At 39.3% G+C, this 144,179-nt stretch overlaps 1 pseudogene; it reads left to right on the forward strand.

The window, feature by feature from the left end:
• The first annotated feature begins 17,638 nt into the window (after window positions 1–17,638).
• On the forward strand, window positions 17,639–81,904 carry LOC135320647 (early endosome antigen 1-like; annotated as a pseudogene).
• The last annotated feature ends 62,275 nt before the right edge of the window (window positions 81,905–144,179 follow it).

A 144,179-nucleotide genomic window follows, 5' to 3' on the forward strand; every position in this document is an offset into this window, starting at 1 on the left:
GGGGTTCTGCCTTTATATTCTAATGGAGGGAGCAGACAATAAACAAGGTAAATACATAAAATGTAGTACGATGGTGATAAATGGTAAAAAATGACTTTGTAAGAGTAGATGTTAAATTGTAGAAAACCAGACCAGTAATTGATGCAGATAATCCTTATGTTTTAGCAATGCAATTATCTTTGTCTCATAGAGATGGAAATGATTTGTGTCTGGTAGAAAAGACTGGGTTGTAACCCAAAGGTTAGTTTTATTGCCCTATGGGGCATTAACCAATTTTTATGTAATTGAGTAATCTTATTATAGCACTTTTTTCTCAATGACTATAAATAACTTTTGTCTTTCTATGCCCCATTTGAACCAGGTATATTATCCTGCTGGTTCTCTCATTAATGAGGTCAACAACTCTGAGAGTCATGTTTTTAACTTTTTGAAAATTACATATTAACATATAAAGTATGCTTTATATAATTCTGATTTGCTAAGCATCTTTAATGAGAAAACAAATAAAAACTAATACAAATATATAATACAATATTTGTTTTAAAAAACCTTCATGAGTTGATTTTTAACATTCTAATATTGATTAATACGAGGCATTAGAAGTGAAAATTATGAACACCATACAGTTAAGAGATGAAAGATTATGAAAATGTTTTTAAAATATACAGATGGTGTTAAAAGATAAACTGAGACATACTAACATTTTTAAGAGTTTATTTGAGCATAAATCTGTTCTAGTCAGGCAATACCAAACTAGAAGTGGTTAGGAGCACTCTAGCAAAAGGGGCAAAGCAAAAGACTTTTATAGGGAAGAAGTGGAAGCCAAGCAAATAAATTATTTGATTGGCTATAGCTTAAGCATTTGTCTTATTTGGAAAATGCTAGTTGGATGTTTGTGTTAGGTTGTCCTTAGATTTTGATTTCTTAACTTTGAGGCATTTCAGGCTTTGGTTTTGATTTGCTTAGATAGGCTGCTAAGGTATTAGAACCAACTCAGTCTAATGGATATCTTATATAACTAATTTTACAATAGATAAGTAAATTAAACAACTAAACTCCTAGAATGATATTGCCTATTTTACTGATGTTTTCCACCAGTCCACTAGCTATTCAAGTGTTTGAAATCATTAACAGAACAGGCTTTGGACTACCTGGCTTCATATCTTGACTCAACCACTTCTTGGTCTGGGCAAGTTATTTAATCTAAGCCTTAGCACTCTCTCTCTTTTTTGTTTTTAATTGAAGTATAGTTCATTTACAATGTTGTGTTAGTTTCTGGGGTACAGTGCAGTGATTCAGTTTTATATATATATATGTCATGTTTTTTTCATTATAGATTATTTCAAACTATTGAATATAGTTCCTTGTGCTAAACAGCAAGGAAGTCATTAGCAAAAGAAAATAGTCATTTTGGGCTGGGTTATCCTCTTTTGAGGGGCAGAGGAATATCAAGGGTTTTATTATGCAGATTGGTTCTTCTTCCTCTGGGGGCTGGGGAGGGGCCATGTCTCCAGATTACCTCATTGGTGCTGACCAGAACATTACAAACTAGTTGATTAAGGTTACATTTGAGAGCCCAGAAATAAACCCACACATATACAAGCAACTAATTTATGACAAAGGAGGCAAGAACATACAATGAAGAAAGGAATGTCTCTTTAATAAATAGTGTTGGTAAAACTAGGCAGCTATGTGCAAAAGATTGAAAGTTGACCCCTATCTTGTACCATATACAAAAAGTAACTTAAAATGGATTAAAGACTTTAATGTAAGACCTGAAACCATAAATTCCTAGAAGAAAACATAGGCAGTACACTTTCTGACATCAGTCTTAGCAATATTTTTTTTAGATAGGTCTCCCTAGGCAAGGGAAACAAAACCAAAAATAAACAAATAGGATTACATCAAACTAAAAAAGCCTTGCACAGCAAAGGAAAACATCAACAAAATGAAAAGAAAACTGCCGAATGGGAGAAAATATTTGCAAATCACACCTCTGATAAGGGGTTAATATCCAAAATATATGAAGAACTCATATTACACTGAAACTGAGTCCTTCTAAAAGAAAGTTCCTCTGCCAAGTTTATGATTAACCTCTCTATCCAAAACATTATTCCCTTTCTTGTCCTGTACTGGTTCCCCTCAGGATAGAGGAGTATCAAAGCAAAAGAGGGTATTGAAAATGAGCAGAACCCTGTGAGGCCCTCCTGGGTGCAAAAGCCTTTCCGGGTCCCCCATTTCTTGCTTGTAGAAAAGGGCTTTGGTCTCCTAGGCCTTCCCTGAGTTCTTCCAAAGAGCAGATTCAAGCAGTTACTAATTAGCAAAGTGAGAAACTGCAGAAACAAAGGAAAATCAGTTGAGAGAAACAATAGTTTGCTGATAAAACAGAGTCTGAGCTCCTCCTGGAGGGATATACATAAGAATCTGATACATATCTTTGAGTTGTTCTGCAGGAGCTAAGGCCCCTCCATCCAGATGGAGGATGGTAACTATAGGCTGAAACCCCATACTGGTTAGGACCAGAAGTTTGACGATTGAGATTCCTAGAAGACTGCTGTACCTCACCACCAACCAATCAGAAGAAAGTCATGCTCCCTGCACCCCTCACCCCAAATATTTCCTTTAAAAACTCTTCCCTAAAAGCCATCAGGGAGTTTGGGTCTTTTGAGCATCTCCCACTCTCCTGGCTTGGCCCTGCAATAAACCTTTCTCTGCTTCAGACCCTGATGTTTTGGTTTGGTTGGCCTCACTGTGCACAGAGAACAGGAACTTGGGTTCAACAACAACACAACAATAACAAAAAAACAAACAACCTAATTTAAAATGAGGCAGAGGATCTGAATAAACATTTTTCCAAAGAAGACACAAAGATGGTCAGCAAACACTTGAAAAGATGTTCAACATCACTAATTACTGAGGAAATGCAAATCACATCCACAATGAGCTATCACCTCTGTTAGAATGGCTGTTATCAAAAAGACAAGAAATAACAAATTGTTGCTGAGAAGGTGGAGAAAAGGGAGCCCTCCTGTACTATTGGTGGGAATGTAAATTGTTGAAACCACTATGGAGGTCTCCCAAAAAATTAAGAATAGAACTATCAACTAAAATGAAATGTACAACATGAAAGCTGCGGGTCAAGTTTATTCAGTATCTTACTGAGGACTGTAGCCCCGGAGACATCCTCTCACATAGCTCTAAGAAACTGTTCAGAGAGGTAAGGGGCGAGGTCAGTAAATATGTTATATACTTGTCCCTTTGTATCCATGGAGGTTTGGTTCCAGGACCCCCCACAAATAACACACATGCTCGAGTCCCTTATACAAAATAGAATAGTACAGTGAATACAGCCGGTCCTCCATTATCTGTGGGTTTTGCATCTTCAGATTCAACCAACAGTGGATGGAAATTTCAACTGGTGATTGGTTGAATCTGCAGGTGTGCAACACAAGATCAGGGAGGGTCAACTGTACATTTATTGGAAAAAAATCTGCAGATAAGTGGACCCTCACAGTTCAAACCCGTGTTCAAGGCTCAACTGTATAAAGTTTACACCAATACTATGCTACTTCAAAAAAAAAATTACATTCCTGAGGAAGATGGAAACTGCAGTTTGGTATTAAATCTGGGTTTGATATTTATCTTAAGCACAGCTGACATGGTTTGGGGCTGTAGTTTTTCTTGTTAACATATGATATCTCAGAATTTTTCTTCAGTATATAAAAGGATTTGAAATTGATTTTGGCATTTATTTCTCATCGTAAGACTAAATTATTTATTATTAGCTTTAAATTTCACCCCAAGATCTACTAATTAGTTTCTTGAGTGAACTGTAGGGAGGAAAAATCATTTTCCCTCTACCCTTCTGAGTTACTGACTGAGACACCCTGTAATAAAAGGCAGATTAACAAGAGAAAAACAAACGGAAGTGTATTAACATGCATACCTCATGTATATATGGGATATACCGAGGGAAAAATGAGTAACTCCCTAACTAGCCTAAGCTATCAGTTTAAAGACCATCTTCAGCTAAAGATAAAAGAAAGGAAGGCGTGTGTGTGTGTGTGTGTGTGTGTGTGTGTGTCTGTGTCTGTGTGTTGGTGGGAGGAAGCCAGTTACAGGAGGTTACCAGGAAAAACCTACTAATGAAGGATAGCATTTCTTATGCACATTTAGGTGGGTGCCCATTGATAAGATTCTCTTGTATTTTAGTTATTCAGTTTGTTAATATGGTGTATCACATTAATTGATTTGTGGATACTGAACCATCCTTGCATCCCTGGGATAAAGCCCACTTGATCGTGGTGTATGATCCTTTCAGTGTGTTGTTAAATTTGATTTGCTAGTATTTTGTTGAGGATTTTTGCATCTATGTTCATATTGGTGATACTGGCCTGCAATTTTCTTTTTTGGTGATATCTTTGTCCGGTTTTGGTATCAGGGCAACGATACCAAACTCTCATAGGAGTTTGGTATGTTGCAAATTTAAGTTTTTTGGAACACTCTAGAATTTCTTTTTTTGAATGTTTTCAATCCATGGTTGGTTGGATCTGCAGGTGCGGAACCCATGAATACAGAGGGCCCATTGAATATTCATTCAGCCAAACCCCAAATGCCAAGCCACCTCTGGGCTTTTTCACCCAAACAAGTTTGACTATGCGGTCCTGGGCCATCAGATATTTTTTATTTGTCTCTTCCTTATTCTTTATTCTTATATTGTATAAAAACTTCTTGTCTTCCACCTCATTTTGCAGTTTTCTGAAAGGAGACCATGAATACCATGATATGTTTGTTTGTATCACCTAAATTGTCTTCTTTGATCATTTTTCGAAAATAGTAGTTTACCATCCTTCTTTCTGCTTAAAAGCAGGGCATATATTTCTCCCTTCTCCTGTACCAGGTAAAGGAGAGCTATCTTTATTATTTGTTAAAAGATAAACTAAAGTATATTAAAATTTTTTAAGGGTATATTTGAGCAAAAATTGATTTGAATTGTGCAGTGCCTGACTGGAAGTGTTTAGGAACAGTCTACCAACAGGAGCTAGGGGAAGGACTTTGACAGAGAACAGGTGGAAGCTAAGCAAGGAAATTATTTGCTTGGCTATAGTTTAAGCAATTGCATTAACTGGGAAAGCCTAGTTGGCCGTTTGTGATTGGTTGTCCTTAGGTTTTCAATTCTCAATTCTGAGGCATTTTGGACTTAGGTTTTGGTTTGTTTCTGTAGGCTGCTAAGGTGTTGCCTTCTATTTAATTAATTTATCAATGGCCTCCTTTTTGATTAATTTATGACACTGGAGATGGAGAGCTGGCACTGAGATGAGTCTGCATAAACAAACCGTACTAAAATAACCCTTATCCTCCTTTCCTTCTACCCATATATTTTCTTGTCACTTTCCCACAATTTATCTGCTCTAGAAGCCCAAACCCCTGTCTAGTCACTTCTGTACAGTGTATCACCGTTTGTTAGAAATGACATATAAGTCCCTGAGTCTAAACACTTCTTTGGATTTTCACTTCTTTTTGTGTGAAATTGTCCTACACATGCAAATATTAACATCAATTAAATTCATATGCTGTCTCTCCTGTTAATCTGTCTTTCATTAGTTTAACTTGCATTTCCCCAGGTACTTGAGCTGAGAGGGTAGAGGAAGCCTTTCTTCCCCTACAAGGTAAATGGGAGAAGAAGGACACTGTGTTTTCCAAAAGTGGTTCTTTAATTTTCTTCGCAGATTAATTTGTCTTCTTGGTTTTTTGTCAGCCAAGTATCTGTTTTATATATTAACCAAAATCTGTCAAATAAATTGTATTTTTGGATCTCATTTTTAGCCAACTAATCCATAACAAGCATTATTCTTAAAACATTTTTAAAAAGGGTACTGTGTTATTTTTATATGTAATCTTGCAAAGCTGGCATCAAGTATACTATTGCAGTATCATTTAGAAATGATACCATGAATGAGCTGATTGCCCTGAGTTATCAGGTGGATTTTTTCTCCCTTAACAAAGAAAACACATTTCTTAATACAGACAGATATAGATAGAGGGGAGAGAGACAGAGACAGAGATACAGAGACAAAGAGAGTCTCTTCCATCCAGAATATTTTTTATACGATAATAATTGAACTACTACTAATAGTTATGTTAAGTAAAGTACTGTATCATCTCTCATTCCTCACTTATGCTACCTGTAGTAACAAGACATTTTCAGATTAATATTTTACAAAAGACCATTTGTTTGAGCCCTGACCACAATGCTGTAGATTTTCAGACCATTCTAAGCAGTCTATGGGCTTAAGCAACATACTGTTTGAATTATATGGCCTCTGAAATCTTCTGTCACTGAGTTTCTATCAAATCTTAAGGGGAGATGGAAGTGCAGTAAGTCTAAATTCTATACAACTCCTCAGTCTAATTATGCTGCCTGGGGAGGCCAGCTGGCTAGCTGTCAAGAGATCTCAGGAAATTCATTTACATTGGTAAACTCACTGTAGTACAAGGTCTGAATCTTGGCTTTGCAGGCTCAAAACTTGAATTTTTGTCAGCACATTGAAAGTAAAGTCTTCTCTTGGCAAACTCTTATTATTCAAGCTTACAGAGACTGGAATGTCATTTTATTAATTTACAATGGGCAATAAAATATTCATGTGGATTGTTCTGCTTGCATCAACAGGACAAGTGCATTTGCTCTTTAAAGACAAAACTACCTGGGAAGCCAATTATAATTGAAAATTGGGGGTGGTGTCTGTATTCAGAATAAGAGGAGATAGTTGAATGATGTACCTTAGGGGCAGGCTTGTAGCCTAGAGCATTTTGAATTTACAGTGTTTCCTTCTCACCCATAATAGGATTCAGTACAAAGTGGAGGCACACATAGGCCATATAGCTTACTTTGGGGTGGGGTGAGAGTTGGGGATGAGTAGGAATTAGAGAGACAAAGGGAGGATGAATGTAGGAAACATTCCAGGCATATGGAATAGCATATGTCAAGGCCCAAAAGTCAAGGAGAGACTGCGATGAGCCAGGAAACTGCAATAGTTCAGCATGCCTGAAGCGTACAGTGCCAAGAAAATACTGTCAAGTGATAAGGGGGAGGGGTAGCTGCAGCAAGACTATGGAAGGCTTTGCAAGCCACAGTAAGGAGTTTGGGTTTTTGTCCTGAAAATCATAGGGACTACTGAGGAATTTTAAGTAGGGGAGTAATGACAATCAGGTTTGTGCTTTAGAGAGATCACTGTGGCTGCAGGGTAGAGAATGAGCTAGTTGGATGCAAGACCAAGACCAGAGATGAGTTCTAGGTCAGAAAGGAGTGACTTGAAAACTGGGACGATGTGAGAGAGAATTTACAGGATTGGGTGATTAGTTAAGCATGGGCAGAAGTAAAAAGGGAACAGACAAAGATGGCAGGTTTCTACCTTGGGCACGGCGGTCCAACAACGATATAGGAAGCCAGGAGGTCATAGAGAAGTGAGTGTGGAGTGGGCGGAAGAGGCAGATGGTGTTGCAGTTTAGAGCCCAGACGTTTTGAATTGAACCTGAGCATTCTGGGGGACATTGAAGTGAATTTGTTCAGTAGGCTGTTAAATACTTGGGTTTCATATGTAGGAGATAGAGCCAGACTGCAGATTTGGGAATCAACAGCAACTAAATAACATGTAATAGAAACCCTAAAAGTGTCTGGTCACCTTTTGAGAATGTATGGGAGGTGGATAGAAATGGCCCAGTAGCTGTAAACCTAGGTGTGGTCCACCTTGTTTAGCCAAATTCCTAAAATCAACATAATAATACCAGTCATTCTTCCATGTACATTTTGGCAGTGTCCTTCCAAAGTTGACTAGTTCTAGCACATGACTGGAAGCTTAAAGTTTAAGTTCATGATATGATTTTTCCAAACTAGGCAACTTCTTGGAAGGCATATTGAGCTAACTATCACATAATAAAATATTGTGTTTGTTAAACAGCTTTATGTTAGCCTCAGAAGTCACACAGCGACTATTCATTTGAAGCAAGTTACTAGGTCCAGCCTACCTTCAAGGGAAGGAGAATTAGACTCTACCTTTTGGTGGGAGGGTGTCAAAGAATTTGCAGATATGTTTTAAAATCACCAGAGTTGGGGGGGGGGAAAGAGGCTATACTTACATGTTTTGGAGGGTTTTCCCAGTAAGTTTATTACCAATAACTAGCCTGAAATTTAATTTTTCCTTTCTCCCTTCCCTCTCTCCCTTCCTTCCTTTTATCTTTCAGAACTCATTTACAGATATGGACCATACACTGTGTCATAATCAATACACTCTGAATTCAATGCTATATTGCTCATTGAAAAGTCTGTTTGTTTGTTTTTCAAAAACAGTACAAATTTATTTCCTTACAGCTCTGGAGGCCAGAAGGCTGCAATCAGTTTCACTGAGCAGAAGTCAAGGTGTCCTCAGTGGCTGGTTCCCTCTGGAGACTCATGGGGAGAATGTTTCTAGCCTCTGGAGGCCACCTGCATGCCTTGGCTCTTGGCCCCTTCCTTGCCTCATTCCAACATCTTGCTTCTGTTGTCACATCTTGCACTCCCTGCCTTGTGTCCAATCTCTATCGCCTTTTAAAAATAGTGGTGAAATATACATAACATAAAATTTACCATTTTAATCACTTTTAAGTGTACCCTTCAGTGACATTAAGTACATTCAAATCATTGTGGAACTATTCTCTGCCATCCATTTCCAGAACTTTTTAATTGAAAAGAGTTTTAAAATGCTGACCATTATTTTTGTATTTCCTTTTAATGTAGTAGATGGAAAGCATCACAGCTTTGTAGGCCTGGACAAATTCCAAACTTCTGATCCTCAGCAAATTTGTCTATGATATTTAACATAGAGCTGTAGACAGCAGATATGACACGTCTAGCACTGGGCAGGCTCCTTGCTCTTAATAGCTTAGACCTAATATATATGAACATACAGAAACTAGTTTATTTTCCAACATTTCACCGGAGGGAGGATAGCTTGACTCCTATTTAACATGAGGTCTTAACTGCTCTCCCTCTGGAGGCTGAACTTGATCCATTCACTGCGGCCACAGGCTCCCTTGCCCTTCGGCTCCTTGTTGAGTTGGGCCAGTGGAAAGCACCAGCAGGAAATTGAGAAGTTGAGAAGGGAATGAGGACAGAACATAGAGTCCTTGGTACCCTCCCTTTCATGTCTAAGTGTTTCCTAAACACCCCTCTCCTGAAGGTCACAGTTTCTGTCCTGCAGCTCTCTCTCCTAGTTCTCTCTGGATTCTGGTAACTGCTCCTTCTCCCTGCCCCTTTGGGCACTAGTCCAACTAGATTTATGGTAATTCCTGCTCTTGCTAACCTAGGTGTGCCTCACCATTTTTAACTGGCTTTCTGAACCTTTGACCGTACCTATTTCAATAGTTTCCTCCTTTAAAATATTTTCAATTACATATTCCTTCTGGATCCCTGGCTGATACTTTACTTTTTATTGGAAGCAAATCTTACTCAGAACCCCATTATGTATAACAGGTAAAAGTGAAACTACACCAGCTGATGCAAGGGTGGTTAATGTAGGGTCTCAATTGCTTGCTTCTTCCCATCCACTGATGTGGCCTCTGAGGGACCACTTAGGGCTTAGAGAGACAAACTCAGAAGAACACTGTACTGAGCAAATCCAAGGGAATGCTAGCCCTGACCAACACTCAGGTGACATCTCTCTACCAAACTCATTAAATAACTTCATCTGACTTCATAAACACACTTTAGAAACATGTGAGAACACAGCTTCAGATATTAATTGCATTTCCACAATTAACTCACACCACCTTTTGTAGTAGTCCATGTATTTTATTCCATTTAGTTAGCTATTCAGGTAGGAGCTCCACAGGTTGGTCTCAGAAGACTGATAAAAATGATGACTTGGATTTGATTTAACATCAATTTCACTTTGCTTTACCGCTGATATTTTTAAAATAGGCAATGTAAGGAATAGTCACCAGATCAAAAAGATGAGTTAGCCCAGCTCCCCATTGTTTTCCCGGTTCCCAAAATGTGTAGTTTTAGAAAACCCCTGCAGAATGAGATGTCTACCAGGTTCAGAAGTCCCAACCATGAACTTTCTGTGTAAGACTGAAGGAGCTACACTGGCATCAAGATTCCACCCTGTTATCATAGATGGGAATTTCTGTTGTGTCACCTCTACATGATTCCATGGTCTATTTTGTATTCCACCAACTCAATTTGTGGTTTAAATGCAATAGGCTTGGCCATAGCCATATATATAATTTATAATTTTGAATAGATCTTAAAACATAGTTATCACTTTGGACCTTCCCTAAACCTGCCTTTGAAGAAACTTAATAGGGACCTGATACTTTTCTTGGGGTTAATCATGTCAACGAGAATATGAAGAAAATCAGTAGGGACTTCTGGAGAATTCCTATGTCTCCTCACTCCTTTGAAGTTCTTGCCTTTGTCTCCCTTTTCATCCTTCCCTCAAGGGCGGAAAGAAGCACAAATTGGTACTAGGCTTCAATTAGTTGGCTCAATGATACTAACATAATTTGTTAAAAGTGAACAATTCAACTACTCAGCCACAAAAAATAATAAAATAATGCCATTTGCAGCAACATGGATGGACCTGGAGAATGTTATCCTAAGTGAATTAAGCCAGGAAGAGAGAGAAAAATACCATATGATATTAATGATATGTGGAATCTAAAAAAAAAGACGAATGTATTTACGAAACAGAAACAGACTCACAGACATAGAAAACAAACTTAAGGTTACCAGTAGGGGGAAGAGGGTGGGAAGGGATAAATTGGGAGTTGGAGATTTGCAGATACTAACTACTATATATAAAATAGATAAACAACAAGTTTATATTGTATATAGCTTAGGAAACTATATTGAATATCTTGTAGTAACCTATAATGAAAAAGAATATGAAAACAAATATATATATATATGACTGAATTATTATGCTGTTCACCAGAAATTGACACAACATTGTAAACTAACCATACTTCAATTTTTTAAAAAGTGAACAATTCAGTTAAGTTGAGAAAATTAAAAATTGCTTGATGCTAAATAGCTCATTAGTAGTCCTATGTGTATTCCTTAGAATCTCTAAACTATCTTTCATGGATCTGCTTCTAGTTGCAAATGAAATTAATAAGAAGAAAAATGTTCTAATTTACAGAAGGTGGGGGATAGGCTATTTCCAATAAATATTGGGAAATTCTGAAGAGTCAGGAAGCATACATACATACATATATCTTTTGATATTATATCAAAAGTAGGATCAAAAGATGATGAATTGCTCTCAAGGTTGTAGGATTTGGACCATTTCTTCACAAGCAGGAAGATATTAGTTTGAGGAACCCTGCAAGGCAACTGTTAAAGGAATAACTATGTGCCCTTCTATCTTATTTCAGGCTGCTATAGCAAAATTCCACAAACTGGGTAGCAGAAATTTATTGCTCACAGTTCTGTAGGCTGGAAGTCCAAGATCAAGGTGCTGGCATGGCCGAGTGAGGGCCCTCTTCTGGATCACAGACTCCTTGTACCCTCATATGGAGGAAGAGACTAGAGAACTCATTGTGGTTTCTTTTATAAGAACACTGATCTCATTCTTGAAGTCTCCGCCCTCATGACCTAATCACCTCCCACAGATGTCACTATCACTGTCACCTTTAGGGGTTAGGATTTCAACATGTTAATTTGAGGGGAGTGGGCACAAACATTTAAACCATAGTACCTTCCTTCCTTTCTTCATTCATCAACAAATATTCATTTTTGCTAACTATGGGTTGAACACTGTTTTAATTATTGGGAATGCAGCAGTGGACAAGAGACAAGGTCCTAAACTCATATTCTTGTTGGGGAGACACAAATAGAGAAACAAGAAAAGTCAGAAATGGTGTTTTCGCAGCTATGCAGAGAATTAAAATGGATGCTATGGTAGATTGAAGACTGCTCTAGTGCTTTTGATGAGGTGATCCTTGAAGATATCTCTGAGGAGATGAATTTTAAGGTACAATATGCATGCAAAGATATTAACCACAAGATTGCAGGGAAAAGCATTTCTTAAGTGCTTTTCTGGTTGGTGCAAAGGCAGGAATAAACTTTGTGCAACTGAGGAATAAAAGCTCAAGGAGGCTGGGGCATATAATTAGCTAAGTGTTATAAATAGAAGGCAGAGCAGGCAGGGCCAGCTTGACAGGGTGTGTGAGCCAGGATAAGGTATTTGGATTTTATTGTGATTATGATGAAAGGCTACAATCAAGGAGGACAGTGACACTATTTGATATGCATTTTAAAAAGTTGTCCCTAGCTGCTGTGTAGTGGCTGGATTATAGGGAGGCCAAAGTAAAAGCAGGGAGACCAACTAGCAAATAAATTAGTCTGGACAGATGATGAAGGTGCTATGGACTGGGTGATGATGGAAAGAAGTGGCAGGTTTGGGATATGTTTTGGAGGGACACCTGTCAGTTTTTTCTGATGGATTGGTTGGAGGCAGAGATAGTGATGAGATAAAGAGAGAAATGAAAGATAACTCCAAGATTTTTGGTTTGATCCAACTAAGTAGCTGGTGGTAGTACAGACTAAGACAGATGAAGACTGGTGAAGAAGCAGTTTTGAAGATAAAAATGAAACAGTTTTGTTTGGGCCATGTTAAGTTTGAATTAGACATCCAAGACAAAATATTGGAAGTAGACTGTTTGTTATACAAGTCTGGAAACCTGAGAAGAGTCAGTCCTGGAGAAATAGACTTGGAAGTCCTGGGCAAACAGATGAAATTTAAAGCCAAGAGACATATACATATATGTGTATATTTTTTTTTATATTCTTTTCCACTATGGTTTATTATAGGATTTTGAACATAGTTCCCTGTGCTAAACAGTAGGTCCTTGTTGTTTATCCATTTTATACATAGTAGTTTGTATCTGCTAATCTCAAACTCCTAGTTTATCTGTTCCCTACCCCTTTTCCCCTTTGGTAACCATAAGTTTGTTTTCTATGTCTGTGAGTCTGTTTCTGCTTTGTAAATAAGTTCATTTGTATCATATTTCAGATTCCACATGTAAGTATTATATGGTATTTGTTTTTCTCCTTCTGACTTACTTCACCTAGGATGATAATCTCTAAGTTAATCTATATTGCTGCAAATGGCATTATTTCATTCTTTTTTATGGCTTAGTAGTATTCCATTATCTATCTATCTATCTATCTATCTATCTATCTATCTATCTATCTCACATCTTCTTTATCCATTCATCTGTTGATGGACATTTAGGTTGCTTTCATGTCTTGGCTATTGTATATAGTGCTGCTATGAACATTGGGGTGCATATATCTTGAATTAGAGTGTCCTCAGTTATATGCCCGCGAGTGGGGATGCTGGATCACATGGTAACTGTATTTTTAGCTTTTTAAGGAAACTCCATATTGTTCTCCAGTGGCAACACCAGTTTACATTCCCACCAACAGTGTAAATGGGTTCCCTTTTCTCCACACCCTCTCCAGCATTTGTTATTTGTAGACTTTTTAATGATGGACATTCTGACAGGTGGGAGGTGATACCTTATGGTAGTTTTGATTTACATTTCTTTTTTTTTTTAACATTTTTTATTGATTTATAATCATTTTACAATGTTGTGTCAAGTTCCAGTGTAGAGCACAATTTTTCAATTATATATGAACATATATATATTCATTGTCACATTTTTTTCTCTGTGAGCTACCATAAGATCTTGTATAGGAGACTGACTTAAGAAAACATTGCTATGATTTATGTCAGAGAATGTTTTGTCTCTATTCCCTTCTAGGAGTTTTATGGTGTCATGTCTTATATTTAAGCCTTTAAGCCATTTTGAATTTGTTTTTATGTAGGGTATGAGGGAGTGTTCTAACTTTATTGATTTACATGTGGCTGTCCAGCTTTACCAACACCACTTGTTATAGTGACTGTCTTTTCTTCATTGCATATTATTGCCTCCTTTGTCAAAGATTAATTGATCATAGGTGTGTGGGTTTATTTCTGGGGTCTCTATACTGTTCCATTGTTCCATTTTTGTCTGTTTTTGTGCTAATACCATGCTATTTTGATTACTGAAGCTTTGTAATACTGTCTGAAGTCTGGGAGGGTTAAGCTTCCAGCTTTGTCTTTTTTCCTCAGGATTGCTTTGGCAATTCTGGGTCTTTCATGGTTTCATATAAATTTTAGGGTTATTTGTTCTAGTTCTATGAAAAATGTCCTGGGTAATTTGATAGGGATTGCATTAAATCTGTAGATTGCTTTGGGAAGTATGGCCATTTTAACAATATTAATTCTTCTAATCCAAGACATGGGCTATCTTTCTATTTCTTTGAATTATCTTCAACTTCATTTAACAGATTTACAGTTCTCAGCATTTAAGTCTTTCACTTCCTTGGTCAGATTTATTTCTAAGGTTTGTTGTTGTTTTGTTTTGTTTTGTTTTGTTTTGTTTTGTTTTGTTTTTTGAAGAAAATGCAAGGTAAGAGAGTGAAACAACTGTAGATGTAAAAGCCATTTTGGAGATCTAGAGAAAGATGACAGGAAGAAAGTATAACAGGACTGCTGGTGGAGAGTGTTGAGTGCCTGTCTGAGATCTGTAACTATTAATATAAAGTAAGCCCAATAGCCCCAGTTGCATATGTGTATCTCTAGTGATATTCAGCTACCCCTGTGCAGCACAGAGTAGGTGGGAAGTTGAGCTTGGGTTCTGCTAGATGAAAACAATGGAGGAAGAGAGAGCTGAAGAAGTTAAGCATATTTGTATAGTATGTGTGGGGGTGCTATAAAGTTGGATGATAGGTTTTAAGCTGGGTTTTGATGGAAATGAGGATGCCAGGGAAATGACTGATCGTAAGAAAGAAGGGCCAATGGACTGGAGGTCTTGATGGAGTCAAATAATTGATGGAATATTAATGTAAGAGAGGTAAATGGTTAGGAATTAGTGGCCAGACAGGGTAAGCAGGACTGTTTTGTATGGGAAGCCGGTAGATTAGTGGAGGATATTCTTACATGATTATGTCTCACCCACTTGTTTTCTTTTGGGGTAATTAAGTTCTCCATTATATTATTTTAGTGATGGGATTATCATAAACTGCAGGGGAGCACACAGATTTTGAATAACCCATCTAGCTAAGCAGTAGATGAGGGTCTATTATATTAGTCAAAAGATTCCACTGGAGAATTCCAGTAGAGAAGGCCTTAGCATGTGACATTAATAAGCAGATTTAAACTAAATTAATTTTTGAAAAACAAAAAAGTAGAAGCAAATGTCAGTTTAAATGGAAAAACTGTTTCATTTCTCTACTTAGAACACTCATGGCACCAAATGTGTGTAGTTTTTTTCTCCATACTAAGCAATTCTCCAATTCTCTGGACACCAAATGGGCATCCTACAATTTAATTCAATTCTGGCAATAACTTCACAGAGTTAGCACAGATCCCACCAAGAATGGCTCAGGTTAAGGACTTGGTCCCACCAAGAATGCCCTCTACTTCAGACACCAGTTGAAAGTCCCAGGTTGTTGCCTATACTTTGGACCTACTGGCTAATAAATTGGGGGTTCCAACAACATCCTCCCCAGGTTTGATAATTTGCTATAATGTCTCACAGAACTCACAGAAATACTTTACTTTCTATTACTGGTTTATTACAAAGGGTACAACTCAGGAACAGCCAAACGGAAGATGCGTAGGGCAAGGTATGGGAGAAGGGGTGCAGAGCTTCCCTCTTTTCTCTGGACATATTACTCTCCTAGCATCTTTACATTCATCAATCTGGAAGCTCTCTAAATCTCATTATGTAGGGTTTTTATGGAGGTTCCATTACAGGCATGATTGATTATATCTTCAGCCATTGGTGATTAACTTTTTCAGCCTGTCTTCTCTCCTTGAGGTGGGGTGGTGGGGGGTGGGACTGAAAATTCCAACCTTCTAATCTTGCCTTAGTCTTTCTAGAGATCAGCCTAAAGCTAATGACTCTAACCACTCATCATTTCATTAGCATACAAAAAGACACGCAGCACTGTGGGATTCCAAGGGTCTTAGATGCTCTGGTGTCAGGAAACAGGGTCAAAGATTAAATACTAGAACAAAAGATGTTCTTAACATCCTGTCTGGATATCACTCAGGGGTAGAGACTAAATATATGTTTATTGTGTCATACAGTTTTATCACCCTGTGTTCTTAAAAATATTTCTCAGTGTCTGAAAATAAAGCACCTGTGTCTGGAAAGATCAAAGAGTATGTGATTTTCTATGTTTCTCTAGAAGTATTTAAGTGCACTATTATCAATAGTGATTAATAATGTATTAGTTACAGGCATGACTTTTGCTGCACTATAGACAGACACGGATACAGACACACATAGTAAAAAAAACATGTTTGGGATAGAAACAACATATTACATCATAAAATACACTTTACAAAATACTTTTACATGGACTCATTTGAAAATATTTGTTGCATCTTTTCAAAAGATCAAAATTATATCCTAATAAGCATTCCATTAGACATTCCAGTAGGCATTCCACTCATTGTTTGATAGACTTCAAATTCCCCCACCCCAGCAAGGTTAGTTACCTTATTTCCCCTGCCTCCTTCCCCGTTTAAACAATATTAAAGGCTTTTCTCCGCTCCCCGACCCTCACCGGGGGTAAAAGTCGAACTTCTTAGCTTGTGATTACTGGCAGAATGATACGATTCTGGAGCTGTGGTTTTGGAACTTAAATGATGACATCGTGCTTGGAAGTCAGTTCCAAGTCCACTTCCGAGTCCACGTCCTTGTTTTGGCACACTGTTTCTCTGTGACCTCATTTTTCTTAATCTACGAAACAGACGCATTAATGTCGATTCACTTCACACATCTATTATCAGAAGAGGATTTAAAATTCCTTGGACAAGCATGGGCTTTAGATAGTGCAACACGTTAGCGGTATCAGTGCATTAAACATTGTCTCTATAGTCCAAAAAGGACGACCCCAAACTTCTTTTACCAACTCAAATTCCAATATCTTCCTACCCTTTTTTCCGATTCTTTACTTTTCTTTTGGCTGAAGTTAGAAGCAGGAAGGGAGTAGGAAAAGGAACGACGGGTTGGACCAGGAGAGGGAAGCCCAACAGTCTGGTTAATAGTGTCTGCGATTCTCTCCTTTCCTTCCACCCAGGGGCTAAGCGCTTCCAGCAGAAATGATGGTGTAGTCCGAACAGTCAAGGCCAGGATCACATTGACAAATTTTACAGAGCAATGTGAGGTGCCGTCGCAGGTACCCGCCCCGAGACCCTCTTTCCGTCGCGGTCAGGGTCCCCCAAGCCCCCCTTTCGGGTACGCGGTCTGCGCGCGGTCGCGTCCTCTGACGGAGCGCAGGCGTGCGCCCGGCGGCCGCGGCGTTCCCCAGCCCGCCGGAAGGAGCGGCGGGGCCAGCGTCCCGCCGCCTGTCCGTCACGCAACCGCCCACGCCGCCGCCGCTTCCGATTGGCTACAGGCGCGGGCCAGGCCCCTTGCAGCCCCGCCCACCGCGGATGGACAGGCCTAGGGGGCGGGGCGGCGGAGGCGGGCGGGTCCGCCCAGCTGTCAGTTACAGGGGCGGCCCGGCGGGCGGGCGCTCGCTGGCTATCTCGTCGCTCGTTCGCGCGCTCTCCCTCTCGCCGCCTGTGGGGAAGTCTGGGCCGCCTGAGCGACCTCCTCCCCGGGCCCCTTCTGGCTCAGTCCCTCCCGCCCGCGCACCCGCAAGTAGTGGGTGGCCCCGCGGGGGGTCCGGAGAGTCACCGCGGCGGCACCGGGTGGTGTTTAAACCATGTTAAGGAGGATTTTACAGAGGGTAAGAGAGTGAAACCGTCTTTCCAGGAGCACGTGAGCGGGAGAGCCCGAGCCCAGAGGCCGAAGAAGCCGCCGCGCCGCCGCGCTGAGGAGCCGAGGTGGTGGCGCGGACGCCCCCTCCTCAGCGCATTTCCTTTCTCTAGGCCCCGCAGCCCAGGTGGCGATTAGGCCTCGGTCGTCTGCTCCGGGGCCGGGCCGCGGGGGCGGGGGCAGGGGCGGGCGGGCCGGTGGGGCGGCGGCGGCGGCGGCGGCGGCGGCTGCGGCGGCGAGGGGGGCAGGCCGGGGCCGGGGCCGGCGCCCGGTTCCCCGCCGCCCTGCGCGTCCAGGCCCGGGACCCGCTCCCTCGCGGGCTGTCAGTGAGAGCGGGCGGCGGGGCGGGAGGGTGGAGCCAGCGCGTTCCTTCTAGATCCTGGAACGGCGGTGAAAATGGAGTTAGTGCCCTGGGGACTGACCGACCAGCCGCCCTCCGGTCTGGAGAACGCCCCGTGGGAGATCGCGGGAGGCTAGCTGGGCTCTTTCCCCAGCCTCCCCGCCCAGCTTGCCCCCCAACTTTACACGACACACACCTGCCACACACGGCTTGGTTTTCTCGTCTAGACAACCCTGCAGGGTAATGTGGTGAAACCCGGCCTAGCGTCGGTCCAATCGTGGTACGGACACTTACTGGCAAAGTTAGCTGCAAAGGAAGGTATTACTGTTGGAAACTTTTTTTCCCCGATTGAAAGTGCGTTTCCCCCTCCCAGCCCAGTATGTTTTTTGAGCCATCCAAGAATAAATCCGCTGTAAGCTTTGTCTAGCGGCATACACTTACTCCTTTACTTTCTGCCAGTGCTATCTGTTTGAAACCTGGAAAAACCTTAAGACGTAAAGATTAGAGCATTGGAAAGCTGTAGGTGTACTGTTTAGGAATCAGTTCCTAGAATAACAAAATCCTTGTAAGAGTTACTGTACGCAAGTTTTTGTTTTGGATCGCCCCCCCAACTTATTTTTGATACTGATAGGGTGCAACAAAATAGAAATGTTTGAAAAGTTGGCGGCCAACCTAATAATTGGTTACTGAGGGAGTAGGATAAGTAGTTCAAAGGACAGAAGGAATTAGTGATTTTGTAGTATTCAGTCAAAGAATGTACCAAAGAGAGTTGAGTCATCCACTATATAGAAAGGGAGTGTCCTTGCGCCTGCATAGCTTCGTGAAATGTTCGTCATGTGAAACTTGGTCATCTATCAAGGGGAAAAATAGTTAACTTCTGAATCTGCTACCCTGTATTGACATTTGATGATTTATTTTTTTACAGTGTTTTGTCAGAGGTTTTTGAAACCTCGATAAATGGTGATTTTGGCAGCAGTAAAGTCATGCATACCCTTTACTGTGGCCATCAGTTCCTGTGTTCAACAGTAGACATCTGTGCATGATTTACTTGCAGTACTTAAGAGATTTTTCTTTTATCAGACCTAAAGGAGCTGATTAATTACCTCATGCCTCAGATTGTGTTTCTTTCACACAGTTCACAGCTGAAAATTAGTTTGCTTGTGGTTTGCTTTAAAGTGTATACATAAAACAAAGTGTTTTCTGACTTAGGAGTAGCTTCCAGTAGTTATAGATTAGCCTTCAGAAAGATGCTTTCCAGTGCTCTTGGTTTAATGTTGTTAAGCATCACGATGATTAAAGATAACTTTTAGTGTTGGGGCATACACAGTAACAGCTACCGAAGTTTCAGTTGAAACTACAAAATTGGAATTCATGCTGGTCATTGCTGAGATGTGAAAAGGAATCATCATATATGAATAAGTGAGTTGACAACTGAGTTTTTTTTTAAGATTTTTTTATTTACCTACTTTTTGCGGGGGTGGTAATTAGGTTTATTTATTTATTTAATGAATGTATTGGGGATTGAACCCACAACCTCGTGCATGCTAAGCGCGCGCTCTACCACTGAGCTACACGTGCCCCGCCCCCACTTGACAACTGAGTTTCTTAATCAAGGCGCTATTGACATTTGTGACTGGATAGTTCTTTGTTGTAGGGGGCTGTCCTTTGCATTGTAAGTTGTTTAGCAGCATCCCTGTCTTCTATTCAGTAGATGCCAGTAGCACCCCCAAAATCTCCACCCTCCTATTGTGACAACCAAAAAAAAAATCTAAACACTTTACCAGCTGTCACCTAGTAGCAGAATTGCCCTGGTTGAGAACCAATGTGTTAAATTTATATACGCCTTTATGGGAAAGTTTCAGCTGTTTCTCATAGTTAATTACTTAACTTTCTTTTTTTAGTGTCCTTATATTAAGGATCAGTAAATGCAAGGCACCTGCTAGGAGTTGAGGTTAAATACTATCTGGGCCCTCCCTTTAGTATTCACAGCTGGTTGGTGAAGTGAACATTTAAAAGTAATGACAGTGCTTTGTAATACAGGAATGAATAGTGTCTGGGAGGGTTTTGGGGCAATCAGGAAAACTTCAGGGAGGAGGTTATATTTGCAACTCAAAAGAAGGGAGGGCCTGTCAGTCAGAGGAAACTGCAAATGCCAGGGCAATAAGTTAGAAAAGGGGGAGGTAATGTAAAGAGGAATGTGAACAATTAAGTATAGAAGGTGAAATGATGTGCAGAAATTAATGGGAAATGAGGCTGCAGAGGTAGCTCAGACCAGTTCCTGAGACAACCTAGAGTCCCTTGGCAGGCGTTCCGCTTTTGCCTTACAGGTGGGTCAGTGTTAACTCTCAGCATTTGGATAAAGCCTTGAAGAAATCTTGTAAATGGAATTAACTAGTGTTAACTCCACAGGTGGTATTTACTAACAAAGATAACTTGAATCTTTGAATTATGTAACATGGCAACCATTTTATTTTACCCCACCCTGATAATCTTACTTCTCAGCAGAGATAATAAGATATAAGATTAAAACTAAAACTGCTGATTTACAGGTTTATCTGAAATGGTCTCCATGCTTTGAAATTAAGTCGCATACCTTTAATATTCTGTTTTTATGTGGCCTTTTCATTTTAACTGCTATAATTTTCTTCTCAATAGTGTCCTTTAAATAGCATTTTTGAAAGAAGAGACAGATGATGTGCTTAGAATCAATTATAACAGTCTTTGAACATCACCAATAAGGTCCCAGGGTACTGTATAGAAAATTTAGTTTCTGGTTTTTCTTTTTTTCCCATTAGCTACTAAAAGGTGTTTCTTTGAGGCTTGAGTGAAAAAAAAAAATTGAGGTATGTATTGACTATTTTGCTTAATAGGCCTTGAAGAGAAATGTGAATTTAAAGTGCTTCATGGTTGGAAAGACTATCAGCATTTAGTACTTTAGGCAGTTTATAAACTTTATTGCTGTTTCTTTCTTAAGGATCTTACTGTGATTTAACATTAGTGTATTAGATTGCCTTTTACTAGTGTATGTCAATAATGTTAAAGAAAAAGATGGATTTAATTTTAGAATTGTGAAAATAGAACATTTCTCTTTTGGTTAACAGGTCTCTCTCTCTGATTTTAAAAATGAGGAAGTAGGAACTGAGAGATTAAGTGATTTATCTAAGGCAACACAGTATATTGTAGTAGTAGTAGTCAAAACTGAGACTACTACTGTCAAACCATTTCCCTGTTTCTGGCACCTTGTTACCCTTTCTTTCACTACTCAACTGATTTGGTTAGCACTATGCCACTCACCCTGGAAAATATGGGACCTAACTTCTCCCTCAGGGAACTTACATAAGTTAGTGCCAAAGTAAATGATACAGACAGCGAAGGCTGTAGTAGTACAGAGGAGGAATGATCAGAATGAATTTGTGTGAGTGGGGAGTCTCCTTGATGAAAATGGGCATGAGATTTGAAGAATGTGATTAGAAGAGGAAGAGAATTACTTTGATTCTAGGAAAGAGTTACAGTATAAACCAAAACTCAGAGATGGGAATGAGTTCATTCTTCCTGCTCTCCTTCCTTCCTTTGCATATTGCTTTTCAATAAACAGATGTTTATAACACTGGATATGTGTTCCATGGATACTGGAGATACCACAGTGAATAAAATACAGTATCTGTAAGTAGCTTAAAACCAAGTGACTTAGAGATAGAGGTCTGTTTAGAGCAGAAAGAAATTGAGAGAAACTTTCAAAGATAGTCTTGACACCTTATTGTGGAGATTCTTGATTGTCTAGCTCAGCCCTGTCCAATGCAAACGAGTCACATATGTAATTTAAAGCTTCTAGTAGCCACATTTAAAAAAATAAAAAGTGAAATTAATTTTTGAAATGTATTTCATTTGACCCAATATATCTAAAATATTTCAACATACAATCAATATAAAAGTGATATAGTGAGTTGTCTTAAAAATTATTAATGAGTTTTTTTTTAAATCGTATTACGTCTTTGAAATCTGGTTTGTATTTTGTACTAACAGCACACCTGACTTTGGACTAACTGTATTTGAACTGTTCAATAACCTCTTGTAGGTAGTGGCTACTGTATTGGACAGTGCAGGTCTGCTTGAATACATGTATTATATAATTTTTAGCTTTTTATTTGGAACTAATTTCAAACTTACAATAAGTTACAAGAATAATACAAGAAACAGCTGTATACTCTATCTAGATTTACTTATTGTTACTATTTTATCCTATTTACTTTATTATTTGCCCACTTTCTTCTCTTCTATCCTTTTCTCTCCTATTTTCTCTCTCTCTGTGTGTAATTTTCTTTTTCCCCTGAATCAGTTAAGGATCAGTTATGGTTCTTTACCTCTGAATGCTTCAATGAAGAGTAGGGATATTCTGTTACATAGACACAGTATAGTTGTCAACTTCATGAAGTTATGTTGATTCAGTTTACTATTCATAATTGCATTTTTTTTCAATTGATCTGATGTCTTTGTAGCATTTCCCCCTCACCAGTATAGGGTCCAATTTGGGTTAATGTAGTTGTTCTGTTGCTTTAGCTTCTTTTAGTCTGGAAAATTTCCACAGTATTTCTTGGTAATTTATGACATTTTTGAAGAATACAGATACTGTCCTGCTTTTTTTTTTTTTCCTGCAGTGTTCCTCATGTTGTGTTTGTCTGACATTTTCTTCTGATTAGGTTGAGATTATGCATTCTTGATCAGAAGTTGGCCAAGAAGTTGTGTCCTTCTCTGGTTATGACACCTGGAGGTCCATGAAGTCTTTTGGTCCTTCATAGGTGATGTTAATATTGATTACCTTGTCAAAGATCAAGGTGTAGCCCAGTTTTTTGACAGTATGATAATGATTATTTTTCTTCCTTTGCAGTTAATAGGCAGATACTTATGAGAACATGAAAATATCTTGCTCTTTATCAAGAATTTTCCCTATATTTACCATTCATTGTTGATTCTTGCTAGATCTAATTTTTATTATAGTGACTGCAAACTGATGATTTTCCCACTCCAGCACTCCTTATGTATTTACCAATTGGTCCTTGGCCTCCCCTGCCTCCTCTGTCTCCCTCCCTCCCTCCCTCCCTTCCTACACCTACCTACCTACCTTCCTTTCCTCTTTCCTTCCTGTTGGTATGGACTCATAATTTCATTTTTAAAAAGTGGTTCATAACTCATCACTGTACTTAATTATTTTGGTGCTCAAATTGTCCCAAATGTGAACAGTGGGAGCCCCTTCAGGTGGCTCCTGTGTTCTTTGATGTGCCTCTGACAGTTTTTTGAATTGTTCCTTACTTTCTGGTGTAAATTTCTAGGTATTCCAAGCTTATCCATTATCTACCCTTTCCCAGCCCTGAAATTAGCTGTTTCTCTGAGGAACCCTGTTCCTTTTAATGGGGAATAGCATTAAAGACTAAGGTCTGGGGTGGCTTTCTTATTTATTTTTTTCAGGAGACAAGTCTGACATTTTGAACTTCATCCTATAGGCATTAGGAAATTAAAAGGATTTATTTATTAAGCAGTGAAATTGGTATGTAGGAGAGGAACAATTCTCCTCTACCCTTTTTGGGTCTCTGGCTGGGCCTAATAATCAGACTCATCTAAGGCAGATTAACAGGAGAAAAAGCATACACATTTCATTAAATTTTTACATGTACATGGGAGCCTTCACATGAGAATGAAGACCTGAAGACGTGACCAGAGCAGGAAACACTTACACCTTTTAGACAAAGAAACAAGATTTGTGAAGAACTGACAAGACAAAGGGTTTTGGGTTGAGAAACTAAATGGTGAAGAATTAACTAGGAAGATAAGTGTTAGTTTAACAAGGTTTGTTTGTACAGATTTCTCAGCCCCCACATCCTCTGCCCCTAGTGATGAGAACGTCTTTCCTCCTGGTACAGTTAGAGTGACTTTCACATGGGAGTTTTATCTCCTGCCTTCAGGAAGAAATGAGGGTCAGAGTGTTCTTGCACCTGCTCTTTCTTAAATGCCTTTAATTAAAAATAATCAGTATGCCAAAGTGGCATATTTTGGGGTGACATATTCTGGTTTCCTTCAGGCACACAATAGGAGGTAATATTTATTGAATGAGTATTGAAGGTTTTAGGAAGATTAATTTATTGGTGTTGCATGTGATATATTAAAACCATAGGAGGGTATAAGCAGAGATCAGATGAGATTGATTTTAATATTTTAGGCACTAAGTAATTATGACTTGCATAAGGTTGATGTCAATGTGAGCAGGAAAAAAAGTGATGAATAGGGAAGACCGTTTGAAAAATATCTACTTCTCATACATCTATTTTGGGCCTACTCTGTGCTGTGGATGCACTGATGAGTAAAACAGACCTGAACCCCATGGAGCTTCATATCCAGGGGAGGACAGAGGAACTTTTAAAAGAATCACATTAAGTATATGGTCACATCCTCGGGTGAGTGTTAGGAAGGAAAAGCACAGGGACCCCCAAAAGCTTACAGCAAGAGGGCCTTGATCTAAAGTAAGATATTAGGGAAGGTGTCCCAGATTAGTTACATAATTATTTGATGAAATTATTACTTATTTATTTTTGCAGATACTAACTACTACACATACATAAAATAGATAAACAGCAAGGTTCTATTGTATGGCACAGGGAACTATATCCAATACCTTGTAACAGCCTATGATGAAAAAGAATAAGATAGGAAAGAAAAGATATATATAACTGAATCACCGTGCTGTACACCAGAAATTAACACAGCATTGCAACCCGACTATACTTCAATTAAAAAAAATACGAAACTATAAAAAGTGGAATTTTTTTTCTCACTGTGTAGAATTTATCTTTAGTGTGTTAAGAGTGAAAAAGAGATTAAGATATAAAAGAACTAGGGCTAGAACTGTTTTCATATACTGATGGTCTTTCACTTGAGCTAAAGGGATAGTATAATTAGTGGTTAAGAACCTGAACTCTGGAGCCAGACTGCTTGGGGTGGCATCTGTACTCACTTACTAGCAGGGTAGCTCCGGGCAAGTTACTTCTCAGTTTCTCTTAAAATGGTAATAACAATAGTATCCTTCTCATAGAGTTGTGAGAATTAAATGAATTAATACATGTGAAGATCTTCAAATAGTAACTGGCACATAGTAAGTTTTCTATAAATGTTAGCTGTCACTAATGTTGATTTTTTGTTATTACATATTCCAGATTTCTTCAGGGAACAGCTTTCTTATCACTCCCTTGTTATTATCATTTATTTTTTAAAAATTCATGTTTATGTGTGTATGTGAAGTTAGTCATTCATTATACTGTTGAACATTTATTCTGTGCTAATTACTATGCTGGGCTGGGAGATTAAAAAGAACTTTTGAGTTTTAATGGGGAAGACATAAATAATTACAAAGCAATGTGATAAGTGTTAATAGATACACAGAGGAAGAGTGTGAACACAAAGAAAAAGCAACTAATTCCGTGGTGAAAGGTGGGGAGACAGGGAATGGAGATTGTTGAAGGTTTGCAGAAGCCAGAGGGACTCAGGCAAGGTGGAGCAAGGGAGAGAAGGCATTTTTAGAGATAAGGACCAGGCAGATGCCAAAGCACAGAGCAGCCTAGCACAGCATATGGGAATTTGTGGGTATTTCTGCATGTGGATGGGGACAGTTGTGAGATGAGATTGGACAGAATTTTGGACTTTATACAATAGATAATATGGAGCCATGGAAAGTTTCCAAATGATCTAATTTGTAATAAGGAAAACCCTTTAAAATATTTTTCCTAGGTAATCCTTATAAAAAGCAAATCAGGTGAATCAGTTTTCTGAGTAAAATCTATTGGTGACTACTCCGTGCCCACAGAAGATGTCCAGACTCTTTACCGATGACCCATGCAAGGCCCATACTGCTCTGGTTCCTTTACACTTTACAGGCTCGTCTCCAACTACCTCTCTACGTGCACTGACCTTGCCGTCTTCACTAATTGTGTGTCGCACAACTTTCCTGTTCTCTCATCCCCTCATCTCTATAGAACTCTTTATTCTGCTCAGAGTACCCTACCATCAGTTGTCCACGTTGCTCAGTTTAGGTGATACTAGGAGTTATTTGCTTGCTTTTTTTCCCTTCTCCCAAAGCACCCCAGACTAATTAAGAGAATGGGCTTTTGAAATTAGACCGTCATTTAAGCCCTGGGCTCTTCCACTCATGAAGGTGAGATCTTGTGCAAAATTTCAAGCTCTCTGAGACGCAGTTGCTTTATCTGTAAATTGAGTGTAATATGTACCTTACAGTATTGGGGAAGGATTGAATGAAATAATGTTCACAGATCACTCACCACAGTTCCAGCATTCAGTAAACACTTAGTATGCAGTAGCTGTTACATTACAGAGTTCTGCAAAATTTATTACATTGTTTTTGTGATTTGTTTACCTGACTTCTTCCTTACTAGTTTGAGCTCCTTTAGGGTGGGAATTTTTGTTTTCTTTCTTGGTTTCTTTGTTTTCTTTCTTTCTTTCTCCATTAGTGTATTGTATTTTCAGTACTATATGTTGACTGCTTGGTGGCTGTGTAAAGAGGATGGCTCCATAAAGGAAGAGACCAACAACAGAAAGCAATAGTTATGTATTAGAATCCTTTGGAATCCCCCCAAAAAATGTTCTCAGGTACCTTCATTGAATCAGAATTTCTGGATCTCTGGTTGTCAGTCCAAGGGATGATGAAGACTTGAATTCAGGCAGCAGCTTTGGGGATAGGGAAAGAACAGATTGATTTTCAAGAAATTAAGAGAGAGAATTAATAGGACTTGTTGACTTGTGAATAGTTTTGGTGGAATGGACCAAGGTAAAGAATAGAAGAGGAGGAAGAACAGGTTTGGGGAGGAAAATGAGCGTGAACTAGAGGTGTGGACATCCCTATGGAGTGTTCACCAGGCAGGTGGAAATATAGGTCCAGCACTCAGGAGACAGGTGGAGTCAAGTATTAGATATGTGTGAATGTTGAAAGGTCAAGTCAAATAAGGACTAAGAAGTCCACTGAATGGAACAGTTTGGGCATGTCTAGTTTGGTTTCAGGAGAGTCATAGGGAAAAATGGTTGGCTGGGAAGTAAGGAAATAGAAACAGGGAGCACACACTATTATTCTTCCAAGATATATGGAGAAGAGAAAACTAAAATATTTAATATATAAATGTAATCTGTCATCCTTGGACAGCATCTAACAAATGCTTTTTATTTTTAAGGATTATAAACTTCATTTAATCAGTTTAAGTTGAAAGGATTTATTGTAAGGTTTCAAAGTGATCTAAGAACAAGAACTGCTGTACAGTTGAGTCTCTGGACAGTAGGACCTAGAATGGTGTCAGGGACAGAGGTGGCACTCTTTGTCTCTACAGTCTCATAGACCACTGGCCTTTTGTCTTTGCATCTCCGTGTCCATCCTCCTCACTGCTGCTTACTCAGTGTGCCCAAGACCCCAAATGGCCATCTGACCACATGATTCTACTTGCTTTTCACCTTAGCTTTGCATAGTCTGCTGGCCCAGTGTCTCAATTCCCAAATCCCAAGAGAAGAATCTGAAATGCCCTCCTCATCTTTTCTTTTTAGATCATGTGTAGGTCTCCGGTTGGCCAATAAAAAAGTTGTTTTCTCTGGGTCATATGTCCACTGCTGGTTTGATCAACTGAGATTGGGAGTGGAGTGGGGTCATTTGATACTTAGGATTCCTTCTTTTAGGAATTGTGATACATGAAAGACATCTTTTACAGATCATTCTTCTAGAAATAAGCTTTACGGTGGCTCTGAAATAGTGATAATAGCTCTGATTAGGTTCACTTGATTCTAGCTAATTTTCTTACACTGTAGTGTTTTCTTCATACCTTCTGCATGCTCAGAGTCTATAGTCTTTTGAAAGTTCTGCTGGGTTATAATTTTGATTTGCTCAAGCCCCTCCTGTACTCTTACTTTACCTCATGACTGCACTGTGTTTCTATTTAGTACCAGTTTGTGTGGCTAGTTAGTCACTTCTTTTCATAGTTTGCAATTCAGAGGCCTAAGCATGGAGCTCAGCAGTAGTTCATTCTTCACATTGGGGTTTGTTTTGCTACTGAACCATTTTATTGGTTGCTAGCTAGCTTGTAAATGGCTACTTTTGGGTCCAGGTGATCACATATGGTCAGTTGTCGATAGACATAGGGTCATACAACCTGGCTGTTTTGGATGAGGGGTCTCAACATGGGCTATGGTAGGGTATCTTACTTTAGGATGGATCCATGGCCATTGCATGCACTATGATTGATTGACATATTTCATACAATAACATGAATAACTTAGTTACATAGATATCTGGTTAAGTGTTCCATGGGCCATAGCGGTAGCTGAAATTGAATAAAAACCACATTTTCTTCATCTCAATTTTTAATATCATGCTATGGCTAAGTTTTACGTAAGTAAAAAAGTTTTTCCAAAGTCTCAGTGATACTTTATTTGGACTTTATTAGCTAATTATCTAAATAATACTTGGAAAATGTTTTAAGAATTCCTGTCTTTATATAGTTCTATGCCAAAATAGACTGTAGTAAGGAATGGATTAAGAGGTAAATCATATAAGTTAGATCTCTGATAAGGAAGTATGGATTTATTTTGTTTGGCAAGACATTTTTCTGATATAACTTTATTGTATCTGTTTTCAACTTCTAAATATTTTAAGCAATGATAAATATTTAAAAATAATAAAAGAATATATTTCTGGTTATGAAAATAAATCATGTACATCATGGAAATCTGAAAAGTTCAGAACAGGAAAATTGAGAAGAAACATAGGGCTTGTAGCATAGGGGGTAGTTTAACACTTTGGAATCAAGTAGAATCCCAGCTCTGTGCATTATTATATCTGTAATCTTAGCTAACAGTTTATGTTAATCTTAGCTTAACAACTTTAACCTTAGTTTTCCCCCTTGGCTAAATGGAAACAATCCCTTTGACTTTATTCAAAGAATTGTTTAATTCTTTGATTAAATAATATAATGTATATAAAGATCTTGATGTTGTACCTGTCATAGAGTTTGTATGTTAGCTATTATTATTGTTAACAGAAAGACATATTTCATTTAGCAGACTACACATAGACATTTCTTTAGTATAAAACTAAGGTTTTTTTTTTTAATTCTTTTTTTTTTATTGAAGTGTAGTTGATTTACAATGTTAGTTTCAGATGTATAGCAAAGTGATTCAGTTATACATGTACATACATATATTTTTTTCTAGATTCTTTTCCACTACAGCTCATTATAAGAAATTGAATATAGTTCTCTGTGCTATACAGTAGGTTCTTGTTTATTTTATGTATTGTAATGTATATTTATTAATTCCAAACTCCTTATCTATCCCTGCTCCTTCCCCCACTGGTAACCACAGTTTGTTTTCTAGGTCTGTGAGTCTAAAACTCAGGTTTCTAGTGTGCATGATTTTCAAAGTACAAATGATCTAGGAGAAGATATTCTGAGCTTTACAGTAAGATTCATGCCTAGGGTTATTCTGGTTTTGTTAAATTTTTGAGTATAAAGGCACCAGAGCAAGTAGAGAAATCACTGAATTTGGAATCAAAAAACTTGAGTTCAAGTTCTGAATTCTGCTATCAATGTCATCTTAGGCAAATCATGAACTTCTTTTGGCTTTACTTTCCTTGTCTGTCCAATGAGGGTACCATCTAGGTGATTTCTAAAGTGCTTTTCAGAGTGGAAAATATTAGTTGAAAATTATAAGTACCAGGATTTTGAGTCTGCAGATCATTTGCAACCCCAGAGTAGCATTTTAGGTGTTACTTAACAAATCCTGATCTCTTTTATCCTGTTTCCTAGCATCTTTGCTGAGAAGAAAGCAAGGATTCAGTGGTAAAATTTGATAGCTCATGCAAAGTGACTGTCACAGCACCTGCTACATAGTAGGCTCTAGAAGATAGTAGATCTCTTTTTCTACTGAGTTCCCTCCCCCACCCCCTTTCCCCAATATAAAGCACTTTATGGTTATCTCAAATGCAAGTAAGTTACGTTTGTTGTAGTGGATAGATTTCCCCTCTTCAGGATGGAAACATGTTCTCTTAGTTGTTTGGAATCATGGCTGCCTCACCAAAGTTTATGTCACCTTCCTGGAAGCAGCCTATACTTCATTACTGGTTAATGTAGGGCATACAAAGATTCATCCTCTTGCCTCGATTAGAGACTAATATGAAGGGTCATTCTAGCTTCATGACTCTTAGTCGGACTAACTGAGGCTGCCGTTCCAACTGTGTTATTTGATCAATACTGTTCAGTTTCTCCCTTGGCCCAGTCATGCTCCCCATGTGCCTGCACATGTGTTCTTGAGAGCACTCCCCAATAAACGTTCTGCTTGCAGATTTTAGTCTCAGAATCTGTTTCCTTGGGAGCCTGAATTACGAGTCATCGGCTATTTGGATTGTCTTTCTCAGGGATTATTGTATCATAAAAGATGGTAATATTCAGGATGGATTTTAATTTTATGAATTTTGTTTGAAACTGATGTTTTACATATCTTTTATAAGAAGAATCCATAGCCAGTAGATTAGAATTTTTGTTAAAGATACTGGAGTATTACATGGTAGGTCTTCAAGCACATTCTGGGATTTTGAACATGGCCCACAGATAGTCTGTTCAGGAAATTTTATCATTAGCACCTTTCCCAGTTCCTTCAAGTGATTTTTAGACTTGAAGAATGAAAAGTGGCATCTTCTTAGAACTAGACTGTGAATTCTTATTTTGATGTATTTCTGCACCTGTCTATCCATATTTATTGAATCAAAACACCCTATACTCTAAACTTGCTTAAGATATGTAGATCAATTCTAACTGTGTTAGATATTTTATTATATGTTTGATATTTAAAAATTGTTAGATATTAACAACTTTTATTCTTTTACTTAATATCAAGTTCATTGTATGATGTCTATAAACCCAATTTAGTTACTAGTAGCTTGTCTATAATTAGTTTTGTGTAGTCTCAGTGACTTGGCTGCCTTTTTTTTTCTGATTTAACTGCTTTGAGAGGTAAATTACTTCATGTAACTATTAGTAACCAATAACTAAGTTTGAGTTTTGAAAGTATCCATAAAAAAGCTAAGCATATATAGAGACTGGGAATATATTTGACTTTATATCTGTGTGCATGCTTTTAAGTTAGCCAGGTTAGGGCCCACATGAATCATGGAATATGAATTTTGGAGGCAGAAGGAACCATGATCTTGTTCTGTCCCTGTAATGTGTCATTGAAGAAGCTGAGATTAGAAAGATAAAGTGTCTTGATGGATATCAGAGAGATGGCCAAGAAACATTTGAGATATCAGAGAGAATATTGAATTAGGACTTGGGAAACCTAAGTTTTAATTGCAACTCTCTCATTAATTAGATAGCATAGTGATGTCAGGTAAGCCAGTTATACCTTCTAGGGCTTCATTTCTTCATCTATGAAGTGTTACATTTAGAACATGATTTCTGAGATGTTTTCCAGGTTTTGAATTTTGAATCTAGGTCTTTTCTGAGAGAGGTGCACTTAATAATAATGCATTTATCTACTATTTATAGTATATCGACCAAATGCCAGGCGCTGACTAAAACAGTTTACACATACTGTTTCATTTAATCCTCACAACAATTCTGTGAGGCTGACATTAACAGTTTCATTTTACAAATGGGAATTTGGGTCTTAGGTTAAATAAATTTATAAAGCTTCTAAGTGGGTAAACTGGAAGTTGATTTCAGGTCTGTGTGACTCCAACCACTATATTCTGAATCACTATTCCTAGATTTAGATGTACTTTTGTTTTTGGAACACTTGACAGGCCCTGCTGAAAATGAGAGCCAATTGCATTTAGATAAGTATATGCTTCTCGCCCCGTTCTCTGGCATAGTGTAGTGTGTCAGTAGGTTAGGCAGGAAAGACTTAGGATGCAGAAGTACATTGTGTGGTGGTGCTTGAGAAATTTTGGAGTGGGCTAGAATCAGGTACAACAGGGGGGATATAGCCTTTTAGAAGCCACTTAAAAGACAAATTGAATAGGGATGGTACTTAATTCAGCATTAATACTTTAATAACATAGATGGCTATTTGCATACTCACTGAAGTTGTAGATGGCTCTAAGTTAGGTGGAATTGCTCACATTTCAAAAAAATAGGAATTGTTTTCAGTTGAAAGCTGATATAAGTGAGTTAGGGTTGCATGTGGTATATTTTTAGGGAAGCTTACTATTGTATACGATTTTATGATGGATAGGAAAGCATCTGTAGAGTTATAATGGTAGGTCAAGGTCATCTTATGGAAAAGTCTGAGTAAGCCTTCTACATCAGGATTTGATATAGATTGGGATATATTGAGTTTTAAGAAGAAAGTGGAGAAATGAGAAGGAACTCAGGACAAAAAATAATTAGCAAAAATGAATTATGAGACAAGTTTAAAGGTGTTAGAGTTATAATGGAGATTAGAATGAAGAATATTAGTGGCTATTTTCAAGATTGAAGAGAGAGCAAGCAGGAAAGGACAAGAGACAAATTTTATATGAAGTTTGAAGCTGACAGGAGTTAGGGATTAGGAGTACACAAGCTATAATATGAAAAGTAGAAGGTCCTTCCCCAGTAATCGTTGCTGATGGTTTCTTGTGTATTTTTCCACAATTTTTATGCATATGTCCATTAACATTATACAGTATAACAATACTCTTCGTATGAGTTGAGTTCTTTTTTCCACTTAATACAATTTGGAGCTCTTTCAGTATTAGCATTTTCAGAATTGTGTCTTATATTATTTGTTTATTTTTAATAACTACATTATACTTCGTTATATGGATTATCAAAATTTAATTATTTCCCTATTGAAGGACATTTCATTTGTTTCTAATCTTGCTATTATAAACAACACTGCAGTGAACATGCCTGTACACATAGATAGGTCTCCCTTTAATGAATTTGTCCGCTGCATAATTTCCTAGCAGTGAGCCAGAGAGTATGTACATTTTTTGTATATAGTTACACTCCCACAAATAATGTATGAGAGTGATGGTTTTCCAATACCCTTTCTACCAATGAGTATTGTCAAAGATTAAAAAAAAAAAACTTGGTTTTACTCAAATACCCTGAAAACCACATTGACAGTTGTCATTTAGTCTTCTAATCTCTGGTTTAATTTAAAAAGTTAAAAAAGAAACAATGGAAGTAGAATAATGTAAATCTTGGAGTAGTTATATTAATTATTTTTAATGTTTGAAAACTATTGTGTGTAAATTAAACTCAGGTGGACACTTTTATTGTATCCTTACTAGGAATTGTGATGAATACTCACTCTGTATCGGGCTCCTGCCCTCAAAAAGGTTCCTTTTCTCTTTTGAGGAGAAGGTATGACATTATATCTACTGTATCTAATTGTATCTGTTGCTGCATGATAAACCATCCCCAAACTTTGGCTTTGGTTTAAAATCACTACCATTTTGTTTACTTTAGATTCTGTAGATCAGCATTTTGGGCTAGGCTAAGCTGAGTGATTCTTCTGCTGGTCTCTCTTGGAGTTACTCATACAGCTGGAGATATCTGTGGTTTTGATTGGGATCATAGTCTACTGTGGCTTCACTCAGATTGCTGATTATATTCATTGAGCCACATATGTCCAAGGGTAGTATGGGCTTATATGGTGGCAGAAGAGTTTCCAGCAAGGAGTGAGCAAATCCCATTGTGCAAGCACTTCTCAGATCTTTGCTTTTATCTCATTTGCTACTCTGTCAATAGCCAAGGCAAGTCTGGCCAGCCCAGAGCCCATGTGGGAGAGGATTACACATAAAAATTACAAGGGCATTGAAACATAGGCACAGTTCATTGAGGGTCATTACTATAACAATCTACCAGCACTTTCTTCCTCCTTGTATTATGAGTAAGGGTTACAGGAGAAGTATAAATAAAAGATATAATAGTTTTAAGAACAGAAATATTTCTTATCTAAGGAAAGGTTGTATGATGTTACCAAAGTTGGAAAGACTGATTTCATCGACAGTTGCAAACTGTTGATTTTCTAGATTTTTAACTGACATTTTTCTGTATTAACTGACATTTTTCTGTAAAGAAGTTTTCAGTATCTTTCGGGGCTATTTGGTTGCTGTGAACTTCAGTGTATACTGGATGGGCAGGATAAATGCTTAATTCTTTTCCTTTAATTATGAATTTTCAGAGTAAGAGTTGATACACTACTCTAATAGTGATCAGTGAGGCTTGCTTATTTGTCTTTTGACTTTTTCTTTCTTCGAGAAAAGAGAACTCATGGATTTTTAACATATTTCACGAATTCATGGATTTATATATATTTAGTGGGTTTCAGTCATTTGAAGTCAGTGTGATTTTTTTTGATGTGCAGATTGTCCCAGCTGTGGCTAGTGGAAGTACCTTGAAGGTGACTTGTTATTTTGACTGGATCCTAACAGTGTTTGATAGTCTCTTTGCTTTGTGGCATAACAACATGTCCCAGGTTTATCTTATAAAATTTCTCCTCCAGGTTGGAATAATCCATTTCTCCAAAGAGTCCTGGCTCTTTTAAATGGAGAATGCTGTTTAGATAGCACTGTCTGGACATTTAGAGTGCTCATTGCTTCTCTGTTTTCATTGCTTTTAAGCTTTCAAGATTAGAACTAGGTTATATATACACATATACATATTGATAGATTTGAAAAGCAAAACAAGAGTTCAAATTTAAGATTATAAAATGCTTTTTCCTTATTTGAGTTTATATTTTTAAATTTTATACTGAATATCTTGGTTCTTAACATTAACACAATTTTCATAAATATATACATAAAATAGCTTTAAAATAACAATGTTAATATTGTTAATAAGATTACTGAATATGAATTTTACTTTTTTTTTTAAAGCAATTCTGTTTATCTTTATACTATTGCTCACTAAGGCTATATAGTCAAAACACTGTTCTTAAAACACTTGAAATAATTATTTTCTTTGTGTGGCTATACCACTAGCTTGAGATTCAGTTAGGTTTAAAATTTTTTAAAAAATTTAAAAATTGTGGCAACATAAAATTCAGCGTTTTTATTTTAAAGCATACAATTTAGTGGCATTATGTACATTCATATTGTTGTGCAACCATCACAGCTATTTCCAGAATTTTTTAAAATCATTACCAAACTGAAATTCTGTATTATTAAACAATAACTCCTTATTCCCCTTACCCCTGGCCTCTGGCAACCACTATTTTATTTTTTGTCTTTATGAATTTGATTATTCTAGGACCTCATATTAGTGGAGTCACATATATTGGTCGTTTTGTGTCTGGCTTATATCATTTAGCTTAATACTTCCTAGGTATGTCCATGTTGTAGCATGATTAGAATTTCCTTCCTTTGAAAGGCTGAATAATAATCTATTGTATGTATATATCACATTTTGTTTATCCACATATCTATCAGTGGACATTTGGGTTGTTTCCACCTTTTTAGCTATTGTCAATAATGCTTCTATGAACAGTGATGTACAGATACCAATTTGTGTTTAGTTAGACTTTAGCTGAGGTTTTCAATAAATGAGGGTTATTAACTCAGCTAGAGAACATAGGAGGAAATGAACTTTTTCCCTAGGATGGTAGAACATTGAGATAAGTGGGTTTGATTTTGGATATGATTCATTTGAGGTGCTTTGGGAAATAAATTAGAAAGTAACTGGAATTGTGGTGTAGAGATAGAGTGCTAAATTAAGTCTTTTTTATAGTCTAGGTGAGAGATGATGACACCTTGAACTGAGTTAACGGCAAAGGAGATGGAGAAGGATAGATTCAAAATTAATGTAGATGATTGTCTATTCTACATTTTGAAATCCCAGTCTATCCCTTCCCACCCCCCACCCCCTTGGCAACCACAAGTTTGTATTCTATGTCTATGAGTCTGTTTCTGTTTTGTATTTATGATTTATTTGTTTGTTTGTTTTTAGGTTCCACATATAAGCGATCTCATATGGTATTTTTCTTTCTCTTTCTGGCTTACTTCACTTAGAATGAAATTCTCCAGGAGCATCCATGTTGCTGCAAATGGCGTTATGTTGTCGGTTTTTATGGCTGAATAGTATTCCATTGTATAAATATACCACTTCTTCTTTATCCAGTCATCTGTTGATGGACATTTAGGCTCTTTCCATGTCTTCGCTATTGTAAATAGTGCTACTATGAACATTGGGGTGCAGGTGTCATTTTGAAATAGGGTTCCTTCTGGATATATGCCCAGGAGCGGGATTCTTGGGTCATATGGTAAGTCTATTCCTAGTCTTTTGAGGAATCTCCATACTGTTTTCCACAGTGGCTGTACCAAACTGCATTCCCACCAGCCTCTCCAGCATTTGTCATTTGTGGATTTTTGAATGATGGCCATTCTGACTGGTGTGAGGTGATACCTCATTGTAGTTTTGATTTGCATTTCTCTGATAATTAGTTATATTGAGCATTTTTTCATGTACCTATTGATCATTTGTATTTATTCCTTGGAGAATTGCTTGTTTAGGTCTTCTGCCCATTTTTGGATTGGGTTGTTTGTTTTTTTCTTATTAACTCGTATGAGCTGCTTATATGTTCTGGAGATCAAGCCTTTGTCGGTTTCATTTGCAAAAATTTTCTCCCATTCCATAGGTTGTCTTTTTGTTTTACTTATGATTTCCTTTGCTGTGCAGAAGCTTGTAAGTTTAATTAGGTCCCATTTGTTTATTCTTCTATTTCTATTGCTTGGGTAGACTGTTCTAGGAGAACATTTTTGAGATGCATGTCAGATAATGTAGATGATTGAATTAACTTGGGATTGGATGTGACATTTAAGGAAGAGAATAGTTAAGGGTAATGCTTTGGATTTAGGCAAGATGAGTATGTGATGTTTTTGTAATTTGAGATAGAGAATGCAGACAGGTAAAAGGTTTGTGGAAAAAGATAATGGATTTGGTTTTGAACAAAATGACTTAGGGGTGCTTCCAAGGCACTCTGGTAGAAATATTTAGCAGGACAGGAAAATATGAATTTGAAGTTCAGCAGAGATCTGGATTAGATTTAGCATTTTGTTTTTGTCTGCATTGGGGGTTATTAAAATTAAAGGAGTAAATGAGATCACTGAATAGTGTACAGTAAGCTAAGAGATTGAGCATGAAAACTCCCTGGGAAGCCCTGGAATGCTTTCCATGACATAAAAACAGTATCATTTGCAAATATACTTCTCAGTTCATCTGAATGTGGTAAGGTCTTAGCTCTTAATAGTAGTAAAGAGGTAGTGAGGGCCCTAAGAAATCTTCGATTATTGTTTTTAGTGCAAGGATCAGGTAATGTATTTAAAGCACCCTTCTTAGGGTCTGCATATAGTAGGTGGCTTTTCACATTTTTTGAATTTGTGAAAATTTTCCTAATTGGTTTCTATGGTGGGCTGAGGGTGAAATAGTGTGACAAAATCAGTGCTGAAAGTTACATTTTATAAGAAATCCTAATAGATGTCTTTTAAGTCCCCAAGGTTTTGAGGTTATATGTCATTTAATTTCTAATACTTGTATCCTTTCCATTTTCAGAAATAATTTTGCTAAGCATAAGGTGTGTTTAGTAGCCTATAACAATTTTTTTCAAATATTTTTTTAAAAGTAATAATTCATTTTTTAGTCAAGTCACCTTTGTGTGTGTGTGTGTGTGTGTGTGGCAATTAATCTATTATTAACTCAGCTTTTGCCTGTTTGTCTTATTTCCAGTCTAGTTTCAGAGTGTTATGGGTTGTTTATTTGCTTATTAAGCGTTTACTATGTCTCTTTTGTGTACAAAGATTAGTTATCCTTTTAGTTAGTTTTAGTGCTTTGAAGCTAGGTAGAATTTAAAGATGAGGTTCTTTATTTCAGTAGCAATTAGGTTGTGAAACTGAGTTATTTTTCCAGTGAAATTCTTGTTCTCTTCCTGCTTGATCTTCTCTGGAGTAGAGTCATAAATAGTGGTAGGGGTGGGGAGATTATGTTGAGTTTGAAAGCTCTGACTCAGTATATCACCAGATATTAGAAAAACTTCTGTTCTTCATCTATAAAATAGTTGTTTTTTTATATGCTACTAGGCATTTGTTTTGATTCTGGTCTTCTTTGCTATCAGATTTTCAGTCACAATTAGAAGACTTAGTTATTGGTTGCTTTGGATTAGAGCAGTGCAGTTATCATTTTCACAAGTTGATTGTTTAGATCAACTGAAATAGATCAAATATGCATTTCAAAGAAATTTCATGTTGTTAAAACTTGTATGATAGTGATACTTCCTTTCAAGGTATTGCATACAGTAAACAATGATAACTTCCCCCCCTGTGAAGTACTGTTTTTTCTTCAAAAACTTGCATGTGATTCTTTGAAAGCAGTTTTTGCAGATATTAATACTACTTTATGTTGATCTTATAGTTGTTGGTAGTAGGAATGTATTTTTATATTATCAACAACCTAGGGTAGCCAAATATATAGCAGGCACCTGTTCTTATTTGGTTGAAGTAAATACTTTGAATACCATATACATTTTTTTCCTCATACGATATAAACTTTTTTCCTTATATTTTCAAATTTTGATCTGTTTGGTGGAGGCCGCTAAGGAATAATGATAGGTGTTGGATAAATATAATCATCTAGATCTTTTTGCAAGCCCCAATTTTTTTACATTTAAAAAAGTCTGAAAATTAGAATAATATGACCATGCTAATAAAAAATTTTTGGGAGGAGGTAGGTGGGTGATTAACAAAATCATTAACACAAATCTCATCCTTTCAATAACATAGGGAAAAAATAGTAACAACAACAAAAATAACCCTAGCGTAAAATGCCTCAATCTCCTATGACCTTTCGAACTCTGTTTATGTCTTTACATAATTGAAGTCATAATATATGCAAATTTTGTACTTTTTACCTCTTGTACAAATTCAACATCATATCACATGTGTTGTAAATTTTCTCCACAACCTTCACTCTTGGCACTTTTAATTGTCAGGTTTGTTGAGTGTGTTTGTTACAATTTTGTTAACCTATTCTTTGTTTTGAAGATAGTCCACTTAAGATTTTATTATATAAGCTTGGGTGTGCAGCTTTATAATTTGACATATGTGTTTATTACAAAGTTGTCACCACCCCAGGTCTAGTTGCTGTCAATCACCATACAGTTGACCCTCTTTACCTATTTTCCCAACCTTCTTTACCTCTTGTAACTACTCATCTGTTCTCTGTATCTGAGTTTGTTTGTTTTTTTTAGGTTTCACATATGAGTGAAATCATGTAGTGTTTGTCTTTCTCCATCTGACTTATTTCATTTAGCATAGTCCATCATGCGCCAAGGTCCATCCATGTTATTGCAAATACTGCAGAATTTCATTTTTTATGGCTGACTAGTAGTCTAGTGTGTGTGTGTGTGTGTGTGTGTGTGTGTGTGTTTATCACATCTTCTGTATCCATTCATCCATTGTTGGACACTTAGGTTGTTTTCATATCATGGCCATTGTAAGTAATGCTGTAATGAACATAGGGGTGCATATATCTTTATGAATTAGTGTTTCTGTATTTTTCAGATAAATACCCAGAAATGGAATAGCTGGGTCATATGGTAGTTCCATTCTTAATTTTTTGAGGACTCTCCATACTTTTTTTTTCATAGTGGCTACACCAGTTTATAGTCAAATCACCAGTTTTCAGGGTTCCTTTTTCTCCACACCCTTTCCAACATTTGTTGTTTCTTGTCTTTTCTGACAGGTGTGAGGTGATATCTCATTATGGTTTTGATTTCCATTCGTCTAATAATTAGTGATATTGAACATCTTTTCTTGTGCCTGTTGGCACATGTCTTTGGAAACATGTCTGTTCAGATCCTCTGCTCATTTTTTTAATTGAGTTGTTTTTTGGTTGTTGAGTTGTGAGTTCTTTGTATATTTGGATAATAACCCCTTATCGAGTATATAATTTGTAGATACATTCTTCCATTCAGTAGATTGCCTTTTTGTTTTGATGATAGTTTCCTTTGCTGTACAGAAGATTTTTAGTTTGATACAGTCCCATTTGTGTATTTTTGCTTTTATTTCCCTTACCTTTGGAGTCAGATCCACAGAAACTGATGTCAGTGAAGTTACTGCCCATGTTTTCTTCTAAAAATTTCATGGTTTCAGGTTTTACATTCAAATCTTTAATCCATTTTGAGTTGTTTCATTCTTTTGCACGTGGCTGTCCACATATGTGTGGGTTTACATTGCTGGGCTCTCAATTCTGTTTCATTGACCTGTGTGTCTGTTTTTGTGCCAGTGCCACACTGTTTTGATTACTGTAGCTTCATAGTATTGTTTGAAATCAGGGAGCATGACACCTCCATTGTTTTCTTCTTAATATTATTTTGACTATTTGGGGTCTTTCATGGTTCCATACAAATTTTAGAATTATTCTAGTTCTGTGAAATATGCCGTTAGAACTTCAATAGGGATTGCATTGAATCTGTAGATTGCTGTGGGAAGTATGGACAATTTAAGAATATTAATTCTTCCAATCAGTGACTGTGGAATATCTTTCCATTTGTATCTTCCTCAGTTTCATTCATCATTGTCTATTGGTTTTTCACTGTACAGGTCTTTTACCTCTTTGGTTAAATTTATTCTTAGTTATTTTATTCTTTTTGATGTAATTGTAACTGGGGTTGTTTTGTTAGTTTCTCTCTGTGATATTTGCTATTGGTGTAGAAATGCTACAGATTTCTGTATGTTGAGTTTATATCCTGTGACTTCACTGAATTCATTTATTAGTGCTAACTGTGTGTATGTGTGTGTAGTCTTTCTGGTCTTCTATATATAGTATCATGTCATCTGCAAAAATAGTGATGGTTTTACTTCTATTTTTCAGATTTGGATGCTTTTTTCTTTCCTTATTTTATTTTTTATTAAATTAAATTAAATTTTATTTTATTTTACTTTGCCTACTTGCTTTGGCTAGGATTTCCAATGGTATGTTAAATAAAAGTGTCTATAGTGGGTATCCTTGTCTTATTTCCTGATCTTAGAGGAAATGCTTTCAGCTTTTCACTGTTGAGTGTGATATTAGCTGTGGATCTGTCCTATATGGCCTTTATTTTGTTGAGGTACATTTCCTCTATACCTACTTTGTTGAGAGTTTTTGTCATAGATGGATGTTGAATTTTGTCAAATGCTTTTTCTGCATCTATTGAGATAACAGTATAATTTTTATCCTTCATTTTGTTAATATGTATCATGTTGATTGCTTTGTGGATGTTGAATGATCTTTGCATCTTGGAATAAATCCTACTTGATTATAGTGCATGCTCCTTTTAATGTATTGTTAGATTCAGTTTGCTAATATTTTGTTGAAGATTTTTGCATCTATGTTCATCAAAGAAATTGGCCTGTAATTTTCTTTTTTGGTCTGATTTAGGTATCAGGTTAATGCTAGCTTCAGTGGGGGTGTGACCATTGGCGCTAACAGGTTGGATGGAGAATTCCAAAATGGTGCCAGCCAGCACTGGTATTAGCAAGGTAGCCTGAGATCACATAAATGGCTCCTGCCAGTGACTCAGTCCCTGGGGGTGTGCCAACTGGTTCCTGCCCCTCCAGCAGATGCTTCAAGGCTAGTAGGTGAGTCCCCTTTACCCATTGTTCATGCACTTTACAGCTTGGTGTTTTTGCACTGGTTTTCAGGTCAAATGAGTCTTTGTGCAAGTCCTTTAAGAGCAGATTTTCTATTCCCTATAGTTTTCTAGTTTTCCCAGGCATATTCCCCATTGGTTTTCAAACCCAGATGTTTTGGTTCTCATCTCTCGTGCAGGGTGTAGGCGTTGGGGTGCTTAATGTGATGCTTAAATCCCTTGCTTCTCAGGGGAAGGATCTATTCCTTTGTGATCCCTCCCAATTGTGGCTTGCTGTAGTTTTGGTTTTGTGACTGCCTCTCCTATCCATCTCATTGCTGTCCTTTTACCCTTTGCTGTGGAGGTTCTGTTCATTCAGTTTCCAGGTCCCTTTCTGGGAGAACTATTCCATAGGTAAGTGTATATTTGTTGTGTCTGTGGGTGGAGGTTCATTCAGGATCTTTTTACACCATCATCTTGAACCCTCCAAACTGTCTCTGACAATGGAATATTAAGTATTGGAGATAGATTGGTAATGGTTAGTATGGTGGTAGATGGATGGGTGACTAGATAATGTGTGTTGTGTTGATCTTTTTAGCTCCCCTCAAATAATTGTAGTTTAGTTGGTGTAGTAGAGAGCAATGCAAGAGGAATTAAACTTTTAGCATTTTGGTTCTGCTTCCTTTTTTTTTTTTTAACAGTACAATTTTGAGAAATCTTTTAGCTGCTTTGTGATGTCTATTTTCTCTCTTTTCTTATCTATAGAGATAACATTATCCCTTCCTCTCTCAGAGATGTCATTGTGATTAAATAAGATATTCTGTGAAAGTGAGATGAGGATGATAAAGCACTATATACAAAAATAAACTTTATTAGTTTCAAAAAACTAAAACTGAGAGAATCCAGGTAGAGATCTTGATAAAATATTAGGTACAGTTGGTCTCCAGTAAAGGATAGCTTCTACTACTGTTTGTTATTATTGAGAGGATGTCTACTTTTATGTATAAGGCTAGCCTTGATTACTGTTTAGGTTACTAAATAGTTTATGAATATATTGTTAATATTTAATTTGATTTTCCCCCTTCTGCTTGTGTTTCAGACTCCTGGGAGAGTTGGCTCTCAAGGTTCTGATTTAGATTCATCAGCAGCTCCTGTAAACACTGTGGATGTCACTAATGAAAGCTCTTCAGAGGTATGAAAATAAAATTTTACAATAAAATTCAATATTTAAGGAAAAATAGCAAATATTTCAAGTAACAACTGGTAATTTAAACTTTTGTAGAAAAAGTTCTCAGAAATCTTTCTTACAAATTGAAAAGCACCTTTTGAATCATATTTATGGATAGCTATTTGTGCTTAGTTGAGACTGAGAAAGTGTATATTAAGACCGAAAAATAGTAGTACCAATTTGTCTTTAATGTTAATGTCATCTCAACTTAATGAAGATTTTTAAATCTGTGAAGAATTACAGTTGATTAGTATCTAATTATGTTTGTACTGTCATGAACTACTAAGCTAATGAAAGATTAGATTAGCTATAAAGTTTATACATTATTTGTTGTCTTCATTTATGACTTTGTAAGAACTTTTATCTTTGATAACTTATTGAAAATTAATGGATAAAGTAAATAAGTCTAAAAAAACCCTCATTTTTCCAAAAGTCAGCCTTAGTAGTTGCTTTATTGTTATTATTAGTTTTAACAAACAATATATGATCATCACAGAAAAAGGAGGTAAGATGAGAGAAGAACATAAAAACCACCCATAATACTGCCCCTAAGAGATTGATACACTTGTGTTTCTGCTCTGACAGTTTTTGTCAGTTGTCCCTTTCTGAATCTAACTGTACTATCTACCCAGTCCCCTTTTCTCTACTCTTCCCCACCTCTTGGTTGGTGAGTCTATTTTTGTGTTTGTTTCTGTGTATGTCTCTATCCATTCATCTTTCTGTTTTGTCTCTTTCTGGCCATCTGTCTTCATGTATATGTGTATTAACTGTAATAAGATCTAACAAGACTGTGAAAGTGAGAAGGAAAGTATCAGTTGAACTTTATATTATGAGCAAGTTTAAGGAAATACATTCAAGGAAAACATTCCAAACTGTGTTCATGATGTGATGAGCTCAGAGTGCTCAGTTGTAACCCTGGAAAGGAGTTTAGTAGTAATTGCTGACCTCATTCAGACCAAAAACAACAAAGAATCTCCAAAAGGTAGTGAGCAGTGGCTGGTAATCCTGCTGTGCTTTCTTATCAGGGTCCCTTTTCTGTTGTCTGTGATAGCTGTACTCTCTGTTATCCTTAAATCTTCCGTGTGTCTTACCTTATTCTCACCTTCCTTTGGTCACTCTCTACATCATTGAGAAAATAGGAACCATTAGATGAATGTGCTCATTTTGTCACTAAAAGCTATACTTGCACCTCTGTTCTTTTTCTTACTTTTGTATGTGAAAGACAGGTCTCTTTTGCTATCAGACTTCAGTCATTTTGCTTTTGCTCTGGATTCCATTCTCTCTCATATTCTCAGCTTATCATCTTTCCCTCCTATGATTTTGATTTTTACCCATGCCACAAATTATTCCCATCAGCGTATAAATACTGCTTTAGAGGTGCCATTAACCTGAGACTCCCTTAAATTAAGTTTGGTGCTTGAAATTCTTCAGATTACTCACTAGCGTAAAATCCAACTACCCACCCAAGGGTTATTGGTGATTATGAATTCTCAGGAGATGTTGTTTTTTCCGTTAGCCCATGCTAAGGTACAGACTTGTTTAAGATGTTGGTCGATGTCTCTCCCCGTCCCTCAGTCTCTTTTTTTCTTAATCTTTCTCTCAGGTTATTTCCCTTTTACTCTGAAGTTGGCTTCCCACTTTGAACAAACTCTAGGTTTTAACATTGTTCCTTTAGCAGCCATCTAAATGAAATTTGAAATATGGCTTCCAGGATTTTAAAGAAATAGAAATAAAGCAATACCTTGCTTTAGTGCTCATTTTTCTCACATTTTATATATTATTACGTATAATAATATATATAACAGTATCTTAGTATAGGCTATTATAACAAAAGCACTGAGTAGCTTAAACAATAAACATTTATTTCTCACAGTTCTAGAGACTGGGATGTTCAAGATCAAAGATCGGCAGATTCTTTGTCTGATGGAGGCTTGCTTCTTGGTTTATAGATGGCTGTCCTCACATGGTAGAAGGGGTTTGAGAGCTCTCTGGGGTCTCTTTTATAAGGGTACTAATCTTACTCATGATGGCTCTACTCTAATGACTGAATTATCTCCCAAAGATCCCATCTCCTAGTACCATCGCATTGGGGATTAAGATTTCAACAAATGAATTTTGAGGGTAGATAAACATTCAGTCTATAACAAATATATAATACATATAATATATAATGTAATAAGTGATTTTTTATGTCAGTTGTTCTTGTCAGGGTAGTTGTTCAGACTATTTACTATATCACATTGCAGAAGCAAATGTCTTTATTTACTCTTTAACCCTTTCCAGTCTGGTTTCCATCCTTAGTATTCACTGAAAGCACTCACTAATGACCACCATATTACCAAATCCAATCTTCGTTTTTCTGCTCCTTTGGCTAGGGAGAGCAGCCTTTTCTTGTGGTGCTGTCCACTGGTAAGTGGTAAGGGTCCACTGAAGTTTCCAGGTTGCCGGCTTCTCTAGCACCTAGTTTAGAATATATGATGCAAAAAGAAAATGCAGAGTACTCACCACTGTCTCAGTCCTTGGCTTCTGAGCTCCTTAGCTGGTCTGTGTTTCTCTCTTTATCTGTCAAAATTGTCTTATGTTTGTTTTATATATAATGCCTAGGGATTTTAGCTGTGTTTAGCTGGAAGAATAAAGAAGGGTATCTATTCCATTTTATCTGGAACTGGAAATCTGACCACTTAAAAAACTGAATTATCTTTTTATTAATGAATTGTAAGATGACTTTATCTATTCTGAGTACAAGTCCTTTGTCAGTGTTTTGATTGCCTCCTATTCACCCCATTGCTAAGGGAAGCCCCTCCCTAGACTTATGGGGATGGCTCAACACATAATTAACCTGACACTCGATAAGTGAGATCAACAGCAGTTTATTATTCACATATACTCACAGCCCAGGTGAGGAGGACACTGTGTGCCAAGTAGGGCCACACAAGGATTGCACTTGGGGAAGAAACGAACACTCAGGGGCTGTGAGAAGCAGTCATTATAGTATCAGGAAGGTGAGGTGTCTGCTTCCTACAGGAGATGTGATTGGCTTGTTTGAATAATTCCAGGGACTGGTAGGAAACTGAAACCTGCTGCTCAGGCTTAAGCAGGCCCTGTGCCTGCTCCCAGTGAAGAGGAGGGTTTTTGGGCTAGAGGACCTTATCTGCTGGAGCAGAGTAAGGAGGGGAGCTTGTAGTTAGATCATTGAAGCTCTTCCAGTTTCACCAGTTGTCAAGGCAGCATATAATATTGGGCCTTAATTTTAGGCCTTATACCACAATCAGAAATATGTGTTGTGTATATTTTTTTACAATCTGGCTTGTTTTTCATTTTGTTAATGATGTCTTTCAAAGGGAAGAAGATTTAAATTTTGGTGAAGTGCAGTTTGTCATCCTTTTCTTTTATGGTTAGTGCTTTTTGGGTTCTGCAAAATTTTTTGCGTACCCCAAGACTGCAAAACTTTCTCCTGATTAAAAAAATAAAACCCAAGCTACAAGGATACAGTGTACAACACAGGGAATGTAGCCAATATTTTATAGTAACTATAAATGGAGTATAACCTTTAAAAATTGTGAATCATACTGTACACCTGTAACATATAATATTGTACATCAACTATATTTCAGAAAAAAAGACTGAAGGATGAAAAAATCATTTTAGCATTTACATTTAAGTCTGTGGTTTCTTTTAAATTATTATGTATGGTATGAGGTACTGGTTGAGTTTCATTTTTTCCATGTGAATATGGAAATCACATTTCCCCCCATATGCCTGTCAGGACCATTTGTTGAAAATGTTACCTTTCCCCATGGCATTAAATTTTTACTTTTGTGGGAAATCAGTCAACCTTATATATGTGGTTTTTTTTTTTTTCTTTAATGTTCTTTGATCCAGGCATAATGAACTCCTAATTTTAAGGTGTTCCAAGTTTTTTCTTATCTTTGGACTTTTGAATATGCTGATCTCTATGCCTTACTTGTTCTTGGCTTTTCATTTTTCTTGGTTAACATCTGGTTATCCTTCAAGTCTCATCGCAGATAATTACTTTTTTTCAGTAAACTTTCCTTGGCTCACATGTAGGATGGAGACTTCTTCCATGTTCTTCTATGGAAAAGTATTCCTTATCCTTTTGGTAATGACTATTATTATGAGATTCATTTCTTGGTCGAATATTTATTATTGCCAGACACTGTTCTGAATGCTGAAGATATGGCAGTGAGTGAAATAGTAAAAAGTTTTTATCTTGGTGAAACCTATATTCTAGTGGGTAGAAACAGGCAAAAAACCCAAATCACACTAAAATTGTACAGAAGGAGGCAGTGTTATTTTGAAAAATAAAAGCAGGGAAGGGGGCACAGAAAGTATTTTGGGTGGGTGTGATTTCAAATAGGATTGTCAGGGAAGATGTTTCTAAGAAAGCGGATAGCTCAGAAAGAACTAAAGGAAGTGAGGAAACGAGTCATGTGAACTTCTGGAACAAGCATGTTGCAGGCATGTGGAACAAGTAGACAGTCTCTGAGGTGGGAGCATGCCTGGCGTGATGAAAAAGCCAGGAAGCTTGTGTGGCTCCAGCACAGTGAGTGTGAGGGGAGGCTGGGATAGTGAGGTAATGAGGCCCACCTCATAGGGCCATTTGGCTTTTGTAACGACTTAGGTGTTTTACTCTTGGTGAGATGGGAAGTCACTTGGGAGTTTTGCGCAGTGAAACGACAAAATTTATTTACGTTTTTGTAGGATACACTCTAGCTGCTCTGTGGAAAATAAAATTGTTAGTGGGGTAAGGGTAGAAGCAGAGAGACTGTTGGAAGTCTATTGCAGTGATCCATGTACACTGTGAGGGTGGTTTGGATCAAGCGATAACAGTAAAGGTCCTGAGATTCTGAATATATTTTGAAGGTAGTTTTAATAGGATTTTCTGATTAATGGAGTGTAAAATGTGATTATTTTCTTTAGTAAATTTTTCAAGAAACCTGCAAGCTTATTGAGAGTAGGGACTTCATTTTATTTTACCATTGTGTTCTCAGCACGGTAGCATAATGACCTAGTAATCACACTCAGTAAATACTTTTAGAATGAATGATTGAATGATATGCGGATGCTTACAGTGAAGAAATGAGTAAAATGGTAGGCAGCATAAATATATTGTGGTAAAAAATGCAACAGTGCATTCTTTTGAAAAATTATTGTGTAGTTTTAGTACTCGGGACTGTGGTTGCCTGGAAGACAACACTTTCATCAGTAAAAAGAAAAAAAGTGAATTCATGTTCCTTACTTTCATCCCCTAGCTAGTCCCATTTAAGGGTTGTTAACAAAAGGAACAATGATATTAATGATAGCTAACATTTATTGAATTTTTTCTTTATATCAGATGCTGTGATAAGCACTTAGCATTTATTATTTCATTTAATTCTCATGCGACTCCCCCATATGAAGTAGGTGTTATTTTTACCTCCTTTAAGATGAAGAAATTGAAGGTCATACGTGCTACTAAGAGTGGTATGAATCCAGGTTTCAAGCCCAGGACTGGCTTTTAACTGCTACCCTGCCTTGCTTCTCACTTTGGAACATTTGTTTGCAGTCTTCTTGCTTGCTATGGTCCTAAGTGATGTTAGAGACTCAAGGAACATCTTAGCCTCCCAGTTCTTAATGTTATCAGTGCCAATGATCTTTATTACCTCTTTTCTAGTTACTCAAGCCCATGGTAGTACCTTCCATCTTCTTATCAGGTAGAATAGTTTCATCTGAAATGTTAAATAAAATCGTATCTCTGCATTCTTTACCTTAACCGCTTGTCCTCGCAAAAACTTTTTCTCTCCTCACTACTTAACTTCTTTGGCCTTACTGAGTATTTCAGGTTTTTAATTTCTATTTTTTCTTCTAGTCTCTCAGCCTTTCTTAGCTTCATTTCCTTTACTCTCTAACTGTACATCCAATGACAGTTAATATTTGTTTAGCACTTATAATGTCTCAGGCACTGGACTAAGCATTTTATATACTATACAATAACTCTAGAAGAACAGATACTAATATCAGCCCCATTTTATAGATGAGGAAATGATATTTAGCAAAATAAAGTGACTTTTAAAATTCATATAGTCAATATTGGTTGTGACTCAAAACCACATCTATTTTTGACACCAAACCCATAACATTATAAACTTTATAACCTATTGTCCTTCACCACTGTCTTCATTTAATTTACTTTCTCCTTGATCCTCTCAATTCCTCTATCCTCTTATCCTTTTACTGTTCCTGTCTGACAAAACCCCAAACCAAAGATAAGTGTAACATCTCACATTTAAAATATAGATATTGTTAGGTATAGGGATTTTGGGAAATTGTTTTTAAATGATTTTATTTGGCTCATAAAGTTAGAATAAAAGGTTACCTACTAGAAACCTACCTACTGGAACACATGGGTGTGGACAAGAATAGTATCTTAGGCTAGTGGAATATGGTGAAGACTAAAAATTGCTTTCATCATAAGAATTTTTTTTTGTTGAGAATGTTATCTTACATAAAGGTATTTGTTAAAACTGCCAGTCATTTCTTGATCTAAAATAAAAACTAGTTTGCCAATAATGGCTCTCAGATAAGCAAGAACGAAGTATTATAAACAAAAAGAGTAGTTATATTCCAACTGAAGCAGCTGGTTACTATAATACTGAACCAGAGGAAACTTGCAGCATGAGGATGGAAACTAATTTTCAAAGTCCTACTTTGGATAGGTCTTTCACCTTTCGTGCAGTTACTGCTTAAAAATTTCCTTTCTATATACTAAAAAGAGATATACTAATTATTTTCCTGTTATGTCTGTTTTTACTGTCTATATTTTGTTTCATAAATAACTTTATGTATATCCTCCTAAAAGTTGTTATTTCACAGGGTTTCATCTGTCCATTATGTATGAAAAGATGTATAACTGCTATTGATTTGTCGGAGCATTACCAGAAAGTGCATGCTGAAAATGAGACAAGAGGACAGGAACTTCTTAATGACTCCAGTGTTACTGTGGGTCCTATATATTTTGTTTTAGCAGCTTGGTTATGGGTTGCTCAAAATAGCTTTGTTTTTCCTGGCCTTGGTGTTGCTTAATTTTTTATGCTACAAGGGAATATGGATTGCTTTAATTATGCATGCTTTAAAGAAGCTTCAATAAGGAAAAGAGGCTCTTGGGAAGTTGGCTTGGCTATTCTTTGTGAATCTGTAAACAAATATAAACATTTAAGTTAATATTTTTGCATAAATTTTGCCATGAAATTTGAAATATAAAGTGAGTTTTTTATTCAATAATTATATCTTTATTAGTTAATGTTTTATCAGTGAATATATTACAATGTTTTAGATTAATGCTTTACTCTTAAAGACGACTTTGCATGTGAACTGTCACTGTCTTTATTCGGGAAAATACACTGCATTAGAACCTGGGTCTACCACTGTTTCAACCTCTGTTTTGACTACCCAGACCTGATGGAAAGAATGAGGCATACTTACCATGAACAGTGGGTCACCCAAATGTTTCTCTGTAGTGTGTGGGGCTGATGCATGTCTAAGGCTAGGGGTGGGAACCAGTGAGGGGAATTGTTGCCAATTTTTAGGCTGGAAACAGTTTCTCAGATGATCCTGCTATGTCTCTTCCTTTGAAAATGACTACAGTATTCTATAACCAAATAGAGGCATAGATTTTAAAAAATTCTTCTATAAGTTTTATAAAAGAATGAAACTTTTTCTTAACCATGAAAGACAAAAAAATCACACTTACTTTTTCCTATGAGATAATGACATATAAGGAAAACAATCTCACCAAACCTCCACTTATTTAACACATTAATAGAGTACCTCTTATGTTCCAGGTATTTTGGTAGATAAAAGGGATAAAAAAAAAAAAGGTAAATAAGATATGATCTCTATGCCAGGAAGTTTCTATGATACATATTTGCAAAAGAGTGCAATGTCTAATTCAACTTAAGGGAAACTGCAGAAAAACTTTGGTGGGGAACACTTAAACCAGACATTCTCTAGGGTGATGGGGGAACGGGTGCCTGTGGGAGGATACCAGTTAAACTAGCTGAAGCAGTGTGAACAAAGATAGAGGCATAAAAGTCTTGGAACTCTGCTTAGCATTTTACCAGTTGTCTTTCTTCCAGAACATATGGGTCAGCTTTTCTTTATGGGATAGCCAGAATCAAAAGTGACAACCTGTTCTCCCTGTCACTTAATAAGAACTTTCCTTTTACCTGAAAGGATACTTGGTACAACAGGGTATCATCAGTATCAAGTTAAGATAAGCTCTTAGCTACAGTGGATCTGAGAAAGGGTTGCAGATAACTGAAAGCTAAGAGTAAGGTATTTAATTGCTTTTAACCTGTGTGTGTGTGTGTGTGTGTAAGTTGGTGAGAAATTTGGAATGATTAAGGGAAATAAATGTAGCTAGCTATTTTGAGTATTTTATTATTTGGTGTTTTATGCTATCTAGCAACTTCAGTCCCCTTGACAATATTTTAGAAAAAATAGAGGAATCTCTTAATATCCAGAATTAGTATCACAAAGTCCCATTCATGGGACATCTCTCAGATATTCATTCTGAGCTTATTTTACTTTTATTTTAAATGAGTGATATAGTTTTAATAGACTCCCCCCCAGTATACCCTTCCCATTCATATGAGGCTAGCATTGCTAGAAATAGCACATGAATAATTTTTAGAAATGATTGTTGAAAGACAAAACAGGGTTTAGAAAAAACTGAAATGTGGTTACAGGAATTAAAGATGCTTGCCAGAATTCACAGAGTGGAAGATACTCATTCAGTGATTAATATTTATGCTGCTTAGACATTAAGCAAAGGTTTAATATCATCTATTTAAGAAGGTGAGAAAGTGCATATATGTACTTTAGGAAGATTTATTTTTATCAGAAATGTCCCCAAACTGAAGTTTTATTTAAACATCCATGAAAGCTCTAATCACATGGAAAATTTACTTAGGTGGAATATTTCTATAACTAAATATTTATTACTGAATTTCTAAAATTTCTCTTTAGGGATGAATCAGTTCATTCTGGAATATTAATCTGGTAATACTTAGAAGCTTTAAGAGGGTATGACATACCTTAATGTGATCACTAGCTTTTTGGCATACTTAGGTATCTAAAGCCAAAACCTGGAAGTAGAGACAATAGTCAAGAAGCCAAAGTTGTGAAGATTAAATAATGTAACGGGGTGTGGATTCCCTGAGGAACACTGTAATTTGCCTTCTAGTTACTAGAAGAAGCTGAGACGCAAAAGAGAGATGACAAGCTAAATATTATAGGGGTTTATGTGCTGTTGCACCAAAAGCATGTTAACTTGTGTGATACAGTAGTTACTGGGCAGAAGTTTACAAGAATGCCAAATAAAGCATAATATAGAGCGGTTATGAAACATGATGGTAGATAATAGGTGGCTTTAAAAAAAGAGCATAACATCAGCTAGATTAACTCATAGATTGGGAGCATTCATTCATTCAGAAGACATCAAATTCAGCAGAGCATCAAATATCTGTGGATCCTGATGCGTTATTCTGATGTCCAAATGCACAGCCTCAGTACTACTGTCTTTGCTTATTTTAGGAGTTTCTTGGAGATCATTGCATTCATTCACCTATAGTGCCCCTGCCCTTCACTCTTGCTCTGTAATCAGAACAGACCTCTGCTTCCTAAATGCAGCACGACTGTATTTCATACCATTTCCTTCATCTTTGTTCATGCTCCTCCATTTGCTTAGAATGCCTTTATTTCTGACAAGTAAACTTCTATTTAGTCTCTTTCCTCCTACTTATTCTTTAGTACCTAATTCTAATGTCTCATATATACATATCTCTACATATATGTATATATACACATATACACAATATGTATGTGTATCTGTATTTTTTGTAAAGCATTAACTGCTACCACAGGCAAAGTTGGATACCTCTCCTCCTGTGTTCCTATAATCCTTTATATATACTTGTTACACCATTGTCTGGTAATGTTATGCTCAGTGAGCCTTGGTTTTTGCCATATAATATGCACAAATGATAAGTAAGGGTATATTACTTGTGTAACAGCCAACAAAAGAGCACAAATTATTTATTTATTTTTAGTTTTTATGTATCCAGAGTTTTTATTAGTTAGCTCAATCTGTCCCTTGGAAGCTTTGTGATCTGCAAACTATTGAAGCTCTTCTGTCCCCGCCCCCCAAATTCTTCCCTACTGGGTTTATTCATATTTCACTAAATAAATACACAGTATAGAAATACATGGTATGTTCAAAATACTACACTAGCCATTAGGGAAACATAGATTAAAATCTTTTTTGTGTTGTGTGTCGCAGTGAATGTAGAAACTTGACACACTAATAATAATGCTGGAGGAAAATAGCAATATACATACAAAAGGATAAAAATGTGAGATACCATGGTGTGTTCAGAGAAGCATAGGTACTTCAGTATAGTTGAGCCATGTTGTATAGAGTAAGGAAGGGTGTCCAGACATCAGACTGGTTAGGTCATTCGGGTAATACACATGAAGGACCTTGTATGCCATAACCATATAGTCATTCTGGGATTATTTGTAAGTTTTTATTATTTTACAGGACTATATATATATAGACTATATATATATATTTTTTAAGGTAATTCAAGAAACTTAATTTTTGAAGAGACAAATTACAGAAGTATAAATGGGGTATGGAGGAACCACAAGTTCTTAGAAGAGAAGTACAGGACTATATGTTAATTTAAAATTTTTATGTTAGTCTTCGGTTAGCATTACTGACTAGAATACTTCTCAACCATTGTAGATAACTCTGTGGTAATTATGAGTTATTTACATTACCTTTTTTCTCAATGATCAGAGTACTTCATGTTCTTAATTTTTTGGTTATCATTCCTTTGAAGTAGATTGGAGCAGGTATTATCTACGAAGAGGATTGTCTAGAGAGATGGAGGATATGAAGACAAATCTTCTCAACTAGACTTCGAGATTAGAATTGACTTTTCAGGATAAAACTCTCTTACCATTAATTTACTCAACCTAAAAGAAGGTTGTAAGGGTTTTCTTTGTATCTTGTAAACTGCATCCAGGATAAGCAGTGACGTACCTTTGCGCAATACCAGAATTTGGACTTAACACCATAAATTAGAGTTTACTTAATGGTACCATTGGTGTGAATAATACATGTGACTGTATTTCATAACATACAAACGGTTATTCTGCAATACTAAAATACTATTTTGAAACCTTTTTCTATCTCTTTCTTAGGGTTTCATATGTCCCCAGTGTATGAAATCTCTTGGATCTGCTGATGAACTTTTCAAACACTATGAGGCAGTTCATGATGCTGGCAATGATTCAGGTCATGGAGGAGAAGCTCTTGCTCTGAAGCGGTGCAGTATAATAGTTTTGAAGTGTAATGTAGTGAATGTGTGTGATACCATTGTTTCATTGTGAATACTTAGTTTTTGAAAATAGTGTTTTTATATTATTTAATTTAAATCTGTCTTCATTTATTGTGGCTTCCTCGTTTATTGTTTTTTTTTCTTCCTCCTTTATTGTTATAACTTATTCTATCCTTGACCAATAACTATATCAGCATCTACAACATGGTTCAGAGGATATGTTTTGAAAGAAGGTTGTGATTTATCAAAAGGTTAAATTATATTTAGCATACTCTGCTTAATAAAAAATGATATACTTTATTTAGAAGATTTTATAGTAAGTTATTAAAATAATTAATTTAGCCAAGAGTTAAATTTAATAATTATTTTTAAAAATTTCTTTTGTAATCACCAATATAATAACAAGCACACATACACATTCTGCTTCTTGGCAATTTTGCCTGACCATTTTAAAATTAAATCAAGCTAAAATATAATTACTTAGAAAGGCATTCAACAATATAACTTTCCTTTTCTTCTGCTATTGGTGAAAACTCTTTATCTTATATTCCCACTAAGGGAGAAATCTTGATTTTATTCTACTTGTAAAAAATTTGTTTCATGTTTTTCTTTAAAAAATGGCTCATAGTTGGTTATGACCACATTATGGTTGATAATAAAGAACTATAAAATATGGTTGTTTTAATTTGTTAAAATATGTGGGAAAACCAGTGCTGTTGGGATGTGTGAATCTTTCCTTTTCATGTGACTATTAATGCTCTTTAAGATTTTTGTGTATGAGTTAATAATTTTGGTACCATTCTTTTGTCATTTGTTAGGAAATAGATATAAAATATATATTTATATTAAATCATGTATAAGTGCCTTTATATTTAGTGTCAATTTAACAGAGCTGCTTTTTCATCTACGAATTAGTGCCTAGTACGTGAATTTTCATTCAGTCTACCCTTAACTTTTCATCCAATGTTTAGCTCACTGAAACCTGGTTTCTGCCCTACCATGCTCTGAAACTATTCCCTCAAAGCCCAACAGTTAAAAAAAAAAAAAAAGGATTATTTTCAGTTTTTATCTTAGTAGACCTTTGTTTTGGTTACGTATTACTGTGTAACAATCCACTCAAAACCTAATGGTTTAAAACATTAACAGTGTATTACTTCTCATGATTCTTTGATTTGACTGGGTGGTTCTGCCTTAAGTTATGTAGACTTGGGTTTTGAAAAGGCCAGAAGGGCCAAAATGGCCTCACATTCATGGCTGGGGGATATAACTGGATACTGGCTGGCAGCTCAGCTGGGGCTATATGTCAGGGGGCTCAGTTCTCCTTTATATGGACCTGTGTATGTGGCTGCTTTGACTTGCCCACAGGATAGCAGTTAGGTCCTAATAAAGAGCATTCCAAGAGGAAAGGAGCAGAAGCTGTCAGTCTTCTTAAGGTTTGGTTCAGAAGTGTCAGAATGTCACTTCTGCCCTATTCTATTGGTTAAAGTAGCCACAAGACTGCTCAACGCCAGTTATGATTCAAGAGGCCAAGAAGTAAACTGTCTTTCAGTGAAGGGGTGGCTTTTACATATGAGAAGGGAAGAACTTGATGGCAGCCATCTTTGTAGACCATATGTCACAGTCTCTGCAAATTTGGTTTACTGGCTGTCTTTTGTTCTGCTCTTTTGAGACAACATACCATTGTTATCATTCTTTTTTGATCTGTTTAATGTATTCCTCTTCCTCTATATGTGTGATGATATCTACATCTGTGACTTCCTTCTAAACTACATTCCCAACCTAGAATTATCTCCCAAGTTGCCTACTAGGTATCTTTTGATGTTCCAAAGGAACATCTCACTGTTGATATTTTGAAAACAGAGTTCATTATATTTCCTTCTAAACACTGATAGGCAAATTACTCTCACAAATTTGTTGAAGTGGCACTTTTTAAAAGATTAATTGGAATAACTAAGTTCACCCAATTAGAAACTGAATTGGATTATCTTCTTTGCAATTTGATTCAATTTAGTATGAGCCATTCAAGTATATTGTTATTAATTCCTCTCTTCATCATTTTAGTTTATACATGGATTTGGAAGATTAATAAAGAGTAGGGAAAACTTAAAACACACCCACAATTGTCCATATGCATGTAAAGACTAAGTCTTCTCCAGTTGGCTTGTGGTCTCTACAAATAGATATGTTCCTAGGGCCACTTGGGAGAGAGGGAGGGATGGGGATGCACGCACACACACACACACAACAGAGAAATGAAAATTAGTGAAAGTGTCAGATAAAGATAAATTTTAAGAGTCAACAAAAGACACAGGAATCTATTATCTAATTTTACTTCTGTATTCAGAGATTAAAGACTTTACCTCAGAGTTTATCTCCATCATGAAGTGCTTTTAGGTAGAAGTGATCACTGTCTTTATGCCTCTGCTTTTATTTCTGTCATAGAACTGATGATCATCTATTGCTTTTACTTGTTTACATGTTTACTTCCCCCGTTAAACTGAACAGCTTGAGAGTCTGGAGTAGACAAATTCTGTGGAACAATGAGTTAATTCTTTACTTATGAATGAGTACAAAAAATAGAGGACTCAATTCTCCATCTTTTACATTTTTCTTTGTTGGCAATTTCCTTCCTTTCCTATCATTAACCATGTTTCACAGATGAAGCTGATTCTGTCCCTTTACTCTCTACCCCCACCCCCATCCTAGAGAATAATTCTTCCACCAGAATTGTCCCGTTATCTTTTACCTTTCTCATATGCTTGTGCTGTAGTGGACTTGGTCTTCCCCATCATTAGAACTGATCCTGTTCTCCTATTCCTTTTGTACTAGAATGAATTCATTTGAGTATTTTCAGTCTACTCATTTCAGTTATTGTGTCTTCTACCATGGCAGCATTGCAGTGGCATGGAGCAAGAAGGGTCCCTTTATCTGCTGTTTACAATCCAACAGGGGAAGATACATGTTTCTTATACCCCGAATAATAATCCCAAATGTGTTTTCTCATGGAATCTCTCCTGCATTAGGACTTCGGGTGGTCTCTCACTATTCTGTATCAGACTGACTCTTAGATGAAGGGAACAAAATGTGAAGTTTTGCCAGGAAATAGCATTTCAGACTCAAAGAACAGAAAGAAGCCAGTAATGCTGGAGCTAGATGAGTGAGGGGGAGAGTGGTAAGGCAGGGACTAGACTGTACAGATTTTATAGTCCTTATTAGTGAGTTTAGATTTTATACTAACTGCAATAGGAAGCCATGGATACTTCTTGCTGGTAAATTAATGGTATTTTGTTTCTGGCTCAGGCATTTGACAGTTCTATCATTTCCGTGATAAAATGTTCTTCCATTTATAAGTAACATACTCTAGGAATACAATTATTCTCCTAAGGGATTTATATGTATATTCCACTATGCATAAAATGTACAGTAGTTTTTTTAAGAATTGAGAAAACTAGAATACTAATATACAGTCACTAGCCATGACTTGTTAAAGAACATTAACTATTAATTCCTGTTTTTCCCAATGTATGTTTAGAGATGACATAACACTACTTAGACAAGAGGTCCAAGACCTACAAGCTTCACTTAAGGTAAGAATAAAAATGATTTTACGTGTTTATTTTCAATGTTTCAGATAAAAAAGTCTTAAAATTTACTAATTAAAAGGCATTTTTTTCCTTTAGGAAGAAAAATGGTACTCAGAAGAATGAAAGAAAGAATTAGAAAAGTTTCAAGGGCTACAGCAGCAAGTAATTGCTTTTAAGTACTTGAAGTGTGTTTTTAGTTGTTTATTTTCATTGCTGAAAATTAAGCATAATATTTTTTTGTAAGCAGGTGGCCTGATATGAATAACTTCCTAATTTGTTTCTATGTGTTTAATATCCTGCATGTATACCCGTTTTAATATTAATGAATGCAAATGAATACAACCAAAATATGGGAATCTAAGATATAACTCTTTAAAGGTGTTCCACTAAGCATCATTTACCTATGTGTTGGTTTTTTTTTATATCAGGCTACATTATTCTTATTTTCTGACAATATATCTAAATGTTTAAAAAGTATAAGTAAGTTCAGACAACAGTGAAACTCTTCAAAGAATTGGTGACAAATTGGAAATCACTAAAATGTCTGTTAGGAGGGAAAGAACTATTAACTGCGGATAGTTTATATTAGTGGAGATCGTTTGAAAGCATGGGAAAACTCTTGTATTAATGTTAGATTTTAAAAAACTCAATAAAAATTTTTATGTGTCCTTGTACACACACAGATACATATGCTATACAACTTTACAAAAAAAAATACATGAGGAAAAGAAAAGTCACTGTGGTAACAGAAGTGGTTATTTTTAGTGATTTCGTTTGATATCCTAGATTCTATATATATAAATATATACATATATTTCATAATCTTTATAGTTTAATATATTTTCTAAGGAAATGTCTTAATCCAATTACGAGTTTTACACTAAAATTATCTTGACTTTTATACGAAAATTACATAAAGAATCCTAGAATAATTTTACCTAATGCATATATAGTTTTCATTTATAAGAATAAAGTGGATACCCTTTAACAGTAGCTTTAATATTTTTATAAAGGAATTAATAATCCTTCTGCACATTATCTTAGCACATTGTGACTCTTAGTCTTTTTGCCTTTTTTATCTTTTCATCAAAAATCGTCATTCGGACTAGAGAAGAAAAACAAATGGATAAAAAGATATGAGTCTTATTACTATTCAGCTTCTGTAATTGAGGATACATTAAAGAGGTTTTTAGTAATCTAAAATACTTATAGTTTACTTACTCATGTTTTATGTAGATGTTATTAACAATCAGAAATGGGCTATATTGTTTTCTGTACCTGAAAACACAGAGGAAATTGTTTCCTCATTTGAGACAACTGTTTTACATTTAATACATTAAATACATCTTCCACAGTGCAATTGCCTTAATAAGAAATTTACCATTGGGGAAAGTGTATTTTAAATATTGATGATTATTAATAGTCAATATGCTTAAATCAATGTGTAGGAAAATAAAAAGTCAGATACACTGTGAGAAGCCTTATTAAACTCTTCTAGATATATATAATTTTTAGAATATGGAAGTAATGACCAGGTGGTATATTATTTTATTCCTAATGCATGTGGTAAATTAAATCTTATGGAATATATTCTTTATTTCTGCTTCTTTTAAAGACAGTTTATGATCCTGAATTAAAAATTTATGTTTTAAAAGCCATTTTTTAGTAGTGATTGCTTCATGGCCTATTTTAGCTTATGAAAATTTTCAAATATTGTAGGACTGAATCTTACCTGCTAACTTGAGTATTTGCTTTAGAATCTATATTTATAATTGTAATAATTTATCTTATTTATCTGTTATTGGATTTATGGGATTTAAGATGCCATCTATTGCAAGACCTAAAAATCTAATAATATGTTAACATACAAAAAGTCTTAGAGGAACTGAGCTGTATTTAGATCTTTATGCCAGTCTGCTTAGTGTTACCTTAGTGATCTTGAAGAATGTAAGCAGGCCAAAATTTAATTTTCGTCAAAATCTTGCTACTTACCTGACAGATTGTGGCTTTCAGAGATTTTTTTTTTCACATTGGCAATTGTAACAGCATTGTCTTTTCCTTTTAATGCATTTGTCTTTTGTTTTCATTGAGGAGTCTAAACCTGATGGATTAGTAGCTGATTCACCAGCAGGTAACTTTACTTGAAGCTATTGTTTTTTCCATTTTTATTTTTCATCTTTCTCATTCTTTCTTATTTCTTTTTCTCTGATGCCTGCTACGTGAATTTTGTTTTGTGGATACTTCATGGCTCTAAAACAGTGAAGATTAACAGTCATATTCTAGGCTGAGCAGCATGTTTGTTGCCTGTGAACTTCATAATTTAATCAGTTAACGAAAATCTTAGTGTCTCCTTAGATCATTATATTCTGAAGTTATAAACAAAATTCTGGAATATTACATTAATATGGTTGTTTAGTGAAAATTTTAATCTATATTAAAGAGATGCACTCTTTTTCTCTTGAAATGAAGGAAAGATGAAACTAGCATCTTTGTAATGGACTTTAACTGGAGAAATGCTCAATGAATTAATCAGAATTATATTTTGAGGTTAGCTGTTGTATTTAATGTCCCTCTGATATCTCTTTTCTTTGTTAGAATGAAATAGTAGAAGTTTACTGCATATTTTAGTTGATTATTTTACATAAGGCCTTGCTTGTTCTTAAAACATTTCTAATTACATTTCATATTATAGTACATTTTATCAGAGGAGAGAATGTATTCCTTTTTGGTCAGTTGACAGATTTAGGACAATAACTGAAATATGAAATCAAAATAATCTTTAAACAAACATTTATGTCATTTGGGTGTGATGCTGAGTATTCCTTTCATTTGTTTTATATGTTTGTAAATTATGACTTTGACCTTAAATGAAACATATGCTTAATTCTTGAAATGTGAAGATACTCTGCTTGTAATTGGATAGTAGACTCATGTTGATTGTCTTTAATTACTACAATGATTAAAATATAAGTAATAACAATTAGGAAATGTAATTAATATTGTGTTTCAATAGCTACTGTACTTTTTTTGTAGAACTACAGTCTTTGGAACGACAATTAGAAGAAGCTCAAACAGAAAATTTTAATATTAAGCAAATGAAAGACTTATTTGAACAGAAAGCAGCCCAACTTGCCACTGAAATTGCAGGTAAAATGAATCAGAATTTTTTTTAGCCAATAAATCAGTCTCATTACCTTTTTACCATTGTATGTTTGAGAAATAAACATCGTATTTTAGTGTGATAAAGCATTTGTTAGACTTAATATGGTGATGATTAATGGAATTTAATGGTAAGAGAGTTGCTATAATGATAACAGAGTGCTCTATAAATTGTTTCATTTGTCCTCTCATCTCTGCCTTTCAAAAGACTCACTTTACAGAAGATGAATTTTCTTTTGGGGTATGCTTAAAGATTAACAAGTAACATTTTTGAAGAAGTTAAATAATATAGAGTTAGTATTTGTTTATGCTATCAATTACATGTAATTTTTTCAACTACATGCTTTTGGGTAAAATATTATGTATGATTAAGTATACATTAAAATGCTAATTAGTAATTTAGTGTGTGGAATTTACGTAGACAAAGACATTTGATCATTTTAAATTTATCATTTAATGTAATTAGAAGCACAATTTTATTGTATATATTTATAGTTATCTAAGGAATGTGAATTTGAATTAGAGTGATATATATATAGATAGATACAGATATAGCTATGTACTGGAATATAATTTATAAAACTGTTCTTCTCTAAAGTTAATGTCATGAAACTAATATTTATATAACTATCCTTAGTTAGATATAAAGTCAAAATATGATGAAGAAAAGAGTCTTCGAGAAGCTGCTGAACAAAAAGTGACACATCTGACAGACCAATTAAATAAAGAGGCGACTGTAATTCAAGATCTGAAGACTGAACTGGTAATTTAGAAACCATTATTAGACTATAAACCTTATTTGAAATTGAAAAATAAAATATGTACTCTGATGAAACTTTTTAGAAATACAGCTTGAGTAAAATGGAGGAAATAAATTCTCCATAGTTTTACCACCTACATATATGATTTTTAAAGTAAAAATTGAAGTTTACAATACATAATTTATGATGTTAACATTCTTATTGTTTCTGTCTTAATATTATCTGTCTTACTTAGTAGTTTTCATATCTGCATCTCTGATCTTACCGTCCTTTGAACTTTGTTTTATAAATCCACCTACTTTTAGGATACTTTTCTAGCTTCGATTTCAGATTGGACAAGTGTAACATCAAGTCATCATATTTCCTCCATAACTATATTTATGTCACTGGTACTACCCATTTTCAGCACTCTCCCCAGGCTTAACAACCTGGGATCTGTTCTTGCCTCCTTCCTGTCCTTTATTTAGTACTTAATAGATATATGAATAAATGAATCAACTATATTGAACCTGCAGCAGACTCTAATTATGCTTATATTTGCTCCTCCTTCATTTTATTACCAGTTTCCTAAGATAGAAAATGAAAGAATTTAGCATTTATCAAGTGATTGTTATTACCAGTGAGTGTACTTTGCGAAGGAAGGGAAAGCAATTAAAGCACTGAGGACAACTGTGAATTTGCTAGTTTGCACGTTGAGTGGTAATACTATTAAATATGAGGCAGAGCGGGAAAAGGAGAGGACTGTTGAAGGGAAGACATTAGTGTTTGATGTTCGGAATCTAATAATTGACATTAAAGATTATTTTTATTTTGATTTCTTTGTAGTAAAATTATTTTAAAAATATGTTATTTTAGTTTCACTGTAATTTTTAATTGAAATGGAAATGTGTTGCTTCATAGCTTCGGAGACCTGGTATAGAAGATGTTGCTGTGCTAAAGAAAGAACTGGTCCAAGTTCAAACGCTAATGGATAACATGACCTTGGAACGTGAGAAAGAATCTGAAAAACTCAAAGATGAATGCAAAAAGTTACAAACAGAGTATGCTAACTCAGAGGTAATGAAGTTCACTGCACTTATATGAGATTATTGTTAACTTGTTTAGTGTATACTGTTGAGTAAAGCCAGGATTTGAGATTTTTTTCTGAAGACCTATCAAACAGTATTTGCCTTTCTTTCATTTGGTCTGAGTAATATTTGTATATAGTCAGTATGGTTTGATAGTATTATTTATTTTTGTTTTATGAAGCTAGAAACTTAGAGACGAATGTTTGCATTAAAGAGTATTATTCTATTTAACAAATGGTATATTGTGGAGAAATGATATTTAAAGTTAAATTTGCTCCAGGCTAGTTAATAAGTTTTAATTGAATTTACCTAAATTCAGTTTGGGTAAAGGAAGTGTGATTTAATTTTCTTCAATTGTATTACCAATATTTAGAAAAAAATATTCAAGAAAGGCTTATTTTCTAGTAGACTTGTTTTTTGTTTATCAATTATTGAATTATGTGGTTGAAAGGAGTCTTAAAAATCATCCAGTCTAACACTGCATCCAAGAATCCCCTTTATAGCATCTCTGGTAAGTGATCTACAACTCTTGCTGGGTGATACATTTCTTCATAAGTCAACCATTCCATTGAGTTGACATTTGTTTCCCTGTAATTTGCATGCACAGGTTCAGTTTTCAGCAATTACACAGAATAAATTGTTCTTTTTTTCCACATGAAATATTTGAAGACTATTCATATTTACTCTGAGTTTTCTGTCTTCCAAGATAAACATTCTCAGTTTCTTCTATTGCTCACGTGACTTTGGCCTGTAAATCCCTTATGTAATTATGTCAGTGTATGACAAGCTCTGGGATATGTAGTAAATATTTCTCTTAAAAATGCTAGCCTTTGTTCTTTTTTTATTGTATTATAGGAGATATTTTATTATAACTACTACTATGTGCAGTTCTTAAGCTCCCTTATGTGATGTGGATGTTTGTTTTTCATGTTTTCAGTTTAAAAAGTTAAGTTGTAGTGATATTTTAATTTGCATCTCTTAGAGTTTTTCAGCTTGTGATCTAAAAGCCACTCTATTCATAATTGGTAACATATTAATAAGCCAATGAAGTATAAATATTATAGATAACGTATGTCACTCTTTAGTTTACTTCCTCCTATATCTTATCAATGGGGGAATGGTAAAAGTTTATGGTATAACACATATAGGCATGTGAGAATTTATGATGCTTAACACTTCAGACTTCATGAACCTCAGGTGTAGATTTCCCTAAAGTGATCTTTGTAGCCCAGTGACATTTAATCTCACAACTTTTCAAACAATTTCAGGGAGTTCATGAATTTATCAAAGCCAGATGAAAGCTCCCAATGTATAATTAAGGAGAGTCTGAATCAAAGAATCTCATGAGGAAAAGCCTGATTCAAACAATGCTAAAGTAGAAATACTTGAACCTAGGTGAATCTAGTCATTTATTTCTGTGGTTCAATAAGAATTACTTTTAATTAAATATGCCTGATTACTAGTATTTCTCAAATACTAGTAAAAAAAAAGTTACACTCTTTTGATTAAAAAATTCCTTTAATGTTATTTGAAATTTCAAAATAAGTGTAATAGGGTGACTAAAATTGAATCACAGTAATGGTAGTTTTAGAATACATCTATTTTAATGTGCAATCCTCTTTGACCTTTTCCAACTGAGAATTATGGAGTTATACATACACATCTTATATAAGTAGAGTTTCACCAAAGAGAATAAACTTACATATTTTGGGAAAAATATATGTGGGAAAATATATCTAAGTAATATTTTACTTAAGGATTACTCTATATGGGACGGTGTAGTTCAGTGGTAGAGTGCATGCTTAGCATGCCTAAGATCCTGGGTTCAATCCTTAGGCCCTCCATTTAAATAAAAAAATAAACCTAATTACCCCCCCGCAAAAGAATTACTCTAAGTTTAATATGGAGGATTTTTATAAATTTGTTTTTATTCATGTAGATTAAAATATGTTTATATATAATGAGAATAGGTCATTAGAGATGAGAAAGTTTTAACTAGACATAAAAGATTTGAGGTGAAAGGGTTTAGTATCTTCCCACATTGTCCACCTGTCAACATGGGTGATGAAACAATGATTTGTTTTAATTTAATTTTTTTTTTTAAATATAGTCAGTTTACAGTGTGGTGTCAAAGTCTGGCATGATGTTCAGTCGTACACATACATACATATGTTCCTTTTCAAATTTTTCATTATAGGTTACTATAAAATACTGAATATAGTTCCCTGTGTTACACAGTATATATTTGTTTATCTATTTTATATGTAGTAGTTAGTATCTGCAAATCTCGAAATCTCAATTTATACCCCTTGGTAATCATAAGTTTGTTTTCTATGTCTCTGGATCTGTGTCTGTTTGGAAACAATGATTTATTTTTTTCTCTAGAAAAGATATTTCTGAGAAAGAAGAAAAGTGGCTTAGAAATCCATTCTTCACATTTTAATTTCTTTTAAGTTTTCCTAAAATGTATCTTTCTAAGTGTTTTGAAATAAATTTTAAAATACAGGGATTTGTTCTTTCAGGGTAATTGATTTAATATTTCATCATATTTTTAATAAAACAAGGATACTATTTACTTGCTGTTCAGTTAATAAATACGTAGTGATCAAGACCTCAGATTATGCTGAAATATTTTGAATAGCTTTAGGAAATAGTAGCTTGAGAGTCAGAGCAGTATATTGTTATTAGAAACAAACTCTTTTTGAGCACTTAGGTTTTGGACACTATGCTAGGCACTTTAAATATGTGGTTTCATTTGTTTCTTTTATCCCTGTAAGTTAAGTATTAAGTTTGTTTTAACCATGTAAGTTAAGTACTAAGTTTGTTTTATGTGTAGGGAATTTGGGCTCATTGAAGTTAAATAACTCATTCAAGGCCATGTACCTAATATAAAGAAGGTAGCATTAGATCCCAGGTTGTATACAAAGCCCGTGTTCTTTTTGTATCATGTTATCTCCCATTTTAGGTGATCTGATGATTGCCTTGTAAGTAAATTTGTGCTATTAATCTTTACTTAATACTTATTATTATTACTTTTTAAATTTTGACATATTGTATTGAATATAGCTTAAATACCTTTGAGTTGTGTCTCATACCATTTCCATATGAAAAAAATTACCGTCTTAATCTTCCATCTCATTTATTTGTTTATAACTCTTTTAGCTTCTGCTTACTCTTTAAATATATGACATTTATTTTATTAATTTATTAAAATTCCATTCTATTTATTCTCAGTTAAACATGCTAATAAATTATAGCACTGAAGGAACTTAATAGAAAAAAATTTTATTTTTTATATTACTGCTTTAACTGAACCTAAATATTGACATCAGAAACAAAACACATTAAAAGAATTAAAGAAGTGAAAAATGCAGTGGTTTATTTGATATTTCTAGTTTAGGCTGAAGATATATAATCTGGTGTACATTGTTAAATATGTTCCATTACTGTCATTGAAAATATACCTTATGCATTTGTAGACAGTTCATTTTTTTGGTCCAGATATTTTAAAAGGCATATAGAAAAATAACTCATTTTAAAGCATTTAAAAGGGCTTTATAAATAATTAGCTATTCTTTAGATCAGAAATTAAGGCTTTAAAGGTTAATAAAAGTATTATTTCCAAAAATCTGCATTTTTGAAAATATCAAAATGGTAATCAGCTTATTTGGTGTGGTCTTTAATGAAATGATTCTTTAAAAATTTTATTTCTATTCCAAATATACTCATTTGAGTCCTAATTTTTAAAGCTAAAAAGTTTAAAAAGATACAAAATAAGTAATATTACACTCATGCATAGTTATGAAAGAGCATTTGAATAACTTTTAAAAGTATGCTAGTGTAAGATCAGAGATTAGTAGTGTGTTTGGACTTTTTATCGTGTGTTCAATGTGTACTTTTGTCAGTCTTGTCTTCCACCTTTCATCCATTTTTTTTTTTTCTGCTTTCTAATGGAGATGCTTAAACTTGAGGTAATGTGTTTTTGGAAGGCTTTGAATAATAGTAATACTTCTAATATAGCACCTTCTTTCATCGTATGGCAAATTTTGTGTTTCAAGGCAATATAAGAACTTCAAAGATATACTCATTTTTGTTTTATTAACCAAGCAAACTTTTAACCATCTTTAAAATAATTATTTGCTAAGAGTAGTAGAATTTGAGGACAATAATTATAATCCTAAAGCACTAGCAGGATGTTTGCTTGAAATATCATTCTTTAATTCTTTTGTAATTTATAGTTTTCTAGTAAAATTTGATGTTAAATTCAATAACATGGCTTCAAGGGAATGCAGGCTATTTTATAGGATCTTATATACTGTTTTCATGGGAACAAATATTTGTTAACTTCTAGGATATAGAGTCACTCATCCCTTTAGTGAGTATTTTTTGAATGCCTGAGTGCCAGCAACTATTTTAGGTGTGGGGAGTACAAGAGTGAATTAAACAGAGTGCCTGCTCTCATAAAGCTTATCTTCCTTTAGCCAAATAATATGTAAGTAAACCAAATCATGATAGAAAGTCGGTTCATGCAAAGTGCTATAAAGAAAAACAAAGCAAGATACAGGCAGTAGTGGGGCTGGAAGTAATATGGGACAGTTTTAGAATGATCAAGGAAGATATCCTCAACGAGGTTACATGGGAAAGAATGAAGTAAGCAAATAGTATGGTGAGTAACTGGGAGCAGCATTCTCAGGAAGAGGGAATGCAAGTGTTACAGCCTCCGGGCACAGATGAGCTTCGCCTGTTAACTAGTAAGGAGTGTCAGTGTGGCTTGAATCTTCTTTGTTTGAATTTCACCATAGTGATAACTAAATAGTGAATGTATTTATTTTCTTTGAAAATTTTGTCTTTCTTCAATCTGTATTTTTTCTTAACTAGAAACATAATACATGATCATTGTAAAAAATTAAAATGACTCATATTGTGCAGTGGAGAAAGTGAAAGTTTCCTGTAATTCACTCCCGTTTCTCCTCTTCCCCACAACTAAAATGTACCTTTAGGTATATACTCTTCCCACATCTTTCTTTTTTCCCTCTTTGAGTAAATTAAATTTAAAAAAATTCTTGCTTTTATATTTTTAAAAATATGAATTATAATTTAAAAAAATACATATTTAGTGTACAAAGGATACATTATAAAATTATGTATAAGAACATATCTAAAAGCTATAAAAATAACAAAATTGGGATATGTTTTCTTTGTTTAGTTTCTTCTGCATTTTGGAATTTATCAGCAAGATAGACATGTTACATCTTACAGACTTTAAAGTGGAATCAGGGTATTTTAATGAAATATACTCAAAATTTGCACTTTAGTACATACTGTTTATTATTTCTGTTTATTATGTGCGAGATACTCTAGTCATTCCTTTGATAGGATATTTACAAGTAGGGATTTAAATATAATTTCTTTTCTTGTGTGATAAGTAGGCATTTGTGTTACATGATTAAAACATAGTAATTTGAAATAGCCAGGTTGTTTTAATGTTTTTATTAATATCCATAGTGTTGCTAATAGAAAATGATTCTGAGATTCAGAGTTGTTAGATACAGCAATTTGAAGTAAACTCTTAATACCTATAACCATGTGAAGGATGCATGACCATTTTAAGACAGAAGGTGTTAGGATATACTTTAAATTGAACACAGTTAAAAAGACATGAATATTTAAACATTCCCTTTTTTGAAATATATGATATATATATATATATATTTTTATACATATATTTTCCATAAAAGGTAAGGCCATGAACATATCTCAGACATGCTGCCATTCCCCAAAACATTTTCAAACCTCTTTTAGTTGACTTTAAACCAGTTGGGAAAACACTCAGAAAACTAGTTTCATTAATTTATGGTTATTAAATAAGATAAACCCAAGTGTTTGATCATTCAGTTCACCTACCTTGTTTACTAGTTTGTTTCTAAAACTTATATATTCATCCATTTATAGTGGATTTGGTTTTGTCACTAGTGAGAATCTTTAAAAAGAAAAAAGGTGCCATGCATTCTGGAAGGGTTTCCAAAAGAAATAGCAAAAGATCTTTTGGCATTATTTTTATAATAAATTAGTAGCCTTTTAAGGTTTCCCCCTTGAAGATGAAAGTACTCATTTGTAATATATAATATAGTAACTGCTGATGTATTTGTTAAAATTTTTAAAAAAGTTTACCATATTCATATTATAAAGTTTATTTACTAACAATGTAAACAATGAATTAGAAATACAAAGTTCTTTTCAGTTGTAGGAAACCATACTTTAAAAACAGTACTTAGTCTCTGTAGTGGTTAAAACTTTCATGTATAGAAAGTTTGTATTTCCAAGATCTTTGCTTATCTTCCTCTTATATTATTTACTAAATGATCAAATCATTGTTTCAATAATAGACATTAATTTTATTTAAAAATGTTAAAATGTATTAAAGCAAATTCATGTCCAGCTATTATCCATGATCATAGTGTGATCCAGGTTAGTGAAACTACATATAATTTCTGTTTGATAACTTCTATTGACAGGTACTTTCAATTACAGTGAAAAAGATGATTCACCACCTTTAAAGGTGTTTCTGTGTTGGTTGTTTGCATTTAACATGATTTTGAAGTAAAAAGAAAAGGCTATGCTATAGAAGTTGGGAGAAAATACAGGCATGACTTGCATATCCTTTTTAAATTCAGGATTAAAGTATAGAATTTAAAGCCAGTAAATTCAAGTTTGCAGTTTGATGCTTACTTCAGACACATAAAATAGGATGTCAACTTTTCACTTACTGTATTATTAAATAAAGTTGTTCATTTTGGATAAATTTTAAAAATTAATTTTCAGTCAAAGAAGTTGTGGGGTGGCAGTAGAGGGTGGTAAGATAAAGAACCAAGTTGAAATTTCTAAGGATTATTTCAATTTAACAACAACAATGACAAAAATCTATGGAATCTTAAAACCTCTGGATGCTTTCATTTCCTTTTTCATTTTAGTTTGCTCTAATTTTTTCTTTTTTTTTTTTTCTTTTTAGGCCACAGTAAGCCAGCTGAGAAGTGAACTTGCCAAACGCCCCCAGGAAGTTGCTGTATATGTGCAGGAACTACAGAAACTTAAAAGTTCAGTTAATGAATTAACACAAAAAAATCAGGTGAGAATTTAAAAACTATATATAATGGGGAAGTGATTTTGTATATCTTAAATTTTAATCTTGTGTATGTTATTTATATATTGGCACAGTACAGTGTGAGTTAAGTTTTTTTTTTTTTTAATGTTACATACATTCACACTGTTACGCAACCTGTCTCCAGAACTCTTTTCATCTTGGAAAACTAAAACTATACTCATTAAACAGTATTAAACAATTCCCCATTCACTGTCTCCCCTGACCCAAACCTTTTTTACTTTCTATATCTATGAATTTACTATTCTAAGTAACTCATATGAGTGGAATCACAGTATTTGTCTTTTTGTGCCTGGTTTAGTTCACATGGGATAATGTCCTCAAGGTTCATCCATGTTGTAGCCTGTGTCAGATTCTCCTACCTTTTTAAGGATAAATAATATTACATTGTACGTGTGTTATCATATTATCTATTCATCTGTTGATGGATACTTGGATTGCTTCCTTCTTTGGGCTATTGTGAATAGCGCTGCTTTGAACATGGGTATACAAATATCTGTTTGAGACCCTGCTTTCAGTTCTTTTGGGTATATACCCAGAAGTGGAATTGCTGGATCAGATGGTAATTGTTTTCAATTTTTTGAGGATTTCACCGTACTGTTTTCTATAGTGGCTGTATCCTTTTAAATTCCTATCAGCAGTGTACAAGGATTCAACAGTTTCTCCATATCCTTGCCAAAATTTGTTATTTTCTGTGTTTATTTTTGTTTTTGTTTTTTTTATAGTAGCCATCTTAATGAGTGTTAAGGTGGTATCTCATCATGGTTGATTTGCATTTCCCTAGTGATTAGGTTGATGAGCATCTTTTCATATGCTTGTTGGCCATATAATTTTAGTTGGGTTGTTTGTGTTTTTGTTGAGTTGTAGGAGTCCTTTATATGCTTTCGATATTAATCCCTTATTGGATACATGATTTTGCAAATATTTTCTCTCATTCTTTAGGTTGCCTTTTCACTCTGTTCATTGTGTCTTTTTGTAAAGGAAAAACACTCCTGTGTGTCTCCTCTACTCTCAGTACTGTACCGCAACTTCACATCTGACATCAGATGTGTGGGTGTTCTGTATATCAACAATTCTGCGACACCAGCTGGGTGTCCGACAGTTTAACTCAGTTCTTACACTATTTACCTGGATCTGGCATCAGATTAAGGGTGCAGTCCCACCAGCCTGTGCCTGAACACCCGTACCTTCCCCACACCCCAATTCAGACACCAGTTCAAAGTCCATCTTGTTACTTGTACTTCTGAGCAACTGGCTATAAATGGGAGGTTCCCAGGCCTCTGCCTCTGGTTCAATTAATTTGCTAGAGTGACTCACAGAACTTGGGAAAACATTTTACTTATTACATGACTGGTTTGTTATAAATGACTATAACTCAAGAACAGCCAGATGGAAGAGATGCATAGGGCAAGATACGTGGGAAAGTATATGAAGCTTCCATGCTTTCTCTGGGAGCTCTCCACACGTTCATCAACCTGAAATCTCTCAAATTTCTTTCCTTCTTTACATAGGCACAGATGATCAAATCACTGGCCATTGGTGATTAAATCAACCTTTAGCCCCCTCTTCTCTCCCTGGGGAGCAGGTAGGGCTAAAAGTTCAACCCTTCCTTCAAGTTTGGTGCCCCTAGCACCCGCCCCCATCCTTAGAGCTTTCTAAAGAATCACCTCATTATTAAAAACTCATAGGTGGCTGAAGGGGGCTTGTTATGAATAGCAAAGGATATCTTTATTGCTCTTATCACATAGGAAATTCCTAGGGTTTTAGGAGCCCAGTTCCAGAAATGGGGACCAGGACCAAATGTATATTTTACAGTATCGCACCTTGGATGCACAGAAGTTTTAGATCTAATCCAATTTGTCTGTTTTTACTTTTCTTGCCATGTTTTTGGTGTCATATCCAAGAAATCATTGCCAAATTTTGTCATGAAGCTTTTCACCTGTTTTCTTCTAATAGTTTTGTAATTTTAGATCTTTGATCCATTTTGGAAAAATTTTTTACAGCATAAGGTAAGGGTTCAGTTTCTTTCTTTTGTATTAGGATATCCAGTGTTCCTAGCACCAGTTGTTGAAAGGACTGTCCTTTTTTCTATTGAATGGTCTTGGCACCCTTGTTGAAAATCATTTGACCATGTGTGAGTATTTATTTCTGGGTTCTCTATTCTTATTCTGTTGGTTTAGATGTCTTTTTAAATGTCAGTACCACATTGTTTTGACTACTGTAGCTTTCAATAAGTTTTGAAATCAGGAAGTGTGAGACCTCCAACTTTGTTCTTATTCTGTATTTTTTTGTAATGTTAATATTTTCCACTTTGTTTCTTTAAAGATGAGCAACAGATAATATTTACTTTGGAGGCAGGGCAGGCATGGTATTAATACTTTTTCCCCCCATGTCTTTACTTTTTTGTTGGTGGAATAATAGGGAGTTATTAAATCTTTTTACTCAAAGGTATGGTGAATTTGTTGGCTTTGCTTTAAATAACTTGAACCTAGTATTCTGATGAAATATAACAAGGAAAAATCAAGGCAGAAAGTAACATGGTAGAAGGGAAAAAGAGATGAGAATAATTGGTTGTAAATAGTAAGCTTCTTGTCACAGCCAGGTGAATGAACTTGGGAGCACATCCTCCAAGTCTTGTCAAGTTTTCAGAGACTGTAGTTCTGGCCCATGGCTTACTATAGTCTAAGAGAGACCTTGAGGTTGAACCATCCAGCTAAGCTGTTTCTGAATTCCCTGACCCTCAGAAAATGTGTGAGATAATAGATAAAATTTTCAGCTCCTAAGTTTTGGGGTGTTTGTTGCTTGTGCCCTTGCACAGTATTTCTCAAACTTCTTGATCTCAAGACTGCTTTATATTCTCAAAAGTGTCATGAACCCCGAAGAGCATTTATTTATTTATTTTTTTGGTTGCATCTATGGACAGTTATGTCAGAAATTAAAATAAACTAAAAATATATGTTCATTATTTTATTTAGAAAACAGTAACCATTAGATATTAACATAAATAACAAAAATCTTATTAAAAATGTCTATTTTCCAATATAAAAAATAGTGGTGGTAGTTTACATTTTTTCAGTCCTCTTTAATGTCTAGCTAATACAGGACAGATGGATTCTTCTATCTGCTTTTACCTTTAATCTGTTGTGATATGGTTGAAGTGTGCATAGAAAACTTAGTTTTACACAGATGTAGTTGGAAAAGGGAGGACTAAATAGCCTTTTCAGATAATTGTAGCTATTTTTATTTGATATTGTACTAAATTAGATAAGGTATAGTTTCTCAAAAGTTAGTTGCAGTGTAGATTCTGAAACCATATCAATGCAGTTTTTGTACTTTGTAACACTGAAATTCATTCCTCTGTCTTGCCTTTTGAATAGACCTTTCCTATGCATGATTTTTATAACATAATGCATTAGTCATGTGAAAAATACTGGTTCACTGAGTTATGCAGATTTCCCAGATATTGAACAGTTCACTGTACAGTATAAAACAAGTCACATTTGTCAACATCACCATCAATCTCAGTACAGGCTTTAAGCATAAGGAAGTGTCAAGCTCATGGTGGTAGATACAAGTTTTCCAAAATTCTAAGCTTCATCTTGAAGCTTCAGTTTTATCATTGGCAACCAACGGGATCACTTCTATTCTTTGACATGACAGATTCTCTTCCTACCCAAGTCTGAATAATGATAGTTCGTCCGTGATTCTTTCCAGTTGAAATAGCGTTTCAAGGAAAAAAGCAACTAGCTCAATTGCATAAATGCTTTTCTATGTGACAATTACATTATTCTTTGGTATGCAGCCAAAGTGATCCATATATACTTCCTATTTTTTCACACAGTTTTTCTTTTTTCTTGTTACAAATACTGCAGCTATGAACTTTCACCATAAATCTCATGCATTTGTGCAGGAATTAAATTGTTATGTACTCTCATGTGAAATTGCTGGGCTACTGGCTACATACATACTCATATTTACTAGGTGATCCCAAACTGTTTTCCAAAGTAATTATACTAGTTTACCATTTTCTATTTCTCCATCAACACTTGGTGCTGACTGATTTTTAAAATTTAATCTTTTTATGGCTGATAAAAACCTCCCTGCCTCCCTGTCCCTCCTTTTTTCTCCTGTCAAACTCTATGTAGAAAACATCTACATACACTTTAGTTTTATCTTTGTCCCTCAATTTGATTTTTAATTTCTTTTGAGATTAGAGTTGACCTTCTGCCTCTTGGAAGTTGGCCAGATGTGTACATGCAGCAGATGTTTATGATCAGTGTAGTTTGTTACGTATTTCTGAAACATCAAACCGTTAATATTTATGAAACAAACATCATATATATATATTATATATATATATATTCACACATGCCTATATACGTGCACACACACTGTTAAAGGAAGTACTCTGTCTATTTTATGAGCACTACAGGGAATCAAGATGGTTTAGTGTGGTAAAAATGGAATTTTTTATTAGGGGATAAGAGGATTTTCTACTAATCTTAATAATCTTTACAGAAGTGTAATACTTGACAATTTTTTTTCAAAGTGTTTTCTTGCTTAGGATTTTTTTCACCAGTTAGAGCAGGAGCAAGCAGAGAGGTGCATCTATCGCTCGCTCTCTTTTTTTTTTTTTTTTTTGAATTTTTGCCTTCTGCCTCCCTCGCCACTCCTCACCCTTTGTCCTTGATAAATCATAATTGTTGACAGTGGTGATATCCAAGTGTTGTAAATTTGGAAATCTCTATGCTTGGTCTTTTGAAGGCTATTACATGAAATGCCTTGGCAGCTTTTGTGGGTCATAGGCAGCATCAGAGTGGATAGATTACATTTTAAAATATAATGAATGGGAAAAATAGTTGCTTTTATGTTAATGTCAAGTTCTCAGCATTAAGCCAGTGTTTTTTTTAATTACTGACTTGGAAAACTTAAAAACGAGAGGAATATTGAGGGAGCCTCCTTCTTAGTTTCTAATAAGAATCATATTCTGACATTTAAACAATTCTGCAGCTTAGTTTAACTATTTCTGTATGATTCTGAACAAAATCATATGTTTATTTAAAGCTACTAATGTGATTAACATGGGTCACTGTAAGAGACTGACTGTTTTCTGGGTTACACCTCTTATCCATTTTCCATTCTTCATTGCTCTCCACTTTCCAACGGTCCCAGTATTAAGGTGCTCATAGGCCAGAGCGAGAGCCAGATGTGGCAAGTAGTTGTATCGCTGTGTATTACCACTGTGTTGCCAAGTGGTATACTGACATGAACAGAATAGTACAGTGGTCAAAAGCCCGTTTAAATCTCAGCTTTGCCACTAACTGGTTGTGACACACAACCTCTTAAAGTGTGTTTCCTCTTCTGCTAAGAAGTACTGTTATATCCATTTGCCTCTTAGGATTGATGTGAGTATTGAATACATTAATAGATGTTAAAGTGCTTAGACTAGTGTCTGGCTTTTAGAAAGCACCTCAATGAATATTTGTTGTCACTGTTTTTATTTGGAAGTGTTGTGATGCCGAGTTGGATCAAGACCACGGTGGATGTTTTCCTATCTTACTGACTAGTAAATCAGGAAAGGCGTTTGTAGAAGACAACTTTATTTAGCTTAGTCTTTAGGGATGCTAAGGAGCGTATCATGTGGCAGAGGGGTTAATGGCATTTCATTTTAGAGATAGATATATCTATAGAAGGCATGGGAACATGTAAGAGCACAAAATACAAGATGTTGGAGAGCTACAAATAGTTAATTTGTTCTTTCTCACAAAGCTGTTTTGAGGAACAAATGAGATCCCTGAAACTACTCTGTAAGCTCTCAAGCTATAAAAAATACCATTCTTTTTGCATTTCTTCTCATTACCTGGCTAGTAACAAGTGGATAATAGAGCCTAATACAGGGAAATTGTCTCTGTAAGAAAATACGTTGAAAGAACAATTGGTGAGGAAATCAAAAGAGGACTGGACATTCAGAAGGAAAGACTTTTGCCTACTCAAATGATAATTGTTATAAACCAATCTTAACATTCATTTTATATTTTAAATTTGAATAGTATAAGTTTGGAGGAGCATGAATTGACTCACTGAGTGTCTGAATTGTGTTGTGGAAAGTTTATTGGACTTAGAATCATAATACGTGACTCTGCCACCTGGCCAAGTCATATCAAGCTTTTGACTTTAGCTTCTTCATCCATACAATGGGGATGATAATGTCTATCTCATTTTTTGTTGTAAGGATTGATATAGAGAAGAGAATGTGCAATTATTGATTTCCTTAATGGATTCTACTGCATTAAAAAATCAATCTTCAAAAACCATGTTTTCACTATACTTTTTGCTTCAGATTCTATGGGAAGATGATAATGAGAATGAAAAGTTTGTCATACTAAATTCAGTTAGCCTTTTGCATGTAAAAATTACATCATGTGAGTGTATTAGTTTCTTTTAAAAAGAAAGTAAGTGATTTAGGTTCTTTTAAAATTTAATTAGCTCTCATCTGTGCAGTAAAGCAGGAAGATTTTGATTAATTTTTTAGGCAAGTGAATTTTAAACAGTCAATGGTTGTTATGTATTTTTTGCTTCTTAAAGAGCGGAGCTGTCTGAGGGATTATGTGTAGAACTAGTGGGATTACTTGGTTACTTTAAGCCTATGGGGAAGAAGACTTACTACCTCATTACTAGCCTTAATTTTAATAGCATTAAAAAAAATTATATCCCACCCAAGTTCTCAGTATTAGTGTGGTTGCATTCATAAAATTTAGTAACTTGGACTTTTCTTCAAAAAGATACAAGATATCTATAATGATCAACGAATAGATTTAGCTTACGAATTCTAAAATAAATGTTATCTTCTTAAAAGTAGAAAATTATGTCAAGAAAGATGTGGAGTTACTAACAAGACACAAATGTTTATATAAAAAAAGAATTTTCCTAATATACAGATTGACTCAAAATTACTATTTTTTTCTCTAGTCTTTTGGCTCTGTCTCTTTTTTTCTGTTTCTGTTGGTTGGTCAAGACACATCTCTGCTAATTTTGCCCAGAATTTATGGTTGTTCTTTTTACTTTGTCTCCCATCTTCTCTTTGTTATATATATACTTATATCATCTTTCTGACATTGCTTTTTCTATAGTATATTCCTACTTGGTAATTTATATTAACGAACTTCTCAGACGGGTGTTCAAGAATCATTACTGCTGCCTGCCTTTCCCACTTTGGTACCTAGACTTATTACTCCCCTCGAGGTAATAAATAGCATTTGTTATTTTCCCTCATGCAACTTGTTTGTTCCTTTGTGACTTTATCTATTTATGTCTTCTTGTATAGAGCAGATAGCATGAGTCATGTCTACCTATTGCTTAACTCCTCTCACCACTTTACCAAGTTAAAAGTTTATTTTCATGTGATTTTTAACTTACTAGTTAGTCCCACTCAACTTTACTCATTTTATTTAAGACTATATACTCAAGAAATTTAACACAGCTTTTCTATTAATCCATTTTTGCCTATGCATTATGTTTCAACTTTGTTAGAAAAGTTTTTTTTTTTGATATGTGTGTTTCATTTAGATTAGTCTGTTTAAAGGTCAGAGGCTTTGCTAGTCCTCCACTACATCTGTAGTATCCCCTTCTAGCACACTGCATATAAAAAGTGAGCATTATAAATGTCCATGATTGACTCATCAGGTGCTCACCGTGGCTTCTTATCCTGGCTATCTTTGTTACAGAATTGAGTTAAAATTCTAATCCATACCTTATGTGTACATATGATGACTTAAAAATGTTCAATATTAATTGTAACAACCCCACTAAGACCAGACTTTGACATTTGATTAGGCTGACTGATCCAGATCTTTGATTGGAGGTGTCAGTTTTTATACTTTATACTTGATAGTACTGAGTAAAATAACAAAACATGAGATAGGTTAGTGAAATTTTTAGATCACTGTTTTTACATACCTAGAAAGAACTCTGAATTACTCCTAAAATTAGTGTTTGTTAAGAAGAGCAAAAACTAGGAATCAGTAGAATCAGGCATACTACAGCAGTGAATGGTATTGTTATGCTAAAACTCTTACCAACTATGAAATTGTAAAGCCAGAAATCAGAATTGCTGAGGTATATTGTTATGTAAAACAATTTTTGATGATAGAGGAGTAGTTTTAATTTTTAACTCAAATGAGAGAATGTAAATATTTTGCATACCTTAAAGAGTCTAGTTAGTAGATTTTAGTGTTTTCATTTTATGTCAAAATTTTGTTAGTAGTTCTTATTACACTAGTACTAAGAGCTTAGTCAAGTGGACCAATAATAAAATCATAAGTTAGTATGTAATGATTTAATTCTTGGTTGGATATTTTCACTGTTTTTATATTGTAATAATGACTAAACATTTAGTACGAAATGATACTGCTCTAAAGATTGTTTGAATAATTAGAATAATTGAAAGTATTAGGAAAAGAAATAACATTGTTAAATTGATATTTCAGGACTTGACTGAAAAGTTGCAGAAGAAAGAACTGGACTATACTCAGAGGAGAAACACAATGAAGAATGTGTGAGTAAAAAGAATATACAAGCAAGCCTTCCTCAGAAAGACTTAGATTATCAACAGCTTCAGTCAAGGTTATCTGCATCTGAAACGTCTCTGCAGAGAATACAGGCAGAACTAGGTGAAAAGGGAGAAGCTACTCAAAAGCTCAAGGAAGAACTGTCAGAAGTGGAGACCAAGTACCAGCATCTTAAGGCAGAATTTAAACAAACTTTTAATGAACGTTCGTTCATCTAGCACAAAGGGAATGGGTTGCGTCCCGTCCCAAAGGTGGAGACCCCTTTCTTTGCGCTCCTGCACTCTGTCTGTCCCTGTCCCTCCTGGACTGTCTGTGGTTTCCCATGCCTGAGGTGTGGTCTCCCCTTCATTGACCCCCTGAAGTCTGTCTGTCCCTGTTCTCTTTGACCCTCTGTGGAGTCCCGTCCCTGAGGTGGGGTCTCCCCTTCATTGCCCCCCTGCATTCTGTCTATCCCTGTCCCTCCTGGACCCTGTGTGGCGTCCCATCCCTGAGGGGGAGTCTCCCTTTCACTGCCCCCCTGCTCTCTGTCTGTCCCTGTCCCTACTGGACCCTCTGTGGGGTCACTGAGGTTGGGGTCTCCTCTTCATTGCCCCCCTGCACACCATCAGTCCCTGTCCTTCCAGGACTGTCTCTGGTTTCCCATCCCTGAGGTGGGGTCTCCCCTTCATTGTGCCCCTGAACTCTGTCCCTGTCCCTCGTGGATCCTTTGTGGGGTCCCATACCTGAGGTGGGGTCTCCCCTTCATTGCCCCCCTGCACTGTCTGTCACTGTCCTCCTGGACACTCTGGGGTTCCCATCCCTGAGGTGAGGTCTCCCCTTCATTGCCCCCCTGCACTCTGTCCCTGTCACTCCTTGACCCTTTGTGGGGTCTCTGAGTTGGGGTCTCCCCTTCATTGTCTCTGTGCACTCCATCTATCCCTGCACCTCCTGTACACTCTGTGGAGTCCTGTCCCTGAGGTGAGGGTCTCCCTTTCATTGCCCCAATGCACTCTGTCTGTCCCTGTCCCTACTGGACCCTCTGTGGAGTCGAATCCCAATGGTGGGTTCTCCTCTTCGTTATCCCATTGCACTCTGTCTGTCCCTGACCTCCTGGACCCTCTGTGGGGACCCAGAGTTGGGGTCTCCCCTTCATTGCCCCCCTGCACTCTGTATGTCCCTGTCCCTCCTGGACCCTCTGTGGGGTCCCATCCCTGAGTTTGGGGTCTCCCTTTCATTGCCCCCCTGCACTCTCTGTGTCCCTGTCCTCCTGGAACACTCAGGGGTCCCTTCCATGAGGTGGGGTCTCCCCTTCATTGCCCCCCTGTTTCTGTCTGTCCGTGTCCCTCCTGGTCCCTCTGTGGGGTCCCAGAGGTGGGGTCTCCCCTTCTTTGCCCCACTGCACTCTGTCCATGTCCTCCTCAACCTTCTGTGGGGTTCCCATCCCTGAGATGCGGTCTCCCCTTCATTGCCCCCCTGCACTCTGACTGTCCCTGTCCCTTCTGCACCCTCTTGGGGTCCCTGAGGTGGGCTCTCCCCTTCCTTGTCCCCCTGCACTCTGTTTGTCCCTGTCCTCCTAGACACTCTGTGGGGTCCCGTCCCTGAGGTGGGGTCTCCCCTTCATTGCCTGCCTGCACTGTGTGTCCCTGTCCTCCTGAACCCTCTGTGGGGTCCCGTTCCTGAGGTGGGTGTCTCCCTTTCATTGCCCCCTTAAACTCTGTCTGTCCATGTCCTCCTTGACCCTCTGTAGGTTCTCATCCCTGAGGTGGGGTCTCCCCTTCGTTGCCCCCCTGCACTCTGTGTTTCCCTGTCCCTCCTCGACCCTCTGTGGCCTCCTCCACTTCCTCAAATAGGTAGATAGTTAGATAGACAAAGTAACCCCCTCCTTCAACAGACAGAAAAATTAAAAGAAACACTAGCCTACTCCTATGCCTCATCTAGATAGATAGACAGATATATAGAGAGAGTGAGAGATACATAGATAGGCAGGCAAGGAGAGTGACATGCTAGGCGCCTCCTCCGTTAAACAGACACACACATAGACTAGCCTCTCCCTTCCTCCAATAGATAGGCAGTCAGGCAGGCAGTCAGACAGACACACTGACACACTAGAGGCGGGGTGCGGTCTGGGGACGGGGTCTGCGTCACCGACAGGGGACACGGGTGCCCCTGACGAGCCAGAGGATTTTCTCCCATGTCCCTAGCGGCCTGGCCTGGGGGCGATCTCCGCTCCCCCAGGTTCGCCGGACAGAAGCCTTTGAAGTCAGCCTGCTCCTGGGAGCGGGCGTGGTGCTGTCGGGGGAAGAGGTCGGCCGCAGAGGCGGAGGCAGCCCAGCAGCAAAGGGGGATCCCTCGGCGAGTTGCTCTTTTTCTTCCCATCTACCCATCTCCTGGCCTCGGGGCGGCCTCTGCTACCCCAGATTTAATTCTCCTTGTCAGCCAGGTACTGGGAGGCAGTCGAGGTGAGCTCAGGGGAGAGGGACCTCGCCGGGAGCAGACTGCCTCGAGGGAGCCGATCAGTTTGCTCCCATCTCCACAAGGGCCTGGCCTAGGGGCGGCCTCTCCTGCCCCAGGTTCCCGGTATGCATGTTTGCAGGTCAGCCTGCTCCCGGGAGGAGGGCTTGCGCTCATGGGCTGCCCCACCGAGCCAGTGTACTTCCTCCCATGGTAGTCAGTCACTACTTCTCCCTATGCTTTATTTCTATTTTAAAATAACTTACTGAGATATAAGTGATATTTAACAATGCACATATTTAAAGGGTACAGTTGGACAGCTTTTGACATAGGAATAGACTCGGAAAACCGTCACCACAATCAAGGTAATGAACACACGAATCGTCCCTAGCAGTCTCCTCATGCTCTCTTCCAGCCCACCCCTCCTGTCCCCACCACCTCATCCCCTAGCAATCACTGAGCTGTTTCTTGTTGCTATGCACTGGTTTACGTTTCCTAAAAGTAAACGGAATTACACACCGTATCTCTTTTTGTTTGGTTTCTTTCTCTTGATGAAATGTTTTCTGAAAGCAATTCTTGTTGTAGCCTATAATGTATTCCTTTTAAATTGCTGAATAATATTCTGTCTCAGAGTTTGTGCACTTACCTGACGATGGACATTTGGATTGCTTCCAATTTGGGGTTATTACAAATAAAGCCACTATGCTTATTTGTGTAAAAGTTTTTCTATGGACATGTGTTTTCTATTGCCTTAGATAAATGCCAAAGAGTGGAATGACTGGGTGACAGAGTTTATATGTTCATACGGGTTCTAAGTTTAATTTTTAAGAAACTACCTGAGGTTCAAAACAAATGCTGTCATTGTACATCTGCACCAGCAACGTAAGAGGGTTCCAGCTGCTCCACATCCTTAACAGCACCTGATAGGGTCTTTTAAATTTTATCGTCTCTACTAGTGGTGTCTCATTGTAGTTTTAATTTTCATTTTCTAACTGACTGCTGATGTTGAGCTTTTCGTGTGCTCATTTGCCATCCATATGTCTTCTTTAGTGAAGTATCTGTTCACATCTTCTGTCCATTTTTATGGTTGGTTGTTTTCGCAGTAGTTTTTGTGAGCTCTTTATGTATTATGTACACTAGTCTGCTTTCTTTCTAAAACTAAGGACTATTTCAAATCTGGGGGAAATTACAGATAATACTATAAAAATCCTATACACTTGTCACACATATTGAATGCATGATAACATGTTCTTATATTTGCTTTGGGTTTTATTTTTTAAAATAAAATCTCACCGATAAAGGACATTGGAAGCCCTTTTCTTATCCCTCTCTAATTCTCTTCTCTTCCTCCTCAAAAGTAAACATTAATCTGAACTTGGTGTGTATCTATGGCTTTGTTCTTTTACTACACACACGCACACGCACACACTCATGCAGACGCTCACATACATACACCTAGAGTTAACAATGCGTTAATCATCCTTAAGCTTTCTTGCTTTTGGACTTTCTACTGGTGCAATCCTACTGTATATATTCTATGTGATTCCTGTTGTTTATATCATGTTGTTGAAATTTATCCACTTTGATTCAGGTAGCTATGGATCACTTGATTGCAGATTTCCATAATGATAACCAACATTTATTTTAGTAGTAACGATGGACATTTTGGTTATTTTCACATTTCTTGTGTTATCAACAGCACTGCTAGAACCTTCTGTGTATGCTTTCTGGAGCATGTTTGTCAGCGCTGCCCTAGAAACAGGGTGGATGGGTCAGGGAGTGTGCTCACGCTCCACTTTACCGGACTAGGTAACACCTAACTGCTTGAACAGATTTGCAATTTCACCAGCAGCGATGACAGTTTCTATTGATTCACATTCTCTCCAGTACTTGGTGTGGTCAGGCTTTATGTTTTTGCCGATCCGGGAGGTGTTGAGGTGGTATCTCAAGATCTCTTATTGACAATGTGTCCAACCTAGGTAAATCCTCTCCACTGTCTTCTGGATCCTGTTGCTACTATCAGTTCTTTTGTAGATGATCTGTTTCATTCCTTGAGATCCTATACAATCTTCTCTCTCCTTTTGCTGTTCTGCAGTGCCACTACGATATATCTATACGTGGAGAGGATTTTCTAAAGTTTATACTGAAAGTTCATTCAGCTCCCTGGATCTGAACATTGGTGTCCCTCAGTAATTCTGGAAAATTCTCAGCAACCAACTCTTGAAAAACATTCCTCCTCATCCTCCATTATTTCCTTTCAAACTCCAGTTAGACATATAATTGACCTGCTCACTTGAGAATCTGCATCTCATATATATATTTAATTTATTTAAATATGCTCAATTATAAAGTGCCAATTTCTGGTGTACAGCATAAAGTTTCAGTCATACATATATTCATTTTCCTATTCTTTCACATTATAGGTGATATAAGATATTGAATATGGTTTCCTGTGCTCTACAGAAGAAATTTCCTTTTTTTAGATAGTTAATTGTACACTGTACTTGTTTTTAACTTTTTTTAATTGTGTAATAGTCATTTTATGTTGTGTCAGATTCCAGTGTAGAGCACAATTTTTCAGTTATACATGAACATACATAGATTCATTGTCACATATGTTTTTCACTGCGAGCTACCCCAAGGTCTTGTGTATATTTTCCTGTGCTATTCAGTATAATCTTGTTTATCTATTCTACATTTTGAAATCCCAGTCTGTCCCTTCCCACCCCCTGCCCCCTTGGCAACCACAAGTTTGTATTCTATGTCTATGAGTCTGTTTCTGGTTTGTATTTATGGTTTTTGGTTTTGTTTTTTTAGATTCCACACACGAGCAATCTCACGTGGTATTTTTCTTTCTCTTTCTGGCTTACTTCACTTAGAATGACATTCTCCAGAAACATCCATGTTGCTGCAAACGGTGTTGTGTTGTCATTTTTTGTGGCTGAATAGTATTCTACTGTATAAATATACCACCTCTTCTTTATCCAGTCATCTGCTGATGGACATTTAGGCTGTTTCTATGTCTTGGCTGTTGTAAATATTGCTGCTATGAACATTGGGGTGCAGGTGTCATTGTGAAGTAGGGTTCCTTCTGGATATATGCCCAGGAGCAGGATTCCTGGGTCATATGGTAAGTCTATTCCTACTCTTTTGAGGAATCTCCATAGTGTTTTCCATAGTGGCTGCACCAAACTGCATTCCCAGAGATAGGTCATTTTTAAATTTGCAGTCTGAAAAATAATGGTGATTATACAGCAAATGAAGCTTCCTTTGAAACACTCTGAAGCATTCTCATGGAAACTTTTTATCTTTACTGTATCATTGTAAAGTAGGAAAGGGATGAGTAATTGGTGGTATCAAATGACCATTTCCTTATGCTCAGTGAACTTGGCTGTTCTCACACATTTCAGCTGTACAATTTTAGTTTTATGGTTTTCTGTGGTTCTGGTCACTGTGATGGTCTATGTGAATCCTTTACAAGTTACAATTTTCATCATCTCAAAAGAGTGTCTTTATGTGTCAATGAAGCCATTTAGTAATAAATTTCTCATGAAGAATAATATTGATTTGACAATATAACTTGGGCATAAAATATTTGATTTTTTGAGGAGTTGGAATGCTTTTCCTAAATTTACGTTTTCTTTAAATGTTAAAATTAATGGGCCTCATAAGTCAATGTTATTTCTCTGACTTCAAAGAAGCTATTTATTCAGGCAAGAGAACACTTTTGTGGTACTCTGTGTAATAGGAAGCACATCACTTCATTTGGTAGAGAGTGGTGATGCTAGATGACACGTCTCAATTAATAGAATGTAGTTTTTTATTATTCAATATGGCAGATTATGGAAAATGAAGAAAATTTTTCATTTGTTTTATATTTCATTCATTATAATTTTAATACCAAAATCTGACTTTAAAGAGAATAAAATAAGAGGGAAAACTATGGTTCAATTCCGTTTGTAAATGTAGACGCAAAACCCAAAATACTCTGAAATATTAACAAATCGAAATCAGCAGTGAATTAAAAAAATCTTGCTTGACAAAGTGGAATTTACTCCAAAAAAATGTAAAAATGATTCAACATGCTTTGCAAACTCATTACATAAGCACATTAAAGAACTATACAATTTTATCAACAGATTTAAAATAACATTAAAGTTTTAGTCATTTGTTTCATAAGCTCTAAGTAAAAAGACTAGGAATAAACTAATGTAACATAATGAAGGGTATTTATCAAAAATCTAGATGTCCAATTGTGAATTATTAAGCAACCAAAATGTGGAACAGGACTTCAGTGCCCTCTATCATCATGATTAAATGACATGATTTTGGAAGGTCTAGCTAATGTAAAAAATAAGAAAGAGGAAATAAGTTATACTAATGTTAGAACAGAAGGATTAAATTATCTGTATTTTTAGGTGGTAGGGTTGCAGGCTTGGAAAATACCATAGACCAAATTTAAAAAAAAAATACTGAATAAAAAAGAATTTTTCACACAAAATAAATAAAAATCAATAGCTTTAAAAATATCAATCAATAGAAATTAAATGGAAACCCACCTCACTTATAATAAAAATAAAAGCTAGAAAATAAGTAGAAATAAATTTAATAACAAAAATAAAAATAAATGAAAGCTAGAAAATAAATGGAATTGAATTTAATAATGAATTTAATAGAACACAAAGGAAGACCGCTAAACAGTCTTGTGGGAGGATGCAGAATGAGATGAGCTTAGAGATGTACAGCCTTTAGAACTTCCGGGTGAGTCTCTTGGCTATACCCTCTTGTGTCACCTGCCTCCCTACAGGTGGTCAGATGCTGTACGGTGCCCTGGCCTCTTCCCACTCAGGACCACTTCCAGAGGAAGAAGAAAGCCCGTAACTTCTGGATGCTAACCTGATGAGCAAGACAGATCTTACCCCAAAGATGGCATGACTTTCCTCACATCCTTTTGGCCAGAATTGGGCCACGTGCCTACTTTTGAACCAACCTTTGGAAAAAGATTAGACAAGTTAGCATGAGTCTGGAGTAGAGTGGAGTCAGCTTTCCATGAAGAACATGGCAGAACTTGTTTCTTGAAAAAGTCTGGAATTATGCTGGTAAGCACGAAGTGAAAAGGGACTAACAGTTGGGTGAATAACAGTTACTCAACTGGAAGAACAAAAAAAGACAGACCCCTACCTTGTTCCATGTAAATAAACCCCAGAAGGTTTAAATAGCTAACTGTAAAACACACCTGTAACAATATTAGTGGAAGACTGAAAAGAATACTCATCTAATCTTAGGACCAGGAAGGCCTTCGCAAGCGATTTAAAAAAACCACCCTCAAAGATCATAAAGGCAAATGGTGACAGATTCACTGTAGATGTTAAACATTTCTATATGGCAAAGAATATTAGAAACCATCAAATAAATGGTTGACACGGTAAAACATTTCCAATATACATGGACAAAAGTTTAAGATTGCTCCTACACGAAGAACTTCCTCAGAAAGGGAGAAAACAAAGATCTAGTTGAAAAAAATGTCAAAAGGTATGACTAGGCAAGATAAAACACAAAAAGTGGCAAAAGATTAAAATCATCAATCTCACTAGTGTCAGGAAATTTTTAATTAAAGCAAAAAAAATCAAGTTTCTTAGCAAATTTTAACAATTAAAAAAATTGATATGGTCCAAGATGTAAAAAAGATTAGAGAAGCTGGCACTCTGTAATTTTACTGACGGGCATGTCTATTGCTACACCTTTTAGGGGAAGCAATCTGGCAGTATCTGTTAAATTCTGTGATGTTAAAATCTCATTTTTAACAATACATTTTATAAAAATTAAAAGCAATACACCAAAATATATGTCTAAAGATATTCTTGTACAGTTTTATAATAGCAAACCATAGGAAACCATTTGAATGTCCATCTATGGTGGAATTGCTGATGACACTATGGTACACACATGCTGTGGACAAGCATGTTGCTGCTAAAGGTGAAGGAGGTCTCACATGATGGTGAGAATGAAAGATGAATAAAGTAGAAGAAAGAGAAGCAACTGCAAGAAAGTGCTGACTGCAGCTTAATGGAGGGACAAAGCAGGGTGCTTATTACCTAAGGGATCTTCAGGCCGGCTGAACGCAAAACACTGTCTAGAACAGTCCATCAGAGGAAGGAAGATAGAACTTATTTGCTGGCACTCTTATGCCTTGTCTCCCTTTATCAAAGTTCCCCTTGAAGGTCTGGCACACCCGTACTTCTGAGTATGTCACCCTGGAGAAGCCAGACCCCAAGCATCAGCTGAGTGGATAAATGGTGATGGAGCAGGAGCCTCAGAGCCTGGTCAGGCCATGCCTGTGCACCGGAGATGCTGCAGCTCCCACCATCACAGCTGCCGAAACAGAACTTGGAGGGGCTGGGCCTTACCTCATGGAGGAGTGAGGCAAAGACAGCCTGGCCTTTGGATGTGACATGGTGGCAGCTGTAGCTGAAGCAGTGGTGGCAGCAGCTGGGGATGTCCATGACCAAGGGACCAAGGGACCAAGGTACTTGGAGTCAGGAATGAACGAATGTGTTCAATAAAATGTCTCTCATCAATTTGAGTAAACCACCATCCTGTAGCTGTTCAGACTGCCTCTGCTCCAGTCTGTCTGTTACCTCTGGACAGGAGACTGCATTCTCTGGTCTTCTACCTTCTCTTTTGCGTTTCCATCTGTTGGTGTCTTTGTGTTTTATTCAGAATCTTTTCTTTTAATCTGTATTCCTAGTCACATGGTTTCTCCTTGATTGTGTCTAAACTTCTGCCAAGTCCATTAATTGAGCTTTAATGTTAATAACTTTATTTCTATTTTAGAATGTTCATTGTTTTTCTTTAAAATTTTCCAATATTCGGCTGGAAATTTCTACTTTTGTTCTTAATCTGCTGGAACATATTAAGAGTAGTTATTTTAAAATCTGTGACTCTAACTGGGTTTTAGACTGAGAAATTATTATTAATTTTATTAAATGTAATAATGGTCTGATAATTGGGTTGTTAGAATTATATACTAAAGTCTTTAGAGATGAAATGATTTTATGTTTAGAATTTGTTTGAAAATGCTCCCCAAAATATGTGTGTGTGTTTAATTGTTAAAGATGAATAATTTATACACAGGGGTTCATTATACTATTCTTTCTTTGATGTATGCTTAAAAATTTTCAAAATAAAAAAAAGTTTTTAAAAAGTTTGATTCTGATGACTCCATTTTTGGGGGGAGTTCTTAAGAGATTGTTCTCTTTTCTCTTGCCTTTCTTGGCTTACATTCCTTTACTTTGGTCTCATGGGTATTTGGAATTTGCATTTGCGGATCAAATGCTGTGTATGACAAGTAGTAGGAGTAATCTGAGGTCTAGTCTGCTGTTATCTTCCCCGAGGAAGGATTTGTGCTTTTTCTTGGCTGTCAGCTGGAACATTCACCACAATCCAGTTTTACACATGACTTGAAGCTGGGATTCAGTCCCTCTGAGAGATGAATAACATCTCTGTCACCCTTATTCCTAGGATGTAGCCCTTCGTGGCCCCCACCTGGAGTGTAGGTGGCCTGTGACTCTCTCCTGCCCTTTGGCTGGTACTGGGCTCCAGGTTTTAGCTCCTCCACTGAAAGGCTGCCAGGGGCTCTTGCCCCCTCTTGTTCTCTCTTAACTGCCTTTTTTTTTTTTTTTGCAATTGGTAAACATCTCTGGGAAGACTGGGTTCACCACCCTTGTCCTTCCTTTAGCTCCCAAATCCTTCCTTGTTAATTCCTTGTTGGCTGGTTTTATCTTCCGTGCCTCCAGGCAAATTCTTTCTTTCTTTTTTAATATTTTCTCACTGTTCTAGCTGCTCTCTTAGAAGACTGGGCTAACTTCTCCAGTTCACCGCTGCCATAGGCCATGTGTTTTCTCTCTTCGCTCCTCCTCCTTTGATGGGTCTCATTCTCATTTTTCTAATCTCTCCTGCTTAAGGTTCTTGAAGGCTGCCCGGAGGGGGCTCCTGGTTCCGTTTATGAATGGAACGCTGCTCTAGTCATCCTCAGAGCTGTCGATGCCAACAAAGCTCTTTGTGGCCCAACCACATGAATCCAGAGTGTTTGCGCTTCTTTTGCACAAAGACCATGAATCCCCTGCTAGGCATGGGTAGCTGAATTGACTGCACTTGAAGACCGAGGATGTGGCTGCCTGTGCTGGGGTTCCTTGAGTTGAGGGGCTTGACTGAGAACCCTGAACTCAACCCAGAACACTGAGGGAGTGGACTGCTCTTCACGGGTAACTCTCTCCGGCACAAATCACATTTCTTTCAGGAGCAAGCTTTTTGGATGCCTTGAAGGGATGTTGCATGAATTAAGAGTATTTCAAACTTCCTCGCAGATGTAGAACTTCTGGGATTCAAAGAAAAAGAAAGGGCAGGGAAGAGGGAGGCCAGGGGAAGGGGCTATTTGCCCACTTACTGTCCTCGGAAGCATCAGCAGATCCAGGGCTGAGACATCCAGTGGCTCCCTGAAGGGTGACCACAGCTCCTGCTACCTGGGCCTGGAAGGGTTTATCAGGCAGGAACACCTGGGAAGGAGGGTGGGCTGCAGAGTTTTCCGGTTGTGCTTTTGGCCTGAAGCATGGCTGGTCTTGAACTAAACATGCTTTTTTTTTTTAACCCTTCATTGAGAGAGAAGCTCATTTACAAAAAAATAAATTAAAATTAAAATTAAAATTGGAAAAAGTTAGCATAACCCCATCCAGGCACCACACAGGGGTATGTGAAGCCCAGTTAAATAACGGAAGCCCTGTAGCATTCTGTCTTCATCCCTAATCCCCACCACTGCACCCACCTCACCCCCAACATTGATGATGTGAGTGCTGTGCTGAGCTTCAATGTGCAGGCACTGCTCACAGTGTTTTACATGAATTAATTAATTTAATCTCAAAACAATCTCTCTCATCTCTATTTTATAGATGGGGAAACTAAGACAAAAACTAATAACTTCTCCAGCAAGTGATGGAAGTGGGATTCAAACCCAGGCCACTTGGTTCCAGAGTCTGTGCATTTTTGCTAACCTCTCCTGGGCCTGAGCTCAGAGCCACCCTGCGGCTGTGCCCCATCCTCACTGCTGGCAGTCCTGTGCCTTGAGGCAGAGGAATCAGGGCCGTGCCCCAGACTGATGCCTCCTTTAGAAGCAGTTGTCCACTTGGGGTGCCCCTCACCTGTCTCTGCTTCTGAGTTGAGTCTCATGTAATCTGGCTGCCACAGACAAGTCACCTCAAATCTCAGAGACCTAGAGTTTTTCCAGGTTTGCAACCACAATGGTTATGGGGTAGGATTTCTTTAAAAAGCTTCAGCTAAGTAGATTTCTGATTCATACAGATTACTTTATTGCTCTGCTCTGGTTCTGGCTGATAACAGGAAATGCCTCTGTAAGGTCTGTTTCCACCGGCTTTATCCTTACTCTCAGTAGAGGCAGAACTCCAAATGGTGCCAACTCAAACAATTCCAAATTTGTGTTTGCTTTGAGCACTGAAACACAGCACACAGATTTTCATCACTCGCAGTCATACATAAGTAGGTAAAGAAATCACGCAAGAAGTCTGTGTTAAATACATCACAGTTCTTTCACTGAACAAATGAAAAGGGCATGATCCTTTCATGATCAGGTGAGTGGTGAATTTCCTGCAGGTGGTCTGGGTAGAAATGTCAGGAGGCCTTATCAACCCCTACCTCAGAGACAAGATGAGAATGACCACAGTGACCAGTGGCAGAGCCAAGCTGTGACCAAGGTGTCTGGGCCACAGGTCTCCGGGAGATCATATTGGCCATGGTGTCCATGAAGTACATGGACACCATGGTGAGCAGCCCTTGAGTCAACCCTCTGGAGCCTGGGGTGAGGATGCCTGAGGAAGGGTCTTGAATGAGGAGCTGACTGAGTCCCTTGACCTCAGACCCTGAGAAGCTACTCCAAGAACACACTGTGGCTTTTCCCCTCTCCCTTCCTGCACATGACCAGAAGCCATTAACCAGGGTGGCTGTGCCCAGGAGAAAGGGAGGCCCAGCTTGTCAGGGAGCAACTGATGTGGTCTCCGAGCTGATGAGTCTACTCCAGGACTGGGACTTAATGGAAGGTGGGAAGGTCAGGGGATAAATGGAATTTCAACCCATGTCCATTTCCCAGGAGATCCAGTGGCTCTGGAAACCCATCCTGTGTTCACTTTCCTAGCTCCTGAATGTACAGTTAGGGTAAAGTTTTCATCATGATAAGTGAAGTATAACCTTTAAAAACTGTGAATCACTATGGTACACACCTGAAACTTACAGAATGTTATGTCTACTGTGCCTCAATAATTTAGAAAAAAGAGACATACTCAATGATTGGCTGCATCCTCCACCTTGGTTCCCTCACTGAGGGACAGAGGGCCTCTCTGCCAGAAATAATCAAGTGGAGCGACCTGGAACGACCCTCTGGGTAAAACCAAAGTCAGCACAGCACCTCTGGGAGAACCACAGTGCTGCAAGGTGCAGCGGGGGGGGGGGGGGCTCCACATCCTCTCTTGTTTATTGACCCATCAGAGGACAGAGACTTCTTGGAGAATAACAGTAAAGTTATTATAAATCAATTCTAACTGGCGTTATTCATCATGATGTGGTCTCTTTACTGGAGAAAAAGCACCATAGCCCTTGGTGCCTGGTACATACCTTCCATTCTGGCTAATGCTTCTCCTTTATTCAAATACATAAAAGCAGCAGAAATAACATGCTTTCATTAGGCAGGAAAGCAACTCTCCCTCACTGTCTCAGGGCCATTTCACTGGAAAACTAAAAACTACCCTTTCAAAACTCCCTTGCAATGAGGATTCTGGGGGTAAGTTAAGTTCTATTGAGATTCATTAGAGCAAGGTTTGGCCTAGTATGGCCCACGGACCAAATCTGGTGGGCCCTCTGTTTTTGTGGACAGGACCATAGAATATTAATTCATTTGCAAATTATCCATGCTGCTTTGGCACTATAATGTCCTGGTTGGGTAGCTGTGAGAGAGACTCTACTGTCCAGAGAGCCAAAAATATTTCCTAATTCTTTCCAGGAAAGGTTAGCAGACCCTTAGTCTAGAGAAGGATTGGCAAGGCAAGGTTGAGGCTGGGTGCCCTTCCTGTGGGTTCTGTCTCTGTTGCTTTCTCCTCCAAGTGTGTCCCCAGTGTCCATCCTCTGATTTCCTGAGCATGAGGAAAGTCCCACCTCGATGTTTTTGGGCACAGCCCCAATGGCTCTGAACTTTGCCTAGTGTGGCTCCAGCAATGAACTCAGAGACAGTAATTCCCCAACTGGGCTGGTCCTTATTGTTCCAAAAGTCATTCCAAGAACCCCAGCCTAAAACCTGTTCCTTCAATAGTTTTTAAAACACTGAATTCTGAGTATTAAACCTTCTCTTGATCAAGTACCTAGAACTTTTTTGGTTTCCTAAGCTGAACACTGATGGCTACATACTTGCATCAGTTATGGGCAATTAAACCAACACATGGTTCTTCATTTGTATCAGCCAGTTATGATATATAACGTAAGTGTGTGTGTGTATAGATTTAGAGACAAAGACATCACAGGTTTTTGATTTAATAAATTAAAAGGCAAAGACTAACCGTATCTCACATTCCAAACAAGTTAGGCGGAAACCACCCCCCCGGCAGTAGATTGGAAATTTCAAGAGGCCCAGCTGTGCTGGTCTCTGCAGGGCTGGCCACAGACGGTTTGGTTCTGCCATGGCCTGAGCTCCCCATTTCCCAGGTATGGAAAGGTCCCTGAAGAGACACCTTCCTGCCTTTTTGCTGTGTGCTCCATCTAATCGCCACGGCCTGTTGCACAAGAGTGGAGGTGGGTGAATAGGGACAATGCTCTGTTATGCAACTCAGCTTCTTCATTAGCTCCCCTCTGATGAGATGAAGGCTTGGTGCGCTTAATTAGGAGATTTCAGGCCTGAAGGAACGTTGGCTCCACACAGAAAAGAGCTGGTGGTGACAAGCTGGAAGTCAGTCAGGGCCAGATAACATCATGGCTTCCAGCATAGGTAGACCATCAGTTATACCCTTTGTGAAGATGACCTCAGTTTGTTTTCACATTACCCTGGTGCATGGCTAGGGTTGGGCTGCACCCCAGAACCAAGGCACAGTCTCCTGGTGCTCTGCAGAATCTCCAGTGCAGCCAAGCTGTGCTCTCCAATTTGAGTCAGAGGACAGATGCCCTGTTCCCCAAGCCCTACCTTGCTCAATCATTTGGTGATGGACGGAGAGACTTCAGAATCTTGGGGACACATTTATTCAATAATTGTGCAAAAAATATAAAGCTCAAGAGTTTAAGTTTCTTTGTTTTTCTTCCCTTTCTTTCTCTTTCATCCTATATTCCCATTCAATCTCCAACTTTCCTTCACAGCTTTAGGGGAGAAATGAACAAATTCCTCAAAGGTCATCACTAGAATAAGAAAAAAAAAAAAGACTAGTTCCTGGAAATAGGAATGGCAGGTTGACCCTAGTTCATCAGCACAGAATCTCTAAACCAAATTCCAGTGCTTCCACTTTGAAAAACATAATAGTAATGTACTCTGTGCTGACTTGGAAATGAAATCTGTATTTAGCATATTCCAGAAAAGAGATTCTGGAAGAGACTCTTGCCCACCTGGGACACATCCAGGCCTCTGACCAGACACGGCTTTCAAGAGAGAGAAAAAAGTGAGAGTAAGACTCCAAACGCCTGTCGTGGTCGGAAGGTAACTGACACACAAGGGCAGCGCGATGGCAGCCACCTTCCCTGTGATTTCCCTGCACGTCACAAGCAGAGCTACAAAGTGAAAGCCTTTCCCCAAGGAACAGGGAGGGGACCCGGGAAGCCCTGAAAGTGGAGGAAGCCGCAGACGGGCAGTATGAGAACCACTGTTCCTAAACAGTCCACCGTCATTTCTCTCGCGGTCTCTGCGAGGGCTTTCTGGCTGTTTGAATTTTTAATTTTCATAAGGTGCTTTCAAACAGAAGGCCAGAGGGCCAGTAGGGCAGAATAAACATTAAACATTTCGCTTTGTTTGGCGCACTGTGTGTAAAATGTCACATCTTGTACTTGGCTTTTAAGATGTTATTATCCAGCTGGTTTTCCAGAGACACTGTCTCAATCCAGGTAACGTTATGCAAACTCATGGTTGTGAACAGGAACTGAACTCTTTTGAGGATGAGGTTTTCGTTCAGTTCAGAGAATCTGAAAACACGTTTGTTTGGTTTCCTTGTGCTACTCTGGCATGGATGGTAACTGCCCTGTGTAGAAAATGCAAATTGTTCAGACTGGTTGGTTGGAATGGCTCCAGCCCTGCCTCCTGCTGCTCAGGGAAGGTGAAAAGAAACTGGGGTGTAGAGCTTTCCGGATTCACTTATTCACAAACATTTACTGGGTGCCTACTGTGGGCAGGGCAAACTCCAAAGTCTAGTGTTTCCTTGGTTTTTGTTGCAGGAAAAGCGCTGCGGTCACCCTCCACGCTGACCTGCCTCGGCCACGCCACTCCATCGGGCATGATGGGAAGAGCGTGCTGTACACTACGGTTTTCTATGAAACTCCACGCGTGGAGCTTGGATTCCCAAGGGGAGGAAGGATGCCACAGGGGCATGGGATGAGGGGGTCAGTGTTCCCACCCCCATTTTATAGAGGGAGGGGTCACTGGATGGGAAGCAACTGGCTTAGCTACTCCTGGCCCACCAGTCCATATCCAGTAAGGTAACAAGTCACACAAATAATAAGCAACTGAACACCTGAAATATTCCTTCTTTCATTTGTTTTGTTTTGTACACATACACGACACACACGTGCCCCACTCACACATACCTAACAGACACCAACAGCCATTGCACATGCACACATGCCACATACACAGCAAGAATTACGACTAAATGAACTGCTTTTCTTTATACTCCCTCCAACAGATATGAAGGTAAATGTGACTTTTAAAAAAACACTCTGGAACTAAATTGGTAAAGGACAGTTCAGTTCTGCACAAAATCCGCTGGTAAGACACTACACGTGATGTCATTTTTTAAGGAAATCCTGAAACTGTTTTCTTTCAAAACATGATCCAAATAAACATGGAATGTTTATCACAGAGTCTGAGAGATTTCAGTTCATTATGATGTTCTAGGAAGATTCAGCTTGACTACTGCTTTAGTTTTGTGCATGCTTTTACAGCATTCCTTTCATCCCTCCCTCTTCCTCCTCCTCACTCCTCCTCCCCCGTCCCTTTCTTAGTTCGCATGTACCTCTCTGGTGGTGGGTTTACCCAAAGCCCTTGTTTGGGGGCTGGGCAGACTGCATCTGGTAAAGATGATCACACCATTGTCTATGCCATCCTACAAGCTCCCCTGACAATGCAGTGCTGACTTCCTCCCCCGGGAGCTGAGGTGGAATACCGCCCCTTAAACCCAGGGGGACACTTGTATGTGCCTCGACCAAGAGATGCACGCAAATTGGCGCTGTAGGACTTTCTTGGCTGGGCCATAAAAGTAGTATGGCTTCTTCCGAGCTTCTCTGGGGTGCTTGTCCTTGGATAGCAGCCACCTTGCCAGGAGGAATCCAAGCCATATGGAGAGGTCACATGTAGGCATTCCAGCCAGGAGCCAACAGCCAGCACAAACTGCCAGATTTATGAAGGATGGCCTTGAGGTGGTCCTGCCCCACTTCACATCCCCTACAGAGTCCAGATGCCATGGGGCAGAGACCAACCACCCTGCTGCTCTCTGTCCAATTTGTGACCTACAGGACCAGGAAAGGTAACGAATGACTGTTGCTGTAAACCATGACATTTCTCAGTGTTTCTTAGGCGCCAACAGACAACTAACATAGGGGCCTCTGGACCCCAGCCCAGGGAATGAGCTGCATTGGTGGTAAATCTCTGAGATCATGGAGTGCATGCCCAGCCCTATTCCCAGTTTCCCCTTTTATAAATATATCTTTTTATACCCCTTCACTGTCCTATGATGAAATTCACACATAACACATCTTGTGTAGATATGTGCTGTACGTGTATAAGTATGCATCTTCACATGGATATACTTAAGTATCTAGCCACAGTGAAACCCAGCAGAACCTTGTGGGGCCCTCCCGGGTACAAACGTCCTTCCATGTCCCCCATTTCTTGTTTTCAGGAAAAAGTTTAAGCCTCCTAGAGTTTCCTTGGATTCCGAATGGCAGATTCAAACAGTTACTAACTAGAGGAGCGAGGGGATGCAGAAACACAGAAAAGGCAGCCAATAAACAGTAGTGCAGCGACGGGGCAAGGTCCTACTTCCTCCTCAAGGGGTACAAGATCGCATAACAACCTGATGCAGGTCTCTGAGTTCTTCTGTGGGAAATACGGCCCCACCCAGGTAGAGGACAGGAACCTCATGCTGAGCATAAGCACTTGGACCCTAGACTGGCTGTAACCAGAAGGCTGATGATTGAGATTCCTGGACCACCACCCTATTACCTCCCCACCAACCAATCAGAGGAAGCTCACGCAGCCTGCAGACCTCTCCCCAAATTTTGCCTATAAAACTTCCCCTAAAACCATCAGGGAGTTCAAGTCTTTAAAGCATGAGCCACCCCATTCTCCTTGCATGGCCCTGCAATAAAACTTCCTCTGCTCCAAGCTCTGATGTGTCAGTTTGTTTGGCCTCACTGTGCATCGGGCACACAAGCTTGGGTTCAACAGTAACAGTATGGAGAAGTAAAAAGAAAATAATTCCTAATAAAATACCACGAGTTTCAATCTAAGGTTGTTTCTTCTACAAAGCAGAATATGTGCTCGTAAAATTCACTATGTGATGGAATTTTGTGTGTAGTAACTGCTTATGGGGAAAGTAATGGTAGCAATAGAATATTCAACATCTGTGTGACCTTATAATTAACTCATTACACAATAAGTGAGGAACCTTACTGACATAGTGCTGCAGTGTGAAGCATCTTAAATTCTTCATAAATAAAGGAATACAAAACAGTTTGCCATTTACCTTGACAAGCACGTGAGGTTTGGTGGGTGGGTGTGGCTTTTGGAGAAAGGGGCTTTGGAAGGGCCATGTCATTCACAGGATGAAATGCCACCGTTCTAGGGTGGGTGGCCATGGCTCATCCTCATTCTGTGTCTTCTCGCTGGCTCAAAGCCAAAATTCTATTGCACTCAGCATTAGAGTTGTCCCCTTCCATTCACTGCAAGTGATTTCTGGTCACACTTAGTGGAGCTGATTACCATAGTATCATTATTTTGTGTTCCTTATCTCACTTTATCTTACTGTATTTTATTTTTGCTCTCAGTGCCGTTTTCCTCTTGCTGTACAACGTGGATTCCTGTGGGTGTGATTCTCTTGCAATAACACGTATCTCCGTGTCTTACCAAATATTTTATTACTTCAAGCTTCTCCTCAATATTCAAGGCTGTCCTTTATCATTCATACTTGGGTTTGTATAGCCAAAATGCTTTCTCGTGTTTGAGTTTCTGTCATGGATACTTCTATCATGAAATTCTGATGCTCGGGGACCGGCATCACACATACTTGACAGGTGTGGCCCACGGGTGATGGGGCTTGAGGTGTTAGCTCTCAGAAGGCAACGGCTTTGAGCTGGGTAGAGGGCACCCATCACCTACACCTCTTGGTGTATAGCTGCACAGAGCTAACCCACCTCATGGAAAGTGGCTTTTTTTTTTTTTTTGGTTTTGTTTTTATGAGGTGGTCTTATTCTCCAATTTATCTGTTGGGTACTGTGATGGGTGGCCATAAATTATTGGCCACCCCCTTAGAGCCCATTTCCCTTCCCCTGGAATCTGGGCTGGGCCTGAGATTTCTCTGAGCCATTGAGTGCTTGGTGTTCTGGGTCTGCCAAGGCTGGGCTATTCCAGGCTTAGGACATTTTGTCTTCAAGTCCACCCACAGCTCTGGGAGATGCCCAGGCACCAGGGTATGTGGAGGGTAACAAGGCCCTCCTGCCCACATAAAGCTAAGCTACCCGCTGACCAGTCACTGCTGCTCCATGCACCACCTGAGGTGCCCCAGCTCGGTCAGGCCTCCAGCATCTACAGTCAACAGCACTCTGCAGGCTGGAAAAGCCTCACTGCTCATTCCAGTCCACTTGCAGAACTGTGATCAACGATAAACAGTTTTTGTTGTTTGAAAAGGTACTATTTTTTAGGATGGTTTGTTGCATAGAAATGGAAAACTGAAGCATGTGAACAAATTCACTCCTTAACAACATGCATCATGGCCAAAGACACGGGGCGACCTCACTCCAAGACAAGGAGGTGACAGAGATCTTTGTACCCACTTACAGTGAACAAGGCTGGATTTGAGAGAAGAAAGCCAATATTCAGCTGAAAATTTTTGTCTCTATAATTGGCACTTTGAAATAACCACCCCTTTCTCACGGAACCACTCTAGATGCCCCGCCCACAGATGCAAACTCACGATGCAGGTGCTGCTCCTGGGACTCAAACACCACACGTGGTTTTGTCATTAGGAATGCGATTTTCTAAAACAATGAACCATGCCTGGCAAAGTTCCAGACAAAATAGAGAAAAATCTCCTCTTAATTTACACCATAGATACATTCTTGGAAATGTCAGTGTTTTCATCCTGTGTAATAATATCTCTTGTATTTACGTGTAAAGATTTAGATGAAAGGTTCAGATAATTATAAATGGATTTTTCCATCTGTGTGAACATCTGAGTGGGCATTCAAACTTCATGTGAGAGCAGGAGAAGTTAGTTACTTTGTGGGGTGATCAGCATCCCTATTCTCTTCCTACCAAATGCCAGAGGCAGCCCTCAGTTATCATGACAACCAAGCCAACCCAGAGTCTTACTCTGTGAGGGCTGAATTACCGCACTGCACTGATTGGGAAGGAGTGGAATCAGGAAAATTGGAACAGGGACGTGTGAACAGAGACAATTAAACTGGGGGCCTCAAGTCCCTAAAGGCCACCATATCTTCTTGGAAAGTTGTGTAGGAAAGAGTTAAACATAGAAAGGTCTGCTTGCAAGGCTGACCCTCAGTTGACTCCAAGGGAACTTGGACTTTGGAAGGGATCCCCTCGTTCCTTAAATGATGAAAGTCTCTCCATGTTCCTAGCCTGTTTGTGCAAACAATGGGATTTATGTAAGACCTGTTTTCCTTCTGGGACTCTGACGTTTTGTTATGTGCTAGACAGAAGGTGGTTTGATGGGAAGCCCCCAGTAAAAAGCCCTGGGCACTGAGCCTCCGATTCCCTGGGAGACAGCATTCCCACATGTCCTCACAGTTCGTCGGTGGAGGAGTTGAGTGCATCCTGTGTGACTTCACGGGGAGGGGGCTCTCAGAGGCCTGTGCGTGGTTTCCTCCAGACTTTCTCCATGTGCCTTTTTCCTTGGTTGGTTTTGATTCCCATCCCTCTGAGGCAGTCACAGCACTGGGCACAGCTGACATGTCTAGTCCTGGGAGGTGAACTGGGCGTGGTCGTGGGGAGCCCTGGCACAATGGTAGAAGGAGCCCTTCTCCCCGCTGAAGAGGTTAGTTCCCCTTTGCCTGAAGACTTGCAGTGGGCCTTCCCCTGGACAGGGCCTGAAGGTAGTGCTGATTGTCCTCAGGACCCACCCCCATCGCCACTCTCTGCTTCTGGACCTATAACTGAACTCAAGTCCCAGCAGGCCCTAATGGGTGAGGTGCAAAGTTTACCCACAGAGAGGTGTGGTCTGCTTCTAGAAAACTGGTGACTTCCCTACTTTGTATCTACAGAATCCTTGGGAATATGTGTAGGAGTGGATCTTAAGGGGCTGGTATCAAGGTGGAAGGAATATCAGGCTGGCTGAGCCTGAATGTATTGATACAGCCTCTTTAAGATGAGATTCTGGATTCACTGTCTCAGCTTGATGCGTTAGAAGGGACCCCTCCAGTTTGTCTGGCTGAAATATGGGTGTTAGAGATTCTTCCAGTAAAGACACAGGAGCATCACAGAAAAAGCCTGAGTCACTGTGGACAGATTATTGGTAGAAACCTGGTCTTAAAGGATATTACTGCTGAGGGCAAGGAAGGAAGTTAGGAAGTTGGAGTCTGGAGGAAGGCACACACTTGTTATAACATAGCAGGAAGTTCAGTGACATTGAGCCCTGCAGTTAATGGAAAACAGAACTCACAAGCAATGAACTTGAAGACACAGTTAAGAAGATTTCCAAGCAAAGGGTTGGAGGTGTTGCTTGGTGTCTTATTACTGCTTAGAGTAAAATGTGATAGAAGAGAGGTGAATTGAAGGAAGAAGACTTGACGGTTTGGAAAACTCAGCCTCTGCAGATAACGGATGATCCTAAAAGACAGAAATGGATGCCCAAACCATGGCATGGAGAAAAGGCTGATTATGTGACTACCACTCTGCTGAAATCCTGAAAGTTCTTAAAAGTACAGAAGTTTTTAGCCACATAAATGACTCTTCTAAGAGATTAAGAAGATCTGGTTTGACTGATAAGGTCAAGAGGGCCTGGGGAAACTTAAGAACATTTTTCCTCAGCCCTCTCAGCAGAGGCCAAAGCTAGAGAAGGAATTATTTGGAAAACATTGGTGGATATATCTTAAGTGAAACTCAGTGAAAATATGCTCAAGGCCTACAAGTGTCTCAAAAACTAAGTTATAGCAGCAGAAACACTGCCACCTTGAACTGAATGGAACATAGATGGTATAAATTGGCAGAAAAGTTGGGACTGGGCAAAACACCAGGGGTTGTTTCACTTGTTTATTGTTGTATAACAAGCAACCTCAAGACTTAATGACTTACAAGACATGGAAGCAATCTAAATGTCCATTGATAGGTGACTGGATAAAGAAGATGTAGTATATTTATACAATGGAATACTACTCAGTCATAAAAAAGAATAAAACAGTACCATTAGCAGCAACATGAATATCGTTATTCTAAATGAAGTAAGCTAGAAAGAGAAAGAGGTATCGCTCATATGTGGAATCTAAAAAAAAAAATAGAAGATGCCAACAAACTCATCTACAACATAGAAACAGACTCACAGACATGGTAAATGATCTTATGGTTACTGGGGGAAAGAAGGTGGGAAAGGATAAGTTTGGGAGTTTGAGATTTGCCAATGATAACCATAATAGATAAAAATAGATAAAAACCAAATCTCTTCTGTATAGCACAGGGAACTATTTTAAGTATCTTGTAATAACCTTTAATGAAAAAGAATATGAAAACAAATACACATATGTATGTGCATGACTGGGACACTGTGCTGTACACCAGAAATGGACACACTGTAACTGACTATACTTCAGTTAAAAAAAACTTAATGTCTTAAACTCATGATGGGTCTGAAATTTGGAGTGGTTTTGACTGGGATGGTTCACCTCTACTCCACCTGGCTGGGGCTGGAAGACTCATTTGCAAGATGCTTCTTCCTTCCACATCTAGTGACTTAGTACTGCTCTTTGCCACCTAAGTGTCCCTGCTCCCCCTCCATGTGACAGCTCAACCCTCAGGGCCTCTCGGTGGAGTTTGGACTCCTCAGAGCATGGCGGTCTCAGGATAGCCCTATTTCTTCCATGGTGGGTGGCTTCCAGGGAGCAGGAAGCAGAAGCCGCCAGGCCAGCTAAGGACCTTTCTGCTATATTCTACTGGGCTAAGCAGTCTGAAGGCTGGTCTGACCATTCCTTTGAGGAGAACTTGAGAACTGGAGAATATTTTTGGAGTCACATTTGGAAAATACAGTCTACTGTGGAGTCCCCTGAGAAAAATTCTCTTTTCAGTAGTAGGAGTATACTCAGGTTTTGGGAATTTGGTAATGTGGTTAAAATATGAAATAACTTGAGTAGTAGCTCAGACACATGAGATTTTCCATTCTATAAACACACACAGAATCAGGGTGGTAATAGGGAGTGTGGACATATCCACAAGGGCTTTGTGCAACAAACCCAAAGAGGCATCCTTGACTGCAACAACTAGTGGAATAATCCCCTGCCAGCCACCTGAGTATCCGGTCACCCATCAGGCTGGTGAGTTGCTGGAAATGTTCCAAAAGACCTCTGGTGCTGTGTTTCCACAGGCAGAGGTGGGAAGGAAGCAGATAATGACAACTGATCCCTCACTTTATTTTACCGATGAGCACGTTTATGGATTTATGGTCATGCCATGGCTATTTACATTACCCAGAGCAACTCACATAAGTGGAGAAGATTCTTTGAAATCCCTGCACCTCTTATCACAGTGACTATCATGTTATATCCCATCCAATGTCTTTCTTTTTTTTGCACATAAGGACTGATGATTTGTAAAGTGTCCTGATAAACCAAAGGGATACTCATTCATTCTGAGAAAGACTATCATGTCTCTTTGTTGTGCCAACACGCACATCAGCTACCAGAAGTTGTGTGATATGGCACCGTACTTGGTTCTACTCAATCCAGATAGTTTACATTTGCTCCCTGCCAGGAAACGTGGGCTAGTATTATTTGCTACCAGAAGCCCCATGAAAGTTTCCATATTAAGTATTACCTTATATATTAATTATTAATAAATCAAATAGAACATATGTTTATACCATAAATCAACTCCAACTTGAACTGATTTTAAAATATACACTAGATCAGCGGTCATCTGATGTCATGATTTGTTACACTTTTTATGACAGGGATTTTTGGGAGCCAAATTTTTGAGCCTCTTGGGTCTATGAAATAGGTCATCTTTTATTAGGTTCTGTGATCATAAACAGTCTGATGGCTCATGGAATTAATAAGAGTGGACTGAGTAAAAATAGCCTACATAAACAGGAAGAAGGAAGCTGATAGAAATGTCCTGGACCTCACAGAAAGACCTGTTCCAGTGGCTATAGCTGAATAACAAACACTCCAGACTTAGTGGCTTGAAACACCAACAATACTTTATTTTGATCATGAAGCTGCTTCCTGGGGGAAGCCAAGCCAGGACAGTCATCATTGGAGAATCATGCAGATAGCCAATTAAATGTGTCCTGGAGCATTCAGTAAACTCAGCAGTAGGATAAAAGCATCGATAGAGACAGGGCCATGAGGAAGACACTCAGCCAGCAATTACCACATACCTTAGATTTTCGCATTCATATTCAATTTTTCTTGTAAGAGCACCTATGTTTACAAGGCTGTGGCTTCCATTTTGACAGCTCAGAAATTGATCACCGTATTCTATCTGGGTTCTTGAATGGAATGAGTGGAGATCTTGACCGCCCCAAACAGCACAATGATATAGCATCTATGAGGCCAAGGGTCTGCTGCTGGAGATGTTTGGAGAAGTGTGTGTGTGCGTGCGTGCGTGCCTGCCTGCCTGCCTGCCTGCCTGTGTACAATTCTGTCCAGAGAACTCAAGCTTGGAAATGACCCTAATTTGGTGAGGTCAATAAATTCATGCAATACTAAACCACAGAATAATTGGGTATGTTGGGAGAAAGTTGATTCTGATATCAAGAAGCATGTCATGAAATCGAAAATCCTCAAAGAAACATTAGTGTAAAGAAAAAAAATTTTTTTTTAAGAGCACGAAAACAAATGAGGCAGGAAATGTAGGAGGCTGATAATGGGTTAAGAGGGTGCGTGAAATAAGAAAGCATGTGTCCAGGGTCAAACCCAAATTACAGGTGATGACTCTGCTGCCCTCCCTAGTCTTTACTTCTGTCTTCCCAGTACGGGTTTATAAAAATGAATCCCTGTTAACAAAGTCAAACAAAAATTAAATTGTTGATTATCATCATCTTCTACCCTAAAGCAATTTAAGATAGACGGCCCTCTAAGTCATGTTGTAACTGAAGAAGAAACGCAGCCGGGCTTTGGACTTGCAGAGCGAGCCTTGGCAGCCAGGGCAATGAGTGGAGGAGATAATTGTTTTCTACACATTCAGACAGAAATCATGTGCTTGTGAATCCACCGTGAAAAGCAGGGAAGGGAAGTCATTTGCTCAACGCGAGTGTGTGAATCACTGCCCAGGACAAGGCCAGACCAGACCCGGGCACCCGTGTAGATCTTTATAGAAAACCACACTGAAGGAAAAGTCAGTGGTTTCACCCATTAAGGAGGGGTGCTAACAGCAGCAGGGACTGGTGTGCACGTGTCAGCAAAGCAGACCTGAGTTATGAGCTGTCCCAAGGGCATCTTAGTACCAGAAGATCTTTGATTATTTGTCCAGCATGTATTTAGCTCTCTGAGGGGAAGGCAAAGGAAGGGTCCTCTGCTGGCACCCTCAGTTCCTCCTCCTATGATATCCAGAACAATTCTGCTCGGCTTGAGACTTGCATCCACCTTCAAGCTCCACATTCTCACTGTTGGTTCCTATACACACTCACCACCCCCACCCCAGGAGCTGCTGAGAACAGTCCCCTTACAAACAAATGCCCTCTGCCCTTCCTAAGAGGACCTGTGGCAATCCTGTTCTCCCCATCTCTTCATCTTGGATGATGCTTTGGCACCTGATTGGTACCCAAGAAAGTTCTCTGAATGCCCAAGCTAATAGACAATGATATAAGACTTAAACTTACTGGGGAGTGTATAGCTCAGGGGTAGAGTGCATGCTTAACATGCATGAGGTCGTGGGTTCAATCCCTAGTACCTTCATTACAAATAAATATAAAATACCTAATTACCTCCCCCCTAAAAAATTTTAAAAATGAAAATAAATAAACTTAGTAAGGACCTCATGGGTCCAGTTGGGATGTATTTTCTGCTGATAGAAGACAGCAATGAATAAAATAGATTCTAGAATCCTCATGAAAATGAGATGTGTGTAAGAAAGATGATAAATGCTGGAGACGCTGTGGAGAAAAGGGAACCCTCCTACACAGCTGGTGGGAATGCAGTTTGGTGCAGCCACTGTGGGAAACAGGAGGGAGATTCTTCAAAAGACTAGGAACAGACTTACCGTATGACCCAGGAATCCCACTCCTGGGCATATGTCCAAAAGGAACCCTACTTCAAAAAGACACCTGCACCCCAATGTTCATAGCAGCAATATTTACAATAGCCCAGACGTAGAAACAGCCTAAATGTCCATTGGCAGATGACTGGATAAAGAAGATGTGGTATATTTATACAATGGAATACTATTCAGCCATAAAAATGACAACATAATGCCATTTGCAACAACATGGATGTCCCTGGAGAATGTCATTCTAAGCGAAATAAGCCAGGAAGAGAAGGAAAAATACCATATGAGATTGTTCATATGTGGAATCTAAAAAAAACCAAAATGAAGATAAATACAAAACAGAAACAGACTCATAGACATAGAATACAAACTTGTGGTTGCCAGTGGGGAGGGGAGTGGAAAGGGACAGAATGGGATTTCAAAATTTGTACATACTGACAGGCATATGTAGAATAGATAAACAAGATTATGCTGTATAGCACAGGGAAATATAAACAAGATCTTATGGTAGCTCACGGCAAAAAAAAAAATGTGACAATGAATATATGTATGTCCATGTATAACTGAAAAATTGTGCTCTACACTGGAATTTGACACAACATTGTAAAATGACTATAACTCAATAAAAAAAAGTTTAAAAAAAATGGATTTGGGGGATAAGTGAATCACTGTATAATTCTAAAGCATTTAAGGCCATGAGACTCAGAGCCATGGTGTGGGAGGAGTTTGATGATGATATTTTGTTTATGCACTTTTATTTTAACTCTACAATACTACAGCAGCAATTAAAGATATAACAAGAGAGAATGGATGATATTTGGTGACCAAGAGGCTCAGTTACCCCGAAATATTTACTTTTTCTGGGTTTCATTGGTACCCGTTGGTACCAGAATTTCCTGCTTTGGCTCTTGAAGGTTTCAGGTACATTACACGAGAGGGTCCACTTGAAATTATCATCTGTCATCAGTGTGGAAGCATGAAAATAATTTCCCCTGAGTAGCGGGTGGAGGGTGGCTCAGGGAAGGGTAGAGAAAGCGAGAGGCTGGGAAGAGGGAGGGAGGTGCCCGCAGCCCCGGGGAACTTGCAGAAAGACTGAGCACTGGGCGTGGGGCACAGGCACTCAGCCTGTTGTGTGGAGAGTGAAGGCGAAGTAATGGGAGGAGGAGAGAGTTGTTAAGTGGAAAGAAAGGTGGGGAGGGATGGGGAGGAGTCCAGCCCAGACACACTGTTAATGTTTTAAAACACCTGGAGTGGTGCATTGGAGAGACCCCTGCATGGAAGGACAGGGTAAGAGGGCTGGGAGAAGAGTTGGTCTAGTTCAGCCAAGGGGTCATCACATACTTGTGTCACCTGCCTGCACATTGGGTGTCAGTAGCACCGTGTGCTGAATGTGAAGTATAAGAAATTGTAAGGATGCATTCTTATTCTTGAAAATTTTGTCCACAGTCAATACTATTTAATATAGTTGCTTTTGTTGCCCAGAGTAGCCAAGGTTCTAGGAATAAATGTATATGCATATGTGTGTGTATGTGAAGATGGTGGGTGGTATGTTGGTGACATACCAGGGTGAACTTGACTTTACAATACCAAGGGGCAACCTTGCCAGCCGAACACCCCTGTGATCGCAACTCCATTTGGACATGGGGCCATGCCAACCAGGGATGTGAGAGTGTCTTTAGTGTGTCCCTCTGGGAGGCCCGTGCCTCCACAGGGGTCCTACCTGTGCCGTGTCATCTTAGGGGTGCAGAGGAAATATGGAGAGGTTTTGGACCCAATCCTTGCTCTGTGGCCGAGAGGCCTGGGGCAGTGGTGGGACACCCCAAGCCTCAGATTTCTCTTCTGTCAAGTGGAGGTAACAGTGTCCCCTCTGCAGGGTCCTGGTGTCCCCTCTGCAGGGTCCTGGTGGGCCACAGGTATGACTTACCAATTATGCCCACCATGTTGGGGGTGCTTCGTGACTGTAAGCCAGGGGAGGCTGATAATTCCTTTGCTTTCTCATCCTTCATTTCTAGTTTTCAAGCAATTAAAGGGGCCAAGATTTTATTTATAAATGTTACAAATAATTTGTAATTATTAGGATTCAAGAGTCACAGGAAAGATGAACATTCCTAAACTGAGTTTCCCTTTTAAAACGCACACGCACACACATTTTGTCAGACAAGTAGCACGTTCCCAGCGTAAAGATCCAAGCAGTAGAAAAGGAAATAGAGTGAAAGCCCAGCTCTTGAAAACGCAGTCTTCAAGGTCTTCCCCTCTGCACTGATAAACATACTCAGACCATCTTTTCCCATCAGTTTTGAATCATCTAATACATACTATTTATGACTCTCTTTTTTAAAGTATACTTTGGAGATGGTTTTCTATGTTAGTCTGCACCCTCTCCCTTAGGGTTTTAGGGAGCTAAATAATATTCTATCGTATTGAAAAACTATGTTTAATTTAACCTTTTTTCCTCTTGAGAACATTTTAGTTATTTTCAATTTTGTAATATCACAGTGTTAGTGTCTCAGTATTTTTGCAGATACACAACACTAGATACCAGGCGTGGGACTGCAGGTCAGTGGAGATGCCCTTTTGTCATGCTGGATTTATTGATTTATTCTCCAGCAAACAATGTGTGAGAGTGCCTCAAATTTTTGCCAAGAATGTCTATTTTCAATGTGAAACACTTTGTCAATTGGTGGCCTATTATTTGCAATGTTTTGTTGATGAGTGGGACTGAACATTTACGACAATGCTTCCTTTCTTTTGTATTTCTCTTCTTCTTTTCTGTGACCTTGTTCATTTCATTTGCTGACTTTTCTGGGAGTTATCTTACTGTTACTGATTTGTAAGAGTTTAAAAAATATCTAAGGACATTATGCTTTTTCTGTCAATTTACCTTATATTCTTTATTTTTATGTTTTATAATTGTGCAGATGGTTTTACATTTTCTCTGGTTAAATTAATTAATTTTTCCACTTATGACTTCTTGCTTTTATACTTTTCTTAGGAAATTCTCTTCCATGTTATATTTATTTTTTCTTTTGTTTTCAAATTTGTATCTATCCATTTTGAGGGCTGTTAAAATGCCCTTTTATTTAAACACATTTATCTTACATACATCAGTCTCCTTCCGGACTTTCAAATTCTATCCTTCTGATTTGCCTTTTCTGTTTCAAAACCCACTCTTTTAATTATTATAACTGTATAATGCGCTTTCATATCTGGTAGGGCAAGTCCCCCTTCTCAGAGATTTCTGCTTGGCTATGGTTATAATTATTCCTCCCATTAATATTTTAGAATTAGCTTGCCCAATTCTATTTAAAAGCTGGTTATGAGGTAGCCCAAGTATTTATTCACTGCTGAATGAATAACCACACTATGGCTCATTCACACGAGATGTCAGGCAGAAGTAAAAAAAAAAAAAATTGAACTACAGATATACACGACCACTTGGCTGAATCTCAAAATAATTACACTGAGTGAAAGAAGTTAGACACAGAAGAGCACATACTGTAAGATTCCATGTATATAACTTCTAGAAGAGGCAAAACTGACCCACAGTGGAAAAACAGAGACAGTGCTTGCATCTCAGTGGGAGTGGGGATCAATTGGCAGGTGTTTGGGAGAACTTTTGGGGATGATGTTACTATTTCATGCTTAATATCAGTTTCTGTTACACATCTGTTTCCATTCCAAACCTTAGGAAATGCTCTCTTAAGATTTGGGCATTTAATTGTGTGGGAAATTTTCTTTAAAAAACTGTAAAATATGATTGACTCTAGCTGATGATATGTCCATGAAATGTTTAGGGTGAAATGTAATGGCATCTGCAAATTTGATATGCATTAAAAAGGACAGATTGATGGGCTGATGGAGGAATGGGTAGATGGACAGTTGGTGATAAAGCAAATATGGTAAAATGTTAAGAGGAGTTGAGGTGGTGCATATATGGATGTTTGCTATAAATTTTTTAGAAGTAAATCTATGCCAATTCATTTTAGTCTCAATTTCATTAATCTCATGAACGAATATCAAACTTTTGTCTTTGATGGTCCCTGTTCACATTCCCAACTTCATCTCAAATCCCTCTTACTTTTGTCTATTATGTTCAACTTATATTGACCTTTGCTTCATTTATACGATCTCTCTATTCAGTTCCTTGAACATGTGAAAAAAATTTCTCACCTCAGGAATTTGCACAGACTGTTCCCTATACTGGAACATTTTTTCCATTACTCTTTCCTTGACTGGCTTCTTATCAAATTCCAAGACTCAGTTTATATGTCATTTTATCTGAGATTCCTTCCTTGGCCGCTCTGTATAAGTCAGTTACCCAACTGTCCTCTAAAGTTGCACCCAGTTTCTCTAGCACTCATCATAATTTACAATTATATATTTGATTTTCTTATTGTCAGTCTCCATCACTAAACTATTAAGTTCTAAAACTGCAGGAAGGAACTATATGTCTGTTTTACTTATCAATATATACTTGGCTAATGGCAGGCATGCAATAAAAGTCTGTTGAATAAACGAAGAGAACCTTGGCTCAGTAAACACACGTCCAAATATTCCTACTGAAGTTATACCTACTGAGTACTTATTTCTATTTGGTAAAGGGAGGGGAGGAAACCGAGTAAGAACAAAGGTTAAAGCTCTTATGAATGCCCCTCTCCTAGTGGATCACATAGGTAGCAATCAATAATTTTGTCATATTGGTGTCCTTGTTCATAAATTTACAGATTTGATAGCTAGATCATAAAAGGAAAAACTTCAGCGTACCAAGCAGACAGGTGGTTATTAGCTTATAAGATATATGTCCAGACAAAGAGGTTAGTATTAAGGAAAAATGAGTACAGAAGTGGTTTCTACTGTTAAATGTAGTTACAGTATCTAAGGGAGGTGAGCACCCACCATTCCTCTAAACTAGACAGGTGTGGGGTGCTGCCGAGTACTATGTACGCAGGGGACTTCAAAGCTGGGTACAACGTAGACGTTAAAGCAACAATGTGTCACATAAAAATAGGTAATAAATTAGATATCAATTAATCAATTATATGCAGTTTCCCCATCCAGAATTAAACATGTCAAACGAAAGTCAGCAAACTAGATAAGTAGTAGGGCTAACATACTGCATCTTATTGACTATGTTCAATTCTGCATTGTTTATTATATATCAAAAATCTATCAAATACTATAGAAATTCTAAGTAAAAAAACTAGTAATTCATAAAACTATTATCCCATTTTCATACTAAAACAAATGCACAAGCACTTCAAATTTACTTGCTGTTAATTTCTGTAAATCTTACTAACTTCTAGACTCAAAAGGCAAAAGCTTTCAGGTTATTGCTGTTATACGCATAGCTTTTCTTAATTAAAAAATGACAAGGCATCAATAAACTGGGCTTCAAGTTAGAGAAATGTAATTTAATAGTTCTCTGGGGATTAACACATGGCTTCAAAACAACTTACAACTCTGCTTTTTCTACCATCCGGATGAGCCAACTCTCTTCAAACTGAACTATGCCTCCAGCCTGCAGCAGTTCTAAAAGGACCCTAATATTTAAAATAAACCAGTAAGAATACTTGCAATCTACTTTTATTTACTAGCTCTTTAAGAATCCATTTAGCCACACAAACCGTATCTTTTTTTGGTCTTATAACTTGCTGATTTTTCAGCGTGTCTTTCACGTACACAAGGGATTGTTAGACCGCCATTATAAAGTGATCATATTGTATTTAAGTCTGGTAAAAAGATACAACAGTTCTATTTTTCCAACATGGAGGGAATGCCAGTGTTTGCAAACAAAGCCTTATTAGAACATCTAATTGACCCTCCCCACTAAGCTAAAAATGTCCATACATATTCTTTCAAGAAGCAAATTTTTGTCTAATGCTTTTACGGCTTATGATTCTTCAAAATCTGTGGCCTACAGGTAGTGTCCATGTTCACATGTTAATTTTTCTACCTAAACATGGGGTTTCTCCTACTACAGCATATGCACAACCGCCAAAGGGCCAAACAACCGCAATGTGCACCAGTGGTTAAATGGATAAACCAGATAAGGTATAGAAACATCATGGGGTATTATTCATACTTAAAAGGGAATGAAATTCTGACATACGCTACACATTGATATATCTTAAAACCATTATGCTAAGTGAAATAAATGAGTCACTAAAGCACAAATGCTGTACGATTCCACTTATATGAGGCACACAAAGTAGTCAAATTCACAGAGACAGAAAGTTACGTGATAGTTACCAGGGGGTTGGGAAGTGGGTAACTGGGGAGTTACAGCTTAATGGGTACAGTTTCAGTTTGGGAAGATAATGTTCTGGAGATGGAGGTGGTGATGGCTGAACAACAATGAGAATATATTTCATGAGAACTGTACACTAAAAATGCTTCAAATGACAAATTTTATGATATATATATTTGACCACAATAAAAAAATGAACAAAAATATTGGGATTCTTATAATTAATCTTTATCACACCAAGTAGCTGCATTTAAAAGGTGACCAGGATTTTGAGATTGAGACATCAATATTTTTAAATCAACCTCAAAATATAATAGAATCACTACATTGTCCTTAGAGTAGCATGAGAAAGCTCTCTCCTGTATTTAAGTTCAAGATCCAGAGTAACACAACCCTTCTCAGAACCCAGGAAAACATTTAACAAACTATTTTTCAAACATAGATGATTTGATTACTTTCAAGTGAAAAAAATTTTAAAGACATAAAAGAAATAAAACCTCCCAACTTTACACTTCAGAACCCTAACTTAATCCACTCTGAGTACTGTAATGTACCGTCGAGGGGAGCAAGGCTGCGGTGAGCCCGCCTGCTGGAAGCCTATCCCCACGCCGCTGCTGAGGCCTTCTTAACCAGCTGCCTGCAGCCCACTGCTGCCTTTTCAGGGACTTTGTACGCCAGCTGTCAAATGCAGGCATTGATAAAGATCGAATTATATAAACTTACACAAATAAATTAAGTTAATAAGAAAGATAATTAATACCTGAAGCCAGTCCTCCCTCTTTATTGTCCTGCATTTGACTGTGAGCGCTCTCAAGGTCCGTGACTGTGCCGTATCTGTGCTGGAAGCACCGCGTAAGAGGTGGTGCGCATCTCTTCCCCACTCCACGCGCACTGTGATGGCGCAGCGGTAGATCGCGATCAGCTGTGGTGGGAGTCCTAATGCCATGGAAACTGGCAAATGCTGTAAATCAGGGCTTGTGACATTTTTAAAGGGTTGTAAAACAAATAAAGAACATGTGACAGAGACCATATTTGGCCCATAAAGCCTAAAATATTTACTCTCTGGCCCTTTATAGAAAAAGTGTCCCTATTCCTGGTTAAGAAATTAACAGGGATAGTAAGAAAATCAAACTCAAAAGTGTGCATGTCGGAGTCATTACTTTTAAATAGCACAAAAAAAATTAAGGAATTTTTTTTCCAATATTCAAAAGCTGTTACACGATTCAGCAAAGAAGTCCCGTGACTGATGAATGAGGGAACTTGGGACATGCTTTCACCGGTGCACTTTCATCTCATTCACTTACAAAAATGAACGTATCACCCAACATCCATATCAGAACGAACCAGTTGTCAAACTTTTATTAGCAAACCACTAGAAAATATTCAAATAAACCGCGTGAACAAATTCTGACACATAACAAACAGTACAAGAGAAAGTGCAGGATTAGAAAGCAAAGAACTGGGTTCTCATCTTAGCTGTGACCTGGAGCAATTTACTGCATCGGTTTTCTTTCTACATTTCTAAAATCGGTGTGGGAAAAGCCCCAGATAATCCCAAAGAGGATTCCCAACAACAGATTATTACTGTACTATGATTACTTTTAAAGGTCTGGCATCTACATTTAGGCTTGGTTTTAACTTGTTTTATTCAGTTAGTTACATGAAGCTTTTATCATGTTTTACCATGCATAACATGCTTCACTTTTCCTGCCGATAGAAAAAATTGGGGCACAACGAGGGCTCCATCTTACTATTTGCATTCAATGTAATTAAAGAGACAATCAAAATTTTCGCAGCTGTTCTCTTCCCTAAGACAGTCTGCAGCTGTCAGGGAGCCACAGGTGTGCAGAGAAAGGGCTCACTGTTGCTATTCTGTGTTCTTTACCTGAGTCTCATCCTCCCAGCCAGGCACTATTACCACAAAGAATCAGCACAGCTCTCAAAATGCTTAATTTTTGTAGCTTAATTATCTGACAGTTTCAATTTGAAAGAGACTGGCTCTTTCAGTGCTCAGAGTTAGTGGGTAAGCTTTTAAGAAATCCTACTCCCTGAAAAGACCCTCAAGAAGGGGCATAAGTAGAAAGAAGTGGTAATTTTTCACAAAACTACAATAAATCATCCTAAAATGTATATGGAATCACAAAAGACCCAGAATTACGGAAGAATTACTGGAGAAAAAGAACGAAGCTGGAGGAATAACTCCCAGACTTCAGACAATACTACAGAGCTACGATCAAAACAGCACATATATGACATAGTAAGAAAAAACAAACAAACCAATCCAAAAATGGGCAGAAGACTTAAGCAATTCTCCAATGAAGACATACAAGTGGCCAATAGGCACATGAAAAAATGCCCAATATCACTAATTATCAGAAAAATGCAAATCAAAACTACAATGAGATATCACCTCACGCCAGTCAGAAAGGCCATCATTCAAAAGTTCACAAATGACCAATGCTGGAGAGGCTGTGGAGAAAAGAGAACCCTCCTACACTGCTAGTGGGAATGCAGGTGGGTGCAGCCACTGTGGAAAACAGTATGGACATTCCTCAAAAGACTAGGAATAGACTTACCGTATGACCCAGTAATCCCACTCCTGGGCATATATCCAGAAGGAACCCTACTTCAAAATGACACCTGCATCCCAATGTTCATAGCAGCACTATCTACAATAGCCAAGACATGAAAACAGCCTAAATGTCCATCAACAGATGACTGGATAAAGAAGAGGTTGTATATTTATACAATGGAATACTACTCTGCCATAAAAAAGGATACAATAATGCCATTTGCAGCAACATGGTTTGACTTAGAGATTGTTATACTAAGTGAAGTGAGCCAGAAACAGGAAGAAAAATTTCATATGATATCACTCATTTGTGCAATCTAAAAAAAAGACACTATGAACTCATCTACAAAATAGAAATATACTTGCAGACTTCGTAAACAATCTTATGGTTACCAGGGAAAGGGGGTGAGAAAGGATAAATTTGGGAGTTTGAGATTTACAAATGCTAGCCACTGTACGTAAAAATAGATTTTAAATATAGTGGCTTCTGTATAGCATAGAAATGTATGTTCAGTATCTGGTCATAACCTCTAAAGGAAAAGCGGCTACAGCCACCAACTGACGGAAACAAGATCAGAAAGGAGAGCTGTTACCCTAGAGCCCAGTCCTCCTAAAGTCCCTGTCTGCCGCTGACGCTGCCCCCTGACCGCACTGCGCCCTCCTTCCAGGAGCAGACTGCCATGAAGACGTGGGTCCTGCGAGGCAGAGGCGGAGGCTGCTCCCAGGATAGGCCTGGGGGAAGATGGGAGCAAGTCCACCTTCTCCCCCTGGGGCAGCACCCCTCCCCGCAGCCGCCCCCCCGAACACGCTGCGCCTGTCTCCCGGGAGCCCACTGACCTGGAAACAAGTGTCCTGCGAACCTGGGGCAGCGGCGAGAAGAGGGGAGCTGCCCCTAGTGAACTGATCAATTTCTCCCCGTCATCCCCGCGGCAGGGCCTGGGGTCGGCCTCTGCTGCCCCAGGTTCGTGGGACGCAGGTGACAGGTCAGCCTGCTCCCGGGAGGCGTGCGCCATGGGGTCAGAGGCGGCGGCAGCGGCGGGTTTAGGGATCTGCCTATGAGAGCCTGTGGATTTGCTTCTACCTCCCCCGCAGCCTGCCCTAGGCTCGTCCTGTGCTACTCCAGGTTCTCGGGACTCAGGTGACAGGTCATCCGGCTCCTGGAAGGCGGGCGCTGTGCCGTCAGGGGGCTGCGGAAGCGATGGCGGGATTGGGGCTGCCCTGAGCGGGCGCGGGGATTTGCTCCCCTTTCCCGCTGTCGCTGCAGCGGCCCCCGCACACTGGCCGCACCGCGCCCGCCTTCCAGGAGCAGACTGACCTGTCACCTGCGTCCCGTGAACCTGGGGCAACAGAGGCCGCACCCAGGACAGGACGCAGGGGAGATGGGAGCAAACCCACAGGATCACAGAGGCAGACCCCTCTCCCCGCCGCCGCCTCTGATGCCGTGGGCTCCGCACCCTGACGGCACCGCGTCTGCCTCCCAGGGGCAGGCTGACCGCCAGACGGCTTGCACGGGGCAGCCCCCATCCCACCGCGGCGCCACCTGCGGCCCCGTGACCACATGCATCCGCCTCCCAAGAGCAGGCCATGGCCTGAAGGCCGGTCGGAGCTGCTCCCTGGCCGTCCAGCGCCCTCCCATCTCCTGGAGCTGCACCCGCTTTCTGAAACCCGGGTATACCCGGCAGGGAAGACACGGAGTTCAGGGACTACCAATGTGTGGGAGGGGCACCGCGAACCAGGGCGGCGCCCGGCACCCGCCTCAGGGCCCTAAGGAGCTGCGCGGCCCGGGCCTCACCCGCCGGCTCCCCGACCTGCGCCCCCTTACCTGCCCGGCGACGGCAGCAGAGGCGACGGCAAGCGGCGGCGCAGACCCCAGGCCGCGTTCCTCCTCGGGGACCTGGTCCAGGAGCACCTGGCTCCCACCCAGCTTCCACACGCTCTGGGAGGGTTCCGGCGTCTGCGTCCCTCCTCCTCCCGCCCGCAGCGCGGACGCTCGGGCTGGGGCTCCTGCTGTGCGGGGCCCGGCGACTGGGGGCGGCGGGGCGGCGGGGCGGCGGGGCGGCGGGGCGGCGGGGCGGGCCCACCCCACGACCGCCCTGCAAGGTCTCCATCCCGCCACTGACTGGTCCTGGCACCCAACCAGCACCACCGCCGGCGCGGGCCAGGCAACACCCCCAGCCCCTCTCCCAATGCTCGCCTCCCCTTCCCACCCCGTTGCTGTCCCTGTAGCCCCAGCCAGGCCCGGTCTCTGACAGGACCTCCAAAATGGGGCTCCTCCTCACACCTAGGTCCCTGCCCTCACACTGCTCACCCCTCTTGCCTCACCGCAGGACCCCCACCGCAACATCCCGAAATGGTCCGCCTCAGCCCTCAGCCGGGTCAGTTCCACTCGGAGCGGCCCCTCACTGCTCAGCCTGTCCCCCCTCACTCCAAGTGCACCACTACCCCCAGCTGACCCCCTCACCCATCACCCCGTGGTTGGGGCGGGAAAGTCTGGGCTCCGGTCTCCATGGCGACTGCCAGGAGCAGGGGATCTGGCCTAGTGTCTGGCCACACAGCTAGTGTCCAAGGCTACAGGCTGCGGCGGGTCGGGCTGGAGGCGGTTCCAATTCCTGCACTCTGCTCTGTGCCTCGTCTGAGCCAGCGGGTCAGGGTCGTTCAGGGCTGCCCGCCACTGGCCTGTGGGCCATCCGTTGTTGATATCTCTGATGGTGATCGGGCCCCCTAGGGTGGAGGCGCTGGGCTTGCGGACCAGTGGGGGGGGGGTGCAGCTGAGCTTGCGGCATGGACAAGCAGGCGGGTGGGATGTGTGCATGGCCTGGGCTCAGCCCAGTGGTTACAGGGACCCTGTCCATTAGCGCCAGGGCAGAGGAAGAGGGACTGGAGCTTTGAAAGTGTCCACATTAGGAAGCCAAGGCTGGAGAGCAAAGCAGGCAGCTGTGCTGGCCAGGCCACCTTGGAGCCTGCCATGACACTGGTCCTTTGCATACAGGGAGACTGACCATTGACCAGCCAATGAGACGTTTCATACCCCCCGACCTTGGTATACTTTACAGGCAATTGAAGGTACTTTAAGAGGTAATTTTAATCACCAGTAATTATTACTTTCTCTGCGGGAGAGCAGGTCCACAGTCATGGTGAACCTGGCAGGGCTCCTGCCTGAACCCCAGCCTGGGCAGATGAGGACCTGCCCAGAAACATCCTCTTACCTCTCACCAAAAGGCACTGTAGTAGAGAAGAACAAATCTGACTCCATTAGATCTGTTTCTTTTCCTTTAAACCTGTGCCCTGTTTTCTAGGCTTAGTTTTGCCAGCTCTGCACTTTGTGTAAAACAATGTTGCCTTTAGCCTGAAATGTACCAGAGAGCCTATTCTCAGTGCTCTGACCTTTAAGGATATTGACACTTCTGCACTCCTATAAAAATAACAAGTTGCAGAATAGAAAATAACCTTTGCTTTGTTGGAGGTTTTACAGGGGCACCGGGACCTGACCCACCTGGGCCTCATTTTGAGAAACTCTGCCTGAGTTTTTTTTTTATTTTGTCCTTAGCTACACACTAGAGTGTTCATGATAAAAACGTTTTGCAAAGGGGGAGACAGCGAGTTACTATCTTATCTACAACTTTAAATAAATTTTGAATGAATGACATTTTCAAGTTAGATATCTTCTCAAAAAAAAAAAATCAATTTTCTGTCCATAATGTTACAACTGATGGGCATTTTTCTGTGATGAGGTTTTAACCATTATTCAGAGTGGCTTTTTGTTTTTAAATCTTTTTTTAACTAATAACATTTTCTGTGTATTTTAATTTACTTCAGTATTTTAAACAGAATTGCATTACAAATATGTTTTTAATTGTATTGTTTTTTGTAGTCTTTATGTGCCATTGCCAATTATTTTTATATTACATAGAAGTTTTCTCAAATTAGTCGCCAGGGGACTAAGGCAGTTGACAGTCAGAATGGTTGGAATTGTGTTCTAAGAAAAATTTCTTTTGCATAAGCATGTATGTAGTCAGGGCATTTTGTGTGTATGCAGCCTGAAGTGGGTATCGGGTATTATGCGTGTTTAGTACCTGTATATTTACTTTTTAATTTTTTTATTTTGATTTTTGTCATGTAGACTACTGTCTTGTTATAGTGTATAATGTAATCTTGTCTTGGTATAATGTAATCTGTATTTGTGTACCTTTTTTTAACTTTAAAATCTTTGAATGAAATGTTTAATACTCATTAGAAAAAAATCCAAAACCTTTTCACCAACCCTTCAGGGAAAACTGCCACTTCAGGAAGGTGCCCTACGTTACAGCACAGCCCCTGCACACCTGCTCCCGGCCCCCCACACAGCAGCTTGAAGTGTAAATGTGGAGAGAAAATGGTGCCCTTTGGAGTCAGGTCAGCCAGGGCCTGACTCCCAGGGATGCTATTTATTCTGCCTCTAAAGTGGGGGTAATCATGCCCACAGTTTGTGATCGCTGTGGGGAAAGTGTCTGGCATCACACTCAGCACGTAGCAAGAGCTCAGTATCACCATCACCCGTCACTGTCGTATTATTGGTCGGCATTGTTCATTACTCTTCCTCCTTATAAACAATGGAATAAATCACGAGAACGCTAGTTTCTCTATGAAGTTGGGTTTCCTAAAATCCCTTTGAGAGGCTGTGCAATTAAACTCAGTGAATGAAAAGCTTCAGCTTCAGAGATTCTTTTCTGCTCTGACACTTTTCCATGTTGGTGTTTGGAAATTTTTTTCCACTCTTAACTCTGTTTTTTTTTCTATCATCAGCATACTTCTACCCTCCTCTTTTGCCCACGTTTCCTTCTCCCTCCCCTCCCCCTGCATATTCACGTTTGTCGCAGGGATCTCTAGGAGGCTCACTCAGGGGCTGTGCTTTGGGGTGAACTCAGCGGTGAGAACTGGGGCCTGCGGCAGCCCCAGCGAGGACAAGCCGCACTCAGCAGGAGCAGAGCTCAGGAGCCCCACACCGAGTCCAAGGACGTGACTCTGCCCTTCAGCGGGGGCAGCGGATCCCCACGAGATCAGCTTTGGATTTGGAGCTCACCGCCTCGGTGGGTTCTCGGGAACCAGCACAAAGTTTCAGCTCCTACACTCCCCGAGGAAGGGGTTTCAGAAGCTTCCGTGGGTGCGGTCATCACAGTGAGTCTCTGCTGCTTGACCTGCTCAAACAACCCTGTTTACAGATTTTCCTCCTAATCATTGTTTGGGGGAAGAAAAAGGCACTACTTTAATGTAACTGATTGTCAGACTCCTAGACTTAACTTGATTGCTGGCTATGATCACAAAGGATCAATTCTTTTCTTTTGAAAAGAATGTTTTTCACACATACTGAGTAGAAAATGTAAACACTCATGTGCCTTCATTGACCTGAATTGTTTGTGAGAAATAAAGAATGTAAGAAAAAAGTCAGTGTAGGAATTTTTTTTATTTTAAAAGTAAAAAGGCGTTTCCAGAAGACATCTCATATTGACTTCATAATTTTAGTGGGGGAGAGTCCTTCAACCCCATACCACTCAGCTTCAATTTTTAGAAACCCCAGTAGGCAGGGCCAGGAACTTATAAACTAGGTCCTACTTGCCTGCAGTGCCCTGGGGGTGGGTCCCTCGGCTCAAATAATGTGTTCCTGCTCTTCTTCTGAGACGTGGAAATAACATAGCTTCAGCTTACTCCATAGGTTTGCAGGGGAGGTCATATCACACAATGCGGAGACTTCTCGAAGGAGTAGGTGAGGATGTTTGGGGAGGTTATGGGGGGCTTTGCCTCCGGCGTTGGTCTGGTTTTAGTTATGCTATTTATTTGGAAGTTTAAAGCATCATTAAGGGAGCTCATAAATTGTGCCATTTGTCACAGTGGGGCATGGTTTGAGAAACTCAGTTGGAGTATGTGCTTTGTATAAATGTTCTTATGCCAAAAGCATTGTAAGCATTCTCTTAAATGAGTAAAACTAATTTTTTTGCAGTAATCAAACAGAAGTTCAAATATAGTTTATTAACTAAAGTAAAGAAACAGTTAAGTAAATGTTTTAAGATTTTGTTTGGACGAAAAAGGCTTTCTGGGTTCCCTGAGTTAAACCAAGAGCTCCTTCAGATTCCTGCTGATTTAGACTGTCGGTGTATATGACCCTATTGACCTGTAACCTGGGTGGCTTGGGGTGGTCTGGGGTGAGGGGGTGAGTACACTGTGGGTAAGAGGGCAGAGGGCTCATTACTGGAGCAGGGAGGGCACACTTGTGACAGGGAGTTAAGGAGTCATGGGCCTGGGGAGGGAAGAACCTGCAACCCTTGTTCTCCAGAACATTTGCTCATGATTAGCTCTCACCTTTGAGGACCCACATCCCCACCCCCTCAGACCCACGTTCCCATCCTCTCAGACCCAGGTTATCGCTTTGCTTATTTTGGTTGAATATATAGTGTTATTTGCCCCAGTCCTGTACCTCTTCAGGAGAGACTCAACTGAAGGAGAACCTGAGAAGACATGAAAGGCTCTCTCCTCCATCGTACTGCCTGTCCACGCCAGACCGTCCCCCTGTCCACGCCAGACCCTCTCCATCCACGCCAGACCCTCCCCATCCACACCAGACCCTCCCCCTGGGCTTTGTGTCCAGTTTCTCATCCAAGGACGGTCTGTGGGGCAGCCATTACATTCCAGCACCTGTGTGGGCTTGGGGACCACAGAACTGACCAGAGCAAATGAAGCTTACAATTTGCTGGGAGATACAATCAGTTATAAAGCTAATTTTAAATAGAGTGTGACAGATTTATTTGGGCCTCAAGACAAGAGGAAAGACATTGTGTTTCCCCGTTTCACCTGAGCTGTCAGAGCCACGGGGGCTCCCACCTGCTCATTCCCCCCACGCCGCTCCCAGCCCTCACCCCAGCCCTCTCTCCCATGCACTTAGCACAGCTGAGACTAGGGGATGAACAGCTGCTAAGCCCATAAGTGTTGTCCAAGATGACTTCAGAAGTCACGTCCATAAGTGACCGTGGGAGACCAGATTCTCTGCCAAATTGCCCGTTCCTCAGTCACAGCCTAGACTCTGTCAGACCTGTGTTGTTTATTAATCACTTACTTAATATTTGGCAAGACTCAGTTTTCCTGATGAACTTGGACACAGCCATCGTGAGATCATCTGACATCTTTTCTTCTCCCTCTGCAACAGTTTTGAGATGCTGTCCCCTCCTTAGCTTGTGGGTGATGCCTCTAATTGTCGCCGAGGTCTCACGCCATCTGCTTCTTTTAGCATCATCAGAGAACGGGGAGGACTGTGTGATCGTGTTCAACTCGGACACACGTTCGGGCGTGACAGGTCCTGCAGCTTCTCTGCAGTGGGAACCTCTGTGCGAATTTCCCAGCCAAGTGACCTTTCCGCTTTTTAGCACTTGTTCTCAATTAAGGAGCCACAATTACTTTTTAACCGCCCAGTTCCTGGAATTAGCCTATTGATTTGTACATGCAAGAGGCAGCAGCGCTCCAGAGAGACATGTGCTGCACAAGCTGAGGCCGGACAAGCCCGCCCGGCACGAGACAGAAGAGACCTGGTGATTTTTTGAACACAAAGTATCTTCCAGCTCGAAGGACTGAATTCACCACGTCCCCTGCAGGGCTGCGGTCAGCACCTCACGAGCCACCTCCCGTCACTAGGGTGTTGGCATCTTAGGGCCTAGAGGTTTACTGTGAGCATACTATACTTTCACTTTAATCCATATCTAGAAATTTTTAAGACCCATAAGAATGAGGCTAGAAGGGTGGAATTTCAGATACCAAGCCAGACAATGCACCTGGTGAGTAATCTGACTTCTGCCATCAGTTCTTGGGCACAAGACAGGTGGCCACTCCCCTCTACAAAGAGCAGCTAAAGTCATTTATGGAGCCTCATGGCGCTGAGGGAGTCATGATAGGGTCTGGCAAAATCAGCCCTAATTGCCCTCAAATGTGCAGGTACGTTACTCAGCCAAATGGAGTTAAGGTGATGAGCGAGAGCAGCACGTAACAGAAAGGTGCTCCTGGTGACTGCTGCAAAGGAGAGTCACGTGACAGCTGGGGCGCTGCCCTAGAATCCAGCAGGAAGTGAGAAGGTCTGTGGAGGTCGCAGGTTGTAAGCAGTGATGGAAGATGGCACCGTTATGGTCATGACTTGGTTCCACAACCTGATTCTTCTGAAATCTTAGAATCAGGGTCACTCTTAACTAATACCAAAGCACAGGAAGCTTCTCTGGGCTGCTTCTGCTTTCTGGAGACCCACACCCTCATTCCTTGGCCTCTCAGCTATCTTTCAATCAATCTATTAAAATGGAAGTTGATAAATAGCGTATTATCCCTCTTAGAGTTCGTGGATTTGAAATATAAATTTCTGAACACAAAGTATCTTACACTTTGAAGGACTGAATTCACAACAATCTATAATGACATAATTTCAGAATGTGTGTCAGTAGCAGATACATTTGGAGGAGGGCTGGGGACGATTTCTGAGACACACTTCAGTCAGTGCCTTCACCGCGTACAGACTTCACCACGGACATAGCAGAAGCCCTTCAAAAGAGGCCAACTTGCTAGGAAACACAAGACTCTGTGACAAAGAAATGCGGACTGTGGGTACCTGATCCTCCCAAAGTCACCCACAGCCGCTGTGAACACCTAAATTCACACCCCAAGGTATCTCAGTATCTGGACCTTAAGGAGGGAGAAGGCATAACAGGAGGAAAGGTCCGAAGAATGGAAAGTTTACGATCATCAAAAAAATTTTTCTCTCATTGAGGGAGATTTGCCTTTATATTGTTTGAGATTTTATAAAATATAGTATTCACCTGTTATTTGTATGCTTAAAAGTAAATAATTAATGAAAAAAAGATAACACAGCTGAGGGCTGATCTTCTATTTGCACATAAGCATATAAATCATAAATATGCTTATAAATAATATATACGAAATATGTATGGTTTTCAGTTTCAGCATTTCTTAGATTAGCAATGCATACTCCAGTGAATATGAAAATGCTAGTTTACTATACTTGAATTTTTCTTACTAGTTATTTACAAATCATAATCCATTACACGTTTTGAAATTTAATTTCTAATTCTCAATTTGCCTTCATGCTTACTTAAATATCAGGAAGGAATTTCCAAAATTGATAAAAATCCCCTAAAAAAAATTAAAGGCCCTTCAAATTTTTTCTTTTAACCAGTTTGAATTAGGCTTTCAGGGTTGAGATATATTTGTTCCTTGGATGACATTACCACTTGTGGTCCCAGTGAAATGGCAGTCAGTCTGGGCCCTGCTTTGACTGAAGCTTTGGCCTGAGAGTGGAAGACCTTAGAGGTGAGAGACATACCCATCAACACAGCTACACGGAATTACACAGCCTAACCCTGCAATAACCGCCGTTTAAAAACGAAACTTTAGATTTACTCCTAGGTATTGTATTACTCTGGGTGCTATTTTAAAGGGGATTGATCCTTTACTTTCTTTATCTATTGATTCATCATTAGTGTAAAGAAATGCAACTGATTTTTGAACGTTAATTTTGTAACCTGCTACCTTGCTGAATTCTTCCATCAGCTCTGGTAGTTATTGTGTGGACCTTTTAGGGTTTTCTATATATAGTAACATGTCACCGGCATATAGTGACACTTTTACCTCTTCTTTTCCAATTTGGATCCCTTTTATTTCTCTCTCTTGCCTGATTGCTGTGGCTACGACTTCCAGGACTATGTTGAATAGGAGTGGTGACAGTGGGCAGCCTTGTCTTGTCCCAGGTTTTAGTGGGAAGCTTTTGAGTTTTTCACCTTAACGTTAAGTGCTATGCTGGCTGTAGGTTTGTCATATATAGCGTTTATTATGTTGAGGTATTTTCCCTCTATACTCACTTTGGTGAGAGTTTTTATCATAAATGGGTGTTGAACTTTATCAAATGCCTTTTCTGCATCTATTGAGATGATCATGTGGGTTTTGTCCTTTCTCTTGTTGATGTGATGTATCACATTGATTGATTTGCATATGTTGAACCACCCCTGTGTCCCTGGGATGAACCCCACTTGGTCATGATGTATAATCTTTCTTATGTGCTGTTGGATTCTATTTCCTAATATTTTGGTAAGGAATTTTGCATCTGTGTTCATCAGTGATGTTGGTCTGTAATTCTCTTTTTTGGTGGTGTCTTTGCCTGGTTTTGGTATCAGGGTGATGGTGGCTTCATAGAATGAGTTTGGGGGTATTCCCTCCTTTTCAATCTTCTGGAAGAGTTTGAGAAGGACTGGTATGAGTTCTTCTTTGTATGTTTGGTAGAATTCCCCGGTGAAGCCATCCGGTCCTGGACTTTTGTTTGCAGGGAAGTTTTTTATTCCTAATTCAATTTCATTTCTAGCGATTCATTTTTTCAAGTGTCACTTTCTTCTTGGTTCAGTCTTGGTGGACTGTATGTTTCCAGAAACTTGTCCATCTCCTTTAGGTTGTCCATTTTGTTTCCATATAGTTGTTCAAAATATTCTCATGTGATATTCTGTATTTCTATGTTATTGGTTGTAATTTCTCCATTTTCATTTCTTATTTTGCTTATTTGTGCTCTCTCTTTTCTCTTCTTTGTGAGCTTGGCCAGAAGTTTGTCGATTTTACTTACTCTTTCAAAAAGCCAGCTCTTGGTTTGATTGTTTTTTTCTATATTTTTTAAAATCTGTATTTTACTTATTTCCTCCCTGATCTTTATCATTTCCTTCCTTCTGCTGCCTTTTGGGGATTTTTTGCTCTTTTTTTTTCTAATTCTTTTAGCTGGTGGATTAGATTGTTTATTTGAGGTTGGTGGGGTTTTTTTTTGTTTGTTTGTTTTGTTTTGAGGAAGGCCCGTATTGCTATAAACTTCCCTCTAAGCACTGCCTTTGCTGCATCCCATAAATTTTGTGTGGTTGTGTTTTCATTGTCATTTGTCTCAAGGTATTTTTTTAATTTCAACATTGATTTCATCATTGACCCACTGGATTTTTAGTAGCATGTTGCTTAATCGTTATGCTGTCATTATTTCTCCTTTGTTTTTCTGTAGTTGATTCCTGGTTTCATGGCATTGTGGTCAGAAAAGATGCTTGAGATAGTTTCTAACTTCTTAAATTTGTTGAGGCTTCTTTTGTGCCCAAGTACATGATCAATCCTAGAAAATGTTCCATGTGCACTTGAAAAGAATGTTTATCCTATTTTGGGGGGGTGTAAAGTTCTGAAAATATCCACCAAGTCTGATTTTTCTATTGTATCATATAATTTCTCTGTTACCTTATTTATTTTCTGTCTGGAAGATCTGTCTAGTGATGTTAATGTGGTGTTAACTCTCTGACAATGATTGCATTCCCATCAATTTCCCCCTTTATCTTTGTTAGTAATTGTTTTATGTACTTAGGGGCTCCTATATTGGGTGCATATATATTAATGAGTGTAATATCCTCATCTTTTATTAATCCTTTAATCATTATAAAACGTCCTTTTTATATTTCTTTATGGCCTTTGTTTTAAAGTCTAGTTTGTCTGAAATCAGTAATGCTACTCCTGCTTTCTTGTCATTTCCATTTGCATGGAATATCCTTTTCCATCCTCTCTCTCTCTCTAGCTATGTGTGTCCTTCTCCTTAAAGTGGGTCTCTTGTATGCAGCATATTGAAGGTTCTTGCTTTATTATACAGTCTGCCACTCTATGTCTTTTGATTGGAGCATTTAGTCCATTGACATTTACAGTAATTAGTGATAGGTGTGTGTTTATTGCCATTTTGAACTAATTTTTGCAGTTGATTTGGTATTTCCTCTTTGTTCCTTTCTTCTTCCTTTTGTGGTTTGGTAATTTTCCTTTGTATTATCATGGATTTTATTTAGTTTTTGTGACTCCCTTGTAAGGTTTTGGCTTGTGGTTACCGTTTTTTTGTAAGTCTGTTAACCCATTAGTATAACTGTTTGTATTAAACAGATAGTAGTATAAGCTCAAACCCATCCTACTGAGAACAAAATATTTTAAAAAGAAGAAAAAAACTCTGTATTTTCTTGCTTCCCTCTCCCACACCTAATGATTTAGATGTCTTCATTTACAATTTCGTGTTTATTCTATTTGTAATTCATGGTAGTTATCAACTTTCCAGTTACAGTTGTCTCATTTCTGTAGCATCCTGCTTCTTCTCTATTTAGAGTAGACCTTCCAATATTTCTTTCAGCTTGGGTTTAGTGTTGCTAAACTCTTCTAGGTTTTGCTTGTCTGTGAAATTCTTTATCTCTCCTTGTATTCTAAAGGATAACTTTGCTGGATAAAGTATCCTAGGCTGCTTTTTTTTTTTTTTTTCATTCAGGACTTTGAGTGTGTCTTGCCACTCCCTTCTGGCTTGTAGTGTTTGTGTAGAGAAATCAGCTGAGAGCCTTATGGGGGTTCCCTTGTAACTCACTCTTTTTCTCTTTATGACATAAGATTTTGAATGCTTTTTTCCCTAGAAGGCGTTTCATGTACAGCATATATGTGAGCTGATACTGGTTGTGGTATTTTAATGGGAAAGAATTTCCCTGCTGTTGTAGTTTAGAGGGAGGGAGGACAGTGACCCCTCCTGCTGTGTGGGTCACAGAAATGACTAGAGAACAGGAGGTGGCCCACCTGTGTGCCCGATCTGTCTTTTTGAATACTTTCCCTGGAGTACAGCCACGTCTGTTTGTCATTGTCAATGACTGCTTTTGTACTATGGACAGCAGAAATGTGCAGTGGTTGCCTCAGAGGGAGACCATGTAGACAGTGGAACTGGGAATCTTTGTACCTGGCCCTTTTCAGAAAATCCATGCCAGTCTCTGCTGCAGAATATGGGGAGCTTTCAGATAACCCAGAGATGCATGGAGGCAAGGAGGGAGGCTTGGTGGTCTGAGGAGTTGATGTGAGCATCTGCTGGTGGCTACATGCAGGAATACTTTAGCCTTCACCTTCAGCATTTGACAGGACGTATGAATCACGGAGAGAGAAAGAGAAAGAGAAAGAGAGAGAGAGAGAGAGAGAGAGAAAGGAGACACTAGATTATGAAATTACCAAATTATGAGTCGACAGGCAAATCATTTCCTCATGAGCCTAAGTCAGCTTTGAATGTGCAGCTTGAGAAAAACTTGGCTCAGAGGTGACTAAAAGGTCCCTAAAGGGATGCGTGAACCAGGCCAGCAAGTGCTGAGCAAGTCCAGTGAACTCCCCACCCTCACTCCCTGGGCGGGGCACCTCCCCAGGGATCTACACTGGGCTGGACCTACTCCCTGAGCCCCCGGCCTGAGGCATGTGGCTGTGGCGGTCGGTGCGGGGTGTCCAGCTCATCTCAGGCATTGCTCCGGACATCTGGGCAGGCTCGGTGGGAAGGCAGTGGAGGAGATGGGTCAGCAGGGCTCCACCTGAGTCAGGGCCTCTCTGCCTCCTGGCTTGGTGGGGTCCTGGGGTGGCGTGGTTGGGGGGAGAGGAGAAGGAACCTTGGCTGCAGAGGAGGCATGTTGGGGAGCACACCTTTCCCAGGAAATCCCCCAAACACCTGTGAGTTGTCCCTAGACAGTAGCTCCCAAATCCAAAAGCAGCTTTGTTTTCATATTTTAGAGCCGAGAAAGGGCTTTTCAGGCCTGTGATTAAACAGTGAGCAGACAGGGAGCTTCATGGGATTGAAGTGTCTAAATATCACCTACTCTTGCCCGATGCCTCCCAGCTCGGTCCCTTTGTGTCTCATGGGCCCAGGCCCTGCTTGTCCCCGCTGCCCTGCCTGGTCATGGACTTCACCCTATGGTAAATATTGGGATGGGTGGCTTTCTTTTTAAGACATTCAGATGGTAAAGTACAGCCTCTGAGCGCAGTTACCAAGTGTGAACGTCTTCCCCAGGCTGCCAGCTCACTGGTCAGAGCCTGCAGCTGTGAGCCTGAATGGTGGGCCCTGCAGGGCTGGGTCCCCACAGCTTGGGACCCTGTTTCTGGAACTGCCTGGGAAAGATCTTTGAGCAACACAAACTTTACTTGGCAAGATCAGACTCCAGGCTGCGCAGCCACAGGGGTGAGGGCAGGCGGTCGTGGTGACAACCTGAGCCGGGGCACTGAGTGTCCACCCGCTGTGTCCACACCCCTTTCCTCCCTGTCATCTGTTTCTCCGTTGTTTCCAGACTGCTGAATCCTCAACTGTCCACGTCGGGCTGACCACTCACCAGGTGGGCCTTATCCTTGAATCCCAGGGACTGCTCGATTGCCACCCCAAAGCCCACAATTTAAGTTCAGAACCTTTATCACGAGGGTCTACAAAGCACTGGCTATTCTGTGCCAACTTGCTAATGCACAGAAGGAAGAAAATTCAGGATGTGGAGAGAGCTCTCCCCAAAAGCTTCCTCTGTGAGATGGACACCTGCCACAGCCAGTCACCCCTCCTCATCCCCCCGGGATCCCTCTGAAGAGGTGCACAAACCAGCCTGTCTCTGGGGAGGAAGAGCCCATGTTGGGCCCTGTGCTGGGCATTTGACAAGTCCTGGGCATCTTGCATGATCCTCCAATCATACCCATTTTACAGATGAAGAAATAGGCACAGAGAGGTTGGGGAACTTGGCCAATGCCACACAGCGGCGAATGGATAGCACAGAAGCCACAAGAGGCGGGACAGACCCAGCAGGGCAAGCATGGTGTCCTGTGCAGACAGGCCACTGGCTCCTGCCCAAGGGCTGTGAGGTAACAGGAAGGCGCCCAGCCTGACCAGAGGGGCCAAGCTGGGTGACATGGGTGGGCAAGACCAGGATGATGTTGACAAGACCCTGCTCGTGACCCCTCCCCGACTGTAACCGCCCCCTCTCCAGCTTGCGCTTCCACTAAAGCTACCAGCCGCCCCGAGGAGGCCGGTCCAGGCAGCTGGGGGACAGAACCCGCCTGCTGGGCCAGCACGCCTGCAGTGTGGGCAGAGGAGCGATGTGGCCGGCCCCGAGGGCTGTGATGGGCGGGGTGCACCCCAGTCTTCTCGAGCTGAGTCACACGCTGGCCCCAGGAAGCCTGGCCACATGACCTCCAGAATGAGGCGATTTGGACTTGCTGTTGAATGTGAGCCAAGTCACTGCTGCTTCTGGAAGCAGAAGGGAGCTGAGCTTAACTGAGCATCCCCTCCCAAGAAGGGGCACCACCTCTGGGGTACATCCCGGGTCAGCGGGGGTGGTGCCCTGATGTCACACGAAGGGCGAGGCATCGCCTGCAGACGCTGCGTGGGGAAATGGCTTGGCCCTGTCTTGTGGGTGCATTTGTGAGACAACTTCTCTGAGGATCTTAGGCTGAGGAAGAGATCGTAACAGGCTCAGATAGACCCAGAAACCCCCCACACGCTCAGATACACACACACGCACCTCAAGACACACCACAATCATACACTCACAGACACTCAACAGCACTACACGTGCCTTCAGCCTGGTGGACGGCCTGAAGCCCAACAGCCCCAGGCAGACCTGCGACCCCAGGACTTGGGGAAGAAATGGCAGGAACCACCCAGTACAAGGCCCTGCAGGGCCCATGCTGACTGCCCACCTCAGCCCCTGCCTCACCTAGTCCTGCCTTATCCTGGGCCTGCCCTTTCCTGGACTTGCCTTCACATGGTCCTGCCCTCTCCTGGGCCTGCCCTCTCCTGAGCCTTCCCTCACCTAGGCCTGCCCTCTCCTGGGCCTGCCCTCTCCTGGGCCTGCCCTCACGTTGGCCTTCACTATCCCGATCTGCCCTCTCCTTAGCCTGCCCTCGGCTGGGCCTGCCCGTTTCTGGGTCTGCACACACCTGGGCCTGCCCTCTCCTGGTCCTGCCAAAAGCTCCAAAGTGCTGGGTTTTATTCCCTCTGCTTAAAAGTTAATGAGATGCAGAGAAATGTGGTTTAGAATACTACATCAATTTTAATCATGCACATATAATATAAAAATATTTTCCTTTAATAAACAGTGTCAATATCTTGACGGGAAGTAACTAAAATGTGAGGCAAACAACCCAGCAGGTAAATGTTTACTTTTCATCTTGTAGATCAGACACTTTTTCTTCATCATCTCCACATGTTCTTCACGTGCTTTCAAAACCAGATCTTGACTTAGACTTGACTTGTCCATTAAGCCTACAAGAGTCTGTAGGACTTAGATTCAAGTTCAATAGCAGCTGGAAAGAAAGTGAAAGAATTAGATTCTTAAAATACTTCATAGGTAACTAAATGTCAGTTTATTTTTTAAGAAAAGCTGAGACTTTTCTAAGTTTTAAGAAGAATGAAAAATACCTATATACGATTACAACACAAAACCCAAGATTACTACTCTAGACTTTGCCCAGGGCTGCATGTTGAATTAACTGCTCCTGTGGCTAAGGATCAGAGCGCCTGGTTTTCTCACTCTTCATTCACTTACTCAGCAACCATGTGCTAAGGCACTGTGACAAGCACTGGAACCACAAGGTGAAGATGACAGAGTCCACCCTGAAAGATCTTGTACCGTAAACTGGAGAAACAGATGAACAGGCAGTTTCGGTACAGAGACATAAATGCCATGACAGGTATAAAAGAGGGCAGAGTTGGAACACTCAGAAGGGACGTCCAGCTTTGTGTCAATATTGTCCCATCTTTGGTGGCCGTGATGTGTATGCAGATACCTGAAGGAGGAGGAGAAAGTGTGGGAGGGAGAGGCAGGAAGGGCGCCCGCGGAGCTGGGCGCAGTCTGACCAGCCGCTGGAGCACAGGGGCAGAGCAGGGGAGTAAAGAGATATGGCTGAAGACTTTGGCAAGAGCCAAATCGATGTGGGTGTTTTTCTTCTAAGCTAAGGAATTTGGAATTTTTCCTGAGGGCAAAATGTTAACCAGTGACAAAGTGAATGACAGGAAATTAATTGTCATCCACCAGGGGACAGGTACATGAACTGTGATTGCTTGAGTCTGGGTTTTTTGCCTCAGTCACTACCAGAAACTTGAGAAGATGATGACCTCCATGCTTTCTGAGAACAGGTCTGTGCACAGGTGACAGGCCCATGGGGACAGCAGGAGAGGAAGGGCACAGCCAAAAACATAGAACACAGACTTCTTGAGATTTTTTTAAAGCTATGGATCACGAGGAATAAATGAGGAATCAGTGTATTTATCATTATGAATGAAATTAAGCTTTGACAGTTTTCATTAGCAATGTGTAAGGAAAAAATTTAACATAGTATGTTATTCAAACACTAGAAACAGGTGCCATTTACTGTTTACAGTGTAGATCGGAAATCAATGTCTAAATTTAATTCAGAAATGTTGGCAACATACCTTCTTTTAATTCTCTAGCTATATTATTCTCCAACTACTTCCGCATCTGAAATAAGTCAAATATGATTTTTAATGTTTAAGTTAAACAAGAAACAATATCATAGGAATGAGAGCTAGCTTATGAAATGTGGCCTTTAAATAACACTTTTAGAGACTTGACCTAACTTGGGGGTTGCTTAAATAGAAAAACAATCACAGAAATAAAATAAATTCCTACTTACTTTCATTTTAGATAATAGAGAACATATATCTGTAAGGTTATTTAGATTCCCCTGATGGAAAGCACAGTAAACACTGCCATGTTGGATACACATAATCTCAGAGGGCGATGACTGATCTTATAAGCACAAACGTTTAAACAATTCAAGTCATGTTCTACTGAGAGATAAGGGTGTGTGAAAGCCGTCCTTCACCAAGCTTGTTGGGAACACAAAGTTAATTTTCACTTGCAAACACCACTCCATACATATATATGGGGAGGTACTAGATCCAAACCTGTTTTACAATGAAAACTGCAGGAAATTCAAACCGGCACTAGGAAACAGACTGAGAAACCAGAGTAAAAGTTTCTCCTGCAACCCGTTCCCTTGGTGCTAGATGAACGAACGTCTCTCCACATGCTCAGATCTGGGAGATAAGTGTGTGTGAAAGCCGTCCTTCACCTAGCTTGTAGGGAACACAATGTTTATTTTCAGTTGCAAAATCCACTCAATACATATATATGTCGAGGTACTAAATCCAACTAGGTTTTATAGTGAAAACGGCAGGAACTTCAAATCGGCACTACAAAACAGACTGAGAACCAGAATAAAAGTTTCTCCTGTAACCCGTTCCCTTGGTGCTAGATGAACGAACGTCTCTCCACATGCTCAGTTCTGAGAGATAAGTGTGTGTGAAAGCCGTCCTTCACCAAGCTTGTTGGGAACACAAAGTTTCTTTTCAGTTGCTAATTCCACTCCATACATATATATGGGGAGGTACTACCTCCAACTCTGTTTTACAGTGAAAACTGCAGGAATTTCATACCGGCACTAGGAAACAGACTGAGAAACCAGAGTAAATGTTTCTCATGCAAACCGTTCCCTTTGTGCTAGATGAACGAACGTCTCTCCACATGCTCATTTCTGAGAAATAAGTGTGTGTGAAAGCCGTCTTTCACCTAGCTTGTTGGGAACACAAAGTAACTTTTAGGTTGCAAACTCAAATCCATACATATATATGGGTATGTACAAGCTCCAACTGTGTTTTACTCTGAAAACTGCAGGAACTTCAAACCGGCACTAGGAAACAGAGTGAGAAACCAGAGTAAAAGTTTCCCCTGCAACCCGTTCCATTGGTGCTAGGTGAACGAACGTCTATCTACATGCTCAGATCTGAGAGATAATTGTGTGTGAAAACCTTCCTTCACCTATCTTGTTGGGAACACAAAGTTTCTTTCAGTTGCAAACACCACTCCATACATATATATGGGGAGGTACAAGCTCCAACTCGGTTTTAGAGTGAAATCTGCAGGAACTTAAGACCGGCACTAGGAAACAGACTGAGAAACCAGAGTAAAAGTTCCTATTGCAACCAGTCCCTTGGTTCTAGATGAACGAACGTCTCGCCACATGCTAAGAACTGAGAGATAAGTGTGTGTGAATGCCGTCCTTCAACTAGCTTGTTGGGAACAAAAAGTTTCTTTTCAGTTGCAAACTCCACTCCATATATATATATGGGGAGGTATTAGCTCCAACTCGTGTTTACAGTGAAAACTTCAGGAACATCAAACCGGCACTAGGAAACAGACTGAGAAACCAGAGTAAATGTTTCTCCTGCAAACCGTTCCCTTGGTGCTAGATGAACGAACGTCTCTCCACATGCTCAGTTCTGAGAGATAAGTGTGTGTGAAAGCCGTCCTTCACTTTGCTTTTTGGGAACACACAGTTTCTTTTCAGTTGAAAACCCCATTCCATACAAATTTTTGGGGAGGTACTAGCTCCAACTCGGTTTTACAGTGAAAAATGCAGGAACTTCAAACGGGCACTAGGAAACAGACTGAGAAACCAGAGTAAAAGTTTCTCCTGCAACCCGTTCCATTTGTGCTAGATGAACGAACGTCTCTCCACATGATCACTTCTGAGAGATAATTGTGTGTGAAAGCCGTACTTCACCTTGCTTGTTGGGAACACAAAGTTTCTTTCCACTTGCAAACTCCACTCCATACATATATATTGGGAGGTACTAGCTAAAATTCGGTTTTACAGTGAAAACTGCAGGAACTTCAAACCGGCACTAAGAAACAGACTGAGAAACCAGAGTAAAAGTTTCTCCTGCAACCCGTTCCCTTGGTGCTAGATGAAAGAACGTCTCTCCACATGCTCAGTTCTGAGAGATAAGTGTGTTTTAAAGCCGTATTTCACCTAGCATGTTTTGAACACAAAGTATCTTTTCATTTGCAGACTCCACTCCATAAATATATACGGGGATGTACAAGCCCCAACTAGTATTTACAGTGAAAACTGCAGGAACTTCAAACCGGCACTATGAAACAGACTGAGAAACCAGAGTAATAGTTTCTCCTGCCACCCGTTCCCTTGGTGCTAGATGAACGAACGTCTCTCCACATGCTCAGTTCTGAGAGATAAGTTTGTGTGAAAGCCGTCCTTCACCTAGCTTGTTGGGAAGACAAAGTTTCTTTTCAGTTGCAAACCCCAATCCATATATATATATGGGGAGGTACAAGCTCCAACTCGGTTTTACAGTGAAATCTGCAGGAACTTCAGACCGGCACTAAGAAACAGACTGAGAAACCAGAGTAAAAGTTCTTATTGCAACCAGTCCCTTGGTTCTAGATGAACGAACGTCTCGGCACATGCTAAGATCTGAGAGATAAGTGTGTGTGAAAGCCGTCCTTCAACTAGCTTGTTGGGAACACAATGTTTATTTTCAGTTGCAAACTCCACTCCATACATATATATGGGGAGGTACTAGCTCCAACTCGGGTTTACAGTGAAAACTTCAGGAACATCAAACCGGCACTAGGAAACAGACTGAGAAACCAGAGTAAAGATTTCTCCTGCAAACCGTTCCCTTGGTGCTAGATGAACGAACGTCTCTCCACATGCTCAGTTCTGAGAGATAAGTGTGTGTGAAAGCCGTCCTTCACTTTGCTTGTTGGGAACACACAGTTTCTTTTCAGTTGCAAACTCCATTCCATACAAATTTTTGGGGAGGTACTAGCTCCAACTCGGTTTTACAGTGAAATCTGCAGGAACTTCAGACCGGCACTAAGAAACAGACTGAGAAACCAGAGTAAAAGTTCCTATTGCAACCAGTCCCTTGGTTCTAGATGAACGAACGTCTCGGCACATGCTAAGATCTGAGAGATAAGTGTGTGTGAATGCCGTCCTTCAACTAGCTTGTTGGGAACACAATGTTTCTTTTCAGTTGCAAACTCCACTCCATACATATAAATGGGGAGGTACTAGCTCCAACTCGGGTTTACAGTGAAAACTTCAGGAACATCAAACCGGCACTAGGAAACAGACTGAGAAACCAGAGTAAAGGTTTCTCCTGCGAACCGTTCCCTTGGTGCTAGATGAACGAAAGTCTCTCCACAAGCTCAGTTCTGAGAGATAAGTGTGTGTGAAAGCCGTCCATCAATTTGCTTCTTGGGAACACACAGTTTCTTTTCAGTTGCAAACTCCACTCTATACATATATATGGGGAGGTACTAGCTCCAACACGGGTTTACAGTGAAAACTTCAGGAACATCAAACCGGCACTTGGAAACAGACTGAGAAACCAGAGTAAAGGTTTCTCCTGCAAACCGTTCCCTTGGTGCTAGATGAACGAACGTCTCTCCGCATGCTCAGTTCTGAGAGATAAGTGTGTGTGAAAGCCGCCCTTCACTTTGCTTGTTGGGAACACACAGTTTCTTTTCACTTGCAAACTCCATTCCATACAAATTTTTGGGGAGGTACTAGCTCCAACTCGGTTTTACAGTGAAATCTGCAGGAACTTCAGACCGGCACTAGGAAACAGACTGAGAAACCTGAGTAAAAGTTCTTATTGCAACCAGTCCCTTGGTTCTAGATGAACGAACGTCTCGGCACATGCTAAGATCTGAGAGATAAGTGTGTGTGAAAGCCGTCCTTCAACTAGCTTGTTGGGAACACAATGTTTCTTTTCAGTTGCAAACTCCACTCCATACATATATATGGGGAGGTACTAGCTCCAACTCGGGTTTACAGTGAAAACTTCAGGAACATCAAACCGGCACTAGGAAACAGACTGAGAAACCAGAGTAAATGTTTCTCCGGCAACCCTTTCCCTTGGTGCTAGGTGAACGAACGACTCTCCACATTCTCAGTTCTGAGAGATAAATGTGTGTGAAAGCCGTCCTTCACATAGCTTGTTGGGAACACAAAGTTTCTTTTCAGTTGCAAACACCACTCCATATATTTATATGTGGAAGTACTAGGTCCAAATCTGTTTTACATTGAAAACAGCAGGAACTTGAAACCGGCACTAGGAAACATACTGAGAATCCAGTAAAAGTTTCTCCTGCAACCCGTTCCCTTTGTGCTATTGAACGAAAGTCTCTCCACATGCTCAGTTCTGAGAGATAAATGTGTGTGAAAGCCGTCCTTCACCTTGCTTGTTGGGAACACAATGATTATTTTCAGTTGGAAACCCCACTCCATACATATGTATGGGGAGGTACTAGCTCCAACTCGGTTTTACAGTGAAAACTGCAGGAACTTCAAACCGGCACTAGGAGACAGACTGAGAAACCAGAGGAAATGTTTCTCCTGCAACCAGTTCCGTTGTGCTATATGAACGAACGTATCTCCACATGCTCAGTTCTCAGAGATAAGTATGTGTGAAACCCGTCCTTCACGTATTTTGTTGGGAACACAAAGTATCTTTTCAGTTGCCAACTCCACTCCATACATATATAAGGGGAGGTACTAGCTCCAACTCGGGTTTACAGTGAAAACTTCAGGAACATCAAACCGGCACTAGGAAACAGACTGAGAAACCAGAGTAAATGTTTCTCCTGCAAACCGTCCCTTGGTGCTAGGTGAACGAACGTCTCTCCACATGCTCAGTTCTGAGAGATAAGTGTGTGTGAAAGCCGTCCTTCACATAGCTTGTTGGGAACACAAAGATTCTTTTCAGTAGCAAACTCCACTCCATACATTTATATGGGGAGGTACTAGGTCCAAATCTCTTTTACAGTGAATACTGCAGGAACTTCATAACGGCACTAGGAAACAGACTGAGAAACCAGAGTAAAAGTTTCTCCTCCAACCCGTTCCATTTTAGCTATATGAACGAACGTCTCTCCACATGATCATTTCTGAGAGATAAGTGTGTGTGAAAGTCGCCCTTCACCAAGCTTGTTGGGAACACAAAGTTCCTTTTCAGATGCAAACTCCACTCCATACATATATATGGGGTGTTACTAGCTCAAAATCTCTTTTACAGTGAAAACTGCAGGAACTTCAAACCGGCACTAGGAAACAGACTGAGAATCCAGAGTAAAAGTTCCTCCTGCAAACCGTTCCCTTGGTGCTAGATGAACGAACCTCTCTCCACATGCTCAGTTCTGAGAGATAAGTGTGTTTTAAAGCCGTATTTCACCTAGCATGTTTTGAACACAAAGTATCTTTTCATTTGCAGACTCCACTCCATAAATATATACGGGGATGTACAAGCCCCAACTAGTATTTACAGTGAAAACTGCAGGAACTTCAAACCGGCACTATGAAACAGACTGAGAAACCAGAGTAATAGTTTCTCCTGCCACCCGTTCCCTTGGTGCTAGATGAACGAACGTCTCTCCACATGCTCAGTTCTGAGAGATAAGTGTGTGTGAAAGCCGTCCTTCACCTAGCTTGTTGGGAAGACAAAGTTTCTTTTCAGTTGCAAACCCCAATCCATATATATATATGGGGAGGTACAAGCTCCAACTCGGTTTTACAGTGAAATCTGCAGGAACTTCAGACCGGCACTAAGAAACAGACTGAGAAACCAGAGTAAAAGTTATTATTGCAAACAGTCCCTTGGTTCTAGATGAACGAACGTCTCGGCACATGCTAAGATCTGAGAGATAAGTGTGTGTGAAAGCCGTCCTTCAACTAGCTTGTTGGGAACACAATGTTTCTTTTCAGTTGCAAACTCCACTCCATACATATATATGGGGAGTTACTAGCTCCAACTCGGGTTTACAGTGAAAACTTCAGGAACATCAAACCGGCACTAGGAAACAGACTGAGAAACCAGAGTAAAAGTTTCTCCTGCAAACCGTTCCCTTGGTGCTAGATGAACGAACGTCTCTCCACATGCTCAGTTCTGAGAGATAAGTGTGTGTGAAAGCCGTCCTTCACTTTGCTTGTTGGGAACACACAGTTTCTTTTCAGTTGCAAACTCCATTCCATACAAATTTTTGGGGAGGTACTAGCTCCAACTCGGTTTTACAGTGAAATCTGCAGGAACTTCAGACCGGCACTAAGAAACAGACTGAGAAACCAGAGTAAAAGTTCCTATTGCAACCAGTCCCTTGGTTCTAGATGAACGAACGTCTCGGCACATGCTAAGATCTGAGAGATAAGTGTGTGTGAAAGCCGTCCTTCAACTAGCTTGTTGGGAACACAATGTTTCTTTTCAGTTGCAAACTCCACTCCATACATATAAATGGGGAGGTACTAGCTCCAACTCGGGTTTACAGTGAAAACTTCAGGAACATCAAACCGGCACTAGGAAACAGACTGAGAAACCAGAGTAAAGGTTTCTCCTGCGAACCGTTCCCTTGGTGCTAGATGAACGAAAGTCTCTCCACAAGCTCAGTTCTGAGAGATAAGTGTGTGTGAAAGCCGTCCATCAATTTGCTTCTTGGGAACACACAGTTTCTTTTCAGTTGCAAACTCCACTCTATACATATATATGGGGAGGTACTAGCTCCAACACGGGTTTACAGTGAAAACTTCAGGAACATCAAACCGGCACTTGGAAACAGACTGAGAAACCAGAGTAAAGGTTTCTCCTGCAAACCGTTCCCTTGGTGCTAGATGAACGAACGTCTCTCCGCATGCTCAGTTCTGAGAGATAAGTGTGTGTGAAAGCCGCCCTTCACTTTGCTTGTTGGGAACACACAGTTTCTTTTCACTTGCAAACTCCATTCCATACAAATTTTTGGGGAGGTACTAGCTCCAACTCGGTTTTACAGTGAAATCTGCAGGAACTTCAGACCGGCACTAGGAAACAGACTGAGAAACCTGAGTAAAAGTTCTTATTGCAACCAGTCCCTTGGTTCTAGATGAACGAACGTCTCGGCACATGCTAAGATCTGAGAGATAAGTGTGTGTGAAAGCCGTCCTTCAACTAGCTTGTTGGGAACACAATGTTTCTTTTCAGTTGCAAACTCCACTCCATACATATATATGGGGAGGTACTAGCTCCAACTCGGGTTTACAGTGAAAACTTCAGGAACATCAAACCGGCACTAGGAAACAGACTGAGAAACCAGAGTAAAAGTTTCTCCTTCAACCCGGTCCATTTGGGCTAGATGAACGAACGTCTCTCCACATGATCAGTTCTGAGAGATAATTGTGTGTGAAAGCCGTCCTTCACCTTGCTTGTGGGGAACACAAAGTTTCTTTTCACTTGCAAACTCCAATCCATACATATATATTGGGAGGTACTAGCTAAAATTCGATTTTACAGTGAAAACCGCAGGAACGTCAAACCGGCACTAGGAAACAGACTGAGAAACTAGAGAAAAAGTTTATCCTGCCAACCGTTCCGTTGGTGCTAGATGAACGAACGTCTCTCCACATGCTCAGTTCTGAGAGATAAGTGTGTGTGAAAGTCGCCCTTCACCAAGCTTGTTGGGAACACAAAGTTCCTTTTCAGTTGCAAACACCACTCCATACATATATATGGGTACGTACTAGCTCCAACTCTGTTTTACAGTGAAAACTGCAGGAACTTCAAACCGGCACTCGGAAACAGACTGAGAAACCAGAGTAAAAGTTCCTCCTGCAAACCGTTCCCTTGATGCTAGATGAACGAACCTCTCTCCACATGCTCAGATCTGAGAGTTATGTGAGTGTGAAAGCCGCCCTTCACCAAGCTTGTTGGGAACACAATGTTCCTTTTCAATTGCAAACACCACGCCATACATATATATGTGTAGGAACTACTTCCAACTCGGTTATAAATTGAAAACTGCAGGAAATTCAAACCGGTACTAAGAAACAGACTGAGAAAGCAGAGTAAATGTTTCCCCTGCAACCCAATCCCTTTGTGATAGATGAACGAAAGTTTCTCCACATGCTCAGTTCTGAGAGATAAGTGTGTGTGAAAGCCGTATTTCACCTAGCTTGTTGGGAACACATAGTATCTTTTCAGTTGCAAACTCCACTCCCTACATATATAAGGGGATGTACAATCTCCAACTCGGTTTTACAGTGAAAACTGCAGGAACTACAAACCGGCACTAGGAAACGGACTGAGAACCCAGAATAAAAGTTTCTCCTGCAACCCGTTCCCTTGGTGCTAAATGAACGAACGTCTCTCCACATGCTCAGTTCTGAGAGATAAGTGTGTGTGAAAGCCGCCCTTCACTTTGCTTGTTGGGAACACACAGTTTCTTTTCACTTGCAAACTCCATTCCATACAAATTTTTGGGGAGGTACTAGCTCCAACTCGGTTTTACAGTGAAATCTGCAGGAACTTCAGACCGGCACTAGGAAACAGACTGAGAAACCTGAGTAAAAGTTCTTATTGCAACCAGTCCCTTGGTTCTAGATGAACGAACGTCTCGGCACATGCTAAGATCTGAGAGATAAGTGTGTGTGAAAGCCGTCCTTCAACTAGCTTGTTGGGAACACAATGTTTCTTTTCAGTTGCAAACTCCACTCCATACATATATATGGGGAGGTACTAGCTCCAACTCGGGTTTACAGTGAAAACTTCAGGAACATCAAACCGGCACTAGGAAACAGACTGAGAAACCAGAGTAAAAGTTTCTCCTTCAACCCGGTCCATTTGGGCTAGATGAACGAACGTCTCTCCACATGATCAGTTCTGAGAGATAATTGTGTGTGAAAGCCGTCCTTCACCTTGCTTGTGGGGAACACAAAGTTTCTTTTCACTTGCAAACTCCAATCCATACATATATATTGGGAGGTACTAGCTAAAATTCGATTTTACAGTGAAAACCGCAGGAACGTCAAACCGGCACTAGGAAACAGACTGAGAAACTAGAGAAAAAGTTTATCCTGCCAACCGTTCCGTTGGTGCTAGATGAACGAACGTCTCTCCACATGCTCAGTTCTGAGAGATAAGTGTGTGTGAAAGTCGCCCTTCACCAAGCTTGTTGGGAACACAAAGTTCCTTTTCAGTTGCAAACACCACTCCATACATATATATGGGTACGTACTAGCTCCAACTCTGTTTTACAGTGAAAACTGCAGGAACTTCAAACCGGCACTCGGAAACAGACTGAGAAACCAGAGTAAAAGTTCCTCCTGCAAACCGTTCCCTTGATGCTAGATGAACGAACCTCTCTCCACATGCTCAGATCTGAGAGTTATGTGAGTGTGAAAGCCGCCCTTCACCAAGCTTGTTGGGAACACAATGTTCCTTTTCAATTGCAAACACCACGCCATACATATATATGTGTAGGAACTACTTCCAACTCGGTTATAAATTGAAAACTGCAGGAAATTCAAACCGGTACTAAGAAACAGACTGAGAAAGCAGAGTAAATGTTTCCCCTGCAACCCAATCCCTTTGTGATAGATGAACGAAAGTTTCTCCACATGCTCAGTTCTGAGAGATAAGTGTGTGTGAAAGCCGTATTTCACCTAGCTTGTTGGGAACACATAGTATCTTTTCAGTTGCAAACTCCACTCCCTACATATATAAGGGGATGTACAATCTCCAACTCGGTTTTACAGTGAAAACTGCAGGAACTACAAACCGGCACTAGGAAACGGACTGAGAACCCAGAATAAAAGTTTCTCCTGCAACCCGTTCCCTTGGTGCTAAATGAACGAACGTCTCTCCACATGCTCAGTTCTGAGAGATAAGTGTGTGTGAAAGCCGTCCTTCATTTAGCTTGTTGGGAACACAAAGTTTCTGTTCAGTTACAAACTACACTCCATCCATATATATGGGGAGGTACTAGCTCCAATTCGGTTTTAGAGTGAAAACTGCAGGAACTTCAAACCGGCACTAGGAACAGACTGAGAAACCAGAGTAAAAGTTTCTCCTGCAACCCGTTCCATTTGTGCTAGGTGAAAGAACGTCTCTCCACATGCTCAGTTCTGAGAGATAAATGTGAGTGAATGCCGTCCTTCACCTTGCTTGTTGGGAACTCAAAGTTTCTTTTCACTTGCAAACTCCACTCCATACATATATATTGGGAGGTACTAGTTCCAACTCGGTTTTACAGTGAAAACTGCAGGAACTTCAAACCAGCATTAGGAAACAGACTGAGAAACTAGAGTAAAAGTTTCTCCTGGAACCCGTTCCCTTGGTGCTAGATGAACGAACGTCTCTCCACATGCTCAGTTCTGAGAGATAAGTGTGTGTAAAAGCCGTCTTTCACCAAGTTTGTTGGGAACACAAAGATTGTTTTCAATGGCAAACTTTATTCCATACATATATATGGGGAGGTACTAGCTCCAACTCTGTTTTACAGTGTAAATTGCAGGAACTTCATTCCGGCACTAGGAAACAGACTGAGAAACCAGAGTAAAGGTTTCTCCTGCAAACCGTTCCCTTGGTGATAGATGAACGAACGTCTCTCCACATGCTCAGTTCTGAGAGATAAGTGTGTGTGAAAGCCGTCCTTCAATTTGCTTGTTGGGAACACACAGTTTCTTTTCAGTTTCCAACCCCAATCCCTACAAATTTTTGGGGAGGTACTAGCTGCAACTCGGTTTTACAGTGAAAACTGCAGGAACTTCAAACCGGCACTAGGAAACAGACTGAGAAACCGGAGTAAAATTTCTCCTGCAACCCGTTCTATTTGTGCTAGATGAACGAACGTCTCTCCACATGATCATTTCTGGGAGATAATTGTGTGTGAAAGCCGTACTTCACCTTGTTGTTGGGAACACAAAGTTTCTTTTCACTTGCAAACTCCACTCCATACATATATATTATGAGGTACTAGCTAAAATTCGGTTTTACAGTGAACACTGCAGGAACTTCAAACCGGCACTAACAAACAGACTGAGAAACCAGAGTAAAAGTTTCTCCTGCAACCCGTTCCGTTGGTGCTAGATGAAAGAACGTCTCTCCACATGCTCAGTTCTGAGAGATAAGTGTGTTTTTAAGCCGTATTTCACCTAGCATGTTTTGAACACAAAGTATGTTTTCATTTGCAGACTCCACTCCATACATATATATGGGGATGTACAAGCCCCAACTAGTATTTACAGTGAAAACTGCAGGAACTTCAAACCGGCACTGCGAAACAGACTGAGAAACCAGAGTAATAGTTTCTCCTGCCACCCGTTCCCTTGGTGCTAGATGAACGAACGTCTCTCCACAAGCTCAGTTCTGAGAGATAAGTGTGTGTGAAAGCCGTCCTTCACCTAGCTTGTTGGGAAGACAAAGTTTCTTTTCAGTTGCCAACTCCAATCCATATATATATATGGGGAGGTACAAGATCCAACTCGGTTTTACAGTGAAATTTGCAGGAACTTCAATCCGGCACTAGGAAACAGACTGAGGAACCAGAGTAAAATTTCTCCTGCAACCCGGTCCATTTGGGCTAGATGAACGATCGTCTCTCCACATGCTCAGTTCTGAGAGATAAGTGTGTGTGAAAGCCGTCCTTCACCAAGTTTGTTGGGAACACAAAGATTCTTTTCACTTGCAAACTCATTCCATACATATATATGGGGAGGTACTAGCTCCAACTCTGTTTTACAGTGTAAATTACAGGAACTTCAATCCGGCACTAGGAAACAGACTGAGAAACCAGAGTAAATGTTTCTCCTGCAAACCGTTCCCTTGGTGCTAGATAAACGAACGTCTTTCCACATGCTCAGTTCTGAGAAATAAGTGTGTGTGAAAGCCGTCCTTCACTTTGCTTTTTGGGAACACACAGTTTCTTTTCAGTTGCAAACCCCATTCCATACAAATTTTTGGGGAGGTACTAGCTCCAACTCTGTTTTACAGTGAAAACTGCAGGAACTTCAAACCAGCACTAGGAAACAGACTGAGAATCCAGAGTAAAAGTTTCTCCTGCAACCCGTTCCATTTGTGCTAGATGAACGAACGTCTCTCCACATGATCATTTCTGAGAGATAATTGTGTGTGAAAGCCGTACTTCACCTTGCTTGTTGGGAACACAATGTTTCTTTTCACTTACAAACTCCACTCCATACATATATATTGGGAGGTACTAGCTGAAATTCGGTTTTACAGTGAAAACTGCAGGAACTTCAAACCGGCACTAACAAACAGACTGAGAAACCAGAAAAAAACTTTCTCCTGCAACCCGTTCCCTTGGTGCTAGATGAAAGAACGTCTCTCCACATGCTCAGTTCTGAGAGATAAGTGTGTTTTAAAGCCGTATTTCACCTAGCATGTTTTGAACACAAAGTATCTTTTCATTTGCAGACTCCACTCCATACATATATATGGGGATGTACAAGCCCCAACTAGTATTTACAGTGAAAACTGCAGGAACTTCAAACCGGCAGTAGGAAACAGACTGAGAAACCAGAGTAAAATTTCCTATTGCCACCAGTCCCTTGGTTCTAGATGAACGAACGTCTCGGCACATGCTAAGATCTGAGAGATAAGTGTGTGTGAAAGCCGTCCTTCAACTAGCTTGTTGGGAACACAATGTTTCTTTTCAGTTGCAAACACCACTCCATACATATATATGGGGAGGTACTAGCTCCAACTCGGGTTTACAGTGAAAACTTCAGGAACGTCAAACCGGCACTAGGAAACAGACTGAGAAACCAGAGTAAAGGTTTCTCCTGCAAAACGTTCCCTTGGTGCTAG

Source organism: Camelus dromedarius, unplaced genomic scaffold (assembly GCF_036321535.1).
Source record: "Camelus dromedarius isolate mCamDro1 unplaced genomic scaffold, mCamDro1.pat HAP1_SCAFFOLD_29, whole genome shotgun sequence".
Taxonomy (NCBI): Eukaryota; Metazoa; Chordata; class Mammalia; order Artiodactyla; family Camelidae; genus Camelus; species Camelus dromedarius.